Source organism: Notamacropus eugenii, chromosome 5, assembly GCF_028372415.1.
Source record: "Notamacropus eugenii isolate mMacEug1 chromosome 5, mMacEug1.pri_v2, whole genome shotgun sequence".
Classification (NCBI taxonomy): domain Eukaryota; kingdom Metazoa; phylum Chordata; class Mammalia; order Diprotodontia; family Macropodidae; genus Notamacropus; species Notamacropus eugenii.
The window spans coordinates 173,124,102-173,234,054 of NC_092876.1; the positions used below are offsets into that span (position 1 = coordinate 173,124,102).

General features: G+C 39.5%; 2 protein-coding genes, 1 long non-coding RNA gene and 2 pseudogenes across 3 annotated transcripts; 3 read left to right on the forward strand and 2 right to left on the reverse strand.

The window, feature by feature from the left end:
- The first annotated feature begins 7,018 nt into the window (after window positions 1-7,018).
- On the forward strand, window positions 7,019-72,854 carry ACRV1 (acrosomal vesicle protein 1). The gene is made up of 7 exons (XM_072611501.1): window positions 7,019-7,090; window positions 8,173-8,301; window positions 49,623-49,722; window positions 68,159-68,229; window positions 69,003-69,041; window positions 70,261-70,368; window positions 72,026-72,854. Exons 1-7 carry the CDS (start codon window positions 7,042-7,044, stop codon window positions 72,145-72,147), a joined length of 618 nt encoding a protein of 205 aa, XP_072467602.1. The 5' UTR covers window positions 7,019-7,041; the 3' UTR covers window positions 72,148-72,854.
- PATE4 (prostate and testis expressed 4) lies at window positions 28,345-29,734 on the reverse strand. Its single transcript, XM_072611500.1, has 3 exons — window positions 29,560-29,734; window positions 29,134-29,292; window positions 28,345-28,852 (listed from the first exon to the last, which is right to left on the reverse strand). Exons 1-3 carry the CDS (start codon window positions 29,606-29,608, stop codon window positions 28,716-28,718), a joined length of 345 nt encoding a protein of 114 aa, XP_072467601.1. The 5' UTR covers window positions 29,609-29,734; the 3' UTR covers window positions 28,345-28,715.
- On the forward strand, window positions 56,328-64,716 carry LOC140505483 (mitochondrial thiamine pyrophosphate carrier pseudogene; annotated as a pseudogene).
- Window positions 72,855-81,452: 8,598 nt separating the features above from the next.
- On the reverse strand, window positions 81,453-83,466 carry LOC140505485 (nucleophosmin pseudogene; annotated as a pseudogene).
- A 16,130-nt stretch (window positions 83,467-99,596) lies between these two features.
- LOC140509054 (uncharacterized) lies at window positions 99,597-101,141 on the forward strand. The gene is made up of 3 exons (XR_011968551.1): window positions 99,597-99,779; window positions 100,257-100,379; window positions 100,696-101,141. It is a non-coding gene; the product is annotated as an uncharacterized lncRNA (long non-coding RNA).
- Window positions 101,142-109,953: the final 8,812 nt, after the last annotated feature.

Genomic DNA, 109,953 nt, shown 5'->3' on the forward strand with positions numbered 1-109,953 from the left:
GACCATGGAGTAACAGCAGGCTTCCATGCCATTTTTATTTATCTTCAAAAACATGCCCAGCATGCCCAGCTGTGCCCACACAATACTTGAAGTGCCAAGTTTAAAAAATATAAGTTTGAAAAGGCAGAAATGAAACATATGGGGCCTTATGTGGCACCACTGTTGTTTTAATAATTTTTTTAACTCTGACCATGGCTCTTCAGGATGTATCAAAACAAGTAGAACTCTTACAGTGGATGTCCAGGTCCAACATTACCTTTAACAAAGTCAAGTGACATTTTCCACCAACCCCTATCTTGTGCTCTTTGGGTTCTTTAGAATTGGGTTCTATGGAATTATTGTTTTGAACCTTATGGGACCCTCCCCATTGAACTCATTTTCATCTTTTCTTATGGGCCTTTTCTTAGAAATATGTCATGATGGAGAAAAGTTACATTATTTGAGAGAGGGATATTCTTGTGCTAAAGATCTCACTAGAAGCTTAGAAAGCCTGGCCCTCCATCAATATTTTCAAAATGTCCACAAACTCTACCTGTAGCAGATCTGGTGGGCACAATCCTTCAGTAATTCCAAAACAGGATAATTCTCATTACTGGAAAATTGTTCCTTATGATGAGCTTATGTTGGTGAACTACTTAACAGTGGAAATCTCATGGTGGTGGGGGAAGGAGGGAAGAGGAGGCAGAAAAAGAGGGAATTTTTCCTCCACACTCCATTTATCATGCAGTTTTGAAGGAGAGCAACTTAATCAGTAGGAAACACTGCATCCATGAGGGAGCAAAAACATTTCAAACAGACACTAATACAAACAGAGATATGTGGTTTTACAGACTGATCCTGAGAAATGCTTTTCCCCTATTTCCATTCCTACTGTCTGGTTTCTTTCCTAAATAAATTGCATATGGTCAGAACAGTAAACACTCAGTTTTATCTGAGATAAAGTGAACTTGTCTAACTATTGGGGAGGAAGAGGAATGTGCCTATGCTGATTTTGTGGTACGCCCATATAGCCTTGTTTGTAATTTTGCCAGACTAAGCCTAGCGTGAGCATCTCTGAGGTGACCCTGATAACCCTGAAGCTACTTTGACGTTGGCATAGCTTCTGAGCAGCTGAGGTATGCATTTGCCACCAGAGGCTCAGCAGGTCTCAAAGAGGGTTAGTGGATTTAATCATCTAACAACACCTCAAACCACAATTTTTTGGTAGTAAGCATATTCCAACAATTGGCTGTCCCAAATAATCTTATCCTTGGCATTTTAAATGGGTTTTAGACTTTCATTTATCAGCATAAACATTATACATTTGAAGTCTGATACTGGGGTACACAATCTTAGTTCCTTGGAACCTTGAAGATCAAAGAGTTACACTAGATTTTAAGGTAGGGGCTGAATTGTCTTGTGAAGAGAACGTGATCAGAAACTACTTTAGATATTGTCCATGGCTGCTGTGAGGTCTCTTTTTTGGACTTCATTGTGTCAATTGGGTGATCAGTTTTACCTTTGAGTTTGAACAGATAAATCTGTATACTTTACAATCATCCCAGGTTTGCTTACAGTGTCATTTCTTCTTCACAGATCCAACACCTCAGAAACTTTTCTTGAGTTCAGGAAATGGTTAAACATTTACGTAATACTTCAACAGAAAGGTTCTTTTAGGTTGAGATAGTATCAGGAACAAAGCATGAGGCATAATGTTCAGAACAAGTTAGCAAGTTTCTCCTAGGCTGGGTAAGCAGGACATATTTTAGTTATGCTTTGGTTGACTTATAATGGGTTAGACTTGAACCTCTCCCACAGGAGGGCAAAGGACTACCCCATACATCATGTCCTCTCTGATCCTCCAAGCCTCCCTATGGGTCACTGGAGTTCATTCTTCCTATAGGATGGCTGAGCCATGAAAGCGGAGGTATTCCCTCTTCCAAACCTATATCAAATTAGTGATGACTCCAGGAATGAATACTGGAGATCTGTCCCCAAGGTCCCACAGCCCCAGGCCACCTTCATTCTCTTGCAATAACTATGGCATCCCATCATAAATACTCTTCCTATGACCCAGCCAGCAGGAATTCCAAACATTAGACCTTCAGGAACTTTGTTCTCCTTGCTTGAAATATCCTCCCCTATTTTACCTATCCAGACATTGCCTATTCATCAAGAAACCCACCCACACTGATTTCACTCTTAAAGGTAATATGGTGATAGAAATCAAAATAAGGATTAAGCTTACCTTGTTTCTGCACTGCACTCTGTTGTGACATGTGGGAAACTCATGGACCCTCTCCCATTCTCAATTTTCTCACCTGCCAAATGAGAAGAGTTGTACAAAATAAATTTAAAGACCCCTTCCAGTCAAAACACTCATTGATTCTATCATTTTATAACCCATGGCCCACAGCTGAAGCTTTGGATTTGTGAAGACCAGGTTCAGTTCTGGAGTTTCTTTTTTTCTCATATGTCTCACCTCTATTCTCTGTGCACGAAGTTCAATATCCTGCCTCCATGACTTTATACCATCAGTTTCCCTATGTCTGGAGTGCATTACCTTTTGGTTTCCACCTCTTAGAATCTCTAATCTCCTTCAAAGCCCAGTTCAGATGCTACATCCTGCACAAGGCCTCCACTCATCCCCCCAGTTATTAGCACTCCCTACCTCTTGAAGTTACTTTGTATGATTTGTGTATATGCTATGCTCACTTATCTGCATACATGATATATTTCTCCAGAAAGTAAGTTCCTTAAGAGTGGAGACCCCCATTTTCTTCTTCTATGATTTTCAGATCTACTTATCTAGCCCTAATCTCTGACATTTCCAACTACCTGTCAGATTTCTTGAGTTGAAAGTTCTATAGACATCTTAAACTCAACATGTCCAAAACAGAACTCATTAACTTTTCTCCTAAACCCTTCCCCACTTCAAAACTTTTCCATTACCATTGACAGTATCATCTCCCTTCCAGTCCCCCAGATTCACAATCTAGGTATTGTCTTCAACTCCTCACCATTTCTCACTTACTATGTCCAAGCTGTTGCCAAGGCCCGTAAACCTGATCTTTGTAGCATCTCTCAGATACACCCCATGCTCTTTTCTGATACTGCTAACATCCTGATATATGCCCTCATTCTTTCAGATCTGGACTATTGTCATAACCTGCCTATTAATCTGCTTGCTACAACTGTCTCCCCACTCCAGCCTGTCCTCTGCTTAGCCCTCAAAATAATTTTTCTACAGGGCAAGTCTAACCTTCCCTACTCAACATAGTAGCTCTTCTCACTTTCAGGATCAAGTATAAGATCCTCTATTTGCATTCAAAGCCCTTCATAACCTAACCCTCACCTATCTTTCCAGTCTTCTTATAACACACACAGACACACACACAGACACAGAGACACACACAGATACACACACACACACACACACACACACACACACACCTCTGAAATTCAGTGACTCAGGGCCTTCTTGCTGTTCCTCACTTAAGACACTCCCACTTCTGGACATTTTCACTAGCTTTCTCCTATGCTTTGAACATTCTCCATCCTAATCTCCACCTCTTGGCTTCCCTGACTTTCTTCAAATATCTAAAATTCCACCTTTTATAGGAAGCTTTTCCTGATTCCCCTCAATTCTAGGGCCTTCTCTATGTTGATTATCTCCAATTTATTCCTTGTGCATAATTGTTGATACTGCTTCCTCCATTAGATTGTGGGCTCTCTAAGGGCAGGGTCTGTCTTTTGTCTTTCTTTATATCCCCAATGTTTAGCATAATGCCTGGCATATCATTTTTCTTGTTCAGTCATTTTCAGTCATCTCTGACTCTTGGTCACTCCATTTGAGACTTTCTTGGCAAAGATACTGGAGTGGTTTGCTGTTTCCTTCTCCAGCTAATTATACAGATGAGGAACTGAGGCAAATATAGTTAAATGACTTGCCCAAGGTCACACAGCTGGTTAGTATCTGAGGCCAGATTTGAATGCATGAAGATGGGTCTTACTCCAGACCTAAAACTCTATCCACTGTACCACCTACCTGCTCCTGGCATATAGCAGGTATTGGCTGTCACACTTGAATCCCCAGAAACTATAGTGTCCTATACATAGTAAATGTTTGATGAATTTAATTAAATTAAGTTGAACAGCAGAGTCTGACATGTGTCTAGGTATCTACAGAAAAGGTAAAGGGCCCTAAGCTCTCATGTAAACATTCAAGCTAACATGACATTGAATATGAGACAGGTTTTATTTAAACTAACAAAAATTTGCAAAGGTCTTGTACCTGAGCCTATAAATAGCAAACTATTTTTCTTTCTCTTCTTATAAACTCCACATAGTTGGGATCCTAACATCCTCCAGATTTATGGTACTACCATGAGTAGATCTCTCCAAAGTGGAAAAAGTTGTTGGGGTTCCTAAAAAGAATCAAGCTGTCTTCCTTTTTCAACTGGCCCTACTTTCCAGAGGCCTGTGTAGTACCACACTCTATGATACTTCTGAGTGGCACGCCTGCCTTCTGGAGAGCACTGCCTCAAGACTTAAACTCTTACCGTGACCTGATAAGTTTCTCCCTCACACTCCAACACATGCATACAAAAAGAAATCACTCAGAGTCTCTAGAAAATTGACATCCTTCCCCTGAGCCTACACAATCCAAGAAAAAAAGAGGGTCTAGGAGTGTCCCTCCACAAGATATGACTAACCATTCCTGTTCCTTAACTCCATTACCTGCTTGGTCTAGGAACTCCTCTCTTGATCCAGGAGTTTCCAGAAATTCTTCCACTGGTACAAAACTCTTTGTTCCCAGCTTTCTTCACTCTCAGTCCTGCCTCTCCATTGCCATCTTTGTGTCTTTCTTCTTCTGTTTCTCCTAGAGGGTCACCAAGTTCCTAGGAGTTAGCTGGACCAATATCATCAGTCAGTCAATAAGCATTTATTAAGTGCTTATTATACGCAAGGGCAATATGCTAAGTCCTGAGGATACAAGGAAAAGCAAAAAAACAGGTCCTACCCTCAAGGAGCTTCCAATCTAATGGGGAGGACAACATGGCTAATCTATGTACAAACAAGATACATAAAGGATAGATTGAAAATAGCCTCAGAAAAGGCACTAACATTAAGGGAAATAGGAAAAGGCTTCCTGTAGATAGTGAGATTTTATCTGAGTGTACCAGTAAGCCACCTGGCATACCCAAGAGGGCCTGCTGCACAGATTCTTACATCTGCTTTTCTAAAAGGAAAGGAGCTTTTGAGGGGTCAACAATCACTTTAATCAAATATGTATACCAACAGAGAAAATACAAGCAGGACCAACAGACAGGCCTTCCAACTGTCTGACCACAGGCAATACATACATCATAACCAGAGAGAGAAGCACCAACATTTGGGTTTTCAAAGCCGGGGGCTTCTTAAAACAGCTGCCCACAGTCTCACCTGGCACACAAACCTTCCAAAAATTAAGCCTGAAAGCAAAACATCACCAGTGAGTGTATACATACTCTTTTCAGAGCTAGAGCACATGACCCCTCCTGACCTAGTGCCTCAGCAGCAATCAGCAAAAGATGTGGGCTGCTATACAAAACAAGTCTCCCTCAATCAAGTCTCCCTTAATATCCCCACCTGAGGCCTATCAATGGGCAGGGAAGATTTTTAACTTCCATTACACTGAGACTTGAACAAAGCCAAGAGGCACAAATGAGGAGGGAAAGAAGTTCAGCCATGGGGAATAGCTAGAGAAAAATGGATCACCATGAAGTTGGGAGGTGGAGTGTGTTGTGTAAAGAACAACGAGGAGGCTGGTATGAATGAATCATTCAGATTATGGAGGCTGCAAGACAGTTTAAGAAGACCAGGAAGATAAGAGGAAGTCAGGTGATGGAAAGCTCTAAGAGCCAAACAGAAGATATTAGATTTGAAATAATCTAATAATAACAGGGGGCCACTGAAGTGAAGGTGACATGGGCAGTGCTTCCAGTGTTTTAGGAAACTACTAGTCACTCCACCACCCAGCTGCCCACTAGAACAATAACCCAAGGTGATACTTGGGCACTTGTAGAGCTCTAATTCTATGGGTGCCTATAATTTGTAAACCTATTCCATACAATTAAGCATCTAATTGTTTTATGTGTCTTTCTAAATTGTGAGGTCCTTGAAGACAGTCTCATAGGATCAGAGATTTGGATCTGGAAGGGATTTTTAAAGTCACCTTGTCCAATCCAATGCTTTCCTTTCACAAATGAGGAAGTTGAGGGCCAGATAGGTTAAATGAGTTGTTCTCAGTCACACAACTGATAAGTGCCAGGGTCAGGATTTGAACTCAAGTCCTGTGACTTCAAATTCAAAATTCCAAGTATAGCCTTCTTTCCATATTACCAGAGTACCTCTGTAGGACCCTGTTGTATATTACTGCATCCCTTACACATCATTTGGGAGAGCTAGGTGGTGTAGGGCTTAGAGTCAGAAAGATCTAAGTTCAAATCTTTACTCAGACACTCACTAGCAGACACTAGCCATGTGACCCTGGGCAAGTCACTTAACCCTTTTTGCCTCAGTTCCTTTGTAAAATGAGCTGAGAAAGGAAATGGTGAAGCATTCTAGTATCTTTGTCAAGAAAATCCCAGTTGGAGTCATAGAGTCAGACACCACTGAAAGGAAAATTACACTTCATTGAACACCATGCTACACACATAGTAGCAGCTCATGAAGTGTTTGTTAATATATTAACCGAGTGCCTAAAATATATATACTTTAACATTCTTACATTTAGGACACTGTAGCTCTCTGTGTGAGGGGACCCTGAGAAAAGCAGAGAGGTGGACTGTGTATGTGAGAGGGGAAAACAGAGGGGACCCTGGGTACCTATATGAGTCCTCTTCCTTCCACTATCCTACCCCTGCCCTTTTGGTTGTTACCAACAGCCATAAAGCTGGAGCCCCAAGGAGCTAGGGCTGCAATATCACTATTCCAGCCTCTGCCCCACCTAAATTCCTTCTGGTCACTGTCCCCTCAAGCTCCTTAGGCTCCTCAGCCACAAACTAATCAGTGCCCAAGATGAGCAAGTTGTTCCTGTTGGGTCTCTTTCTACTCTGTCTCTCAGGGGGTAAGTTCTCCAGGGGGCCCTTAGAGATTTCCCCTCCATCTCCCTGAGATTAGCCAGGGACAGAAGGAGCACAGAAAGCAGAATCTTCCTTTCCTTTAGTTCCTGGTCATTTCCTAGGCACTCCTGGGCTTTCCCTTTCAGGCTTCACCAGGGATCTGAATTCTGTCATTTTCTGTCTTCTGGTCTCCTCCCTTTCCATTCATTTATTTAACCAACAGATATTGAGCAGCTCCATACTGAGCTCAATACTCAGGAGCATAGAGAGATGAATGAGGCCTAACCACAAGGAGTTTATGGTCTAATAAGGGACCTAAGTTCACAAAGGAGGAAAATATAAAGCAGGGTTTGATAAGTACCTGAAAGAAAAACAGGTAGCTAGCTATGACACTTCAGAGGAGACAAAGGGAGGGTGAGGTCACTTCAAGCTGGGGGATTCTAAAAGATTTTTTAAAAGAGTGGGGTTAAAAACATAAGGCATAATGGGGCAGAGACAGAGTTCAAATCAGTCATTCTAACTTCTTTGAAACCTAGAGCCCAGGTCACCTTGGGTCCTGTCTGTGGCTGGGAACTAGGATTTGAATGGCCAGTTAATGGCAGGAGCTGGGGAAAAAATAAGGGAAAATTCTAGAAAGAGAGATAGTCTAGAAGTGAAGGAATTGGAGTTTGAGGCCTCACTGGCTTAATGATAATGGGGTAGGTTTTCTTTCTGTAAATGGGGGACTGAGTTTTTAGTTCTTGCTCTGGCAATGTAACTCGGGGTCTCAGGTTTTCTCTTCTGTGAAATGAAAGGGTTGGACTTGATGCCTTTTAAGGTTCCTTCTAATTCTAACATTCTAGGATCCTTTATGGAACAAGATTTTGATGCATTGCCCTATTCTCTTTAACCTAAGATATGATTGTGTTGATACAAGGTCTCGAAGAGGTAATAAAACTGGTCAGGCTATGCAGACCACTGAGGCAGAGAGAATAAATTATTTGTCTCCTTTGAGATGAACTCTTCAATAACTCCTCTCTGGACTACTCCTGCCCCTATCCCACCCTCCCCCTTGGCTAAAGGAAAATCAATATTTCTTGTCCTGCAGGTGGAGCCATTAGGTGCAAACAATGCTCATCCTACAAAAAGGACACATGTCAGGGAGGTGAGAACCACTGCATCCTGAAAAATAATGAGTCTTGCATGATCAAGAGAACCATTTCTCCCCTAGACATAGGTAAGTGATATCTGAAAGGAGAGTAGAAATGGGGGAAGGAAATCCTGGTTCAAAAGTGGAAATTCATGGTGAGGTCTTGTTGCCTCTCCTTTCCTTCCTCCCAAGACTATGGCCCCAAACGGTTCCAGCCATTATACAGCAATCCCAGAGTGTCTCTCTGAGGAAATATAGATTACCAAAACTAATCTGTATTTGCATCTCTGAAGAGAGTTCAAACTGAAAGGGATCTCAGGGGAGAGGTATTGAATTATCCCACTACTGGGACCAAGGGAGCTCAGGCAGTTTTTGAACTCTGTGGATGATACAATCCAAGGCATGGATCCCTCTGGGTTGGAATCAAGAAATCAACCAGCAGAGGTAAGAGGACTATGGATATTTCCCTATCATTGGTTTATCCCTTTCCTGAAATTCCCAGACCACTGAGGGGTGAGGCAGAAAGTGCTGCAGACTGGGAAAATGTTTGTGGGAGCCAAACTTGCAAGATGGGCATGGTGAAGGAGGGCCAGTTCTGAACTCACTGCTCTTCTGGCTGCCTCTGTGTTGTGGAATGGCTAAAGCTAGAGCTTAGAGTCAGAAAGAATCCTCCCTCAGGCATTTACAAATTGTGTGACCCTGGGCATAATCTCTCTTAGCATCTGTTTCCTCATCAGTAAAATGAGAGAGCTGAAAATCAATATCCTTAAAGGTCGTTTCCAGGGCCCACATTTATGATCCTATGACTATGCTACAGTCAGTTCAGTCTCAGGGAGGAGATATTCCTCCAATCTGAGAGCATTGCTGAGAATCCTGGGAGATGTGTCTGGAGTGGAGATAAGGGTTATTAGTGGGCATCACTCTCATTTTGGGTCCAAGGGAAGTAAGTGTTCTCTGCCATAGGAAAGGGCAGAACATAGGAGTTAGAAATGTTGTTCTGTCATTTCAGTCATGCCCAACTCTTTGTGGCTGCATTTGGTATATTCTTGGTGAAGATACTGAAGTGGTTGGCCATTTCCTTCTCCAGCTCATTTTACAGATGAGGAAATTGAAGCAAACAAGCTTAAGCGACTTGCCCAAGGTCACACAGCTAGTAAGTGTGTGAGTCCAGATTTGAACTCAGGAAGATGAGTCTTCCTGACTCCAGGCACAGTGCTCCATTCAATGTGCCTCTTAGCTGGATTCCCAAAGCCAACTCATTTGTCTCTCTCTTTCTCTTTACTCCATCCCCAGAAACAGTATATGAGAAGATCCAGACAGGATGTGAAATCAACTGTAAGAATAGTGAGAAATCCTCTAGAACTCAAAAAAGTCTGACCTACTGCTGCAAATACCAGAATTTCTGTAATGATCCTTTTATACCCCGTTCACTTTTTTGATGATAAAAGAGCCTCCAGAAGACTCCTTTCCAATGTCCTTCAAGACAACCATCTTTCCTAGTATTCTTCCTTTCAGCTCCCATCTCTGTTTTATTTTCTCAAGAGATCAGTTTTCCCATGTAGGACAGGATCTTCACTTTTTAGACATTCAGGTCCTTTGGGATCAGGAGATCTGGAAATAAATACTTCCTTGGTTCTGAGTAATCCCTTTCTCATAACCCTATCCCCTAATCCTGTCTTTCATAATAAAACTGCATGTAGTTGGAAAAATGAAGGTTCCATTTCTACTCAGAATTAAACAACCTTACCTAATTTTTCAAACAAGTGGGGAAATGGGGAAGGGTGAAACTATAATGATATTTTGATATGCCCACACATCCTGATTGGCAATTATAATTTTTAAAAAGTGATGTATACGAACTTTCCACACACACAAAAAAAGACACCAAAGACCATGCAGAGGAAAAGGTTGTGAAGCCCAGATGAAGATAAGGAAAAGAGCTTCTCTCTCTCTCTCTCTCTCTCTCTCTCTCTCTCTCTCTCTCTCTCTCTCTCTCTCTCTCTGTTTCTATCTCTCTCTGTGTCTCCTTCTTCCTCCTCTCTCTCTGTCTGTGTGTGTGTCTCTCTGTCTCTGTATGTGTCTCTCCCTCCCTGCTCTCTCTTTGTCTCTCTCTTCTCTGTGTGTGTCTCTTTCTGTCTGTCTTTCTCTCTCCTCCCTACCTCCCTTTCTCCCTGCTTTCTCTGTCTCTCTCTGCTATATTGTGTTTCTAAACCCATCTCTTCCAAAGGTGAAGAGTACAGAATGGGCTTATGTGGAAATGATATTTGAGAACTTGAAAGGCTATTATTCTGAGGACAGAAAGGATAATGTTATGACTCGAGATCCCTAAACTCAGGGCAAACTATTGCCTCCAGCCATATCTCTTGTTGTTATTGTTTAGTTCTTTCAGTCATGTTTGACTCTTCATGATCCCATTTGGGGTTTTCTTGGCAAAGATACTGAAGTGGCTTGACATTTCCTTTTTCCAACTCATTTTACAGATGAAGAAACTGAGGGAACCCCAAGAAATCTAGGGAGAATAATGGGAACAGAAATCAATCAATAATTAATCGGCTAGAGTTTATTAAACACTTAATATATGCCAGGCAATGTACTAAGCACTGAGGATACAAAGAACGTTTAAAAAATAGCCCACATTCTCAGAGAGCTTACATTCTAATTGAGGAAACAAAAAAAAAAACCCCAAACATGTACATACAAGACTATATACAGTATATGGCACTAACTGATGGGTCTTGCACTTCCTGGAACAAAAGCTACACATGGCCATGAGGCTTTCCTAAAATCTAATGTTTCAGTCACTTAATAGTTTAGCAACTGAAAAAAATGGCAATCAGGTGACACTGCAGACACAATGGAGAACTAAGGGATCTTTTACTACCACCGTCCTGTTATTGAGTATTGATTTCCTAAATGATCTGTGAAAGACTGAAAACAGGAGAGGAACTTTGAATCCTGGCAAGATTCTAGAAGGTACAGTGAAGTGAAGCTTAGAAGGAAGTTGAGATTATAAGAAGCTATCACAGTTATATCTACATAACTATACCTTCTAGAATTTTAGTCTCTTAGACTCCAGTCTCTCCCGCTCTAACCCATCTAACTCACAAGTGGCACCTTAATATTCCTAAAACTTTGACTAAAACATGTCACCCCTCTACTCAAAAATCTGCAGTAGCACCCTGTTGCCTCTATAATAAAACAAAATCCCCACCTTGGCATCTAAAACCCTTCATAATATGACTTTCAATCTGTCTTCAGGGAATCACTTAATCACAGATTTTTAGAGTTGAAAAGGACCTCAGCAATCATCTTTTCTAATTCATAGTTGGAAAAGAATCCATACTACAAGATACTTGATAAATGATTATCTAACTCCTTTCAGTCTAGTTCATATTACTTCTCCTTCAAATATTTTCCTTTCCAATTCAAACGGTCTCCAAGAAGATGGCGGAGTGAGAGCAACGGCTCACCTAAGCTCCTGGACAAACTTCTTTGGATACCTCTGAAAGGAGAATCTGACCAAATTTTGGAGGTGCAGAATCCAGTGGCAGACAGACTGTGACGGATTCGGAGCCCAGGTTAGACTGGAAGGTCCACGGGAAGGATCTGTTCCGCAGGGGTGAGCCCCCAGCACACAGCACAGCGTGGTCAGTGCAGCGGAGCGGAAGGGACCCGAGAAGCCTGAGAGCGGCGGGCAGAACCAGCAGAGCAGGAGACAAGCCAAAGGAGCCAGTGAGAGCTGCTGAGTGCCAGATATCAGCGCAGCAGCCCCTGAGACCTTCAGCCTGAAGATTAAACTTCAGTAAGTCACGTACTTGAACTTCCAGGAGCCAGGATGGTGGAGTGATCAGTAAATGCTCTCTCCTCCCCCCCTGATGACCATGAAAGAACCATAAAATATTTCCCCAGAAAAATCCTGGATCAGCGGGAACAGCAGAAGGGGCAATAGTCTCATAACACCTGAGGCTAGGAAAATAGCTAAGGGGGATTCCTCCTACTGTGGCAGAGGTGAACCGGAAGGACAGAGGACCCAGGGCAGAGAAAACTCGCACTAAGACCCAGGCAAGCCTCAGCGCCGGGAGATGAGCCCCAGGAGGGGTGGGAACACGCATTAGCATCTAGGCATGCCTCAGCCCTCCAGGGGAAAAGGGAAAACAATAGGGAAGCTGGGATCACCATCCCCTGAGCTTGCCTTTGCCTCAGTGCAGCAGAGGAGATCTCCTGTGACCAGACCATTCCTCCCACACACTTAACAAGCTAACCCCAGGGTTGATCCAGGAAACAAAAAGCAAAAACCCTGCTTTTAGCTCTTTCACACATCAGCTCAACACAAAGTTCTGTAGCTTCTGACTGAAAGAACCAGAAGCTACAACACTCAGTCAACATCATGAACAGGAAAAGGCAGAGGAAAGGTGAAAAAACCATAGAATCTTTCTATGGGGATAAGGACCAAAACACAAACACCAAAGAGGTCAGAGCTGTACTTCCATCTGAAACTTCAGAAGGGACTATGAACTGCTCACAAGCACAAGCAGCTCTCCTGGAACAGCTGAAGAAGGAAATAGAAGAAAAACTGGCCAATGATTTTAAAATCATAAAAAAAGAATTCACTGATGAGAACATCACTCTGAAAAGGAAAATTGAGCAAATGGAAAAGGAAGTTCAAAAATTAACGGGAGAAAATAATTCCTTAAAAGGAAGAGTTGATCAAACGGAAAAGGAAAGCCAAAACCTAATTGGGAAAATTGGTCAAATGGAAAAGGAAACACAAAACCTAACTGGGAAAATTGGTCAAATGGAAAAGGAAGTACAAAAATTAACTGGAGAAAATAGCTCCTTAAAGGGAAAAATTGGTCAGATGGAAAAGGAGATGCAAAAGTTAACTGAAGAAAACAATATGATGAAGATTAGAATTGGGCAAGTAGAAACTAATGACTCAATGAGGCAGCAAGAACCAGTCAAACAAAATCTAAAGAATGAAAAGATAGAAGAAAATGTAAAATATTTAATTGGAAAAACAACTGACCTGGAAAATAGATCCAGGAGAGAAAATTTAAGAATTATTGGCCTGCCAGAAACCCATGATGAAGAAAAGAGCCTGGATAATATCTTTCAGGAAATCATCAAGGAAAACTGCCCAGAAGTGTTAGATTCAGAGGGCAAAATAGTCATTGAAAGAATCCACCGTTCCCCTCCCGAAAGGGATCCCAAACTCAAAACCCCAAGAAATATCATTGCCAAATTCCAGAGCTATCAAGTGAAGGAGAGAATACTACAGGCAGCCAGAAAGAAACAATTCAAATATCAAGGACATACAGTCAGGATCACACAGGACCTTGCAGCTTCTACATTAAAAGATAGAAAGAATTGGAATCCAATATTCCGTAAGGCAAAGGAGTTGGGACTTCAACCAAGGATCAACTACCCAGCAAAGTTCAGCATAAAATTTCAGGCAAGGAGAAAGTCATTCAATGAAAGAAGGGATTTCCAGAGCTTCCTGACCAAAACGCCAGAACTCAATAGACAATTCGATCTTCAAATGCAGGTCTCAAGAGAATCATAAAAAGGTAAACAGGGGGGAAAAAACAAAAACAAAAACTTGTTACACAATTAGGGCAAACTGTTTACCTCCCTATAAGGGAAGATGATACCTGTTAATCTTGAGAACTGTGCAGCTATTATGATAAAAGGGATATACATAGAGGGAATGGGTATAAAGTAAATGATGTCATGTCAAAAATATGATTTAAGTATGAGAAGGGATTATAATAGAAGGTGTGAAAAGGAGGAAGCAGAAAATGGCAAATTACATCACAAGAAGAAGTACAAAATTATAGTAGAGGGAAGGAGGGGAGGGAGATGAGCATTATTTGAGAGGTACTCTCATCTGATTTGTTTAAAGGAGGGATCAATAAACTTAAGTAGATAATCCTAACTAGCTCTATAGGTAGTAGGAGGGGAAGGGGGAAGAAAGGGGAGGGAGGCTAAAAGGGAGGGAAGAAGCAACAAGAGTAAAGGAGAGTAAAAGGGAGGGGGGCTATAAGAAGGAGGGGAAGGCTGCAGGAGGAGGAGGTGAAAAGTGAATACCAAATGGTCTCCAAGATGCATATTGCACAAATACAATATTTCATTTCCTATCATCCTGTGGTGTTGTCTACAACAAATTTCCTCCTCCTGGCAGAATCCTTTTAAAAAATTTTTCCAATTATGTGAAAAAATTTTTAAGATTCATTTTTTAAAATTCTGAGTTCCAATTCTCTCCCCTCTCCCCTCACTGAAAAGGTAAGCAATTTTACATGGGTTTTACATGTGTAGTCAGGCAAAACATATTTCCATGTTAGTCATGTTTGATAGGAAACACAAACTAAAAAAAAGAAACAAAAAAAATAAAGTTAAAAAAAGCATGCTTTAATCTGCATTCAGATTTCATCATTTCTTTTTCTGGAGGTGGATATAATTTTTCTTCATAATTCCTTTGGGATTGTTTTGGATCATTGTATTGCTGAGAATAGCTAAGTCATTCACAATCGATAATCACAGAATATTATTATGACTGCGTACAATATTCTAGTTCCACTCACTTCATTTTGCATCAATTTATGCATTTCCTGGTTTTTCTAACAGCATCCTGTTCATCATTTCTTAAAATATAATAATATTCTATCACAATCATGTGCCACAACTTGTTCAGCCATTTCTTAAATGATAGGTATCTCCTCTATTTCCAATTCACAAAAAGAACTGCTATGAATATTTTTTGTACATATAGATCCTCTTCCTTTTTTATCTCTTTGGGAAGCAGGTCCAGTGGTAGTGCTTCTGGGTTAAAAGGTATACACAGTTTTCTAGCCCTTTGGGAATAGTTCCAAATTGCTCTCCATAATGACTGGATCAGTTCACAACTCTACCAATAATAAATTAGTGTTCCAATTTTCCCACATCCCTTACAACATTTTCCTTTTATGTCATATTGGCCAATTTGATAGATGTGAGGTGGTACCTTAGAGCTGTTTTCACACTTCTCTAATCAACAGTGATTTAGAGAATTTTTGTATTACTATAGATAGCTTTGATTTCTTCATCTGAAAATATACTGTTTATATCCTTTGACCATTTATCAATGGAGGAATGACTTATATTCTTAAAAATTTGATCCCATTCTCTATATATTTGAGAAATGAGGCCTTTATCAGAGAAACTTATATATTTTTTCCAGTTTTCTCCTTTTTTCTAATTTTGACTGCACTGGTTTTGTTTGTACAAAATCTTTTTAATTTAATGTAATCAAAATTATCCATTTACATTCTGTAATGCTCTCTATCTCATTTGGTTGTAAATTCTTCTCTTCTCCATAGATCTGAAAGGTAAACTATTTCATACTTCCCTAATTTGCTTGTAGTATTTTCCTTTATGTCTAAATCATCTATATACTTATTTATTTTGACCTTTTCTTGGCATATGGCGTGAGATGTTAGTCTATAAATAGTCTATACATAGTTTCTGTCAAACTGCTTTCCAATTTTCCCAACAGCTTTTGTCCTATTTACCCATTTCTTCTTCTCTCTTTGTCCTTTCACCCTGTCCCTCCCCAAAAGTATTTTGCTTCTGACTAACACCTCCCTCAATCTACCCTCCCTACTATCAGCCTCTCCTTTTCTTATCCCCTTCCCTTTCTACTTCCATATAGGGTAAGATAGACTTCTATACCCAATTGAGTGAATGTTATTCCCTCTTTGAGCCAATTCTGATGAGAGTAAGATTCAAGTGTTGCCTACCACCCACTTCATCTTCCCCTCTACCTGTAAAAGCTATTTCATGTCACTTTTATGTGAGATAATTTACCCCATTCTATCTCTCCTTTCCCCCTTCTTCCATTGCATTCCTCTTTCTCACTCCTTAATTAATTTTATTCTTTTGGATATCATGCCATCATAGTCAACTCACACCCATGCCCTCTGTCTGTATACTCTTTCTAACTGCCTTAATAATGATAAGGTTCTTAGGTGTTACAAGTATCATCTTCCCGTATAGGAATGTAAACAGCTTAACCTTACTGAATTCCTTATGATTTTTCTTTTTTGTTTATCTTTTTATGCTTCCCTTGAGTCATATATTTAGAAGTCAAATTTTCTATTCAGCTTTGATATTTTGATATTTTCAACAGGAGTGCTTGAAAGTCCTCTCTTTTATTAAATATACACCTTTTTCCCCTGAAGGATGTGATGGCAATCAAACTAGGATCTTTTGATGCTTTTGTTTTCGTAAAAATGCCTCTGATTGAATAATGTGATTAAAGAAGATCTTTCCCACTATTTAATGGGCCTGCCTATTGTGGGAAGCTTGATTAGGGGAGTTGTTTGTAGGAAGGTCCCAAGTACCTTTTGTTTTTTCTATCAAGGTGCTGGGTCAGAGGATTATGTCCTCTGGCTCTAAAAAGCGTATAAATACTTTGGGGCTTACTGAAAGTGTTTGTTTGGCCAGAAAGGACAATGGGAAGCCACTAAGTAGCTCCCCCCCCAGCTTTGAAAACCCAGATGGCAGTACTTCCCTCTCTGGTAACTATGGTCAGACAGTTGGACCTGTCTGTTGAATTCAGGCAGAGGAAGCCATGTCTGTTGATTTTTTATTTTTCTGTATTTTCTTTGAAGTTCAAGGTGCTGACTCCTCTGAACTAGGTGAATGATATATGTGCTTGGTTAAAGGAATGATATATGTGCTGGCTTGTCAGGGTGTGGCCTGCACTTTACTATACTCAAACCTTACCCCAGACCTTTTCTGTTTACCTTCTAAGTTGTTGTAATACCAAGCACCTTAGCACACCCAGGATGACCTGCTAGCACAGATTCTTGGATCTGCTTTTCTTAAAGGAAAGAAACTTTTAAGGGGTCAACAATCTTCTTTAATTACATTCACTAGTTCAGGGGAAAAGTCAGCACCCTAAACGTAGAGAAAATACAAGCAGAGAAATTAGCACAAAGACCAACAGACAGGGCTCCAATTGTCTGAGTAAAGTAATATTGCTATATACTTTATATACACCACTGGATCGAGAGAGCCTTTACATCTGAACAATCAGGGGTCTTGAAGATATGGCTACTCAGAGGAATCAAACTTTCTCATAAGCAAACCCCCCCCCCAAAAGCAAAATACTGATTCAGAATATATATATATATATATATATATATATATATATATATATATATATATATATATATATATATATATATATATATATATATATATATATATACACTTTTCAGAGCCAGGAGGCATCACAACTCTTGTGATTTAGTGCCTAATCAACTTAGTACCAAAAGGTATGGAAGCTTTCCTACAAGCAAACCTCCCTCTAAGGCAAGTTCCTCCTTAGGCAAGTCCCTCCCTCAGTGGACACCATGTGGGGACTATTAAAGGGCAGGGCAGATCTTATTGCCCCGTTAACATTATAGTTGTCCTCAGCTGAAAAATTGTTTTATTTCATTTTTTGTAGATTCTGATGCTCTCAAATTCATTTAGGGGCATTATTTTAACTTTGTTTGGAGAGGAATTTGGGAGAAGTCAGCTGAGTCCTTTGCCTTTACTCTACCATCTTAGTGTCACCCATTCTAGCAGAACTTTGAACTTCTATCAAAACACAAATCAGGTGCCACTTTCTATACAAAATTTATCTTAATCCCTCCACCATTTGTTGGTATTCTCTCTTAAAAATTACTTTGTTATCAGTCAGTTTATAGGTATCTGTATCTATAGAGGGAAACCTCTAAGATTCTAAGTTGCAAGGCAGGTACCAATCTGAATAGGTGGAAGGAATTCCTCACTCCAGGTTCTCTAAACCACTCAAGTCCCAAGTCTGATTCTCCTCCCTTAAAAAAAATGCATAGTGTTCCCCCAGAAGAATGCAAACTATTTGAAGAAAAGGAAATTATTTTGTCTTTTTAATCCCTGTTTGGTTTATGCTCATGCTTATTGAAATACTTGTAACTGAATTGAAAAAATCACAGATTAGAAGAATGGAAAATGTCTAAATTTTCAAAAAAAAGAGCGGGGGAGAGTAGAGTGTGATCTTCACATAGACCCACAAGTTTGGCTTCAGTTCCTAACAAAATCTAGGGTATATTATTTAAAAGGACATTAAGCAAATATCTAGGGAAAGAAATCATGATCACAAAGGGCTGGTATATCTTTATCAAGGGATCGTGTTGGAATAAAGTTATTTTCTTTCTATATATTTAAGTTATAGTAACTGGGGGAAAGGAGGAAGAGGAGGAGAGAAGAAGGAAGAAAAAGAGGAGGAAAAAGAGAAGGAGGAGGAGAAGGAACAAGAACAGGAAGAGAAGTTTCAATACATTCATGATTTCTATTACAAAAGGAGAAACTCTCATGACTGATTATCTTGGACATGCGGTGATAGTGATGAATGAGAGCCACTAACTTACCTGCTATACCATTTTCTGAGGCTAGAGATGGTTGAAGGCACAGATTTAGTGAACTATTTTGCACTTGATAAGGAAATGAGAAGCAATGGCAGGGATAACTGTGGAGTTATGAGAATGACCAAAGTTCAGCTGATCTTGATGCTTCTGTTGTCCCAAGTCTTCCAAAAAGTTGTGAAGTTAGGGGAATACTTGAAGAGAAACAGAAAAGAAGTCACATATTGCTGGCAAGTTGTATGTTATCTAATTACTTGGATATACAAGGAAAAGAACCTGGATAATCAAGGCTTGCCAAGGATATAATCATCCCCTTCAACTCCAACCACGCACCACACTGAATTCATCTTTACCTAGGATACCATAAAGCTTTTTTATATGCAATTGGTAGAAAGTAAGAAAAGAAGGAAGGAAGGAAGGAAGGAAGGAAGGAAGGAAGGAAGGAAGGAAGGAAGGAAGGAAGGAAGGAAGGAAGGAAGTATTGGAGGACTGGAACTACGTCAAAGTTTTGCCATAGGCAATATAAGTCATACCAGGCAGAATACTTTTTATAATATGAGCAGGTTAAAAAATGAAATACCATGGCCTGACTACAGTAAATTAAATGAAAAACAAAAAATGTAAAAAAATTAATCTAAAATATACAATATATAGTTTCCAGAAAAGCTGTAAGCTGTATCTAACCCTAACCCCTAGTCAAGTACTTAATCAGAATTTCCTTATCAGTACCATGGTCAAAACCATGTGTCTAGCATGTTAATGCAAAGCAAGTGATTCTCTATATAGCAAATTGGATTATGTGAGCAGTCTGGTTCTAAGAATCCTATTCCTAGATGTCAGATCAACTTCCTGACCAGGTGAAAGACCATACCTGTGTGGGAGTTCCTGGAAAAGATACTAAGAGCTAACATTTATAAAATGCTTTAAAGTTTGCAGAGCATTTCATAAAAGTTATCTTATTTTTTCCTCAAAACAACCCTACAAGATACATCCTATAGTCATTCCCATATTACAAATGAGGGAACTGAGGCAAACAATGGTTAAGTGATTTGCCCAGGTTTACACAGCTAGTAAGGTATTTGAGGTGAGATTTGAACTCATCTTCATGGCTTTGGGTCCAATGCTCAATGCACTATACCTAGCTGTCTCAAAAAAATTGGTTCATTCAGCCTTATACCTCCATCAATGCTTCTATGGGTGAATTACTACTCCATATATAAGGCCCCGAATATCACCACTATCTAAGATTGACACTCTTTTCCTTGAATAACTAACCTAACAGACCACTTGACAGGAACAAAGATATTCACCTCACATTTACAGATTGAACTATTTTGGTTTGAATACATGGAGAGGGGAATGAAAAAAATATGGCTTTCCAGATCTGACATGGCCTATGTGAAGACCAACTTATTCCATTTGAGTTGTGCATTATTCTGAAGTCTTTCAGAAGTTCATCAATGTTTCAAAATGAAAATGTTTTAAAACTGGCTAGACCAAGGCATTTATCTTAATGATATCCTCAGCTACTCCTAAACTTATAACCAGCACAAGTTGGTCTGTGCTGTCTTCTAAAAATTATGAGCATCAGCTAGTCACCAAACTGGAGAAATGCCATTTTGAGAAAAAGAAGATTGAACTCAAAGGGTAGGTAAAAGGCCAGCTTGGAATCCCCTATGGATACATCCAAGGTAGAAGTTGTATTTCAATAGGATGTTCTCATTCTCGTAGAGGATCAGGAGTTGCTTTTTTTATGTCAGGGGATACTGCTGCTGGTGAGATTTTTCACTTTTCGATTCACCTGCTGAAACACTCAAGGCTTTCCAATGGGTATCAGAGGTGGAAGGTATAGTTAATGGCCTACAAAACTGGCTCTTCTTATTCTCAATTTTGAGAAGTCCAGATCCACAGAAATAATCCATGACATAGAGGAATGTATCCATTGTTGTCTTGAGGGTCAAAATCTGAGAATTTTAGAATCACAGTGTTGGAGCAGACCTCAGGAGCCATCTAGTCTAACCCATACCTGCACCTCCACAGTAGCATATACATCCTCTCTGGTCAAACTGGATGGGTAGTACCCTGTCTCAATCCAAGTCATATGGTCCCCAGGGCAAGCCTTATACTTGGGCACCTGTGTGTGACTTTTGGTGATTATGACATTGGTGATTATAACATATGCAACATTAGGTGGCATATATAGTCATGTAATATGTATGCCCAATCCAAGGACTGGAATAGCAGGTTTATGTTAGCCCACAGACTCTGTCCCTGGACAGTAGACACTAAATTTTTCGTTATGGACCTGCTCTCATTCTGAGGATACAATGCTGCCTTGGTGAGAAGAGGTAGTGGATTCAGGACTTCTATTGTGATGGAGAGTTGTTTTTACCAAGATTGCTTCTTCTCTTCTGATGAAGTTCTCACCATGATCAAAGCTTTCATCTTGTTCCTGAGGGAAATTGTCTTTTTCTCTGGTCTTCCTTCTCATATCACCTCTCACAAGAGTATTCATTTAACTTCACATCTACAGGCTGAACTATTCATAGCCCTCCAGATAAAGCTACATATTTCCATGGCACATCACACCTCTGCTAGAAGAGGTTAGTCTAGGCATACAAAATATACAGCTCACAGGCCACTTATGGCCCACCAAAAGATTTCACATAGCCTGTGAAAAATGTAGGGTTGCCACTATGCCCCATCTCTGCTTATCACGTGACCCACAACAACCAACCACTGTCAGCCTGTCTCTAGGCTAACTTATCTGTGGCCCAAAGAAGTTTAGACTATTTTAATTTTGGCTCCTACCTACTGCCAAGTTGAGCAAGTCTGGATTTGTCAAAGAGACTGTACCAAGCCCTAGAACAATATCTCTAAGGTTATGCTTCCTACCATCAGAATTTCTGTATCATTCTACTGTAGCCCACCGAGATCTTTGTTATGACTCTGTTTATGTCTAGAATATGCCCTTTTATATAAAATGTGATTTTCAGCCTTGTTTATTTACTGCACTCACCTCATGCACTACAGTGCCTGTAGTCAATGATTAATTAGGGGTGTTTTCGCCCGGACAAGAAGAATGCATTGCTTGGGAGATAATCAACCCAGGAAAGAACATATCTCTAATACCAAGTAGTCTAGAAAGAATTTAGGCTGAAAAGAGAAAAATGGAAGATTTATGTGTACCCCAAAGTCGAGTGAGGACATTCAATTTATATCATTCCTTAAGCTTTGGACTTGGTATCAAAGAAGACAATCTGGAGGGATTCCCATTTAGTAAGGACTAAGTATGGCAGATCTGGCTCCAACATACTACCAGAGGGACACATGAAGAATTCAAGTAGAGATGATAAAAGACTGAAACTTTAGGGAAATAAATTGAATCAGACAGACTCCTCGGATATGGCCCATATCCTGACTGCTGATCCAGTTTTGACTTCTTGACTGAAAATCCACTCTTGCACCCATTTATCTTAAGGTTTCTGGGGCACTCCAAAACATCCAATCCTATTTAACCTTGTCCTTTACATTTGCAAGAATCTCAATTTAAGCCATGCCCCTCTTCCCAGAAGGGGACTCCATCCATATTTGCTTAATGAAGAACACAGGACAAGACTTTCATGGGCAATATTAAAAAGGGTCTGCGTTTGAGCAGCAAAGATCTGGCCCCTTCGCAACTAGTTATTTCTTTTTTAAAAATATTTATTTATTTATTTTCAGTTTTCAACATTCATCTCCACAAAATTTTGAGTTCCAAATTTTCTCCCCATCTCTCCCTTACCCCCACTCCAAAACACCATGCATTCTGATTACCCCTTCCCCCAATCTTCCCTCCCTTCTATCATACCCCTCCCTTCCCTTTTCCCCACCTTCTCTCTTTTCTTGTAGGGCAAGATACATTTCTATTCCACATTACCTGTATTTCTTATTTCTCATTTGCATACAAAAACAGTTCTCAACATTTGATCTTAAAATTTTGAGTTCCAACTTCTCTCCCTTCCTCCCTCCCCACCCATCCCCACTGAGAAGGCAAGCAATTCAATATAGGCTATATATGTGTAGCTTTGCAAAAGACTTCCATAATAGTCATGTTGTGTAAGACTAAGTATATTTCCCTCCATCTTATCCTGCCCCCCATTTATTCTATTCTCTCTTTTGACCTTGTCCCTCCCCAAAAGTGTTTACTTCTAATTGCTCCTCCTCCCATTTGCCCTCGCTTCTATCATCCTCCCCATCCCACTTATCCCCTTCTCCCCTACTTTCCTGTAATGTAAGATAGATTTTCATACCAAATTGAGTGTGCATGTTATTCCCTCCTTAAGCCAAATGTGATGAGAGTAAGATTCACTTTCTCCCCCTCATCTCCTACCTTTTTCCCTCCATTGAAAAAGCTTTTTCTTGCCTCCTTTATTAGACATAGATATATGCGTGTGTGTGTGTGTGTGTGTGAATAATCCCTCCAACTACCCAAATACTGAGAAAAGTTTCAAAAGTTACAAATATCTTTCCATGTAAGAATGTAAACAGTTCAACTGTAGTAAGTCCCTTAGGATTTCTCTTTCCTGTTTACCTTTTCATGCTTCTCTTGATTCTTGTGTTTGAAAGTCAAATTTTCTATTCAGCTCTAATCTTTTCATCAAATGCTTGAAAGTTCTCTATTTCATTGAATGACCATTTTTTCCCCTCAAGTATTATACTCAGTTTTGCTAGGTAGGTGATTCTTGGTTTTAATCCCAATTCCTTTGACTTCTGGAATATCACATTCCAAGTCTTTCAATCCCTTAATGTGGAAGATAATAGATCTTGTGTTATCCTGATTGTATTTTCACAGTACTCAAATTGTTTCTTTCTAGCTGCTTGCAATATTTTCTACTTGACCTGAGAACTCTGGAATTTGGCTACAATATTCCTAGGAGTTGTTCTTTTCAGGTCTCTTTCAGGAGGTGATCTGTGGATTCTTTCAATATTTATTTTACCTTCTGATTCTAGAATATCAGGGCAATTTTCCTTGATAATTCCATGAAAGATGACATCTAGGCTCCTTTTTTTTTAAAATTTATTTATTTAACTTTTAACATTCATTTTCACAAAATTTTGGGTTACAAATTTTCTCCCCTTTTATCCCCTCCCCCCCCAAACACCAAGCATTCTAATTGCCCCTATGACCAATCTGCTCTCTCTTCTATCATCCCTCTCTGCCCTTGTCTCCATCTTCTCTTTTGTCCTGTAGGGCCAGATAGCTTTCTATACCCCTTTACCTGTATTTCTTATTTCCTAGTGGCAAGAACATTACTCGACAGCTGATCCTAACACTTTGAGTTCCAACTTCTTTATCTCCCTCCCTCTCCACCCCTTCCCTTTGGAAGGCAAGCAATTCTATATAGGCCAAATCTGTGTAGTTTTGCAAATGACTTCCATAATAGCAGTGTTGTATAGGACTAACTATATTTCCCTCCATCCTATCCTGTCCCTCACTACTTCCATTCTCTTTTGATCCTATCCCTCCCCATGAGTGTTGACCTCAAATTGCACTCTCCTCCCCATGCCCTCCCTTCTATCATCCCCCCCCCCACCCTGCTTGTCCCCTTATCCCCCACTTTCCTGTATTGTGAGATAGGTTTTCCTACCAAAATGAGTGTGCATTTTATTCTTTCCTTTAGTGGAATGTGATGAGAGTAGACTTCATGTTTTTCTCTCACCTCCCCTCTTTATCCCTCCACTAATGAGTCTTTTGCTTGCCTCTTTTATGAGAGATAATTTGCCCCATTCAATTTCTCCCTTTCTCCTCCCAATATATTTCTCTCTCACTGTTTGATTTCATTTTTTTTTTAAGATATGATCCCATCCTCTTCAATTCACTCTGTGCACTCTGTCTCTATGTATGTGTGCGTGTGTGTATGTGTGTGTGTGTGTAATCCCACCCAGTACCCAGATACTGAAATGTTTCAAGAGTTACAAATATTGTCTTTCCATGTAGGAATGTAAACAGTTCAACTTTAGTAAGTCCCTTATGACTTCTCTTTACTGTTCACCTTTTCATGGTTCTCTTCATTCTTGTGTTTGAAAGTCAAATTTTCTTTTCAGCTCTGGTCTTTTCATCAAGAATACTTGAAAATCCTCTATTTCATTGAAAGACCAATTTTTCCCCTGAAGTATTATACTCAGTTTTGCTGGGTAGGTGATTCTTGGTTTTAGTCCTAGTTCCTTTGACTTCTGGAATATCCTATTCCATGCCCTTCGATCCCTTAATGTAGAGGCTGCTAGATCTTGTGTTATCCTGATTGTATTTCCACAATACTTGAATTGTTTCTTTCTAGCTGCTTGCAATATTTTCTCCTTGACCTGGGAACTCTGGAATTTGGCCACAATGTTCGTAGGAGTTTCTCTTTTTGGATCTCTTTCAGGCGATGTTCTGTGGATTCCTTGAATATTTATTTTGCCCTCTGGTTCTAGAATCTCAGGGCAGTTTTCCTTGATATTTCATGAAAGATGATGTCTAGGCTCTTCTTTTGATCATGGCTTTCAGGTAGTCCCATAATTTTTAAATTGTCTCTCCTGGATCTATTTTCTAGGTCTGTTGTTTTTCCAATGAGATATTTCACATTATCTTCCATTTTTCCATTCTTCTCTCTTTGTTCTGTGATTTCTTGGTTTTGTATAAAGTCATTAGCCTCTATCTGTGCCATTCTAATTTTGAAACAACTATTTTCTTCAGTGAGCTTTTGAATCTCCTTTTCCATTTGGCTAATTCTGCTTTTGAAAGCATTCTTCTCCTCATTGGCTTTTTGAACCTCTTTTGCCAATTGAGTTAGGCTGGTTTTCAAGGTGTTAATTTCTTCAACATTTTTTTGGGTCTCCTTTAGCAGGGAACTGATCTGCTGTTCATGCTTTGACTTCATGTCTCTCATTTCTCTTCCCAGCTTTTCCTCTACCTCTCTAAGTTGATTTTCAAAATTCTTTTTGAGCTCTTCCATGGCCTGCACCCATTGGGTGGGCTGGGACACAGAAGCCTTGATTTCTGTGTCTTTGCCTGATGGTAAGCATTGTTCTTCCTCATCAGAAAGGAAGGGAAGAAATGCCTGTTCACCAAGAAAGTAACCTTCTATAGTCTTATTTCTTTTCCCTTTTCTGGGCATTTTCCCAGCCAGTGACTTGACCTCTGAATATTCTCCTCACACCCACCTCGACTGCTGATCCTCCCAGCCAGCGTTTGGGGTCTGAGATTCAAATGCTGCTTCCAGCCTTAGGGCTTTTGGCAGGGGCAGGGCTGCTATTCAGTGTGAGATTAAGTTCAGGTGGTCAGGTCGGGGCAGGGCCTCCTCTCAGGCTCAGTTCCCTCAGGGGGTTTATGCACAGACCTTCCACAACGGATCCAGGCTCCTGCCCCCTTGGGGAGCCCTGGTCTGCAGCCGCCTCTCCGCTTCTACCTCCCGGGGGGGGCCTGAGTTATGGGGGCACCCCACTCCCCTCTCAACCCGCCAAAGAGACTCTCTCACTGACCCCCATCACCTGTGGGTGGAGGGACCCGCGTGGCCGCTGGAGATCCCGTCCCTGAAGCCTTTTCCTCTCAGTGCCACGGCCGCAGCAGGGCTGCACTCAGCTCCCAGTCCCGGTGCCCAGTCCGCAGTGCGAAGGACCCCCCGCAAGAGGTTTGCAGGTCTCTCTGGAGCAGAAATCTCCCTCACTCCAATGTTCCATGGCCTCTGGGTGCAGAATTTGCTGTGAGTTACTTCCCTGTAGCCGTTCTATGGGTTGTGGGTTCGGAGCTATGTGTATGTGCATCTTTCTACTCCGCCATCTTGGCTCCACCCCCTCTAGGCTCCTTTTTTGATCACGGCTTTCAGGTAGTCCCATAATTTTTAAATTGTCTCTCCTGGATCTATTTTTCAGGTCAGTTCTTTTTCCAATGAGATATTTCACATTGTCTTCCATTTTTTCATTCTTTTGGTTTTGTTTTGTAATTGCTTGGCTTCTTATAAAGTCATTAGCTTCCAACTGCTCCATTCTAATTTTTAAAGAACTATTTCCTTCAGTGAGCTTTTGAACCTCCTTTTCCACTTGGCTAATTCTGTTTTTTAAAGTATTCTTCTCCTCATTGGCTTTTTGGACCTCTTTTGTCATTTGAGTTAGTCTATTTTTAAGGGTGTTATTTTCTTCAGCATTTTTTGGGTCTCCTTGAGCAAGCTGTTGGCTTACTTTTCATGATTTTCTTGCATTGCTCTTATTTCTCTTCCCAATTTTTCCTCTACCTCTCTTACTTGAATTTCAAAATCCTTTTTGAATTCTTCCATGACCTGACATCATTGCATATTTATTTTAGAGGTTTTGGATATAGAAGCCTTGACTTTTATGACTTTCTCTAATGGTATTCATTGTTCTTCCTCATCCAAAAGGATGGAAGAAAATACCTGTTCACCAAGAAAGTAATCTTCTATCATCTTTATTTTTTCCATTTTTGGGGCATTTTTCCAGCCAGTTACTTGACTTTTGAAACCTTTGTCAAGAGGGAGGTATACTCTAGGGACCTGTAAGTTCTCAGTTCCTCCAAGGGGGCACAATCACGGGAGAGGAGTTAACTCCTCTCCTGGCCTGTGCACTGGTCTGGGAGCAACAAAAAACTTTTCTGCCCAGGATCTGCAAGTAGAATTCCCTCTCCACCACTGCCTCTAGCTCCACCACACCAGTGCTCCTCCTCACCCCGGGGATGCCCCTCAGGGCTGAGATCCAGATCAGTAGCTCAATTCCCCCAGGGTCTTTAGGCTCCAAAAATGGATGCTGCTGCTGCAATGGCTGCAGCCAGCAGGGGCCAGACCACATTACCTTCTCACCCAGGTGAAAGAGGTTTCTCACTGACCTTTGAAGCTATCTTTGGCATTTGTGGGTTGAGCAATCTGGGAACAGCACCTGCTGCCTGGGATTCTACATGCCCTGAGGCCTGCTCTGGTCTTGTCCCTGCTGCCCTTATGGCCAAAGCTGAGTTGCCCTCCACTCTGAGCCCAGTGTGATAGACCTTTTCTGTTGGCCTTCCAGGCTGTCTTGGGCTAGAAATCTTTTGAGCTTTATCATTTTGTGGCTTCTGCTGCTCTACAGTTTGTTTAGAGTCATTTTTACAGGTATTTTATGGGTTATTGAGGAGACCTTTTACAGGTCTGTCTTTCTACTGTTTCATCTTGTCTCTTCCCCCTCTAGTTATTTCTTTAAAGGCACATGGTACTGGTCTAATCAGTCTGTAACACACTCAATAAACTCTTGATTCAGGGGGATGGAAGGAGAGATAGGAAAAAGAGAGTCCTGAAACCCAGAGAGTGTGCATGATTGTGCTCAAAGTGTTGAACCTTGGACAATATTAAAATCTGCCTGAGGTATTTGGTACTGTGTCCAATAAAGGAATGGATAAGTGATGACACTTTCACAAAGTAAATGATAGGCGTGTTCTTGACAATAACTTCTGAATCCTTTCCAATTTTCTCTAGTACACCTTTCTCAGAGATCATAAGTCCATGGCCAATCACAGATGACACTAAATCAGGATGAAGTGTAATAGATAGTACAACCACACTGAGAAGAGCACAAACTTCACTCACCAACTATATAAACTCTGTGTCTTTATTTCCTTCCACATCTCTCCCATACTAGCTTCTCTGTTATGATAGATATGAATAGAAGCTGCAGGAAACAAAGAAGACTAAAACCAAGGTAGGGAAATTATTTTGAATATTTATTGATAAATTCTTCACCCAAAGCCCAGCTTCTGTAGAGCCATGGTTGAATTCACCCCATAGTCTGAGCTCAGGAATCTGTTTCTTGATTGAAGAAGGGAAGTATAGGCTCAGTGATAAATATCATGCTTGGATCTCTGAGCCCCACAGTGTCTATATGATGTAATGTCAGTAGAGTGGGGTAGAGTCAGAAGTAGTCTCTGCTCCATTTATAACATACTCCATCCCCAAAGCCTATCATAAGCCCAATGGGGAAGAACAGGGACTGGGAGCAGGTGGGAGAATGAAAGAGATAAGGGGGTGGGGACAGCAAAACCACCCAAGTGACAGCTAATTTTCTATTGCTCAATTATGTGCCTCCAGATGGAGGTTTGTTACAGAAGTCTTTGTTGCAGCAAAAGATCTTAAACCGTATCCCATTGGCTACACCTTCAGTCTCTTTGCATTGTCTGTTGCAAGTCAGCATGGCGTAAGTATCCTGCCCCACTGAGAAAGAGAGGAATTTTCAATTCCCACACCTGAGACCTGCACTTGAAAGCCATGGGTCTGCAATAAGTATCTCCATGAAGAGAAGCCCTTTCTGAGAATTTCCTCTTTCCCTTTCTTGAATTCAACCCCATTTACCTAAACTAGCAATAGTGAAGACCCCTGGCTAATAACATTACCCCTCCCCAGGGCAAAAGGCCCCCAGGATTCATATAAGGAAGGGGTCCCTCTTCCCCTACCCAGGCCCAGGACAGAAGGAGCGGGTACACTGGCTTGCTTACCAGGATAAAACACTTTAGTTTCACAACTAGATGGTACCTCCACCACACAGTTGTCCTTATTCTCCAAACAATGGCCATTCACAGATCTTTTGCAGACATGGCATGCGACACCTTCCCCCCAATCAAAATTCTTCAGAAAAATTCTTGAGAGCTTCCCATCTTGAAGGCAACACAGATCATGTTATATTATCACCTTTGGATCCGTCATTTCTATAATACCCCATGTGCAGGTAGACTCAGTCTCTATCAGGAATCTAGATCTGTTTAGGGCTGGGGAAGAATAGGAGGCAAGAGAAGAGGTGACTGAGGAAAATTATGAAACACAGAAGGATTGTCACCCTTGACCTGATAGGTCCGACCTGGGTCAAAGGGAGAAATGGGGGAGAGTCAAATTCAACATTCCCAACTTCCCATTCTAGGACTCACCTGTGGAGAGGCAGAGTACAGAGAGGACCAGGAGGAACAGTTTGTCCATTTTATGTCTCCACTGGTTCTTAACAGGGAAGCCAGTAGAGAGTGCAATGAAAAAGTGACCAGAAAGAATCTAGGTCAAGGCAGATTCTGGAGCAATGCTTGAGGCAGGCCTATTTTCCAGGAAACCAAAACTTATAAGTCCTTAGGCTATGGGTGGGGGAGGTGAGCAGGCAGAGCAGCTCTTTCTAACTGGTTCTCTTGTCCTCCCATGCCTCTGCCTCACCTATCTCCTTTCCTAAGGGCCCCACACTCTCAGAGATGTAAGAGGACAGAGTCAACAGCTAATCTATCACTGACTATTTCATGAACATCTATGGTGCCCAGAACTATGCTCTGTTGTAGGAAATACAAACATCTAAGACATGAGCTTCCTCTAAACAACTTGCATTCTAGCTGATAAAACCAGACCAGACCAGCCCAGAAGCATCAAGAATGCAGTCTTATAATAAGAATCCTAAAATGTTATCCTTATACTTTATAGACCTTAAGGATCCACTAATTACAAGCCTTCATTTTACAGAGGAGGAAACAAAGGCTTAGCTAGCTTAGATTGCTAGCTCTGGACCACCTGCAGTTGTCATGACCCAGGAGCATTAGGTAACTTGGACACTATGATAGAAGTATTTGGCAGTTTTCTTTGCCACCTGGCATATACCCAATGAGCAAGCTGATCTGGGGTTGTTCCAACCCCACCTTGCAGGGACACATAGAAACAACAGTGCAGGAACCCCCTCATCCTTTCCCCTTTGTTTCAACTAGCCTCCTTTCTCTGAGCCTCCTCTTAACAGTAAATTTTGTGTCAAATTTCTTTACAAAGGTAATTTCTAGCTAGTCAGTGCATAGTGTTTAACTCAGCTTTCTAATCTATAAAATGGGGATGACAATATGTTTCGTGCCTACCTTACAAAGCTGTTATGTTGTAAGAATAAAATGACATGATGCAAACCATAAAGCATATGTAAGTGCCAGTTTACTATGATCTCATTTGTTTTAGTGGAGTTCAGATTTTTAAAAAGCTGTTCTGGGATGAGCTGCCATCCTGATATCATTTTTATATTTAATGTTCCTGATGTCTATCAGGTGGATAAAATAATCTGCTTTTTGTCATTGAATCAAAGTTGGGGGATATCAGCTCATCCTTTGTAGACTCACTCTGAGCAGCATTGGGACAATGGTAAAAGCACATAAGATGATGAGGATTTCTTCTACTTGGTGTCTATCTTTGGATAGCTTTTCATCCTCCACATCTTTAGAGATTATGAGTACTTGATATGGTTCTATGTTAAATGTTGTTACTAATTTGTTAAAGATTAATGTTATATGTCCAGGCAAAAGTGAACAATGGTTTTGCTGGGGATGCTCCTGTTCCAAGACAGTTTATTGGTTAAGGGAATGCTTAAGGTCAGTCATGGCAGGATGGGAATTTGTCATATAATTATGACTTCTTGGCAGGGATGTGCTAGCAAATGGTTAACAACTGACACTCCAGAGTTTGGGGTGAGGGGAGGATATACTCAAGATACCCTTTAAATGAAAAGTGCATTAACTTTTTCTCCATCACTTTCTTAAATCTAAACAATCAACAAAAGAATAAATCAGGCCCTGATTTCTAACATTAACTGATTTCAAATCTTCTAAATTTCCTAAAAATTTTTGATGGAGCCAGTCTAAGCAGTTTCCAGAGTATTACTGCTTCAGGATCATGTCTTTCTAGATATTCAGTAGGTGATACATTTTTGAAACTTGCAGTGATATATCTCACAGTTTCCAGCACAACTAGGTGGCATAGTGGGTAGAGCTTTGGGCCTGGATTCGAGACGACCTGAATTCAAATCCTACCTCAGATCTTTTCACCTCTCTTTGCCTCTGTTTCATCATCTCTAAAATGAGGACATCTACCTGGCAGGGCTGTTGTGAGAATCAAACGAGTTAACATGTGTAAAGCCTTCTGCCAACTTTAAAGCACTATACGGATATCAGCTATCATTATTAAGATCTACCCTGATCACTGAGTAGGTACTTGTAGTGCAAATCTTCCTGCAATTTCTGGCAGCAATGACTTGATCTTTGATAGGCATCATAAATCCTTCCATCTCTATAAATTGTTATTATTATTACTATCTCATTCTTATCTTTTCTAATGGGGTTCAGATAAAAATGTTCCTGCAACAAGTTGCTAGTCTGCTATGATTATTGCATATTTAATATTCTAGAGATTGTTACCAAGATGCATAAAATAGATGCTTTCTACAAATGAATAAAAAAAAATTTGGATTTAAGCTCACCTCAGGTTAATTGAAAGAATTTGTAGTACAACTCTACTAGCAAACAGGATGGTAGGGAAGATTTATAACTCATCCTTCTCTCATATGATTTTGATTTCTTCTGTTAGATCTCTATATTTTAATTTTTTCTTTCCATATAGCTTGGAACTTATGAGTGTTCAGTAGGGCACTATATTTTTTAAATTTTTTTTATGGACTGATGTTACATCCTGGCAATTGAGAGCAACAATTCATTCTTTAGTAATGCTCTAAATCCAAGACAATTTATTGGTTGTGTTCTCAATGATGTATTAAGGTCTGTATTTACAGTATAGGAAGTCTATCAGTCCAAGAAAGTTGTACGTTCTTGCTGTATGTTGCTAGCTACCAAATCATATCTTGCTGGTGTTCAGAAGGTACTAAATTTTTGTAGCAAGCAAAAATGTGTTGCACTAATGTGTCTTCTTCTTTGCCTCTGTATTGATCACTAAGTCTGTGATACTTCTGTGGCCATGATATCATCATCATCATCATCATCTTTGCTGCTTTCACAATCACAGTCATCATCATCAAACACATTAGGAATCTTTTGGGACAGTGAGCTTCCCTAAAACATGCAATTCTTAAAAAATTAATATGTAATGCTTGTCTATTACCTTTGTTTGATATAATTCCCATTGTAAATCCTCTCTTTGCCTAGGGAGGAAGGTCCCAGATCTGTCTCATTTAAGTGATTTGCCCAAGAGCCAAGTATAGACCTAACTTTCTTGAATATTAGTTGTTCCCTTTACAATTCTGGTCTAAGAGACAGTACAGCGAGGCTGATTAGGCTTCATAAGTAGAACTTGAAGAAAGATCAGAACTTGGATAAAAGAAGAAGGAGGAAGTCTTCTGGGCAAGAAGAACAGTGTCCTGGAGACATCAAAGAAGCTTCTATCCTTAATGACTCAACTACAAGGGGAGCATCAACATGTTCCCCAGAGATATCTCAAAGTTTTGTTTCCTGCAGAGAGACAAGAGTTGCCTGAGGCTGTCAGGCCTCCTTTGTTCCATGCCTGGCTCTCTAAATGACTTACCTGTAGAAAAACACTTGAAGTAGAAAAGTCCTTCCAAATAAACTTCAAAGAACCTAGGCATGACAAAGACAAAGTATTCTGCCAGAAGAGAGGTACGCCTATATCCTTCTCCCATATTGTCACATAATTTTGCCAAACTCTTTTCCGTTGGGGTTCTAGGTTGTTTTTTTTATAAACTTGACTACTCTTGCAACAAGTTGGAAAATTCTATGTAGTCCCTTACTCATATTTTTTCCAATTTTTTTCTCCCTCTCTCCTTTTCTTCCCTCCCCCATCCCCACCATATCAAGCAATCTGATATGGGTCATACATGTGCAATCATGTTAAACATGTTTTCACATTAATCATGTTCCGAGAGAATAATCAGAACAAAAAGAGAAAACCATAAGAAAGGAAAAACAAAAAACAAAAAAATAGTATGCTTCAATCTGCATTCAGACTTTATACTTCTTTCTCTGGATGTGGACAGCATTTTCCATCATGAGTCTTTAGGAATTGTCTTGGATCATTATATTGCTGAGAAGAGCTGCATCTGTCAAAGTTGATCAATACACAATGTTGCTGTTACTGTGCACAATGGTCTCCTAGTTTTGTTCATTTCACTCAGCATCACTTCATGCAAGGCTTTCCAAGGTTTTCTGAAATCTGCCTGTTCATCGTTTCTTATAGACAATAATACTGCATTACATTCATATACCACAACTTGTTCAGCCATCCCCACAATTGGGGACATCCCCACAATTTCCAATTCTTTGCCACCACAAAAAGAGCTGCTATAAATATTTTTGTACATGTGAGCATCCTTATTTCACCCCCTGATCTTATTGGGAATACTTCTAGCTTATTCCCATCACATATAATGCCTGCTCATAGTTTCAGATAGATCTGCTTATCATTTTAAGGAAAATTCCATTTATTCCTATATTCTCTAATGTTTTTAATAGGAATGGGTGCTGCATTTTGTCAAAAGTTTTTTTCTGCATCTATTGAGATAATTATATGATTTCTGTTAGTTTTATTACCTATATGGTCAATTATGCTGATAGTTTTCCTGATATTGAACTAGCCCTCCATTCTTGGTATAAATTCCACCTGGTCGTAATGTATTATCCTCATGACAAATTCCTATAATCTCTTTCTTGATATTTTATTTAAAATTTTGCATCAATATTCATTAGGGAAATTGGTCTACAATTTACTTTCTCTGTTTTGACTCTTCCTGGTTTGGATATCAGCATCATATTTGTGTCATAAAAGGAATTTGGTAGGACTACTTCACTTATTTTTCCAAATAGTTTATATAGCATTGGAATCAATTGTTCTTTAAATGTTAGGTAGAAGTCATTAGGTAGAAGTAATCTGTCCCTGGAGATTTTTTCTTAGGGAGTTCATTGATGTCTTATTCAATTTCTTTTTCTAAAATCGAGTTAAAGTATTTTATTTCCTCTTTTCTTAATCTGGACAGTTTATATTTTTATAAATACTCATCCATTTCACTTAGACTGTCAGATTTATTGACATACAGTTGAGCAAAATAACTCTTAATTATTGCTGTGATTTCCTCTTCATTGGTGGTGAATTCATGATTTTCATTGTTAATACAGGTAATTTGGTTTTCTTGTTTTTGTAAATCAACTTAACCAAAGGTTTATAGATTTTATTATTTTTTTCATAAAACCAACTCAGTTTTATTTATTTTATTAATCTCTCCTTTGATTTTCAGGATTTCTTATTTGGTATTTATTTGGGAGTTTTAAATTTGTTCTTTTTCTAGCTTCTTTAGTTGCTTGCCTAGTTCATTGATCTCCTCTTTCTCTATTTGTGTAAGAATTTAGAGATATAAAATTCCCCCTGAAGAACTATTTTGGCTGCATTCCATAAATTCTGGTATGTTATCTCATAATTATCATTCTCTTTCATTAAATTATTGATTGTTTTATGATTTGTTGCTTGACCTACTCATTCTTCAGGGTTAGATTATTTCATTTCCAATTAATTTTTAGTCTATCTTTCCATGGTCCTTATTGCATGTAATTTTTATTGCATCATGATCTGAAAAGGATGCAGTTAATATTTTTGCCTGTTTGCATCGGATTGTGAGGGTTTTATGTGCTAATACATGGTCAATCTTTGTTTGGTACCATGTACCACTGATAAAAAGATATGTTTTTTTCTATCACCATTCAATTTTCTCCAGATGTCTATCATATCTAACTTTTCTAAAATTCTATTCACCTCCTTAACTTTTTTCTTGTTTATTTTGTTGTTAGATTTTTCTGGTTTTGAGAGAGGGAAGTTGGGGTCCTCCACTAGTATAGTTTTGCTACTTATTTCTTCTTGTAACTCACTTAACTTCTCTAAGAATTTGGTTGTTATACCACTTGGTCCATATATGTTTAGTATTGATATTACATCATTGCATCATTGTCTGTGTTACCTTTTAGTAAGATATAGTTTCCATTCTTTTGTCTTTTAATTAGATCTGTCTTTACTTCTGCTTTGTCTGAGATTAGGATTGTTACTCTTCCTTTTTTTTTTTTACTTTAGCTGAAGCATAATAAATATGCTCCAGTTTTTTAGTTTTACTCTGTGTGTATCTCCCTGCTTCAAATATGTTTCTTGTAAACAACATATTGTAGAATTCTGGTTTTTAATCCTCTCTGCTATCTGCTTCCACTTTATGGGAGAGTTCATCCCATTTACATTCACAATTATGATTATTGTCTGTTTCCCTCCATCCTACTTTTCCCCTTTTCATACTTTTCTTTTTCCTTTCACCCTCTCCATCCTCATTTGTTTCTGACCACCACCTCCCTCAATCTGCCCTCCCTTCTTTATCAACTCCCCCTTTTTCTTTTCTTTCCCCTCCTACTTCTCTATAAGGTAAGATAAATTTCTGTACCCAACTAAGTGTGTATATTATTCCCTCTTTGAGCCAAATTTAGTGAGAGAAAGGTTCAAACAATACTTACCCTTTCCCTTCTTTACCTCTACTGTAATAAGTCTTTTGTACTTCTTCATGTGATATAATTTACCCTATTTTACCTCCCCTTTTCCTTTTCTCCCAGTACAATCCTTTTTTCATCTCATAATTTTTTTACTGTCACATCAAAGCCAAATTACACCTATACCCTCTGTCTATGTATACTCTAACTGCCCTAATAGAGATACAGTTATCAAGAGTTATAAATATCATCTTATCATGTAAGGATGTAAACAGTTTAACCTTATTGAATAACATGGTTTTTTTCTTTTCTATTTACCTTTTCATGCTTGTCTTGGGTCTTATATTTGAAAATTGAATTTTCTGTTCAGCTCTAGTCTTTTCATCAGGAAAGTTTGAAAGTCCCCCATATCATTGAACATCCATCTTTCCCTGGGAATATTATGCTCAAATTTATTAGGTAGTTGATTCATGGCTGTAATACAAGCTCCTTTGCCTTCCAAAATATCATATTCCAAGCCCTCTGATCATTTAATGTAGAAGTTGTCAAGTCCTGTGTAATCTTGACTGTGGCTCCTTGATATTTGAATTGTTTCTTTCTGGCCCCCTGCAGTATTTTCTCTTTGACCTGATAATTCTGGAATTTGGCTATAATACTCCTTGGAGTTTTCATTTTGGGATCTCTTTCAGGAGGTGATCAGTAGATTCTTTCAATTACTATTTTACCTTCTGGTTCCAGGATATTATGGCAGTTTTCCTTGATGATTTCTTAAAAGATGCTGTCCATGATCCTTTTTTTATCATAGCTTTCAGGTAGTCCAATAATTTTAAATTATCTCTCCTTGATGTATTTTCTAGGTCAGTTGTTTTTCCAATGAGGTATTTTGTATTTTCTTCCATTTTTTATTCTTTTGATTTTATTTGACTGATTCTTGATGTTTCATGGAGGAATTAGTTTCCGCTTGCCCAATTCTAATTTTTAAGGAACATTCAATTAGCTTTTGTGCCTCCTTTTCCACTTGGTCAACTCTACTTTTAAAGTTGTTTTCTCCAGTGGATTTTTTTTCACTTGGCCATTTCTATAAATATGCAATCCCATGAATTTTAGCTTTCATGTTGGAATTATTTCATATGCATCACCATCATAAATAATATTTAGATAGACTTTAAGGTTTGCAAATCTCAGTGTCTGATATATAGTAAGCACTTAATAAATGCTTGTTGACTTTTGATTCTCACAAAAATTCTATGAAGTACATGCTATCATTATCTCTAGGAAATTGAGGCTAGTATAGGTTAAGGTACTTTCAAACAGCTAGTAAGTTTCTGAGGCTAGGTTTGAGCTCAGTTCTTGACTCATCTTAAAGAATGTGAGGAATATTAGTGAAAATCTCATTGGAACAGTTAAAATTGGGTAACATCATGAATGTCATGACAGTTGGATTTTGTGGGGATCCTTAAATATAAACTGAAACAGCAAGAAACTCCAAGACTATTAAAGTAGTTGCAATCAGTGCTATTGTAAAAAAAAGAGAAGCAATACTTAAAGCATTTATATTCAAAAAACTATGTTCATTTTCTTGGAGTCAAATCTCAATATTTGGGGTGCCTACATTATCAGTGATGATGGACCACTTGAGCACCATGTGCTGTACCAGGGTATGCTGTAGTTTATACATTGTGAAAGTACCTTCTTCCAGATAGAGATTGGTTTCTAAATAATCCCCCAACTTCAGCAATACTCAAGTCTAAATGTCTTTTTCCAGATGTCACATTATAACTATAAAGCATTATTAAAATAATCTGAAGAACCATGCACCAAAGAAAAGTTTAAACATTAGACCATATAAAGATAAAAATGATCAATATTAAAAGAGCTATAGGATGACAGGTACGTTTATTTGAAATGACAATGGAAAAATCACTAACCTGTGCATGCCCTTGAGCCCAACAGTACTCCTCCTGGTCACAAAGCCCAAGGAAGTAAAGGACAGAGAGAAATGTCCCATATGACACAAAAATATTTATAGATACATTTTTTTGTATCAGAAAATGAAAGGGTAGCAGCTGTCCATCATTTGAGAATATGGCTAAACAAATTGTGGTACATGAATACAATGCAATTGTAAGATGTTAAGATTATGAAGAATTCAGAGAAACTTAAAAAGATTTGCATGAACTGGTTCAGTACAAAGTAAGTGAACCAAAAGAATACTTTATAGAATGATCATAATAATGGAAAGGAAAACATTGAAAGACTTCAGAACAAAGATCAATGCAATGACCAATTCTTGTATTAAAACACCAATATTAAAACATACCTTCTTCCCCTCAGAGAGGTGGTGCACAATAGATATGCAATGAGACATGTACTGTAAGACATGACCAATGTGCAGGTTTGTTTTGTTTAAATCATACTTTAAAAAACAACAAAGGAGGCTTATAATGAAGGACAAGGAGTGGGCAGAAATCATTTGCAAATGATCATGATGTAAAAAAATAATAGCACATATTAAAATAAAATTTCAGATGTTATCAGAAATGCCACTAATTTTGAAATCCATCTAATGGTACATAACCTGTTACCTCCTGATATATTTTAGATTAAACTAGATAGAGAAGAAGAGAATAAAGAAGGTTGAGGACAGAAACTTAGGAGGTTCTCACCTCAAGAGGATGGGGAAAAAGATGAAGAACCAGTGAAGGAAAGGAGACAGAGTAGAAGAATTTAGAAAGGAAGAGGGAAAAATGAGGAGAGTGGCATCCCATAAGTCAGATGAGGAAGCGTTAAAAAAGGAGTAGTCAACAATGGTAAATACTGTAGAGAGATCTGTTCATCCTGAATGATGAGGGAGGATTCCTTGGATTTGGTGATTAGAAGGTTATTGTTGATCTTTGAAAAAGAATTTTCAATAGGCTGCAGACTAAATTATCTGGTTGAGTGGCTACATCAAAATTGCATTTACTTTGTGGAGTAATGAGGAGGTGTAGTAGCACTTGTCATAGATGATGTCTTAAGATACCAAAGATGCTATGTCTTGATAGCTGGGCTGGAAGTGTCTCTTAGCACTGTATAGGTGAGTTCCCCTAGTGTCCTGTAGCTGCAACATCCCATCCATTGGCCTTCCCTCAGCAAGAATTGGAGAAGGTTCACTGGTCTTTCGTAGTTCTGTGACAGTAGGCGTCAGCTCTCAAATCAAACCATCAACCAATCAAAAAGGATTTATTAAGTTCCAGGCACTGTGCTAGGTATTGGGTATCTAAAGATAAAAACAAAGCTTTCCCTACTCTAAAAGAGTCCATTGTTAATCAGGAAGACAACAGGTACATACAAAAATAAGTATTTGCAAAATATATAAAAAATAAATGCAAGGCAATTTTTGGCAGTAGTACTTACTTCCAATGGTGAATTGGGAAAGGTGTCATTTAGAAGGTAATACTTGATCAATTGGAGCTTTGAAAAAGTCTAGGATTTTAAAGAGACAGAGAACAGGAGGAGTATATGAGGGGCAGCCAGTGCAAAAGCACAGGAAAAAGAAAATACTTTGATAGGATGGACCCTCTTGTCATGGCAATCATTTCTCTTTCTTCCCACTTCTGTCTTCTTCCTAATCTTAATTTTGGTACTTCTGGCTCTTGTGTTTTCTGGGGAAAATGGAACCAGCCCAGTCTTGTAACATGCAGACCAGCAGTTGCTGGTAAATGTGATTCAGAGAAACCTGGGGAGTCATATTAGTTTGTATATGCCTCTCACATGTAAGTGAAGCTGCTAAATATCTCAAAATGGCTTCAAACCAATGCCTCCAGTTTCTCATCAGACTTTAACTCTTTCTTTCCTTGCAATCTGTAAAAGCACAATAATATCTTGCCCTGAAAGCCACATAACTTTGAAGCAATATTGATACCCAAGGAAGGAATGGATTGCCCTCAAATGGCAATATAGTTGAGAGGCACTTAGAATAGTGCCTGCCACACAGAAGGCACTTAATAAGTGCTTATTGACTGACCAACTATCATTTTTTTCATCAAACCAACTTTGCCCGAATTTTCTGTAAATGATTGATAACAAAAGCAGATGGCTAATGAAGGACTTTGAGAAGTGATATAAGCCAAGAAACAAGATGATGATGCCAATAGCCTCAAGTTCCAGGCCTCCAAAGGTGGCCTTCTGTTAAGAAAATAGTAGAAGTTGGAGCTGTGCGACAGTTTATGGCACCAGACTGTCACTGATGCTACGTAAGCTCAGGAAGGAGTTGGTGCTATGCAGAATATTTTACCATAGTTATGAAAGCCTTAAATGCTATTTTGGACACCTGGGTCAAGAGGACCCTAAAGTTAGTTAAGAATGGATTTTACTGGCCTAATATCACTGGAGAAATCACTAAGATGTGTGAAACTTGTGCTTTTTTTGCAAAGAAAAGCACTACCAACTTGTGCCACATATTTGGAAAATACAAGTACCAACAAAATTTTAGAATTTCTCTTCACCGACTTTCTGCTTCTAAAAGTCATTATTCAATTGTTCAGTCTTGTCAGACTCTTCGTGACCCCATGGACCATAGCATACCAGACTTTTCTATCCTTCACTATCTCCCAAAGTCAGTCCAAGCTCATATCCATTGCTTCCATGGCACTATCTAACCATCTCACCCTCTGCTGTCCCCTTCTCCTTTTGCTCTCGATCTTTCCCAAAATCAGGGTCCTTTCCAATGAGCCCCATCTCTCATTATGTGGCCAAAGTATTTCAGCTTCAGTATTTCACCTTCCAGTGAATAGCTTGGATTAATTTTTTTAAACATTGATTTATTTGATCTCCTTGCTGTCCAAGGAATTCTCAAAAGTCTTCATCAGCACCACAATTCAAAAGAGCTGATTCTTTGGCATTCAGATTTTCTTATAATCCAACTCTCACAGCCATTCATTGCTACTAGAAAAACCACAGTTTTGACTATACAGACTTTTGTCAGCAAGATGTCTCTGTTTTTCAGTATGTTGTCTAGATTTGCTATAGTTTTTCCTACAAGGAACAAATATTTTCTTAATTTTATTGCAGCAGTCTCCATCTGCAGTGAACTTTGAGCCCAATAATATAAAATCTGACAGCCTTCATTTCTTCTCTCTTGATTTGCCAGGAAATGGTGGCTCCAGTTGCCAAGATCTTCATTTTTCCATGTTAAGCTTCAAGCCATCCTTTACATTTTTTTCTTTCACCCTGTCAAGAAGCTTCTTAATTCCTCTTTACTTTCTTCCATAAGATTGGGGTCATCTGCATATCTGAGACTGTTGATATTTCTCTTGGCAACTTTAATTCTGACTTTCGATTCATCCAGACTGGTGTTTCACATAATGTACTTGCATATAAGTTAAATGAATAAGGTGACAATACATAGCCTTGTCCTTTTCTGATCTTAAACCAATCAGTTGTTCCATGTTCATTTCTAACTGTTACTTCTTGATCTGCAGGTTCCTCAGGAGATCAATAAGTTGACCTGATACTCCCATTTCTTTGAGGACTTGCCACATTTTGTTGTAGTCCACACCACCAAGGGCTTTAGTGTAGTCAATGAAACAAAAGGGGATGTTTTTCTGGAACTCCATTCTTCATAATCTAGCAAATTGTGGCAATTTGGTCTCTAGTTCCTCTCTCTCTTCAAAAACAAACCTACTCTTCTGCTAATTCTCAGTTTACATATTACTGAAGTATAACTTGTAGAATCTTATGTAAAACCTTGCTGATGTGTGAAATGAACTCCACTGTTCAATATTTTGAACATTCCTTGGCACTGCCCTTCTTTAGGCTAAAGACAGAAACTGAGCTTTTCCAATCCAATGGCCATTGTTGAGTTTTCCAAATTTGTTGGCATATTGAGTGCAGCACTTTATCAACATCATCTCTGAGGGTTTTAAGCAGCTCAGCTGGAATCCTGTCACCTCCACTTGTCTTTTAATTGACAATGCTTTCTAACCATCCTAAGGTCTACTTGACTTCATTCTCTAAGATTTCTGGCTCTAGATGAGTAACCACACTATCATGGTTATTGGTGACTTTAAGATGGCTCTTGTATAGCTCTTCTGTGTATTCTTGCCACTTCTTAATCTCTTCTACTTCTGTTAATCCTTACCATTTTTGTCTTTTACCATGCCTATTTTTGCATAAAATATTCCCTTGATATATCTAATTTTCTTGAAAAGTTCTCTTACCTTTCCCATTCTATTGTTTTCTTCTACTTCTTTGCGCTGCTCACTTTGAAAAAAGTTCTCTTCTCTCTCATTGCTATTCTCTGGAATTCTGCATTCAGTTGGATATATTTTTTCTTTCCTCCTTTGCTTTTCACCTTCTTTCTTTCCTCAGCTATTTGTAAGCCTCATCAGATGGCCATTTTGTTTTCTTGCTCTGTTTTCTTTGGGATTTTTTTTTTGCTACCTCCTGTATGATATCAAGAACATCTGTCCGTAGTTCTTCAGGCACTCTGTCTACCAGATCTAATCCCTTCAATCTATTCATCACTTTCTCTTCATATTCATAAGGGATGTTATTTAGATCATATCTATATGGTCTGATGGTTTTCCCTACTTTTTTCAACTGAAGTCTGAATTTTGCAATAAGAAGCTCATAATCTGATGATCCCCAGTCAGCTCCAGGTCATGTTTTAGCTGACTATATAGAGCTTCTCCACCTTTGGCTGCAAAGTATATAATCAATCTAATTTCTGTATTGACCATCTGGTGATATCCATGTGTAGAATTGCCTTTTGGTGATTATGACCAGTGAGTTAACTTGGCAAAACTCTATTAGTCTCTGCCTTGCTTCATTTTGCATTTCAAGACCAACCTTTCCTGTTACTCCAATTATCTTTTCATTTGCAATTTTAGTATTCTAATCCCCTATGGTGAATGTGGCATCTTTTTTTGGTGTTGTAAGTCTGGCATCTGTGGTTGGAGCATAGGCTTGTATTACTGTGATGTTGAGTGGTTCTCCTTGGATTTGAATTGATATCACCTTGTCATTTTTGAGATGATACCCCAGTACTGCTTTTCTCATCTTTCCATTGGCTGAGCGCTGCTCCATTTCTTCTAAGAGATTCTTGTAGCATATGTAGTATATGTAGTGATCATCTGAATTAAATTCAGCCATTCCTGTCTTATACCCAAGATATTGATGTTTAATCTTTCTGTCTCCTGTTTGACCACATCCAGCTTATCTTGGTTCATAGATATGATATTTCATATTCCTATGCAATATTGATCTTAACAGTATCAGACTTTGCTTGCATCACTGGATTCATCCTCAGCTGAGTTTTCTTTTGGCTTTGGCCCCACCACGTCATTAGTACAAGAACTACTTCAGGTTGTCCTCTTTTCCCCAGTGGCATATTGTACTCCTGACCTGAGGGAGTCATCTTCTAATGCCATCTCTTTTACCATTTTAGCACTGTCCATAGGGTTTTCTTGACAAGGATACAGAAGTGGTTTACCATTTCCTTCTCTATTGGATCACTTTTTGTCAGAACTCTCCACTGTGACCTGTTCATCTTGGGAAACCCTTCAAAGCATAGTTTATAGTGTCATTGAGTTACACAAGCCCTTTCACCATGATAAGGCAGTGACCTGAGGAGAAAGAAGGGTGGGCAGTGAAGATAGTAACATCGTAAGGATAAAAGCCAAATTTCGCAGTGACTGACGATTTCACAAGATATGCACAGATACACTTCACCATGAACCAGAAAGTTACTAAAGTGTTAAGGGAGACATATTTCTCAGTGAAATAACTTCCCACCAAAATACATTCAGACCATGGCAGAGACATTGAAAGCATATTATTAAATAAGATGTTAGCATCAAAAAGTCTAGAACTATACATTATCACCTACAACAAAAACTATAATCTGAGTCTTTCCATCACTCACCAGTGAACATATGAGGGACACTAAGATCAGGACAAAACTGTCAGTGGAGTCAGTATGTGACATTCTTAGTTCATGGTTACAACTCCACCGGGAACAATGTCACAATCTTCACACTATACTTGCTAAATTTTGGATAAGAACAATACTTATTCCATGAATTGTGTGTTAGAGTCTCTAAGAACTGAGAAACTACGTACACTCATAGTCAATACATCTCAGCTAAGAGAAAAGCTGAAAGAAGTTTACCACTTATTTACAATTTAATTCAGAAGAAAACTGGAAGAAACTAATGATGGAATGATGCCCAAAATCATCATCAAGACTGAACAAAGAGGTAAAACTTGGCTAAGAAATCTTGGTACTCTTGAGACAAATGAGGTAGCAGATCACTGGAAAGCTACTCTAGATCTAGTTCTGGAAAGATTGGCCACTTGCCTGTTTACAAGATAGTACCAGAAACTGGCAGTAGCCCTTTAAAGAAAATTCACTGTCGCTACTTGTTGCCTAAATGTGACTTTGCTGGACGCCCTGATGAGCAGGTAGAAACCGCTGGACACTTACCTAAGCAGACTCTAAGCAAAAGAGAATGCCCAGGACACAAGACCCAAAGGCAAAACATACCCTAAGATACCTCAAGGCTACTGCTAGGAAGGGCCTCCCAGGTCAGGGGGCAGTAGGACAGAGGTGAAAAAGGAAAAGAATAACCTATGGGGCGGTGATCAGAGAGAAAAAGCATGCCATCTGGTGGCTTTATGATGGAAAAAGTGTGCCATCTAGTGGCTTTACAATTTAACTAATAATCATTCCAATTATGTGCTAAGTTCAGTTGTTTTCATGCTATGAAGGAATGTAGATGCCATCATATGCCAGTGCTCTGTAAATATTGGTGCCCTGGTACAAAGCCCCAGTTGTCTTGACCTATCTACAGTTCTGGAAGGAATTGAGGAACTCTAAGCAAAATGCCTCCCAAGATAGATTGGCTGAACTTTAACTATGCTATGTACCTATAATGTCCTTATCTATATTGTCCTGCACCTGAGCAAAGCAAGGTCTTTTTTTGCTGGTTCAAACCACCAAGTTCAGGATAAATAGTACCTACTCTCCCCCCCCCACCCCAAAAAAAGTCTTCACATTGATAGTAAAGAAATTTTATTATATTCTGAATTTCTAGGGCTTAATATGATACCTAGCACATAGCAGATGCTTAATAAACATTGAATCAAATAAGGCCAATTAACTAAAAAGAAACAATACAACATTACTGAATCTGATTTCTAATTGGATGAAAAATTAGGTACTTTCCAAGTCGGAAGGAAAGTTATAATTCCCTAAATTCAGAAAAAAAAGGTGTCCCTCTCCCTCCAATTGTCTGTAAACAATTAAAAGAATGTGGAAACAATCATCGATTGATCAGTATGGGGCCAGTTTTGAGATAAAACACATGGGTTGCTTGAGATGTACAATTGTGAGAAATGCTTGAGATGTACAATTGTGAGAAAACTTCATGTGCTGTTGTTTGGATATGATTGCGTTTCAGGTCAACATAACTTAGATCCTTCATTAAGGGTCTCTCAACCACAGGTAGGGCAACTAGGTGGTAAACAGATAGAGCATTGGGCCTGGAGTTAGGAAAACTCATCTTCCTGAGTTCAAATCTGGCTTCAGACACTTACTAGCTATGAGACCCTGGGTACATCACTTAACTCTGTTTACCTCAGTTCCTCTTATATAAAATGACCCGGAGAAGGAAATAGCAAACCACTTCACTATCATTGCCAAGAAAAGCCCAAATGGAGTCACCAAGAGTTAGACATGACTGAAACAACTCCATAACAACAGCAACAAAACAAGTAGGGGGAGGTCCAGCTTCCTAGACACACACAGGGCTAGGTTCACATAATACAATAAGGTTTTCTCCCAGTTCCCACAATTGAATAAAGTTTTCTCACAAGACAGAAGTTGTTTTAGACCTATAAATGACTAGAAAGGAAATTGAGCTAGCTCCAGAATTGAGTCACAAGATGGCATCTGTGTGGTTCACTCAATTCCCACTACCACTTGCCACTCCAATCCCCTCAATTCCCTCAGTCTCCCCCTTTTCATTCATGGGGGAGTGGACAACCCATTCCCCCCACAGATCATTTATCTATAGGCCACATCTATAGGCTTTTTCATATATACATAATTAGAATTGCCTACGGTTACACATTAAACTACTTAGAAGATACACAATGGACTAATTTTGAGCAGGGCAATTTACCTGTCACCAAAATAACCGAGAAAACATAAACACCAAGAAACAAAAGGCCAAAGTAATACAATGATGATCATCAGTGTTAACTAAAATCAAGCGTCCTTGCAGCCTAGTAACCTATTCCCAGAGGAGGTTTAGGAGTGAAGCAGAAAAAGAAATGGAAGTAAAAGAAGTTTGATGAAAGGAATTTCAGAGTTCTAGGTTATAAGGATAACACAGTTATGGGTAACTGAAACCTAATGTCTAGTGAGCCCTGTGACTAGCTAAGGGTAATAAGGCTGTAGCCCATGAGAGTAAAGGAGGTTGAGAAACAAGGGTGACTCTCAAATTTATTTATCCAACCTTAATCCTTCTCTAGCTCCAGTCTTACACATACAGACTCGTATGTTCCTCTTGGACATCTCCAAATGGGTACCCCATAGACATCTGAAACCCAATATATCTAATATAGAACTCAATATCTTACCTTCATTCTACTTGTTCCCCTTGACCTCTCTGTAGCCTTTGACATTGTTGATCTGATACTTTCCTCTCTGATACTGTTATTTCCTATTCATTCTACATGTAGCTTGTTTTGTGTGTATCTGTTCAAATGTTGTCGTAAGCTTCTTGAGATCAGAGACTGTCTTTGTATTCTCAGCACATAGTAGGTAGTTAATAAATGTTTATTGATAAATTTGGTTACTCCCTTCCTGAAATCCTTCTTTCTTCCAGACTTCCCCATTTATTGTCTAATGGTGTCAAATTCAAATAGAAATGGGAGTCACTAAATCATACATAAGGATCCCTCTAAGCCACATATTGACTTAGAAAATTACAAATTAACATTATCTGTGTTTTATTTTATTTTATTATTACTAAATACTTCCCAATTACATTTTAATCTGGTTCAGGCCTCACTTGGAAGTAGTCAGGCAATGTATTTGACATCTCCAGTCTAGGATACCACCATATTGTCAATCACCCAAGCTCACCACCTCAGTGTTATCTTTAGCCTCTCACTCTCACCCACCCTACATATCCAATCTGTTGTTGTGTTTTGTTGTTTCTGCCTTGATGATATCTTCCATATATGTCCCCATCTCTCCATTCACAGAGTCAACACTCTAATTCAGGTATTCACTTCCTGACACCTAGACTATTTCAGTAGTCTTCTGGGTGATCTCCCTGCCTCCTGCCTCAAGCCTCTCCTCATCCAGTTCATCCTCCACTTAGTCACTAACATGATCTTTGGTCTGACCAAATCAGCTCTCTACTCAATAAATTCTAGTGGTTCCCAATTGTCTCCATTATCAAATATAAAGTCCTCTGTTTGGAATTTAAAGCCTTTGCAACCTGGCTTCTTGCTAACTAGTCTTCTTACATTTTAGTCTCTTTCCTGAACTCTACCACAGTGATATCAAACTGTAATAGAAAGAATCCCTACAGGTTGCATGTTGACTTAGAAAATCACAAACTAATATTATTTATATAGTTTTGTACTTTCATTTATTTTGCTAAATATTTCCCAAATACATTTTTGCTTCAGCTGCTCTTAAGAGTTTGGTGAGCCACAAGTTTAGCATCTCTGATCTATGATCCAATGGACACTGAGTTACTGGTTCACAAATGACCTTTACGCCTTTTCACTGGTTGTCCCCTATACCTGGAATGCTCTCCCTCCTCACCTCTGCCTCCTGATTTCCCTGGCTTCCTTCAACACCCAATTCAAATCTTATCTTCTGCAGGAAGTCTCTCAGTTCTTTTGTTCCAAATACCCACTATTAGTACCCTCCCCCTTAGATAACTTTCCATTTACACTATATATGTACATGTATATGTGTGAATGGGAGATTGTGTGTGTGTATATATATATATGTATGTGTGTGTGTGTATATACATGTATATAATTTAGATAGCCAGGACTATATATATGTATTATATATTTATGTGTGTGTGATAAATATAGAGATATAATATGAATAGGAGGTGTTTACATATGTGTATATATGTAAACACCTCCCATTTATATTACCGTTATCTCTTCCACAGGACAGGAGTTAGGGGTGCAATGCCCCTGTGATCTGGAAAATTCATGGAAAATTTTTTGGGCCTCCCTTTGTACCAGAGAAGAAGTCTGAACTATTATGTTATTAAAAGATGAAATATGTTGATATTATATTATATGTACAATACTACACATATATTTAATGCATTTCTGAGTTTCTAACTTTTTTCTATGTTGTCTGCTGACCTTCCTGTGTCATCTGTGGCTTCCACAAAACTCTCCCCAAAATTTTCATTTAATTTCTTATGCAGACTCATGATACATTGAAACCGAGATGGGGAAAGTCAAGATGTAGAAGGGGCATATTTGTGATATATATATGTTATATTATAACACATTTACATATATATAACATATTACATATATTATATATTATGTTATAACACATTTATTTATATATGTGTGTGTTTGTGTGTGTGTGTGTGTATGTTATACGTCTAGATGGTATCAGACCAGATTAGAGTGCCAGGCATGAAGTCAGGAATATTCATCTCCCTGAATTCAAATCTAGTCTCACATGCTTATTAGCTGTGTGAACTTGCAAGCTACTTAATACTGTTTGCCTCAGTTTTCTCATCTGTAAAATGAGCTGGAGAATGAAATGGCAAGCCACTCCGGGACCTTTGCCAAGAAAACCCCAAATGAGGTTGCAAAGACCCTGACATGACCAAACAAATGACTGAATAATATATACATATATATGTATGTATATTATGTATATGTACAATTTTTGTTTGCATATTGTCTGGTCCATCACGATGTGATCTCATTGAGGGCAGGGACAATGGTTTGTGCCTTTCTTTGTGTCCCCAATGTTTACCACAGTAACTGCGCTGTGCTTAATAAATGCTTTGTTGAATGACTAAAGGGATATCAGTGGTCCTCCTTAGTTCCATTTAGAAAGCACAGAAGACAGTGAAAGACTTGGGCAATTTCAAAATGCTTTTGGAATTTCTTTGTTGATGTGCTCACTCAGTCCTTGGGAATCCTATTAACTATCTAACTATAAAAACTCAACATACTTCAGGTCATTTCCCTTGGAACTTTTCAAGCTCTCCTGGGTCATTGATTCTCTCTTGGTCTGTACATAGGTGAGTTGCTCCTTTTGTTGCTTGCTGTAGCCCTCCTAAATCTATTTGTGTTCTCATTTCTTCCATATTCACCCAGAGCTATCCCCACCACCACAACCTGCCCTCCCCATCCCTCCCACTCCCACAAGACAATCCTGAGTACAAGGGTTAATTACCCAAATAATATTTCACCAGAAAGAAGTGTTCCTTCTCAGGAGAGATATTATCATCAAAACACATGAAGCATAATGTTCAGAACACACTAGTCAGTACCCCTTAGGTGGGTGACAGCCCAAGGATCAGTTGAGTTCTTTGTTCTTCCAAATGAGAGAGACTTAGCCCTACTCCCACAGATAGGTGGATAAGAAGAGAAAGTGGTGTAGAAATCTGGAGCAGAACACAACTAATATATCACTGGAAGACGTCTTCACAGTTTATCTCCTCTATTCCAAGGCCCTCCCTGGGAGTCACTGGAGTCCCAGAAAACTCAGCTGGAAAAGATGAATGGAATTTCCCACCTGAGCCATAACAAGTATCTCATGAAGCTGGGAAGGTAATTTTAGGGGTCTGGTTCTCAATTCTGATAACTCATGCACAATCTTTCATCTGTAGCTAATATAACTTCTGAACATTCCCTGGGGAGCAAATGGGGAGAAAAGCCAACCAAGGTATACCTGTGGCTCAGCCAGCACGAGCCTCAATCCCACTGAAGCCTTCAAGATTGTTTGGTATGCAGTGCCTTCATCCTCCTTTCTACTTGCCTTTGTTTTTTTTCAAGGACCAGCTGGAGTCCTGTGAACCTTCACAGATTAATTTCACTTACACTATCTCTTTCTTGGAGGTAGCTTTGTGAAAAGATGAAGTGCTATGTCCTCATTCTGGATAAATCACTAACTCACTGTGTTAATATGGGCAAGTCACTCAGTCCTTAAATGAGGGAGTTAAACATGAAGATAGTAGAATGAAAGACTTCTTAAACTATCATAAATCTTAGGAGTCATCCAGTCACAAAACCAACTTTCAGAGTTGAAGAAAGCTTCAGTGGGGTTTCCTTTTTCAACTTCTATCCAAAATCTGAATTCCAAACAAATGCTAATTCAGCTCCTAGTTAAACAAGCCCAGCAATAGGAAATTTGTGCTTTCTTGGAAAAGTCCATTTCATTTTTGGATGACTTGGTTGGGAAATTCTTCCTTTTGTCCAATTAATATCTACTTTTCCATAAATTCTTCCCTCTGGTGCTTAAAATTATAGGATTTAGGACTAGGAGACCTTTGAGATCATTCCATCTAAATAATTCTTTTTATAAATGAAACTGAAACTCAAAGAGATTAAGTGACTTGCTTATGGTTTATTAAAAAATAAAATAAACTCTTAGGAAATCCTATAACCATGACACAGACCCAGGTCCCGGGACTCCATTTCAATGCTTTTTTCTCCCCATCAGACTATTTTCAAAAGCCCCTTTAAGCTCTCAGGGCTTACATATCTACAAGTATGAGTTTCTGTGACCTCCTAGAAGAGAATGTGACTTGCAGGCTCACACCCAACAGCCCTCAGATCATCTTATGTGAATCATGAGTATTCTTTTTTCTCCTGTATCCTCTACAATATACATATAGTGTGGCACTGGGCTGCCTCGACATACAGGAGGAGGGCCTTATAATACCAAATGATTGAGTAAAGGATTCCCAGTCCCCTACAGCCAGGTTGCCCTAAAAACTGAGTACCCTAAGGAGAGAATTCAGGTTGAGAGAATACATGAAGTTGGAGGACAAAGGAGACCTTAGGTATTTAGATTGTTTCTCTGCCTTATTCTCCTTCTCTTTCCCTAACTGGCCACCTCTTATAGGCCAGAAAATATTGAACTCCAGGAACTCTCCATCCAGGGACAAGCTGAGGCACAGAATGAATAAAAATTTTTTTCTGAGCCTTTCTTTGCTCTGCATTTCATGTGGTAAGTCCTGCAATGAGGCACTGTGAGTATCATTTGTTAGTCTATCCCATATCTCTCTAGTGTTGATCATCATCAGGGGTAGTATAGGAAGTTGGCCCCCTTACTTTCCCTCAGTTTCTCTCCCTTTCCTTGTGGAACTTTGAGATTCTCCTCCTTAATATGTGCATACTCTGAAAATGTTCTTTCTTGGGGACTGTAATTCTTAATTTCCTGCTCTATAAAGGCTATAGGTTAGACCAGATGACCACTATAGTTATCTTGTCCTATAACAAACAAGAATTTGAGACCTCAGCCTACCTCTCTTGCTCTAGGACCGTAGCTCTGTTTATACAACATCCCAGGACAAGGCTTGGGTGAGGTATATTGAGACAAGGAAAGTGACTTCTGCTTTCTTTGGAGAAAACACTCAAGATGACATTGACCCTCTACTCTCCATCTTGTTCTCTCCATGCCACCGAGGAGGAAAGTCCAGCTACCTACCCTGAAAACTGGAATCATCCAATGTGTTCAATGTTTATCCTACAAAAATGAGAAGTGTAAGGAAAGACTGCAAACATGTACTCTGCGTCGTGGCAAATCCTGCATGATCAAGAGAATCACAAACCTCTCTAATACTAGTAAGTGCCATCTGGTCTGGGATAGAAGGAGAGGAAGGAAGAAACTCTCAAGGTTTCTTCCCTGATCCCCCCCCCTTACCTCCTTTTTAAGGGCAGTTCCAGATAAGACATGATATACTTACTGCTTGATTATTTCTCTGTAGTCCAAAGGCAAATATATATCACCAATTTAGAAGGTAATACATTCTTAAAGGGAACTCTGGGGAAAGGGGCTGTGCCTCCATTCCTAGAGTAGAGAGAAGTCAGGTAAGAGGAGCAGATTGTGCCTGATCCCTTGGGATGTTTCAGCCTCAGTCATGAAATCCTATGGGTTAGGATTCAGGAGTTAGCAGGGAAGCTAGGTACCCTGTGGAACCAATCTCTTATCATTGACTTGTCCCATTCTAAGATGTCCAAGTACTCCATGGAAGTTTGCACAGGTCTTGGAAAGGGACCAAGACTACTAAGTGGCCACGGTAAAGAAGGATCTATTCCAAGGTGGTACAAACATTGTGTATGCTTGATATGCTGTTGACTGTCTCTGGAACTATCATGATGCATAACCAGCTTCCTCCCAGGAAGTAAATTGCCACCTATCTATCCTGTCCAACTGCATTATGGAGGATTCAGGAAAATCTTGACAACTTCAGCTGAATTGGGGGTAAGGAACTTCCTTCTGTGAGTTAAACACAGATAGATTTTAGGTAATCTTTATTCCCTCAATTATAATATATTTTCTGTGTCATCAGCTATTTTGGCAGCCTGGTAAAGCCTATGAACCCCTTCTCAAAATAATGTTTTTAAACTCATGAAATAAAATACATATAATTACAAAGGAAACCAAGTGTTAGTGAGAATAAAGATGTAATTTTCTCCCCTAAGTTCACAGATTCCCTGAAACCTGTCCATCAGGATCAGTGAACCTCAGGTTATAAATTCTTGCCCTACAGAAAAGCAAAACTGACTGTGTGTCTCAACTCCAAGAGTGAAGATCTCATAGCCCAGGATTCAAATAGAGGACTTTCTGTACCTCCATCTCTCCCTTCACAGGAAAAAGGGTGGAGAGTACAGCCTGCTATCAATTCAAGTGCAAAGATGGTGAGAAGATATATGATGACATTAGTGTTCTGATCAGCTGCTATAGGGATGAGAGTTTCTGCAATAACCCTTCTAAGACTATCATAATCTCAAAGCGATCTGACTGATCTTCTGACAAGTCCCCCCAATACACTGTTTACTCCTCTCACAACTATATCTTTTCCATTCTCCCATTTCCAGTTTTAGTACTCAGCTCTCTGGCCCTTCCACTCACTAGTCTAGTATTAGGCTTTCTGAATGTTCCTCCTAAAGAGATAACTGAGAAGACAGATACCTTGGCCAGGGTCATACAATCAGCAACTACCAGTGTTAGGACTTGAACCAAAATCTTTTAGATCAGGGACCCTTCCCTGACCTTATAGGTTAAGCCTGCTGCACCCTTTTCTGCTCCCCTTCCCCTATTCTTTGTCTTATTTCTTTTCCAATAAATTGCATTTGAATTGAACAACAGAGACTCAGATTACCTCCATGCCACTGTCCTCAAGGCCAGTTTTGTGTCCCAGAGCTCCCACCCAAGAACAGGGAAAGGTGAACCAAGAACAGAGCCAGTAACAGCACAGTATCTGAGGATCTGGTACGGCCCAGGTAACAGAAGATGCGTCAGTAAAGATTGTGCATTGTTACCTACATTGAACGTTGTCTTCTTGTAATGAAGGTATTAGGGAATTGACATAGAAAAGCTTAAATCCTGAAAATTCAAGGGAATGAAAAAGAAGAATGGGACGACCTGCAAGACTGAATGTGACACTGGAGAGGCCTCCAGAGAAGCAATGAAAGCTTAGAGAGAAAGGAGAAGGATACACTGTCTAAAGGGAGGAGTTGTATCTGAGCTTGGACAGAGGACTAGAAGACCAGAGAAATGAAAAAAAAGCTAAGTGCTTCATTTTCCAGAAAGGCTGACAGACTTTCCTTCTCATCTCACCACTCCTTGACATCATCCTCTACTATTTCCCCCTTTGCTTGTTTCTGCTGAAGAGACGGTCCTTCTCCTTTCCAAGGCTATTTGATTAGGACTCCTCCTGTCTTTTTTGAATGATTGCCCCTACTGTCAACCCTTTCAATATTCTCTGTCTGTCCAAGTCTCCTTCAACCTTGCTATTGGTGTTTCAGTTGTGTCTGACTCTTTGTGACCCTATTTGGACTTTTCTTGGCAAAGACAGTGAATTGGTTTGCCATTTCCTTCTTCAACTAATTTTACAGATGAAGAAACTGAGGGAAACAGGGTTAAATAATTTGCCAAGGGTCACACAGCTAGTAAGTATCTGAGGCTGGATTTGAACTCACGTAGATGAGTCTTCCTGACTCCAGATCCAGTGCTGTACCCACTGCACCACCTAGCTGCCCTCATAAAACAATACAAAAACCTAACAAGATCCTACTATCCCCTCCAGCTATCATCTACACTCTACTCCCTTTCTACATTTGATAGCTCTACTCTATTTTCCCTCAATCTTTGTGCAATCTGGCATCCTCTAACTTCATAATTATGCTGAAACTGTTCTTTTCTCTTACCAGTGATCTCTTAATTGCCAAACCCAACACCATCATCTCAATCTTCATCTTTCTGGAGCACTCTATAGCATTTGACACTATTGACCATGCTGTCCTTCTGACTTCCCTCTTCTCTCTGAGTCTCTGGGACATTGATTCTCATCCTCCCTATCTGACCTCTTCTTCTCAGGCTCTTTGGTTAGACTATCATCTACACACTATGCCCAGTAACTGTGGGTACAACCCAAGGCTTTGTGTGGGCCTTCGTTTTTATTGCTACATTCTTACTTGGTAGTCTCATCAGCTCTAATAGATTTGATCATCATCTCTATAAATATGATTACCAGATCTACATATCCAGCCCTAATCTTTCTCCAGAACTCCAGTCCTACATCACTAACAGACATTTCAGTCTACATGTTCATTAGATATTTTAAATTCAATATGTTTAAAGCAGAATTCATCATCTTTTCAAAACCATCCATTCTTCTGAATGTTCCTACTACTGTCAAGAGCACTGCCCTCCTTCCAGTCACCTAGGGGCACTGTAATGGTGTCATCCTTTTTTTTAAATACATATAATTTAACAAGAATTTGAATTCCAAATTTCCTACCCATCTCTCCCCATCCCCTACCCTAGGACAGCATGCATCCCATCTACTACTTCCTCCATTCTGTCCTCCCTTCTATCACCCCCCTTCTTACATTCCCTTCCCCTCTATTTTCCTGTAGGGCAAAATAGATTTCTATATGCCATTACCTGTACATCTTATTTCCCAGTTGCATGCAAAAACAATTTTTAGCATTCATTTATAAAGCTTTGAGTTCCATATTCTCTCCCTTCCTCCCTCCCCACCCACCCTCATTGAGAAATCAAGCAGTTCAGTGTAGGTCATGCATGTATAGCCATGCAAAATACTTCCATAACAGTTATGCTGCAAAAGACTAATCACATTTCCCTCTGTCCTATCTTGCCCTCCATTTATTCCATTCTCTCCCTTGACCTGTCCCCTAACAACAGCATTTCCTTCTGATTATTTCTTTCCCCAACTTGTTGTCCCTTCTATTATCTTTCCTTTCCTGTCCCCTTCCCCCCTGTCTTCCTGTAGAGTAAAATAGATTTCCGTACCCAAGTGAGTGTGTTTTATTCCCTCCTTAAGCCAAATCCCATGAGAAAGAAGATTCTCTTTCATCTTCCCCCTATTCCCCTCCATTGTAAAAACTCTTTCTTGTCTCTTTTGTGTGAGATGATTTGCTACATTCTACCACTCCCTTTCTCTTACTCCAAGTACATTCCACTTAACAGTAAATTTTGTTTTTTAGGTATTCTCCCTTCATATTCAGCTCACTCTGTGCCCTCTGTCTATGGGTATGTGTGTGTGTGTGTGTGTGTGTATACACACACACATACACCCATATACATATATATATACCTGCACATATACATACACATATATAATATACACATACATACAGACCCCTTCACATCTACACACACACACACACACACACACACACACACACATAGAGATAGATAGCTATAGATAGATATATTCCCTCTAACTATCCTAATACTGAAAAAGGTCTCATGAGTTGCAAATAGCATCTTTCCATGTAGGAATGCAAACAATTCAACTTTAATGAGTTCCTCATGACTTCTCTTTCCTGTTAACCTTTTCATGTTTCTTTTGATTCTTGTGTTTGAAAGTCAAATTTTCTATTCAGCTCTGGTCTTTTCAACAACAATGCTTGTAAGTCCTCTATTTCATTGAAATTCCATTTTTTCCCTTGAAGTATTATACTCAGTTTTGCTGAGTAAGTGATTCTTGGTTTTAATCCTACTTTCTTTGACCTCTGAAATATCATATTCCAAGCCTTTCAGCCCCTTAGCATAGAAGCTGCTAAATCCTGTGTTATTCTGATTGCATTTCCACAATACTTGAATTATTTCTTTCTGGCTGCTTGTAATATTTTCTCCTTGACCTGGGAACTAAAACATTCCTAAGAGTTTTCCTTTTGGGGTCTCTTTCAGGAGGTGATCAGTGAATTCTTTCCATTTCTATTTTACCCTCTGATTCTAGAATATCAGGGCAGTTTTCCTGGCCAATTTCTTGGAAGATGCTCTCTAGGTTCATTTTTGATCATGATTTTCAGGTAGACCAATAATTTTTAAATTATCTCTCCTGGACCTGTTTTCCAGGTCAATTATTTTCCAATGAGATATTTCACATTGTCTTCTATTTTTTCATTCTTTTGGTTTTGCTTTATAATTTCTTGATTTCTCATAAAGTCATTAGCTTCCATCTGCTCCATTCTAATTTTTAAAGAATTATTTTCTTCAGTGAGCTTTTGAACCTCCTTTTCCATCTGACCAATTCTGCTTTTTAAGACATTCTTCTCCTCATTGGCTTTTTGGGCCTCTTTTGCCATTTGGTTTAGTCTATTTTTAAAGGTGTTATTTTCTTCAGCACTTTTTTGCGTCTTCTTTAGCAAGCTGTTGACTTGTTTTTCATGATTTTTGTGCACAGTTCTCATTTCTCTTCCCAATTTTTCCTCCACCTCTCTTACTTGATTTTCAAAATCCTTTTTGAGCTCTTTCATAGCCTGAGACCATTTCATATTTTTTTGGAGGTTTTGGATGTAGGAGTCTTGACCTTGCTGTCTTCCTCCAGTTGTATGCTTTGTTCTTCCTCTGGTTGCATGTTTTGATCTTCCTCACCTAAAAAGGATGGAAGAAAATACTTCTCACCAAGAAAGTAACCTTCTGGAAGAGTGCCCAGGCTCTTGCCAGGGGACATCAGGTAGGGGAAAAGACTGGAGTACAGAACCAGGCTGTACCTGCAGAGCCAAATTAATACAGATGGACATTGTATGTGAGAAAGGCAGGGATGGTCAGTTATGACCCCAAAACAAATGGGAAGAAAAATTCCAAGGTAGAGATGGGAGCAGCTGGGTCTGCCTCTGGACTTCTTATTCAGGCTTTGATCAATCCCTTGGATGTCATCAAAATTCATTTCCAGTTTCAGGTTGAGCACCTGTCATCCAGTGAACCACATGCAAAATACTATGGGATAATACAAGCAGCAAGGCAGATCTTGAACGAGGAAGGCCTAACAGCATTTTGGAAGGGACATATTCCAGCTCAAATTCTCTCTGTAGGCTGTGGAGCTGTCTGATTTGTGACCTTTGAGCTCCTAACTGAACTGGTCCACAGAACTATGTGACATGACATGTGTGACTTTTCAGTGCATTTTGTGTGTGACAGCTTCTCTGCCTGCACCGCCACTCTTGCAGTGCAGCCTATTGATGTTGTCTGAACTCATTTTGCTGCTCAGCATGAGCCCAAGATCTACAGAAACCTCCGTCATGGTGTGATGATGATGTAAAAGACTGAAGGTCCATTGGCATTCTACAGAGGCTTGCCACCTGCCTTGATTGCCATCTTCCCTTGTGCGGTTTTCCAGTTCTACTTTTATAGTTCCCTGAAGCAAGTCTACAAATAGGCCATTCCAATTGACAGGAAGAAAAATGCAAACCTCAAAAATCTGCTGTGTGGCAGTGGAGTGGGGGTCATCAGCAAGACTCTTCTGTATCCCCTGGATACAGGTTACAAGAAGAGGTTACAAGTGGGAGGCTTTGAGAAAGCCCAGGAACTCTTTGGACAGATTCGAAAATATGAGGGCTTTCTGGACTGCGTCTGGAAGATTTTCCAAGAATAGAGCACTCAGGGCTACTTTAAAGGCCTCAGTCTCAGCTTACTGAATCTACTATGTCCATGGGCCTTGTGTTCTTCTGGTATGAGTTATTCTGTCACCTCCTCAGCTTTAGGAGCACCTTGGACAGTAGAAGACAGGGCGAGTGAGCTGAGGTCTTGGGCTTCAGGGGACTCCAAAAAAGAAGTAAACCTGTCTTCTTGGTACACTGTGGGGTGCCCCTTCATCCATTACCTCCAAGCCATTAACTCTGAATACCTGAGAGGGTGACAGCTCCCATTTCCACTCAGTCTGTATATAACTACCTTTGGGTTTCTAGGAAAAGCTTGGGGGTTGACATATGATTTGGCTCTTACTTTCTCCCATTAGATCAATGGATAGAAAGAGGGCCTGACCTCCTTGTTTTATCTTTATCCACTAGACATCTGAAAAGAAAAGACAAGGTGCTATATCTACACCTTCCCCAGACTGAACTTTGAGCAGTTTTATGGCCTGTGCCTGACACTACAGGTTGTCCCTGTCCTGTTTTAGTCACCAGAAATTAGAGTCGAAATTATATTCCTTGGTTCAGAGGGGAAAAAAAGAAAGTAACCTTCTATAGTCTTATCTTTTCCCCTTTTGGGGCATTTTCTCAGCCAATTACTTGACTTTTGAGTCCTTGGTCAAGTGAAGGGTATGCTACAACAGGCTTCAGAGGTTTTGTGTAGCTATTTTCAGAAATATCTCTAGGGACCTTCACGTTGTCAGTTCCTCCAAAGTGACATAGTTAAGGGAGAGATGTTTACTCCTCTTCTGGTCCATGCTGTGGTCTATGAGCAACCACAAGCAGTCTTTTCTGCCCTGAAACTGTGAGTAGGATTCCCTCTCCACAGCTGCGACTGGCTCCGCCACACCAGCACTCCTCCTCACCCCAGGACTGCCACCCAGAACTGAAACCCAGATCAGCCACTTTTCCCCCACTGTCTGTAGGCCAAGAACTCCTAAAGCGGCTACTGCTGTGGCAGTGGCTGCACACACCCTGAGGCTGGGGCTGGGGCCAGACAATGCTCCCCTCTCACCCAGGTGAAAGAGCTTTCTCACTAACCTTTGAAGCTGTCTTTGACATTTGTGGGTTGAGAAATCTGAAAACTGCTGCAGCTGCCTGTGATTCAGCACCCTGAAGCCTGCTCCAGTGCCATCTGTGCCAGCATGGTCCATGCTGGGCTGCTCCACTCCAAGCCTGGTGCAATAGACCCTTCCTATAGGCCTTCCAGATTGTCTGGGGCCGGAAATCTGTTTCAATCTGTCATTTTGTGGCTTCTGCTCCTCTAGAATTTATCTAGAGTCATTTTTACAGGTATTTGAAGGGTTTTAGGGGGAGAGCTGGAGCAGGTCCATGCTTGTACTCCACCATCTTGGCTCCATCCCTCGTGGTGTCACCCTTGACCCCTTAGCCAAGCTCCTTAGCTCCTTGGTTCTACTTACCTTGCATGTCCAACCAGTTGCATAATCTTTTGTTAACATGTCTCCTTCACAATCATCACCATAGTCCAAGATTTCATCACCTCTTGCGTCTAGATTATTGCAATAGCCTATTTGGTCTCCCTGATTCTTCTCTCTTCACTCCAACTCATCCTTCACACAGAAAGCAAAATGACTTTCCTAAAGCACAGACTGATCATGTCACTCCATTATTCAATGAATTATAGTGTCACCTTATGATTATTAGAATCAATTTGGCATTTATAGATCTTAACCATTTAGCTTTTTCTCTGTCTTCTCAGTCTTTTTATATATCATTTTTCTCTATATACTCCATAGTCTAGTTATACTAACCTTCTTGTCATGCCTTACATACAAAGCTCCATCAATTGTCTCCATTCTGTAGAGTACTGGCTGTATGTACCCCATGATGGAAATGCACATCCTTCTCACCTCTAGCTCATGAAATCTGTGGTTTCCTACAAAACACAATCTAAGAGCCATCTTCTACAGGAAACCTCTCCAGGTATCCCCATTCCCTAGTTCTCTCCCTCATAAAATATCTGATATACAATGTAATATTTATAAATAATTCAAATGTGAGATCCTTGATGGTAAAGGAATGTTTTGCTCTTTTTTCTGTGCCCATGTGCTTAAGGCAGTACATCACACATGGCATATGCTTAATAAATGTTCATTGAATAATTGATTTATTGAGAATCAGGATGGGGTTTTGAGAAGGGATGATTAATTTGAGAATTGTAGAACCTCAGAGTTAGAAGGAATCTCAGAGGTTATCTAGTCCAATTCATTCAGAAACAAAATGTGAATAGTTACTAATGAGTTTGCAACAAGTGATAGCATAAGCAAAAGTGTGAAGAAGCGAATGAATGTACTATGTTTGTGGAAAAATAACAAAACCAGTTCGATTGGACTGAAGCATTTATATCAGGGAGTTGAGGTTGGAGAGGTAGGCTGGGGTTAGCTCATAAAAGGCCTTGAACTCAAGACTAAGAAGTTTGTACTTTATCCTGTGACCAGTGGGAAGTCATTTGTGATTTTTAATAGGATAAGAGGCAAAGAGGGCAGGTAGAGAAGCTACTTATGCAAAGTAATGTTTGTCAGTTCCTGACCAGTTATTAAGGGCCACAGAAGCAGAGTTGTCAGGTTGTGCTTGGCCATCACAAGATGCTAAATCAAATAGATCCTGCTAGACTCCAATTCACCTCTGATTTATTACCTGTCTGCCCTCCTTTTGTTCTTGTTCTACCCCTAGCTCTCTCACCTCTCATAATGCAACTTGACCTCTTCAACCTGCTATCCAAGGTGCCCACTTGAACGTCAGAACCCCTTTTCTTGTTCCTCATACTTGCCCTCTCACACATTCTACTGTCTGTTATATTGTTCTCCTGTTCCTCCCCTAACCTGAAGTAAGTCTTCAAATGCAGTTTAAAAAGGAAGTCCATTTAGGAGACAAATACACCATTCCAGGCATGAAATATTGAGGGCCTGGACTGGGATGGGAACATGGGGATGGATGTACTCTATATGCCTGACTGAGAACAATGAGGGTAGATTGGTGCCTCCAAGGGAATAGATATTATAAAAATAGGATAAAAACTGCAATCTATAGGTCATACCCCAAATAAGAATGAGGAAAATGACTGAGAAGCCAGATATGAAAATATCTTTGGAAGAAAGGGACATATTACTACTTTACTGTTCTTATCTTACTTGATATTTTTTTGACTTTAATAAATCCTCACTCTACATATGGGACACTGGCTCTTCTCTTTGCCACCTGGCCTCTGGGGTAATCATATTTCATGGAATTTTCTCACCAATATGTGAGTAAATCACAATAGTCTACAGGTTTACCTTAGTGTTAATATGGTGATTTGAGACATGGATCCCACCATAATGCGAGCATAGTTAGTGCTAAGGCAGCTGAGCCCCAGGGCTTATTGATGTCTATCCACAAGTTTTCTTTTTAAAAATCACTCTATCACACAACTATTTCTGCTGAGGCAGGATAGCCTGTGGCAGGTGTTCCTATGGTAAGGCAGGTTCTGTAGTCTGTAGCCTCACCTGTAGCCTTACCTATCACTCTCTGTATGTGCTAACACACTACATATAGAAGAAGTATCCTTCAGAGGTATAGCATTAAGTGCATAATATAGAACACTACTAAAATGCTTCTCCATTAAGCCCACCTGTTGAAATTGTACCCATCTTTTAATGATCAAATGAAATTTTACTCCATCTTTTTCTGATCCTCTATAGTTGGAAATTTTCTTTCCTCATCACACATCTCACATATCGTTTTAGACCCCTTTTGTACATCCCATTTTTGAGGTATTTTTTTAAATGGACCTGTAATTTCTTTGGTGGAGGGAGCTCTTCTTTCTACCAATGTTTGTGTGCCTTCCCTCTGAGATTATGCTCAGTTTTGTGTCTACATAGTTGTTTGCATGCTATATCCTCCTTTGAACTGTAAACTCCTTAAAGGCAGAAATTGTTTTTACACTTCTTTGTATCACCATTGGTTAGCACAGCGTCTGGAACTTAGTAGGTGCTTTAAAAATTCTTGTCTTGCATTGGTCTTCAATTTAGAGTCTTTAAAAGTTGCCTAGGACAGTGGTGTAGTGAGTAGAGCACAGCCCTTAAAGTCAGGAGGACCTGAGTTCAAATGTGACCTTAGACACATACTGCCTGTGTGACCCTGGGAAAGTCACTTAACCCAGATTGTCTCAACAACAACAAAAAAAGTTGCCTAGGACAATTTGAAGTTAATTAATTTGCTCAGGTCCACAAAGTCAGTAAGCATCAGATGAGGGGTTTAAATCTCAGGTAATTCTGAGTGTAAAGCAAATTCCCTGTCCTCTATGCCATTCTGCTTTTCATGTCCTATGTTATATTATAGTTATTTGTGCAAATATGTCCCATCCCTCTAAGGTACTGAACAGACCATGAGTAATTTGGTGTAGCTCGGTGGAGATGGGATTGTATCTAGAAATCTTAAGTGACTTTATAGTCATGCTAGGGCTGAATAAATTCAAAAATGAGGCATTGCCATAGAGCTCTCTATGAAGAAATGGTAATCAACGTGAAGAAAGGGTAATCAACAAGAAAAACTCAGAAAAAATGACATCAGGAAACAAGAGATACGGAGATATTGGCATCAATACGAAAGAAGCTGCAGGAACTAGCAACAGATAGTCTGTAGCAATTATTCTCTCATTGAATGCGACCCTTTCTTTTAATAACAATAACTCACATTTTTGTTACACTTGGAATTTTACAAAGCACTCACAAAAAACAGCATGAGGCAGGTAGTACATTTTATAGACTCTTCTAAACTGACCTGTTCTCCACCATGATTCATGCTAAGCTATTTCCCTTGTCAAAATTCTCTATGTGGAATAATAATTATGTGATCTGGGAGTCTCCGTTTAAATAATTTGCTATAAGTCATTCTTCTAGTGATTACCATAGCTATAACTGAACTCAAGTCTCCTTGCTTATATTTCTGAGAATTCTCTGTAGCTGGGATAACCATAGTACTTGGATACCATTTCTCTTCCTAAAGGCAACCTTAGTTTTCAGGGTCAAGGCTTGCATAGTTGCTGGAAATGAAAGATGTAACAGACTAGCAGTGTGGGAATTCTTATTAGAGTCCTTCGTTTGTTCATCCAGCCTAAATTGCTTTTCTAATCTAGCAAATATTGAGAGAGAGAAAAGGATGCTCTGATTTAATTTATTGCCAATAAATTGCCTTCCTGGCCACACAGTCCAATAGCCTTGCCTACCTGGTTGTGGTAGTAAAAGTCAAATACCACACCACCAGTCCTACTGGAAACTGGGTAGCTAAAGAAGTCCAGGGTAAGTTTCCAGGTGGTTATCTGTCTGATGCTAATGGGTATCAATCACTTATGGACTTGAGTGGAGGGGTTGTCCATACTACTTTAGGTTGGGCTTAGGGCTCTTTTCTACTGGCTCAGAAAAGTTGCCTATAAGTCTCTGAGTCAATCAGAACCCAAACCCAAAGCAGTCAATGATTAGTGAACTTGAGATCAGCTGGCTGATATTAACCCCAGGGGGTGAAGCAAAAAAAGAAGAGATCTCATTGAAGAATTATAGAATCTCAGGGTTGAAAGGGACCCTTAGAGAGCACAGATTTTCCATTCCAGTCCATACTTTAACAGTAATCCCCCCTAAAACATCTCTAATTTCCTAGCTCTAGGAAAGGAGAACCTGTGAACCAATAAAACATCATATTCTACTTTTGCAAAGCTCTAATTCAGAGCAATTTTTCCCTCATATTGAACTTAAATCTGCCTCTAATCAACTTTTATCCATTATTCCTGACCTGTCTTCTGTGGTTAGTCAACAAGCATTTAATAAGCACTCAGTATATGCCAAGAAATGTACTAATCATTGGGTATACAAATCCAAGTCAAAATAAAGACAATCTCTTACCTCAAGGATCTTACATTCCAATGGGGGAAGATAGTACGTAAAAGGAAATTGAAAGTGGTAGGGGTAGTGGGACTAGGTCCCTATGGGAGATGGGAAAAAGAAGAATGGGAGGTCACAAGTGGAATTTAGAAAGTAATGAAGAAGGGAACATGGTTGATATGGGTACTTCCTTAAAATGAATGTTATAGAAGAATCAGAGGAAGAAGCTTCAGGGGTAAAGTCAACTTCCACAGTGAGCATCCTGAGGCATGGTAGAGAAAGATGTTTGGAGTGTCAGAAAGGGAGCCCAGAGAAAAGTGAAGGACAAACAAAACAAGCCTAATCACTCTTCAAATACTTGAAGACAGATATTATATTCCCCCAAGTCTTCTCTAAGATAAATATTCCTAGTTCCTTCAACATATCTTCATATAGCGTAAGCTTCCAGTTCTCTCACTATCTTGTTTGCCCTTAATATGATAAAGTTTGTTAATGACCTTCTTAAAATGTGGTACACAGAACTGAATACAGTATCATAATGTGTTAACTAGGACAGGGTAGGAGAAGACTGTTACCTCCCTCATTCTAGATACTAAGTCTCTCTATGCTGCCTAGGATAGAATTAGTTTTTTGTTGACTCACATTAAACCTGCAGTTCCCAAAACCTGCAAGTTTTTTCAAATGAATTAGTCATAACTATGAATATGAACTAGTCATAACTCACCCATCCTGTAGTTGGGCAATTGATTGTTTTGACCCAAATATAAGATTTCACATTGATCCTTACTAAATGTCATCTGCTCAGATGACATTTCTCATTCTAACAGGACCAAGCAAGAACAATCCAATGGTGAAGAAGAAGAAGGAGGAGGAGGAGGAGGAGGAGGAGAAGGAGGAAGAGGAGGAGGAGGAGGAGGAGGAGAAGAAGAAGAAGAAGAAGAAGAAGAAGAAGAAGAAGGAGAAGGAGAAGGAGAAGGAGAAGAAGAAGAAGGAGAAGGAGAAGGAGAAGAAGAAGAAGAAGAAGAAGAAGGAGAAGAAGAAGAAGAAGGAGAAGAAGAAGAAGAAGAAGGAGAGGAAGAAGAAGGAGGAGGAGAGGATGAAGAAGGAGAAGAAGAAAAGAAGAAGAGGAAGAATGAGAAGAAGAAAGAGAAGAAGAGGAGGAGGAGGAGAAGAAGGAGGAGGAAGAAGAAGAGTGAGGTGGAAAAGAAAAAAACAAAAATTCAGAATATGCAAGCATTTTCTTGATGCTATTTAAAACGACAAAGATGTCTGATTTGAAATTTGTCCTAGAGGCAGTGATAGTTCTATGTATCCTCATGTTCTTTGTCCTTTTTGTCCATGTGTTTTGGCTTTGTATTTTTTTTAAGGAGAGATGAGAAGAAAAAGAAGGTGAAATTCATTAGAAAATCTAATATTGATTTAGGGACAAGTATTGGGAAAATCCCCTGAGGCTTTTTTTGCATGGAAGAAAAGAAAAAGACAAGAAAATACTGACAAGTTTAAGCAACATATGGAAATAAGAAAAAATGACTTGAAGGTGGTAAAAGCAATAATGATGAGTGGCCTTGAGGTATATGAATGAAATATCAGGTTAGTTGACAATGGTGAAGAAGCAAATTATACTCAAGGAGCAAGTGGTAGTAAGGCTGAAGATTTAGTATGACGATATGATAGAAATTTGAGCCAACATACCCCAAAGGAGGTGAATGAGACTGATATTACTATGACCAGTCGTAAAAGATTCAATACGTATACTCCAATGTATACTTCTCAATCCTTCTCAATCCTCAATCCTTCTCAATCGAAAAGAATGATAATAAATTGAGTGAAGCCTCAAGAGTTATGACAGAAAATGGAGAACAAGATGATCTGGAAGAGAATAATGAAAAGGAACAGGAAAATTAAGATGATGGATTATTCCTGTTGATGAAAACCTTTTTAATGGAGAGGACTTGGATGAACTACAAGAAGAATTAGACAAATTTGGTTTAGAAAAGCAACAACAGTCAGAAGAAAAGAATTACCAACTCAACAAAAATTGAAATTGACTATGCTAATTTTTTTCCTCACTAGAATTCTTAAACAGGATGTTTATGGTTATCCACATTGATTTTGGGAGGTTACCTTTCTTCTGAAAGAAAGAAAGAAAGAAAGAAAGAAAGAAAGAAAGAAAGAAAGAAAGAAAGAAAGAAAGAAAGAAAGAAAGAAAGACAGACAGACAGGAAGGAAGGAAGGGAGGGAGGGAGGAAGGAAAGAAGACAGAAAGAAAGACAGACAGAAAGGAAGGAAGGAAGGGAGGGAGGGAGGGAGGAAGGAAAGAAGACAGAAAGAAAGAAAGGAAGACAGAAAGAAAGAAAGGAAGACAGAAAGAAAGAAAGGAAGACAGAAAGAAAGAAAGAAAGAAAGAAAGAAAAGAAAGAAAGAAAGAAAGAAAGGAAGAAAGAAAGAAAGAAAGAAAGAAAGAAAGAAAGAAAGAAAGAAAGAAAGAAAGAAAGAAAGAAAGAAAGAAAGAAAGAAAGAAAGAAAGAAAGAAAGAAAGAAAGAAAGAAGGAAAGAAGGAAGGAAGGAAGGAAGGAAAGAAAGATAGATAGAAAAAGAAATATTCATTCTTACTTCTTCTATTCTGACCTTGACTATACGTCATAGTAAGTTCAAAGTAATTCATTTGGAATATGAAATAAAATCATCACACAGGAAATGATTTTATTGTAAATAATTGAAGTAGGGAGTGCAATGGTTTTACAACTCATGAGTTTCTTTAGGCACGTGTTATTACAAGGTACAACGTAAATACTGAAAATACCTTTCATTTAACTTGCATCATATTAATGAATGAGTTGATTTACATTGTATTTATATATTTTAAAAAAGACCACCTAAAATCAAAGTATTCTACTTGGTAAATGAACTACTTATGCAAATTCAGTGCATACTCCTGATGGGATATGCAAGAACTGGTTGCTAAAGTAGAAATAATAAGAACCTTAGAAAAGTCATCGCTGTATATCTGTTTGCAATAGAAAAGGCAAGGAAAGTCAGATGTAACACTTGGCCCAAAGAGTATCAAGATGCCAGGTTAAGAGAATTTTAACTTTAGAAGTCTCAGACTAAAAAATTGGAACCTCAGAGAGCATCCTCTTATTGAAAAATGGCTGGACAAACTGGTATAGGAATGAAATCAGATGTTCCTGTGCCATAAGAAGTGATGAAATGGACAATTTCAGATGAAACTCTAAAATTATGAACTGAAGTAGACCACAGTGACCAGAGCTAGGAGAATTTTCTCATTCGAAAGTCAGGTTTGGGGGAACAGGATGAATATTCAGAGGCAAGAATAAGGGTCAAAGAAATCTGGCACATGCACAAGAGAAAATTCAGAGCTCATATTATGCTATGGCATATGGATTAAAGATATGGAGTTTGAGCTAGAATCTGGAGTAACTAGGGGTAGGAAAAAGTATGGTTGAAATATAGCAACAAAATCCCAGGGTGGTAGAATTTGGGGCAATTAGGTGGTACAGTGGTTAGGGCGCCAGGTCTGAAATGAGGAAGACTCATCTTCCGGAATTCAAATCTGACCTCAGACACTTACTAGCTAGGTGACCCTGGGCAAGTCACTTAATGCTGCCTGCCTCAGTTTCCTCATCTGAAAATGAGCTGCAGAAGGAAACAGAAAATCACTCCAGTATCTTTGCCAAGAAAACCCCAAATGGGGTCACAAAGACTCAGATATGACTGAACACCAAAAAAAAGAGTGGGGAAAACCCTGAATTTGGAGTCCAAAGACCTGGGTTGGGATATCAGTTATGTTACTTACTAGTTGTACCATGTTGTGATGGTCAGAGTTTCTCTGGTATCATTTTCCTGTTTGTAGGATGAGGGAATGGGGCTCGATGATCTCCAAGGCCACTTCTAGCTCCATAGCTTCATCTGTGACTCTAAGCACCAGGAGGGAGGAAAGGGAAGGAGAGGCCAGGGCAGTTCTCTATGATTCAGGGTATATGAATAGATTGAGGTAAAGGGTTGGAGGGGCAGAGAAGAGGTTTGGGATGAAGGTAGATGGGGGTCTTTGGTAGGTGTTGTCCTTTCCCCAGACCTGATTGGTTATTGCCCACTGCTCCAAGGTGATAAAGAAGCAGATAGGGGAAGCTGGGCTGCAGTGGCTAGTTAAGTGCTCATACTTTATCAAACCAACAATGGCTCCTCTGTGTACCTAGATCAAGATCTGGTGTTTTGATGGACAAGTTCTTACTGTTGGGATTTGTAACACTGCTCTGCTTAATGGATGGTGAGTTGCTGGGATTAAGATCGGGGTATGGAAGAAAGATGAATTCCCTAACTCATAGCTTCTGCCACTATCCCTAGAAAATGCCAAATGAGAAGATCCTCCCCCATCCCAGAGATAAATATGGTTCTGAAGTGTATATGGGAGCCAGTATCCCATTGACTGTCACCTCCCAGTCAGGGCAGAGAGTATAAATTCCAAAACAATTCTTCTGAAATCTCCTATTTCAGGACCTATATCTATCTCATTAGACCCTTCTCCATTCTACTTCTAATAGCATTTTACATGTATTATTTCATTTTGTCCTTATGTCCCTGTGAAGGAGATGCCATTATTATCTATATCTTACAGAAGGAGAAACTTGGGCTTGTCCGAGGGTCACAGAGCTAATAAGTGTCTGAGGCAGGATTCAAACTCAGGTCTCCTAGCTTCAACTTCAACACTCTAGCCACTGTGCCACCTAGCTATCTTGGGTGTAGAGGTAGTTAAATCCTCCTCAGTTTCCCAGCAGGCCAAATCTTCTCTTCCCTCATTCAGCCTAGGCCCTGAGGTCTTCCATATTGTCTTCTTCCCAAGCCAAGCCTCCAGTAGCCTCCCATATGTAGCCCTCCTTCATCCTCATCCCATGGATTGATTCCTGAAGAATCAACTCCAACTGGCTGGCAGGAACAATATAGAGAAATTCTATAGTGGAAGGAAGGTTCCCAGAGGTCTGCAGAGGTATTAGAGTTGGGGTATAAAATACCCAATGACAATATGTTTGTATCTTTTTGCAGCTTTATGTGGCCCGTATGTCAAAAAACCAGAAGCTTTCCGTGAGTGTGATAGGATGTACGGACAGATCCAAACCCTCAGCACAGACACATGAGCCTTTGCCCTTTCAATTCCCCTAGACCCCAGTCCCAGCCCCATAGAGTTATTTGCTTTATCCTTTCCATCTCTACCCCCTCCAGCCCGGAGATAGTTAAGCCATGTATAATAAAGCCTGTAAAGGGGGTCAGGTACAATGAGGCACATTTTAACATAACTCTTTATTAATACACATTTAATGTCGGAAAATTCCACTTTCCATGGCATGGGGGGTAAAGTTGGGGGAGAGAGGGGAAGGGGAGGACAGTAACAGAAAAAGCAGTTTTCAAACCTTGCCTAGGACACACAAATGTCTTGTCTGGGTTCGTTTACAAACAAGTCTCTCATTCCTATCTCCTACAAACAAACATCTAGGCTCAGAGAACAGAGTTCCTTTCCCAGTCTCTCACATCCCACAGCCTCATGCACATCCCTCCACTTATGGCCCTACTTCTCAACATGAGGACAGTACTCCTTTCCAAGACTGCTCATGAGTTACTCAGTCCAGGAGAGTTGTCTTAGAATCACTGAGGAGGAAAGGATCTTAGAAATATTCTGGTCCATCCTCGTCACTTTAGAGATGAGCAAACTGGACCCTGAGAAATGAAACACCTCACCCAAGATAAGCTAACAATTTGAATGTAGAAGTTGGGACTCGAATCCAGATCTCCTTACTTACAATCACATGATCTGTGCCCTCCAACTCGCTATCTCTCATTGTTAACTGAAAATCATATTACACTTCAAAATGATATCACTCAGAAAAAAACAATATAGGTTTGATAAATTATGAGTTCAATGATCTTAGAAAAATATGGAAAGATTTGAATGAAAGAATGAAGAGCAAAATAAGCAGGACCAAGAGAGCATTGTATACAGTAATAGCAATATTGTTCTAAGAATGGTTTAAGGTCATTTTACTGCATAATTCATATTATTTCTCCCTACAAAGCTGCTTCCTCAAGCCTTCTTTCCTCCTGTCTTCTCTCTTGACAAGTCATCATCAAGGTCTTTAGGAACTGATCTTTTAACATGGAGTATGAGCTTCTGAAAAAAAGGGACCAAGGCAATTTCAGAAATAAATCCCCCAACTCCCTGACCTTCACGTATCCATATAAACACATAAGCACACAGGCCTCCTGAGCCCAGGCCTCAGCCTCCATATTCTAATTTTCTGTCCAACAGCTCTACGATGCAACCATTGTGAACCCAAAAAACCATGTGATGATGAAATTAATAGCTGCCTGGCTGGCCCTAGACAATTCTGCAAGACAGTGAAGATTTATTTCTCCAGTAAGTGAGACTGGACCCATGACAGAGACCATCCAAAGAGACAGCATCCCCATCTCCTACCAGCTCCCTATAGCTTAGACTGTAGACATGACCATCTCACTTCCCTCCCACCACCCCATAGGGCACATAGCAGAGGACATCCATAGTCACTAATTCTGCCTAGCCTTGGGGACAAGTTGAGAAGACATGGAGTCACAGAGAGGCATGGAGTATGTCCCCTTAGGACCTCACCAACGTCAGATTTCAAGACTGAAACATGAGAGAGAAATAGTACCAGATTCAGGGAGTCAAAAACTAAGTACCAGGCAAGGGCCTCACTTAATTGGTTTTCTCTGCTTACCAGAGATTTATGGGCTTATGCAAGCATAAATCCTTGACAGTTTGTGTGAATTCCCAAGGGGCCATGTATGCATCAAGAATGAACTTCGACTCAGGCAAGCATTAGGGAGGGGAGAGGATTGAAGTGGTTCACAATGACAAGCACCTTGAGTCTATATGACTAATTTATGAAGGAGTATGTGCTAGTTTGGGGTACCCTTGCCATGGAATAATTTGAGCCCTCGAAGAGCAAGGAGGAGAGAGCCTTTAATGAGAAAGCCTCTACATGAGTGGCACATTTCTAAACCCCAGTGGCTTCTGCATTGGAAAACAGGGAGCCTGGAATGGGGGCCAAGGGAAGGAAAGGAATCACGAATGTTTTGCATGATAAAGAGAAGATAGGGTGGGGAATGATAGTTGATTGAAATACTTAGGACCTAGAGCTAGAGAGGTCTAATCCCCATACCTTCACACACACACACACACACACACACACACACACACACACACACACACACACACACACACACACACACACACACACACACACGGTTGTTGTTATTTATAGATGAGGAACCTGGGGCTTAAAATGACTTGCTCATTCTCTGTTATTCCAGAAGGCAGAGATAGGAGCATTAAATAGAAATGTATAGGAAAGATGTAAGTTCAATATAAGAAAACTACCTAGAGGTATCAAACAATGTATTGATGTGCCTCGATAAATACTGAGTTGCCCATCAATGGAAATGCTTGAGCAAAGGTTGGATGGCTATCTGTCAGGGATGCTATGAAAAGAATCATAGGATTTAGAGTTAGAAGAGATTCTGGAGATGATCTTGTCCAGTTTACTCATCTGATGAGGAAACTGGGGAAATTTGGAATAGATGATCACTCATCCACATAAGGACAGCTAGGTGACACAGTGGATAGAGTGCCAGGCATGGAATCAGGAAGACTCATCTTCATAAGTTCAAATCTGGCCTCAGACATTTACTAGCTATGTGACCCTGGGCATGTCATTTAACCCTATTTGCCTCAGTTTCCCCATCTGCAAAATGAACTGGAGAAGGAAATGGCAAACCACTCCAGTATCTTTGCCAAGAAAACTCCAGATAGAGTCACAAAGATTTGGACATAAGAGAAAAACATTTGAATAACACCCACACAGAATCAAAGGATCTCAGAGTTGGAAAAGTCTTCAGAGATCATATGATCCCATTCATACCTCAGCAGGAATTTTCTCTACAAGATTCTTGATATGTAGTTAGTCAGCCTCCTAAGGTCTCTTCCAAAGTTAAGATTTGATGGCTTTCTTCACTTCCCCTTTCCCCACCCACAGAAAGCAATTACTCATCAATTCTGACCTGTGCTAGAAAGTGCAAGCCAAAAAACAAGACTTCCCATGGCTTTGAAGTAGAAATCTTGTGCTGTAATGATGAAGACTACTGTAATGTGGACTAGAAGGTCCAATGGCCCTGTTTTGTTCCCTCAGAAGAACTCCTAGTCCTGCTCTCCCTGTTGTATAACCCCAGCTCCTGAAGGCTATCACCTCCTCTATCAGCATCCCTTATGCTATCTTCTCTCCTCCCTCACTACCTTCCCAGTACCTGACCCCTCCATTCCCAAACTCCCTTTGTTCCTCCTCTAACTCTGCTTCCCACTGCTTCCCGCTCAGAATGTCTGGGTGGTCGGGTTTTCATCATAATAAAGTTGACATTTACATAGCACTCTTAGGTGTATAATGCATATACATTGTTTTTTTAATGAAAAAAAGACTCCCTGCCTTCACTCTCATCAATAAAAAGACATCCTTCTTCCCCTCTATTATCCTTCCTTTCCATGGGGCTCTAGGACCCTTCATTTTCTGTACACCAAGAACTCTCAGCCTCTAACTATGGACTAGGGAGGAAGGAGGGTTGCTGAGGGGAAAAGGCAAGGGCTACCTTTCTACTCACATCTAGTAGCTCCAGAAAACTAGCCAGAACTTCTTTGGGGCTCCCATAGACATCAGGTCCCTGGACAAGTGGGGAAAACAGTGACTTTGCAGGTCTGGTGTTGATCAGAAAGCTGACTCCCCACACTCTGCCATCCTGAGCCTCCCCTGAATATAGCTGCAGACATGATGAGCTCAGGCGAGCAGCAGAAGTAGGAGAAAGTGGGATAGAAAAGAGCCCCAGTAACCCCTTTTCTCCAAAAATAAATTTTTAGTCAATAATCAATAAATATTTATTAAATGCCTATTATATACCAGACACTGCACTAAGCTCTAGGCATACAAATACAAAAAAGAAAGACCTCAAGGTGCTTACAGTCTAATGGAAGAAGACAATTTACAAAAAAAAGTAGAAAGGGGAAAGGGGAAAAGAGGGAAGGTACTGGAAATGGGGGGAAAGTCAGAGAAGTCCCAGTAGTAAAGTCAGGTGAGAAATAAGGAGCTATTCAGCACTGAGCTACTTCCTTAAATGAAGAGTTCAGACTCCAATCAGAGAGGTAGAGGATAGTGATGAGGCCGGGGATCAAGACTGATGAAATCTTACAGGATGATGAGGTTTTCCCAATAATGGGCCTCCTGGAGCATGGTAGAAAAGTCAAAGAAGTCTCCAAGTAGTTTGGGCCACAGAGAGTAGGAAAAATTGAAAGGGTGCGGTGACAGAAACTACAAGAATACTTTTATCTCTCTCTCAGAACTTATTCTCTATGAAGCAGAACAGGAGCCGCATGCAGAGCGGGTTGTCTATTTGTTATTTGTGGATCCCTATTGCAGGAAGAGTGGAGAAAAGTAGAGAAAGGTTGACTTAGAATGAACACTAGAACAATGACCACTGCAGACCAACCACCCACTTTACAACCTTTGAACTCTGGGTAGATGCCAATGAGTGCCCACACCATAAAAGGTCGGTGGCGCTTGGGGAGTAGGAAGGAACTAGGCCAAGTCACCCTCTCCCACCCTCTTCCTGCCTTAGGGAGTTCTGGCTTCAGTAGAGAAGAATGACACATAGCTATTCCCCTAGCTTAGGAGCTACCCCATTATTCAGATAATTCATTTGTCTTCTCTTCTCCTTCCCTAGTCTTCTCCTCCTCCTACATATCCTTTCCTCCTCATGAGTGTGGGAAACAGGCCAAGATCTCATCAATTCCTAGCCAGTCAGAACTCACCTAATACTTGCACTGCTCATCACCCTGAGAGCACCCAGTCAGCTCACTTCTCCCTTTATGTTTTGTCCTACAAGAAACTGTTTTTGGCCATACTCGAAAATACCCCTGTAGAAGGCATACTCTGCAAGGATACCATGAAAACCCCTCCAGGGGTCCTGGGAAAGTAGAAAACATATAGTTGGCCAAGTGTCCAGAAAACAGGGTGCAAGAGAAAGAGGGACTGCAATCCCCTAGACCCTATTCAAATTCCACTTTGCATTTCAGCCAATCAATTAACATACTATTAAGTACCTACTATGTGCCAGGCACTATACTAATCACTAAGGATACAAAAAAAAAAAAAAATCAAAAGGTGATTCCTGTGCCCTCAAAGAGCTAACAATCTAATGAAAGGGAAAAGATGCAAACAAATATATACAAAGCAAGTTATATACAGGATAATTAACAAGAAATTGAGTTAATTAACAATGGAGTTAAAGGGGGTTGGGGCAGGCTTCCTATAAAATGTGGGATTCTAATTGGAACTTCAAAAAAGCAACAGAGGTCACTAGTCAGGGTGGAGGAGGGAGAACATTCCAGGCATGGGGGACAGCCAAAGGAAATACCTAAAACCAAGACATAGAGCGTCTTGTTTGTGGAACAGCCAAGAGGTCAGTGTCACTGGATTGAGGAGTACATGTCAGAGAGCAAAGAGTAAGAAGACTGGAGAGGCAGGAAAGGGTTGACTTGAGCCCAAATCTGCTCCATCACTCCCTTCCACTTTCTATTAATCTGTTTAAATAGGTCTATGTGCAGGAACAACCATGTGAGTCCAAGAGTATCTCATTGGAAAATTCAGTTGAGTTCATCAATAACTGACTGAATGAAAGAATTAATAAATAAATGAACAAATTCATTAATGAAAATGTTTTTTGGAGTGCTTACCACATGCATGGTACATAGTAAGGATACTAAAAGAAAAGCCAGATAAGCCCTGTTCTCAAGAATCTCCCAGTCCAGTAAAGACATCACAAACGGAGGCTTTAGATGGAAAACTCAGTGGTCTTCAGAGTGCAGCGGCAAGGTAGACTGAAATGTGTCTTTTAATGCCATTCTCAGTGATAAGACTATTCCCATTTCTAATGAACTCTCTGACAATGCCAAGGACTTTGATTAAAGCTTTCTTTCTGGGACCCAGTAGCTATGGCCTACAGAAACTGCCAGGTTAAATGCCCACCAGGGCTCTTCCCTGGTTGATGGCTGCAGGGAATAGGCTGGAATAGGAAGGGTGGTACAGGGAGTGCAGATCCCTAGGATATCTCTGTCTGTACATGAGGAGAGGTTGAATTGGTTAAAATGGTGACAGTAGCTTATGCTGCCTGGCACAAGCCACCCCTATTTATTCTTTCTAGACAGACTGGCTTGCCTCCTGCATTCATGACAGCTGGTTATGCTGCTGGCAGGAATGGCAGGTTCTTTCTCCACAAAGATTGCTCCCCTTTTTAAGGGCTGTGGGGTCTGGGTTAGAAGTAGAGCTCATAGTTGAGAGGGAAGTGGTGGCACACTCTGCTGGAAGCTTTTGAACTTACCTGCCCATTTTTATCAGTATCAATAGTTGGTGAAATTTTCATTAATTGAAGCATTGATTTACTTTTGTAGGTAAAACTGGAGATGCTAAGGAAAAAATCTGATAAAGTACTAAACTCCAAATAAATGAGAATATGCAAATACTGTGCTGAAATGAAGAAACAATATCATACCAACCTATCAATGAATATATGTTTATATGTGCCTGATGTGTAGAGATAGCCTATGCTATGCCCTGGAAAAGATATAAAGTTTAAAAGCATCATGATCCCAACTCTCATGGAACTAACATCTGGTAGATTAATGAGATGCAAACATATTTAACTATAATATACCACATTACATATAATTCAATTAGAGAGTTACAAAATAATAATAATAGTAGCTAGCTTTAAGGCTTGCAAAACACTTTACAAATATCTCCTTTCATCTTCACAACCTTGGGAGATCAATGCTATTATTACCCCTATGTTACAGACTAGGAAACCAAAGTAGACATAAGTTAAGTGACTTGCCTTTGTGCCCCAAGGTTGTCTCACTGGAGAAACTAGATTAGGGAGTATAAGAAATAAACTAAAAATGTTCTCATGGAAATAACCTTGCTTGCTTGAATGTTCTGCTTGCTTGCCTGTAAAAACCTATATAAATCTTGGCTATCCAGTTAATAAATGAGAGCTGTTCTTTACAACACTTCGTCTGGCCCGTGTCTACTTTTCTTTCACGTTCTCTCAGCATTTAATTGGCAGCCCCCGCATCTAGTCCGTGGAAACGTTACTCTAGCCATTCTTCCTTTTTCTCTTTTGCTGATTCTTTATTCCTTTCTTAGCCTATTAGACATTTTGCATTTTATTACTCTAGTAGGCCATTAGCTTCATGAGGGTAGCAACTATGGCATATCTAAATTTTATATTTCTTGTAGATCATAGTGTTCTCTACATACCAGATACTTACATAAGTATTTCTTCATTGCTAGGTTGGCATAATATTGTTTATTTCAGAGACCTGAAGTCAGGAAGACTCATCCAAACCTGCAGAAGTCAAAGAATATGAGGACTGGGAAAAATAAAATAAAAGTAATGGGGTTCAGTTATTCAGAATTCATTGCTAATCAATGACAATACTTTCACTAAAGTGGTAGGGCCAGAGATCAGATTGCAAAGGGTTTTAGAGAAGGTAAGAAGCGAGGAAATGGCGACATCATGCACAGACAATTTTTTCAAGGTTTGTTTAACTATTAAAGGAAAGAGATTGTTAATGTCATGTTAGGCTGGATAAAAAAATATATAGCATTCTGAACTAAGGAGGCAACAGTTCCACTGTACTCTGTCCTCGTCAGAACACATCTGAAGTACTGTATCTAGTTAAAGTGTTTCACATATTAGGAAGAATATTGGTAAGCTAGAAAATATCAAGAGCAAAAAAAGTCAAGATAAATTGATCAACCGATCAATCAGTAAACACTTACTATCTACTTTGAGTCAGGTACTGGGCTAGATGGTGAAGGATCCAAAGATCATGACATTTGAAGACAAGATAAAAGAGTTCAGGATGTTTAGGCAGAAGAAGAAAGGATTTATGGGATACTTAATAGCTATCTTCAGATATCTGAAGAGCTGTTTACGACAGAGAGAATAAATGTGTTCTTCATGGCTTCTGAAAACAGAAACAAGAGTAATAGATTAATGTTGCGGAGTCCCAGCCATCAGAGCAAGAACTCACTATTTGACAGAAACTGTTGAGAAAACTATAAACAGTCTGGCAGAAATTGGGCACAGGCCAACATCTCATACTGTATATCAGGATAAACTGAAAATGGGAGCATGATTTAGACATATAGAGTAACATCAAAAACAAATCAGTAGAGTATAGGAAAAATAAAATTTCATATCTATTGATAAAACAAGTTCATGACCAAACAAGAGTTAGAGGTTCATGGGAGGTAAAATGGACAATTTCGCTTACATAAAGTTGAAGGCATTTTGTACAAAGAAAACAAATACAGCTAAAATTGGAAGAAAAGCAAAAAAACAGAGGTGGGGAAATTTATGCAGCAAGTTGCTCTAATAAAGATTATTTCTCAAATATATGGGGAACTGAGTCGAATTTAAAAGACTAAGAGTCATTCCCCAGCTGATAAATGATAAAGGGATATGAACCAGGGATCTTTCAGAGGAAGAAATCAAAGCTATAATTAGTCATATTAAAATGTTTTAAATCATCAATAACTAGACAAATTAAAACAACTTGGAGGTACTCATACCCATCAGATTAGCTAAGACGACATAAAAGGAGAATGACAAATGCTGGAAGAAAGATGGGAAAATAAATACACTAAAGCACTGTTGGCAGAACTGTGAACTAGTTCAACTATTCTGGAAAGCAGTTTGGAACTATGCCCCCAAAACTATTAAACTTGGTATACCCTTTGACTCAGCAATACCACTACTAAGTCTAAATCCCATAGAGTTCAAAAGAAAAGGAAAAAAAATCCTAGCAGCTCTTTTGGTGGTAGCAAAGAAATGGAAACTGAAGGGGTGTCCATCAATTGGGTAACTACTGAACAATTAATGATATATAAATGTGATGGATTAACATTGTACTATAAGAAATAGTGCATAGGATGGCCTCAGAAAGACATGTAAAGACCTATATGAACTGATGCAAAGTGCAATGGGCAAAAACATAGAATAATTTACACAAGGACACCAATATTGTCAATACAATATAATCAACTTTGAAAGACATAGTCATTCTGATCAACACAATGACCCACCACAATTCCAAAGGACCCGTGATGAAAAGTGATCTCCATCTTCAGATAGAAAACTGATGAACTCAAAATACAGATTGAAGCATATGTTTTCTCACTCTCTTTCTTTTTCTTGTTTTTATTTTTCTCTAGAACATAGCCAGTTCAGAAATTTGTTTTGTATGACTACATATGTTAATGGATTTTGCATGGATAGTTTTTTAAACAGCAAATTATAAAAAGGATGGTCTCAGAAAAAATCTAGGAAGACTTGTATTAACTGATGCAAAATGAAGGAGCAGAACCAGTGGAACAATTCATACAATAACAAACAAAAAATTTATACTATATTATAAATACAGATCTAAAATACTTAGTAACATTGATTGACACAATGACCAATGACAATTCCAAAGGGCTCTTGATGAAACATGCTATTCATCTTCAGAGAATAAGCAAAGGGACTCAGAGTACAGATTAAAACATATTTTCTTCTTTTTCTGTCTTTTTCTTTTTTGGTAGGGGGAGATGTTTAATTCAGGAATTCATACGGTTTACTAAAACAGAATAAAAATAAAGTGCAGGGTTAGGAGTTAGGAGTAAAAAGTCCACTTTTGTGCAGAGTCTGAAATCTCAACTCCTCTTTATTATGAATTTAACCATGTTGAATTTAAAGCTCCCAAGAAGCAAGCAAATGTGCTTTGAATCTCCTAAAAGTGCTAGAAATCTTAACTTTCTCCATGTAGTATACTGTCTTGATTTTTCCCAGGTGTACCTCAGTGCCATTTTAGGGAAGTGCTCTCCATCACCTTATTTTCAGAGAGTCTAAGGTAAAAAATTAAAATTCATTAATTGGAGGTAGGAAGGATGAAAAACTGAGTGTCTCTTCCACTAAAGGATCCATTTGGTCTAGAACCACACATGTGGTCCACAGCAGGTTCACTCCCTAAGGAATCTGATCTTTCCTGCTTCTTTGGAGGAACACCGGTGAAGTAAGAGGAATCCTGCCCCAGTGACATCACTTGAGTATCTCTCTGGTGAGGGGATGCAATCAGCAAAAATTGATATACACCAGCTTGATTTATTTTCTTTGGTTCATTAAAGGGGCCATGCCCTGACTACTTCTTAAACAGGCCTATTCACTGAATGGGCATTATCTCACCCTAAGTGAGTACCTGAATAAACCTTGGCCTAAAGTGGCCATTACATCCTGGGGCATCTCCAGTCATCCTGACGAATATCTGGTCACTGGATCCAGATGGCTCAGGAGGAGAAAGTGAGGCTGGTGACCTTGTATAGCCCTCCCTCACTCAAAACCAAGTCAAGTGCAAGTCATGTCATCATTTCTCTGATGGCATGGTCTTCTTCAAAAACAAAGGACAAACACAACACTTAAAAGTACACAAAAATTAACAAAGTAAAAATCCTCAAATAAGCACCATGATAGAAATTCTGAAAAGCAAAGAAATTAACAAAATTAAAAGCAAAAATCACATTAAATTAATAAATAAAACTAGAATTTTATTTGTGAAGGAAAAAATGGTAAAATAAATAAACTATTAGCTAGTCTTATTAAAAGAAAGAGAACAAAATCTAATTGTCAGTATCAAAAACAAGGGAAGTCAATACAAATGAAGAGAAATAAAGAAAAGTATTAGAAATTATTTTGTGCAATTGTGTTCCAGCAGAACTAACAGTTTAATTGAAATTAATCAATACCTACAAGTATAAATACCCAGATTAAGAGAAGAAGAAATAAAGAACTTGAATAACAATTTCAGAAAAAGAAATTAGACAAACCATAAATGATCTGCCAAAGGAAAAAACCCCAGGACCAGATGATTTGTAAGTGAATTCTATCAAATATTTTTTTAAAAATTAGTTTCAATATCATGTAAACCATTTGTAAAAAGAAGGAATCCTACCTAATTCCTTCTATGATGCCAATATCGTCTTGATACCCAAACCAGGGAGAGACAAATCAGAGAAATAAAACTGTAGGCCAATGTCCTCAATGAGTAGCAACACAAAAATTCATGCAAAATATTACCAAAAGGACTATAGCAACACATCAAAAAGATAGTATACTATGACCAGAAAAGATTTATACCAGGAATGCAAAGTTGGCTCAATGTTAGGAAAATTTTAAGCATAATAAATCATAGTAAGAATAAAAAATAAAAATCATGATGATATCAACAGATGCAGAAAAACTTTTGACAAATATCACTCCCATTTCAACTAAAATGATTAAAAAGCATAGAAATAAAATATCTTTCCTCAGTTCCAAGTTCCACAGCATTTTTCTAACATTTCCTGTCATCCTATATTCACTTTTTCACTACTTTCTGAAAATGGGATTCCACTTGTAGAACTTCTGTGGGTTTTAACAGGTCACCTTTGGTTACCTCCAGCCATCCCCACAGGAGAATATTTACTCTTACCACTTTCCAGCTTCCTAGCTTTAGATATTGCCTTCCCCACTAGAATGCAATCTCTTTGAGGGTAAGATCTGTTTATCATTACTTTATTTATATCCCCAGTTATTAGCAATGACTCAGTGATTAGTATCTAGCACATAGTAAGTGCTTAATAAATGTTTTATTATTTAAAACAAAATATGTAATAGAAATGAATTAGAGGCATCCAATAAGATTAGGGGCAAAACAAAGAGTTCTGGTATCAGGTGAGAAAACCCCAGAAAAGTAGAAATGCTTACTATAAGAAAAGACTTCTCCAGAGTCTAAGGTGACAATGTCCTTGGCATAGGTTAGGGTAGGGGGAAAAAAGCCTGCAGAAGTTAGCAGCGAAAGCCACAGAGAACCAAGTATGACCCTAAGTATCACTATTAGGCTTGTGTCTGATAAATCCAATTTTAAAAGGTCCCATGTTCATAGTAATTCTGTTCTTGAAAGTATAGTTATAAAATGGTTTGTGATTATGCCCCCAGTAAGAGAGCAAAAACTCTCTAACAATGGACTAATGGGTTGAGATTCTAGTCCTGAACTAGGAAAGGTCACCCTCTCCTGTGTGGCTCTAAGAACTGTTCCATGTCCTCATGCCATGAACAACAGGACACCAGAAAATGTAAGGACAGGATCAAACACAGGACTTTTTGAGAAATAACATTGGGTACGTCAAATATAGTCTTTAACAAAATAAAAAGACACAATTAGAAACAGACCAGTTGTATCCAGTTGAAGTAAGGCAAAAGAACTCCCAGTTTCTTGTGTCTATTTGTTCTGAGTTCTCTAGCGATCAATGCAAGCATTTGTGTTTAAATATATATATATAATAGAGCTGTAAGCACAATTTATAGGTAACTTCTCTTGGTCTCTCATGGAATCTTGGTTTTGAAGAAGGGAATTGCAAGTGGTGTACATATTCCTGCTCCATGTGTCAAGGAAAGATGCTGCCACCTTCTTCTTTCCATCTCCTTATGTCCTCTCTCCAGCAGTATGTTGGAGCCAGTTTGAATCAGCCAAGAAAGCAGATTGTTAAATTTTCAGTATGAGCATTTTCACCTCAGGAAGTGCTGTAAATGCTGTAAGTGCTATAAATCAGGTTGATTAATTGCTACAGAAATAAGACAGAAAATTTTAACAAACTGCTCAAGATTATTTTCTTAAAGAGATTTCCTCCACAGCCACAGTTCTTGAATAACCTCCTGATCAGACATCCTGAAGCAATGCTTTACAAAGTTGATAAATCTGCCTTCCGCTTTGGGAAAGGAACTACCTTTTTCAATGCTTGCCTGCACTTTTGCTTTAACATCCTCTAGAGAAGTGGGTCTTTTGGAAGCCTTGTCCTGCTTTTCAAAGGATTCTTGACCTTTTGACCGTGGTATAGACAGTTTTGAATCTTTTCCATTCTGGTTTGATTTTTGTGCATTTTTTGTTGCAGTATCACAAATAGATTTCTTTACTGGAGGGGTTGTTCCTTCAATTTCCTCATCCTCAAAGTCATCACATCATCATCTTCATTGTCATCATCATCATCATCATCTTCATCTTCTTCAGACAGTTTTACCTTTTTCTGTGGAATCTTACTACCAACTCTGGGAGCAGATCATTTGCCCAACATATTTAAGACTGTCTTATCATCTTCCTCTTTGTCATCTGATTCTGCATCTTCCTCCAGTGCTACTAGGTACTGGCCACTCATGTGTATAGGACCGAAACTACATTTTAACCACAAAACTACTGGTGGTGTAATCTCAAAGTCATCTAGGGAAACTGTAGGCTGCACAGACATTTTCAAAGATGCCGTTGTTACTTTAATTGGATTGCCTTCATAGTTCAATGCCTCTGCTTCAACAATTTCAATTTGTCCTTTGTACCAGCCACTAAACTCACAGTCCACAATGACAACTGGTGCTCGTTTTCATCATTATCTACCTTAAAATGATCATCTTTGTCGGTTTTTAGTTTACAACCGAAGAGGAAATTCTGGGTCCAGAGGTGCTTCATATCCATTTCCATTGAGTCCTCCATCTGAGCAGCAATACTGAGGAAAGCAGAGCAGTATGGAGAAAAGAGCAGCAAGGCAGGTGGACAGAATGGTTCTCCTTTTTGACATTTCTTATGGCACAAGAAAATTCTATTGCATTCATATATCATAATTCACACAGCAGAAAAAACACTAGCTCCACAGCCAGAGGGCCTGGGCTCAGATCTTACCTGTGTGACTTTGAAAAAATCAATTAACTTCGTGGGCCTCGCTTTCCTTATCTTTAAAATGAAGAAGTTGGATTAGATAGGTTCTGAGGTACTGACACTTCTAGATCTGTGTTTCTGTGAGTTGACTATCTAGACAAGGAAGGTTTTAAAGGCCTGCCTTAAGATCCTGATTTCCACAGCTTTCTCAAGAATAGGCATAGCTTCAGTGGTTAGTACAGGATCTTTATTCATTTACCCAAAGTTTCTGCTTTCTTTGAATTTCAGAGCTAATGTTAGAAGTGAGCCTCAATCTCTACTGGCTGCCAGCTCCTACGCTTGTTGCTGAGAAAGCACTCCCCTGAAACTGAGGATCCATCAGTAATCAAGACTCTAGGACCACTTCTCTTCCTCACAAGGCTCCTAAAAATCTTGACTCTTCCACGTCTTCATAGTGTCCTCTCCTTCTACCAATGGGTTCCTGTGACAACTCAAACTAGTTTCCACTCCTCCTCTTCATGACCCCATCTTCTCTGAACCATAGCCTGCACACTCATTTGCATAGAGGCATCTTCTCCCAGGGTCATAGCAACAAACTGTATTGTTCTTTACCACCATATTCAGGCCAGTATGCCCATCATTTCCCAATAAACAGCAATGCCACTGGGCATGACATTTTGAGAGCCTCTTCTGAATATGACTGGTTAGATTTGAATCACTTAGCCCAGGGCCTGCGGGGGCCATGATTTAAAATAGAAAATACTGTTTCCTCTATCAAAGCCTGGAAAATAAATCACAAGCACTAACGTAGAAAGCCTGATTATAAAGAACAACAATAACAGGTTCTGGAAAGCCAGATTCCTATTTCTCTGCTAATTAACCCAATGGACAATACATATGCCTACATGGAACTTAAGTGAAGTTTGGTGCATTTCTAAAACCATTAGTCCAATTGAATAAAATTATAAAATAGGGAAAGTTTAATTGATGTTCTCTCCTACCTCTCCTTTTTGTACCATCTCCATTCTTTAGAGAAAATGAGAAAGGATGTCATATCAGGATATTTGAAAGCATTTGGGGTTTTTAAAAATCATAATCAAAGGGGACATCATTATTGTCAAGTGTTTAAAGGGCTATCATATAGAAGAGGAATTGGTTTTTTTGCTTGGCCCCTGAGCAAAGAGCTAAGAGCACCGAGTAAAAATTGCGAAGAGGCAAATTTTGGCTCTCTGTAAGGAAAAACCTCCTAATTGCCAAGGCTACCTCAAAAAAAGAATAAAATATCTAAGCAAAGAAAGAATAATTTTTAAAATAATAAAATATCTAAATAAGGAATAATATCAAAAAGTAAATTTTTTAAAAAAAAGAATTGTTTTAGAAAGGAAGTTGGAGAGTGAGGTGGATTCGACTGTTTTTATTGATAAATACCAACTCTCCTGTGATTGAAATTCTTTCAGTGGATGGTTGGATAACCACTTGCTAGGACTAGACCTATAGAGAGGATTCCTGATTATTATTTATTTGTGAAATAAGACATCTTTATTGCTCCCTCAATCCAAGGCAAAATTTATATATAGACCTCTCTTCTTTTGATAATAATCCATTCCTGTCTGTAGGCACACCTAAGCTCACTGAGTTGTATAAAAACCTCAGTGTCTGGTACCTTATCCTGTCAGATGAATCTTCCTAAGACAGTTCAAATGGAAGTGATTCAGTTTCCTGGCATGGTGCTAGTAGACTGTACATGTTTCACAGGCATACAACAATTAGGTCAGCACAACAGCTCCATAGACCTTCAATTTGGTAGTGAGTGGGACAGACTTAGTGAAGACTCCTCAGATTGTAATTTTTCTCCCAGGGGTGAGGTAAGGCCTAAAGGCTCAAGGTTACAATATTTTTAGAATAGAATAGTTCCATATAAGGATATAAAACTGTGTAGTGTATTAGGGTCTCAATGATTGGACAAAACTTACATAATTCCTCAATGTCTTCATTTCAAAAGGGATTGGTTAGATTTCTTGTCTAGAATGTAAGACCATATTCTCAGCTAATGAGGATAATGGTCAGTGGGGGGAGGAGGGACTTGCGTTAGGGTCTATATAAATCACTGTCCTGTTCTTTGTCTTCGGCTTTCCTACTCCTACAGGTGAGCTCCGCTTCTCGAGAATCAAATAAATCACTTTTCTGTCATCACTTTGAGAGGCCTCTGAGTAATTGATTTATGTAGGGACCTGAGCCATCCCACACAGTAGTGAGTCTAATACCTCTTCTCTCCCACACTTTCCTTAGGAGCCTCTCAAACACTGAGCTAGCTCTGGCAAAGCATGTGTCAACCTCATTATCTGTGTGTACATCCCTGGAAAATATACTGCCAAGGTAAATTAACTGATCCACCTCATTCAAAATTTCTCCATTTGCTGTAACTGATGGTTCCACATATGGCTGGCATGGTACTGGCTGGTGGAGCACCTGTGTTTTCTTGGTATTCAATTGTCAGGCCAAAACTGCACAAGCAGTAGAGAATCGATCCATACTTTGTTGCATCTCAGCTTCAAAGGCTGCACTGAATACACAATCATTTGCAAACAGAAAATCAAGTACCATCACTCCCTCCACTTTTCATCTTGGCTCGTAGCCTTTTTCAAGTTAAATAATTTACTGTCAGTGTGGTAAGCTGATCTTTATGTTGTGTTTATCTTCACTGAAGGTGTCTGACAACTTTGCTGCTGAAAGTAGCATGCTACGATGCCTGGAACGTTCCAGCAGTGGGTAGATCAGACTCTGTGCTCTACTGCAGAATCGCAGGATCTTCTGGAGCAGGGAAGTGTTCCCGAATGCTGGTAGCACAGACAACCGGTAGGGCTGGACAGGGCAGGGCAGGGTGGAGAGGGGAAGGGAGAGAAGAAAATAGAAGCGGAGAAATGAGAAGGGGAAAAGAGGAGTATGGCACACAAGCTGGATGCCACTTGGCTTCAAATGCAGGCTGCTGGTGCGGCTGACTGTGGCAGCAACTTTCCACTACCTGTAATGAGAAGGTGACACAGGTAATTACTCTCTTTTTCCCAGTCTCAACTCTCTTTTTCTTCCAATTTACTCTCCTTCTTGCCTCAAATGCCCCCTTCTGTGTGTGTCTCTCTCTCTACCTGTTGAAATCTCTAGAAAGGTGGTAGAATCCAATGTTAAAGACATGCCAATTCTGTTACCAGAGCCTCTGGGTTTAAAACCTGACTGCAAATTATTGCTTATTTGACCACGGGAAAATCACTTAACCTCTCTAGTCCTTAGCGTCCTCATTTGTAAAATAAGAGTTAGAGCAGATGGCCTCTAAGGTCCGTGGGTGGTGCAGCGGAAAAAGCACTGGACCTAGAGTCAAGAAGGCCTGAGTTGAAATGTGGCCTGTCTCAGATTCTTCCTAGTCATGTGACTCTGGGAAAATCATTTAAGCTCTTATCTGCCTCAAGTTCTGAGCCTTACAATGGCAGTAATAAAAGTATCTACCTTCTAGGGTTGTTATGAGGATAAAATGAGATCATTATTTGTAAAGGTGATGTAGTAAATAGAGCACTGTTCTGGGAATCAGGAAAATATCTTCCTGAGTTCAAATCTGACATCAGATACTTGCTGACTATGTGACCCTGGGCAAGTCATTTCACCTTGTTTGCCTCAGTTTCTCATCTGTAAAATGAACCAGAGAAAGATATGGCAAACCACTCCAGTATCTTTGCCCAAAAAGAAGGGGGGGGATCATGAAGAGTTGGATATGACTTGATAAACTACACAACAATAATTTCAAAAAACACCCAGAAGTGGATGCAATATCCTTAATGAAGCCATCCTCAGCCAATTAGATTTCTACCTCCTAAGATTTCTCCAAACAATTGGCCTCTCATTTGCACTTCTCACACTCTTCACGGTGTGATAGTTGTTTTTGTGCATGGCTTTCCCTGTCACTGGATTATAAACTACTTGAGACCAATAAACCTTGCACAGAGTAGGTCCCCATCAACTTGCACATAGTAGGAGGCAGTAGAGTCAGGACAACTTCAGTTTAAATCCTACCTTAAACATTTACTAATTGTGGAGCATGGGGCAAGTCATTAAGTTTCTCTCAGCCTCAATCTTTTCATCTCTAAAAATGGGGATAACAAGAGCACTTGCTGGCATTATGCTATGATAAACAAAGGAGATAATATATATAAAATATTTTTGCAAACTTTAAAGTGAATGTTAGCTGTCTTTACCACCACCATTACCACCACCACCACTACCACCACCACCACCACTACCACCACCATCACCACCACCACCACTATCACCACCACCACCACCACCACTACCACTACTACTACTACTACTACTACTACACCACTAGTACTGCTGCTGCTACTCTTACTAGTACTATCAATATTGCTGTTGCTACTACCACCACCAGTACTACTACCACCACTACCACTACTACTGCTGCTGGTACTGGTGCTGCTGCAACTGTGACTGCTGCTGCTGCTTCTGCTGCTGTGACTGGCTACTATTATTGCTACTACCACTACTACTATTACCCCACTACTACCACCGCTGCTACTTCTGTGGGTGCTACTACTACTACTATTACTTACAATAATGATAAGAAATATATGCTGTATATTATAATATAGTACCATATAATATAATTACTACAATTACTAACATAATTTTTTTAAAAAATATACAACATGTGAAATCACTCCCCTCTTAATAGAAACCTTTGCCTCTTAAAAGCAGCGGCTACTTCATTTTGTCTTTGAACCCTCAGTGCCTGCTGCAGTGGTGAAAGCACATAGTAAATGCTTAATTTTTTAAAAAAAGTTTGTTGAATTGAATTGACTGCTGAACTCACCATTTTAATATTTGAAGGCTATTATTTTGGGGGAGGTTTTATGAAGGCTGTTATTTTTGGAGGCAACACAATCAATGTACCTGACTCTTCCTAAAGATGCCTCTGTAGAAGGCAACAGAAAATACACTTGAGCATGATTTCTTCTTGAACTAAGCTACTTGAGTCCTAAGATATATAAAGAAAAATGTGCTTTCACTCCCAAAATAACACCTTTAACACATTACTGCACTGATGTAATGGAAAGAAGGTGAATGAAAGTCACAAAACTATGGACTATACTTATTTGACAAGAGAAAAGATAGAAATAAGTAGCTTATTTTTTTGAGATGAAAGACTGAAACAGATAATTGAAAAAAATTTTCTGAAAGAATTCTTTATGATTTTTAAATAGGGGATGTTTGAGAGTCAGCAGGCAGATAACAGTGAGCTAATCATCATACATATGTGTAGGTTGAATATTTTCCCGCTGCCTTAGGGCTACTCAAATTTACATATCAGAAGCATAATTTCGTTACAATGGGGCCTACTGTATGTAGGGGAAAGAATGACAGGAAAAAATAGTGGGTTGGGGTAAAAGTTTGGGGAAGGCAGCTAAAAGGAAAAAAAACCATAAATATCAGAATACATGGAGGCAGGAACGATGGCTTATGGACTTACCCAAAAGCCTAAGTGGATAGTGCCCTGTACCTGGAGTTAGGGGGACCTTTGACTCCCACAACAATCCTGAGAGGTGGATGAGATTATTAGCCCAGATAAACAGAAACTGAGGCAAACAGAGGTTAAGAGACTTACTCAGGTTCACACAGCTACTGGGTGTCTGAGGCCAGATTTGATCCTCCTGACTCCAGGGTCCTTGTTCTATCTACTGCGCTACCTACCTGCCTGAATGTTATTTTTAGAAGACAATAAAATTTTTAATCTTTGAAATAAAAATAAAAAGCTTGGAAGGAAGCACACAGCCTTGTCTCATTCTATTGGTGACTGGGAAAGCTCAAAAGCAGCATTCATTATCCAGAACCCAGGCAAGCATGCAATTGACAATACTGATGAACTTCTCAAGGCAACCAAATTTTGACATAGTTTTCCATAAGCCCTCATGCCTGACAATATCAAAGGCCTTGGTCAAATCAATGAATACTGTGTACAGACCTCTATTCTGCTCCTGACATTTCTCTTGGAGTTGTCAGGAAGCAAGTACCATATTGATTATTCATCTGATCTTTCTGAAGCCTATTAGCTCTCAGGTAGATGACGATCTTCCAGGTGAAGGATCAGCCTATTAAGAGGGCTCTGGCAAGACTTTTGCCAGCAACGACTAAGAGAGAGACCCCCTGTGATTGTCATAGGACAATGTATTTCCTTTACCTTTATAGAGATGGACAAGGGAGGCATCCTTGAACTCCTAGGGTTCTCCTCTTCTTCTGTTGCCATATTACATGGAAAATTTCAGTCAGCTTTTGTATGATCAATGGACCCCCACCTAGCAAATCTTTAGAATCAGTACTAGGTGCTTTGCCACAGGAAAGGAACCTAATGACATTCAAAATCTCTTCTTCAGTTGGAAATTTGGCTAGAGAGAGACTGAATTCAACCTGAGGTAAATGGTCAGTGGCCTCAGCATTGATTGATGAGGGTCTATTAGAAACACTATGGAAGTGTTCAAACCCTCTCTCCAGGATCATGTCTTTATGTGACATATCAATGTGGCTCCATCAGCATTGAGTAATTGAGACACACCATATGTCTTTGGCCTGTAAATAACCTCCAGAGTGGGAATGTATGAGCTCCCAAAGGTAACCATCACCCAATTTGGTAGGGGGAACAGAAAACCAAAGATAGGATAGCATGGCATTAGAACTGAAGATTGATTATGGTAGGGAAGGGGGTAGGACCAGGGCACAAATTTATTCCTACCACACAAAACTCTTCCCATCTGACAGTGCTACTTTACTGAATTTATCTTTGTAAGAACACAGAACAGGAGAAAATAAGGAAGATGGGGCAATATTGACCAAGGCAGTCCAACAGAAATTAGATAAAAAGGGGAACACAAACCTGGTACAACCAACCTCAAGGATACAAAAAAGATTAAAGAAGGAACAAATGAAGGCATATCACCGTGACTGACACATAATGAGAGGTTAATAGATGTTGTATCTGTCCCAAGAAACTGAATAAAATTTACAATAGGCTGCAAGGAAAGAGAAATGATGAGAACAAAGCAAAGGAAAACTTCTCATAAAAACAGTAAAACAAAAACAATTTTACTTAAAATAAAAGGTTGAAGGGGAAGTAGGCTGGGAAGATTTTGAACTACTCATTTCAACTTGAACAAAAATATAATAGTCAGAAAAGGGGGGAAGAAACAGACAAAGAAAGAAAAAGAAATTAACAATTTAGGTAAATTCAAAGAAATTAGAACAAGAAAATAGAAGCAGAGAAAAGAGAAAACTTGTAGAAAGAGATTAGCATCAAAGTCGTGATAGCAAAATAAATCTCAGGAATGGTGATAGAAAAAGAAGAAAAAATCAATGCAAAAGAAATAAAGGAAAACAATAAGCCTAAAAATCGCATCTCTCAGTGTGAATGTATTAAGGATATAGATATACATATGGATGTTTTTGTATACTACATGTAAATACATACATATATACATGTACATATATGTGTGTAGATATGTGTGTATATGTGTATAAATACATATACATATATGTATACATTTATATATAGTGCCTTGCAAACTTTGAACCACTATATGAATTTTAGCTATTGTTACTATTGTTATTGTTAAACAACTAAAATGAAGGAGAGGCAAATTAGATAAGAAAATAAAACCCAATAATTTTTTTTTTATTTAACTTTTAACATTTATTTTCACACAATTTTGGGTTACAAATTTTCTCCCCTTTTATCCCCTCCCCCCCCAAACCCAAGCTTTCTAATTGCCCCTGTGACCTATCTGCTCTCTCCTCTATCCTCTCTCCCTGCCCTTGTCTCCGTCTTCTCTTTTGTCCTGTAGGGCCAGATAGCTTTCTTGACCCATTAACCTGTATTTGTTGTTACCCAGCGGTAAGAACATTACATTTGGTCCTAACGCTTTGAGTTCCAACTTCTTTAGCTCCCTCCCTCTCCACCCCTTCCCCTTGGAAGACAGGCAATTCAATATAGGCCATATCTGTTTAGTTTTGCAAATGATTTCCATACTAGTTGTGTTGTATAGGACTAACTATATTTCCCTCCATCCTATCCTGTCCCCCTTTACTTCTATTTTCTTATGGTCCTTTCCCTCCCCATGAGTGTCGACCTCGTATTTCATTCTCCTCCCCATGCCCTCCCCTCCATCCTCTCCCCCACCCTGCTTGTGCCCCTGTCCCCCACTCTCCTGTATTATGAGATAGGTTTTCCTATCAAAATGAGTGTGCATTATATTCTTTCCTTTAGTGGAATGTGATGAGAGTAGACCTCATGTTTTTCTCTTGACTCCCCTCTTTATCCCACCACTAATAAGTCTTTTGTTTGCCTCATTTATGAGAGATAATTTGCCCCATATAACTTCTTCCTTTCTCCTCCCAATATTTCTCTCTCACTGCTTGATTTCATTTTTTTTTTAAGATATGATCCCATCCTCTTCAATTCACTCTGTGCACTCTGTCTCTATGTATGTGTGCGTGTGTGCATGTGTGTGTGTGTGTACTCCCACCCAGTACCCAGATACTGAAATGTTTCAAGTTACAAATATTGTCTTTCCATGTAGGAATGTAAACAGTACAACTTTAGTAAGTCCCTTATGACTTCTCTTTGCTGTTCACCTTTTCATGGTTCTCTTCATTCTTGTGTTTGAAAGTCAAATTTTCTTTCCAGCTCTGGTCTTTTCATCAGGAAAATTTGAAAGTCCTCTATTTCATTGAAAGATCATTTTTTCTCCTGAAGTATTATACTCAGTTTTGCTGGGTAGGTGATTCTTGGCTTCAGTCCTAGTTCCTTTGACTTCTGGAATATCCTATTCCATTCCCTTCTATCCCTCAATGTAGAGGGTGCCAGATCTTGTGCTATCCTGATTGTATTTCCACAATACTTGAATTGTTTCTTTCCAGCTGCTTGCAATATTTTCTCTTTCACCTGGGAATTCTGGAATTTGGCCACAATGCTCCTAGGAGTTTCTCTTTTTGGATCTCTTTCATGCCGTGTTCTGCGGATTCCTTGAATATTTATTTTGCCTTCTGGTTCTAGAATCTCAGGGCAGTTTTCCTTGATAATTTCATGGAAGATGATGTCTAGGCTCTTCTTTTGATCATGGTTTTCAGGTAGTCCCAGAATTTTTACATTGTCTCTCCTGATTCTATTTTCCAGGTCAGTTGTTTTTCCAATAAGATATTTCACATTATCTTCCATTTTTCGAATCTGCGCAGTATGTTCTGAGATATCTGTCTTTCTCATAAAGTCCTGAGCATCCATCTGTACCATTCCAGTTTTGAAAGATCTATTTTCTTCAGTGAGCTTTTGAATCTCCTTTTCCATTTGGTTAATTCTGCTTTTGAAAGCATTCTTCTCCTCATTGGCCCCTTGTGCACCTCCCTTGCCAGCTGAGTTAGGCTAGTTCTCAAGGTGCCAATTTCTTCAAGATTTTTTTGGTTCTCCTTTAGCAGGGAGCTGATCTGCTTTTCATGCTTCTCCCTCATCCCTCTCATTTCCCTTCCCAGTCTTTCCTCCACCTCTCTAACTTGATTTTCAAAATTCCTCTTGAGCTCTTCCATGGCCCGAGCCCATTGGGTGGGCTGGGACACAGAATCCTCGATTTCTGTGTCTTTGCCTGATGGCAAGCATTGTTCCTCCCCATCAGAAAGGAAGGGAGGAAGTGTCTTTTCTCCGATAACGTACCCTTCAATAGTTTTATTTCTTTTCTCTTTTCTTGGCATTCCCTCCAACCAGTGGCCTGACCTCTGAATGTTCTCCTCACACCCACCTTGCCTCCTGGTCCTCCCAGCCAGCGTTTGGGGACTGAGATTCAAATGCTGCTTCCCGCCTTAGGGATTTTGGCGGGGGCAGGGTTGCTATTCAGTGTGAGAATTAAGTTCAGGTGGTCAGGGGCAGGGCTGCCTCTCTGGCTTGGTTCCCTCAGGGGGTTTATGCACAGACCTTCCACAATGGATCCAGGCTCCCGCCCGTTTGGGGAGCCCCTGTCTGCAGCCGCCTCTCAGCTTCTATCTCCTGGGGGGGCCCGAGCCATGGGGGCACCCCACTACCCTCTCAACCCGCCAAAGAGACTCTCTCACCTACCCCCGTCAGTCACCTGTTGGTGGGGGGGCTTGTACTGCCGCTGAAGATCCCGTCTCTGGAGCCTTCTCAGATCTGTGCCTCTCAGAGCTGCGGCCGCCGCCGCCGCAGTTCCGGGCTGGGCTCCGCGTCTGCAGTGCGACGGACCTTTTGCGAGAGGTTTGCAGGTCCCTCTGTGGGTGGGGGGACCCGCGTGGCCACTGGAGATCCCATCCCCGTAGCCCTCTCGGATCTTTTCCTCTCGGTGTCGTGGCCGCGGCAGGGCTGCACTCTGCTCCCCGTCCCGGCACCCAGTCCACGGCGCGAAGGATGCCCCGCGAGAGGTTTGCAGGTCTCTCCGGAGCAGAAATCTCCCTCGCTCCAATATTCCGTGGTCTCTGGGTGCAGAATTCGCCCTGGCGTGGTCCCCTCTAGCAGTTCTGTGGTTTGTGGGTTCGGAGCTATGTGTATGTGCATCTTTCTACACCGCCATCTTGGCTCCGCCCCTCCAATAATTTTTTATATACATTAAACAGATCTAAAAACTAAAGACACACAATGAAAATAAAAAACTAGAACAAAATTTAAAATGCCTAAAGGATTTGCAAAAAATCAGGAATTGTAATGCTATCTGACAAAGAAAATTTAAAATTCAAAATTTGAAATTTAAAATATCAAGAAGGAGATTACATCATGCTTAAAGCAACTGTAAATAATGAACGAATCTTCCTACTAAAAATCTAGGCACCAGATTACATAGCAGCTAAATTGATATACAATGGAGGTCTTCTATTGACCAGTTAACTAGTCCTCATGAGCATGCTCATTGTGCTCTGCTGATACCATTTCCACTTGGACTTCATAGAGTATGGGACAGTTGCTGCTTCTGGTCTGATTAACACACAGAGAACAGTATTTTTTCCATTGCCTGTTGATCCAGAACTGAAAATGCTTATAAAAGACACTAATGACATCACTTGAGGATTCTTTGCTTCCTGGCCATTTTGAGTGCAGAAGAAATGCTCTGTAGGCCTCTGGGTGTAGAGTGACATCAGGTACCCCCTCAGGTCAATATGTGCTGATGAATATGGACTTCTGTTCATTTTGTCTTTGCATTGGTACTTTCTTATTCTTAGTTGAAGGCTTATTGGACTAGGTTATGACCTTGTGAGCTTCAAAAGTTGCTTAATTATTTTTCCAGTCTTCATCATTCTTTGTTACAAGGCATGGCTTGATGGGCAGGAGAGAAGAAATATACATAATTAGAAATAGAAACTATACAAAAATAGAAGACATCGATTTTTAAAAAATCTAATATTATCTAATCTATACATGAATGATTAGTCTTTTCAGGTTGCATGAAGTTAGGAAGAGAGTTAGAATCTGAAAAGGGTAAGGATGAACATGAAACAAATATATTATAAATTCTTGTCAGTAGCAGTCATAAGAACACTTAGAATACGCCAATAAAAGCTGGTACTCATGCAGATGCAAAAAGGAAGCTATAGCTTGATAAGATATAGAAGAAATGCTTCTTTCTTGTGGTTCATTCCATAGGTTATAACTTTTCTTTGCAACATGACTGTGAAAATATGTTTACTATGAATGTGCATATCATTTTGCTTATATCAGATTGTATGCCATCTGGGGAGAGAGGAGGGAGAGAAAATTTATAAGTCAAAAGCTTATGGAACTTAATGCTGTAAACTAAAAATAAATAATTTTTTTAAAAAAATAAATAAAAGTTAAAAAAAAGATACAGAAGAAATGAAGTTTAATTACTGTATGTTAGGGGCACTTCTAATTGTCCCTTGTGTCAGGTTATCCAGGTGTAGAACTCTGAATAGATATTGAATTATTTTGCTTCCTAGTGATATTTAGAGATGAATTTGGTGTCGCACAGAAAAAAAATCAAGGTAATAGGATACTGACATATAGGATATAAAGTAACAGCATGCTAACTTATATAGGACATGACTTATTCTGTGATTTTTCTACAAAAGAAAAGCAGAACTGTCTAAAAATATGATTCGGGTATACAGAGTATTTGTGTTAGGGGAGAAAAGGATAATCATTTTTTTCTTCTTACAATGCTAAAATTTTTGTAGCATTCAGAGCACATCAGCTGCCTCAGCAGCATAAAAATGGCTAAGTTTTTATACAAAAGGTCCTTTTTCTCCCCTGGTTGCCTCCTACTCTTCGACCCACAGAAACTGGTATCCTGCTCTCTCTTCTTCCCCACAAAGAAATTTTATGTCTTGGGGACATACATACACACCCAACTGCCACACAATTGAATTTGTCCTAAATACTTGATTTGAGGATTAATTTCATGTTGCTCAACCAAGGTAACAAAATAGTCAAACATTTAAGGATCAGGCATACTGACAAATTTTTTAAAAAATTAAAAAGGGATACCAATCTATGCTTGTCTATATTTGGGTTTAAGAACCAACTCCTTAAATGAAGAAATTAGGACTGGAGATATATAACACCTTTGGACAAATAAAAGCCTAGGGTATTAATTTCATTCTTATTAAAGGTAGATAAAGAGGAAGAGATGAAGGAGAGGTCCATTCTAAACATCTTACTGATCATCTGAAGGGTCCACCTAGAAAGTCAGATTGACTGACCACTTAGTTCTTCAATAGCTTCCCAGTTGAAGGTCAGAAAAGATTCTCAATGGTCACCACATTTGGAAGACATAAATAGGTGTTATGACCCTGGGCATCTCCTGGGCCTCAAATTTCATTCCTATTGCAAATAGAGGTGAGAGGTAGAAAGACTATTCTACAACTGATAGTAAAAAAAAAAAAAAAAAAGTCCTCAGCTGCTCATAAACACAGAGTTGGCCCATAACTTTGCCAGTCTCCCTCAGACCTTCTCTCACCCCAACAGGGTCTTTTGTAATTTCTTTTATTTCTATTGCTCTTAATACCTAACAGTATTTTGCTCACAATGTACATTAATAATTGAGTAGAGTTTTTTAACTTATTTTCCCCTTCAGGTTTGCCCTTGAAATTTGTGTATTGATCACCTGAATTAAATTCCCTCATTCCCATTCATTAAAGTTCACTGACACCTGAGATCTCAGTGTTTAATCTTTTCCTTCTCCTCTGGAACACCTCCATCTTACCTTGGTTCACAGACCTTACATTCTAGATTCCTATTGATCTTTACAACATCAGACTTTCCTTTCATCACCAAGTACATCTGCAGCTAAGCATCCTTTTGGTTTTGGCCCAAAAGCTTCGTTAGTACTGGAATTACTTCTAATTGTCCTCCACCATTACTTGTAGCGTGTTGGACACCTTCTGACCTGAGCGGCTCATCTTTTAGTGTTTTATCTTTTATCATTTTAATACTATCTATGGGGTCTTCTTGGCAAAGATATTGGAGTGATTTGTCATTTCCTTCTTCAGTGGATCACCTTTTGTCAAAATTCTTTACTGACCTATCTTAGGTAACCCTCCACAGGACAGTTCATAGTTTCATTCAACTACACAAACCCCTCCACTATGACAAAGCAATGACCCAAAATCTCCCTCTGACTTCACTGTTTTTCTCATGAAATCATCCAGACTCCCATGTTTGAACCCTGTAATTTACATTGTACTCTTTCTTTTCTCTCACCTCTCATATGTAGCCAGTTACCAATCTCTATCCTCAGAAAATCCCACCCTCCTATAAGTTCCCACTACTAGGCAATGTGCTAAAAACAGCAACAAAAAAAAACCACTAGGGATATCTGAAAAAGGAAAAACAGTCTCTCTTCAAGAAGCTCAATTGACAGGTATCAGGAAAGGCCACCTGTGGAAGGTGGGATTTGAATTGGGTTTTAAAGAAAACAAAGAATTCTAAGAGACCAAGGTAAGGTAGAAAAGCATTCTGGATGTGAGTGGCAGTTACAGAGGCAGAGACAGAAGATGGGCTATCTTGTGTGAGGAAAAGCAAATAGGCCAGGGTCATTTAGGACCACTGCAACAGCTTCTCAAGACATTTAGATAACTTCTGTTCTCTCCCTTCCTCTGATCTAGTCTTCAAACTGATGTCAAATTAATCTTCTGTATGTATAGATCTAGGAATATCACTCCCCAAAACCTATTAATATCTGCCCACTAGATTTCTAGCCCTTTATATGGCACTCAAGACCTTCCACAATCTGGTACCTCTCTACCTTTCCAGCCTTATGATAGACCATTCCCTTCCACATACTCTATGCTGCCACGAAACTGTATTCCATGTCCCTTATGTTTCCCATGTTTTCTCACCACCTCCATTCTCATATTAAATACTATGCCTGGAATGTTCTCTCTCCTTCTCTGCTTGTTGAACTTTTTGCAACCCTACCAGGAAACTTTTCCTAATTCCTGAAAGTCAGGACTGTGGCAGGATAGTTCAGTTAACAAAACAGCACTGGTTTTGGACCTAAATTTGAATCCTGTCTCAGCTACTTATGATGTGTGTTACTCTGAGCAAGTCACTTTCCAGCCCTGCATATCATCTGTAAAATTAAGGGTTTAGATTACATGGTCTTGAAAGTTCTTTCCAGGTTTAAGGCTATAATCTAGTAGGTTTTTCCTCCCTTTAACCTATATATGGCTTTGTTTCACATCTCTTAACAACTTTCCATGTATTCTTTTATATTATAATTACTTAATTATGTATCACATATTCTTCCTAGAACATAAACCCAATAAAGACTACATGTCATCTAAATATTTTATTTCCCCCAATGCCTTCATGTGCACTATTACTCCCATAGATGACATCTTTCCCATCTCAGATTTTTCAAAGTACTTTTTCTGGATTATTTCCTTTGCTCTTATGTAACTGGCATAATAGCTACTCTAACTCTTTCACCCGAAAGGGATGAGAAATATGAGATGATGGTGTAAGTTGATATCAGTCAAGTAAAAGTTATTCAACAAATAGTAATAGCAGAATGTATTCATAGTGCTGTGGGCTATACAAAATGTGGATAACACAATGTTTTGAAATTCTTTTATATTGCATATACTTTCTAGTACAAAGCTGTTCAAAAAATCATTTAGTAAACTTGATTTAATAAGAAAGAAATTGGAGATAAGGACTAGATCTATGATTTAATTAATTTAAAGAACCCCAAGGTGACAAAATTCTCTCTATCAAGTCAAATCATCAACACATTCTCTGCAATTTATTGTCTAACAGGGTTGCCTAGGGCACTGAGAGTAAGTGACTTTCCCAAAGTCACATAGTCAGAGCTGAGACTTAAATCCAGGTCTTTCTGGTTTTGAGGCCAGTTCTCTCTCCATGATCCCACTCTACTTCTCCATGAGTTATGTAAAAGAAATGGAAAACAAGCTTGTATAATTTCATTATGACCTGGTAAGTCTGTTTCTATACACCTCTATGTATACAAATGCATACATATCCCATCTAGAACAAAAGAAAACAAGTTTTTGTCTTGCAAAAAGACTCCTTCAGTTTTTCTGTACCAACTAGCACTAAAGAGGTTAAGGCAACTGTCATTTTTCTTAACTGATTCATTAAAGCAGAGCTATGAGGAAAAGGAGGTGAGCTAGGCAGTTAACAGAAGTGAACTTTCAGAAAAGGTCAGTGACTCTGCTGTGCCTTCCCATACTACCTCAGGAAGATCAGAGGGTTAAAATTTATTCCAGAAATGTCAGTTCTAATCAGGCAACTAACTTCCTATACTCAAACAGTCACTGGACAGTTAGCCAATCTTTGCCATATGGCTTGTTATGTATGTGAAGACTCCAGTAGGCAAGTTGGAGGAGAGAAACTGTATAAGAAAGATAGAAAATATAGATCCTGTCCTTGAAATATTTCCAATGAAACTAAAACAGAACAAATTCCATGGACCTTATTATAGGAAAAGTCTCATTTTCTTAGGAATATTAAGCATTGGGGTTAAAAAGGCTATGAATTTCTCCTAACAGGGAGGTGTGGGCTTTTAATACTCTAAGGAAAGATATTCTGACTACACTTTTGTGACTCTATGAAACCCACATGCAAGAAATCAAAACTTTCTGGAGAAAGAGGTTTACAAAACTAAGCCAAGCACTCTTGACATCCATCAATAAGGAAGGAAAATAAATGACTCACTGAAGTTTCCCATGACTGCCCAAATGGAAAACAATTCCTCTTCATTCCAACACACTGATTCCAAAATCAAACTTCTTTCCCAAGGAAAAAGCCTAACTTTACTGAAATCACTAGGAGGGGATGGGGAAGAGAAGTTATAAATCCTCTCAAACCAATCCCCAGCATTCCTTCCTTAGACAGCTTGTCTGCAAGAAACTAACGACTTCTAGGAAGAAGTTGCTGAAGGAAGGCCATCCCTTGACTCTTAGTGAAGTTAGCATCTTCTAACTTGTGAGAGCATAAGCCCCCATGGTAAGGTGACGCAAAATAAACTGGAGAGTTGGGTGATTTGCATTGTACCCTCCACCCCTACTATAAGCCCTAGGGATATTTTCCTTACTAGGGAGGTTTGCCTCCTACCAAGGGATCAGCTGAGATGTCACAGTCCTACCACACTGATCAAAAGCCCCTTTCCTATTGGTAGAAAGAAATGGCTACCTAGGGGGCATCTAACATCAGAGAGGCTTAGATAATGAGCCATTAACTCTCAGTTCCCTCCAGGATCTACTCTTGGCAATATAAAGTGGAAGGTATCATCCAAGTTCACTGCCCCCTCTGATTTTGCTGTCTCCAGTTCAGAATTGATGCTAGATGGACAAGCTTCTCTTAGGTCTTTCTCTTCTCTGCCTCACATGGACTATATCTGGGAGAATCTGTATAAAGTGTCTAAAAAGACCTCAGTTAAAGGATGGTAAGGAATGACTGACAAGGAAATATTTTCTTCTCTCTCTAGAATCCTGATGCCCTCTCCACAGACCTTCAAAGACCCCTAATTTTCTCCTCCCAAACTATGCTAGCCTTGGGGAGTTTGGGACTGAAGCTGGGCTACTCCCTCTGGAACTAACAGGGAAGCCACTGGGAGAGAATGAGAGTTGTGTCTTCCCCTACTGTGATCTTCTTCATCTCACTCCTGTCCTCCTCCTTGCTTGGTAGGCACAAGGGGCCCCAGGTCCATTTGGAAGTAGCACCTTTTCATGGTTTCAGCAAAGGAGAACATTCCTTGAAAAAAACAGACCAGGGTGTTCCCAGATGGGGTTGGGTGTAAAGAATGGGGCCCCCAGTTCCTCTTCCACCCTATCTCTGAAAGCCTTCTAGCTAATGGAAACTTCCATTACAGGCAGAGGTAAGTAAGCTTAGCATTTGTACCTTGCTTTCTGTTAACTAACAGCTGATAAGATTCTGAAATGTAAAACTTGCAAGTATATGCCTGCAAATCGTGTATGTTTAAGTGGCGAAGGAATCTGTACTGCAAAAAGAAATGAGACCTGTTTAACTCAGAAATTTATTTCAGGTAGGTGGAGGTGGAGGAGAGGTGGGATGATTCATTGGGTCTGGGTAATCCTGATAGCCCTCACCTGGGTGGTGGATTTGGGCGTCTCAGTCTCTGGTCATGGGAGGTGGAGCATCCCAGAATAATCATCCTTGATAGTCCAGGAATCCCTGCAAGATATTCCCAAGGATGATCCTGAACAGAAACTAAACTCACTTCATATAGGTTTGCCTATATCACCAGGGCTGGCAGGGAACAGAAACAGAGGTGGCCCCTATAGTTGCCTTAGATATTCTCATATAGACCCTTGGAAATGTTTGTCTTTCCATTTCCCTAGAAGGAATCATGCAGTTTGCAAAGTTGATGTGTAAAGAAAGTTGTGAGTCAAAGAAAATACAAAATAACGATCAGCTAGTGATACATGAGTGCTGTGAGGGTCGAAACTTCTGTAATCGTCTTTAGAAGCTCTGACTTTCCACACCAGACACTGACTTCTGGAGAACTATGCCCTCAACCTGAAGACTACCCTGGCATTTTTCTAATTGAACTATTTGTAGCCCTCAACTAGAAGGTTGCTTTCTCCTACCCTTACTTGCAGAATCCATTGATCAGTCCCTTATTTATGCCACTTTCCAAGAAGTTTAGGTTGTCCATATGGGGAAATTACTTAAATATATTGCTATTACAGAGAGCAATCCCCTATGAATTAGACTGTTTGAGGCTCATTCTATCTTATTGCTTTCCCAAAGTTTACTATCACATTAAATTCTTTCAAAAAACTTAGATCTTTGCCTTATCTTCCCTTTTTGAGAATGTGTATGTGTGTGTGTATATATATATATAAAATCCTCATTGTGTGTGTGTTCATCCTTCATTGCCGAAGAAGACCATGCCATCAGAGAATTGATGACATTGCTTGCACTTGACTTTGTTTTGAGTGTGGGAGGGCTGTGCAGGTCACCAGCCTCACTTCTCCTCCAGAGCTACCTGAATCCAATGACCAGATATTCATCAGCATGACTACAGATGACCCAGAATGAGGCAATTGAGGTTAAGTGATTTGCCCAAGGTCACACAGCTATCGAGTGTCAAGTATCTGAGGTGAGATTTGAACTCAGGTCCTCCTGACTGCTACACTGGTGCTCTATTCACTGCACCACCTAATCCTCCTATCATCCTGAAGAAACGAAGTATTTTAAGGACCTAATCTTATATATGAATATATTACTATTAGCAAGGGCATGAAAAGCCTAAGAATTAGTTGCATAGGATATGAAATTCATCACAAATACAGATTAAAATAAGAAGAGCTTTCATACTTGAGTCCTATTATAGTAACTCAGATGTTTTAATATTAATCTACTAATTAATAGACTTGGTATTGCAACAATAAAAACTTCCACTGTTCACTTGCCTAGAATATAGAAATTTGCTATGAAAGGAAAAAGGAAGGAAACAACATCAAGATAGTATCTTCAAGGGCACAGATTAATCTGACACAAGTCATGATGGAGAAAACTCCATTAGTTCCGTTGCATTCTAGGCAAGAGTCATAGTTTAATAGCCAATCATGCAGCAAAATTCCACATTATTCAGAGGTTATCATACCCAGGCTCAGAATTAACCAAGGGGGAAAATTTCCTATTCACAAAGTAAATAACACAATGGGAAACTGAATCAAAAGCCTTTTCTCTTTGCTTACCTATTCCCTCAACTTTTCCCAGGGACAGACATCTACCTGTCGCAGTTTTAAGATCATACTCCCTTAGGGCAGTACATGGCATTCTCCTTGAATGGTGAAATATTGGCTTCATGGCAACTCAGACAATCATACCTGAAGTCAAAACTTATTGCAATGTTACAGCCCAGAAGATTCTACTTAAAATAGAAAAATTCACTAATCACAACTTAAAGTTAGGTCATAATTACTTTTCTCATGTTTCAATAACAGTTAACAATGAGCACATAGAAGGATATTTAGCCTTTGTTTTAAGTGAAGAATAACCACAATCCAGGGTTTCACACAAAAAGTGAAAATACATTGAGCAATAGTTCACTCAAGATCCCAGAAAAATGCTGGCCATTGTAAGCCTCCAATTTGTATTGCCTATTAACTCTTAAACCAAAATAGAAGTTTTTGAATCTAATGTTTATGTTTTGGAGACATTATTATCTCTAAATTCTTCACCTACCTATCTGACCTCTCTTTCATAGACTCTATTGCTGGATCCTCTTCCAGATGATGCCCTTTAACCTTCACTACCTCTCAGGGTTCTATCCTAGGTGCTCTTCTCTTCTCCTTCCATACTACTTCACTTGGTGATCTCATCAGCTCCCATAGAATTAATTATCATCTCTGTGCTGATGATTCTCAAATGTACCTATCCTGCCCCAATCTCTCTGCTGACCTACAGTCTTGCATCTCCAACTGCATTTCAAATATTTTCAACTGGATGTCCAGTAGACATCTTAAACTAAACATGTCCAAAACAGAACTTATTCTTTCCCTCTTCCTCCCACCTCCAAAATTCCCTATTACTATAAAGAGTAACACCATCCTACCCCTCCTTTAGGCTCACTAGGAGTCAGACTATCTCTCACCCCCATATCTAAGCTATTGCCAATGCCTGTAGATTTCACCTCCACAACAGTTCTATAGTTCACTTCTGCAACAACTCTCCAATATACCCCCTTCTCTCCTCTGACACAGACACCACTTGTAGTGCAGGCCCTCATCACTTCACACATATAGCAATAACCTGCTAGTGAGTCTGCTTGCCTCAGATCTCTTCCTGTTTCAATCCATTGTTCATTTAGCCATTAAAGTGTTTTTCCTAAAGTGCAGGTTCAACCATGTCACTCCCCTACTCAATAAACTCCAGCAACTCCCTATTACCTCCAGGATAAAATACAAAATGCTCTCAATACTATCCAAAACCCATCATAACCTAGCCCCTTCCTACTTTATCAGTTTTCTCCTTCCTTATTCCCCAACACATATTTTTCAATCCAATGACACTAACATCCCAGCTTTTCCATAAAGATACTGTAGGTATTATCATTCTCATTTTATAGATAAGATACTGAGGCTCAAAGAGGTAGTGACTGGCCCTTTGTCACACAGTGAAAGGAAAAAGTGAAGCCAAATAGCTCAACATCTTCTATGTTAAGTACATATAAAAAATATATAGATCAAAAAATTCACCTGATGTGAAGTTTCATCTCTGGTCAAAAACAGGGAAGCAGTGGAAATCATCTGGTAATATGTATCCATGTGCTCTGGGTCCCAATGAATTAACTGTAGGACTAGGAAAATGGATAAACAGATTCTTAAACCTGTGACTAACTTTAGGATCAAACAGGAAAATATCATACCTGACTCCATTCAATCTGGTATAGAAATGGAATCTAGAAGAACAAAAACTCTTGAGACCAGGGAATAAGATATCTATGAACCAAAGCTCTTTACTGAGAGAACAAAAACAAATAATCATCAGCTAAAAGTCTGGGAAATCTCTAGCTTTACACAAATGGACCATGTACAGACAAAGCCTAAAATCTAAGAGTTTATGGTTTTCAAGGATCAAACATGTGCAGGACATTCAGACCACCTTCGTGAGGAAAAGAACAGGGAGATGATGCCCCATAACTCCCAGTAGAAGCCAAGTATTTACTATATTCAAGACTTCTTATGCCAGGAGAGCAAAAAGAGAGAAAAGGATGCACTACCTCTCTTATCCACCCCCTACATCTTCCCCACTCTAAAATTCTTCTCTAAATAACTGTGAGAAGGGGAGAGGAGCCAAGATGGAGGAGTAGAAAGATACACATATGCTAGCTCCGAACCCACAGCCTATAAAATACCTGTGAAGAAGAACTACCAATAAATTCTGAAGCAGTGGAAGCCACAGAACAACGGAGTAGAGGAGATTGCTGTTCCAGAGAGACCTGAAAAGCCAACACCAAAGGTCTGTGGCACACTGGACCCGGAGCACAGCCCAGCCCTGCCTTGGCTGCGCAGCACCAAGAGGAACAGATCTGAGCAGGCTTCAGGGGCAGAATCTCCAGCAGTCACGTAGGTTTCTCCACCCACAGGCACCAAAGGTCAGTGAGAGAGTCTTTTTGGCTGGTGAGAGGGGAATGGGGTGTCCCCATAACTCAGGCCCCCTCAGGAGGCAGCAGGGGAGGCGGCAGTGGGCAGGGGCTCCCAAAGCAGGCAGGAGCTCGGATCCACTGTTGAAGGTCTCCGTGTAAACCCCCTGAGGGAACTGAGCCCCATGTGACAGTCCTGCCCCAATCCGAGCACCTAAACTTAATCTCACACTGAATAGCAGCCCTGCCCCCACTGAAGCCCTATGGCTGGGAAGCAGCATTTGAATCTCAGCCCCTAAGCGCTAGCTGGTCATATCTGGAGGCAAAGTGGGTGTGAAGAGGAAACTCTGAAGTCAAGTCACTGGCTGAGAAAATGCCCAAAAAAGGGGAAAAAAATGAGACCATAGAAGGCTACTTTCTTGGTGAACAGATATCTCCTCCCATTCTTTCTGATGAGGAAGAACAATGCTTACCATCAGGGAAAGATATAAAAGTCAAGGCTTCTGTATACCAAACAACCAAAATAAATATTCAATGGGCTCAGGCCATGGAAGAGCTCAAAAAGGATTTTGAAAATCAAGTTAGAGAGGTGGAGGAAAAACTGGGAAGAGAAATGAGAGAGATTCAAGAAAAGCATGAAAAGCAGGTCAACGCCTTGCTAAAGAAGACCCAAAAAACATGCTGAAGAAAATAACACTTTTAAAAATAGGCTAACTCAATTGGCAAAAGAGGTTCAAAAAGCCAATGAGGAGAAGAATGCTTTAAAAAGCAGAATTAGCCAAATGGAAAAGGAGGTCCAAAAGCTTACTGAAGAAAATGGTTCTTTCAAAATTAGAATGGAACAGATGGAAGCTAATGACTTCATGAGAAACCAAGAAATCACAAAACAAAACGAAAAGAATGAAAAAATGGAAGATAATGTGAAATATCTCATTGGAAAAACAACTGACCTGGAAAATAAATCCAGGAGAGACAATTTAAAAATTATGGGACCACCTGAAAGCCATGATCAAAAAAAGAGCCCAGACATCATCTTTCATGAAATTATCAAGGAAAACTGCCCTGAGATTCTAGAACCAGAGGGCAAAATAAGTATTCAAGGAATCCACTGATCACCTCCTGAAAGAGACCCAAAAAGAGAAACTCCTAGGAACATTGTGGCCAAATTCCAGAGTGCCCTGGTCAAGGAGAAAATATTGCAAGCAGCTAGAAAGAAACAATTCAAGTACTGTGGAAATACAATCAGGATAACACAGGATCTAGCAGCTTCTACATTAAGGGATCGAAGGGCATGAAATATGATATCCCAGAAGTCAAAGGAACTAGGACTAAAACCAAGAATCACCTACCCAGCAAAACTGAGTATAATAGTTCAGGGGAAAAAATGGTCTTTCAATGAAATAGAGGACATTCCAGCATTCTTGATGAAAAGACCAGAGCTGAAAAGAAAATTTGACTTTCAAACACAAGAATGAAGAGAAACATGAAAAGGTAAACGGTAAAGAGAAGTCATAAGGGACTTTACTAAAGTTGACCTGTTTACATTCCTACATGGAAAGACAATATTTGTAACTCTTGAAACTTTTCAGTATCTGGGTAGTTGGTGGGATTACATACATACACACACACATACACACACACACATGCATGCACACACGCACACACACACAGAGACAGAGAGCACAGAGTGAATGGAATAGGATGGGATCATATCTTAAAACAATGAAATTAAGCAGTGAGAGAGAAATATATTGGGAGGAGAAAGGCAGAAATGGAATGGGGCAAATTATCTTTCATAAAAGAGGCAAGCAAAAGACTCTTTAGCGGAAGGAAAAAAAGGGGAGGTGAGAGAAAAACATGAAGTTTACTCTCATCACATTCCACTAAAGAAAGGAATAAAATGCACACTCATTTTGGTATGAAAACCTATCTTACAATACAGGAAAGTTGGGGAGAAGGGGATAAGCAGGGTGGGGGGGATGATGGAAGGGAGGGCAATGGGAGGAGGGAGCAATTTGAAGTCAACAGTCTTGGGGAGGGACAGGAGCCAAAGAGAGAATAGAAGCAATGGAGGGCAGGATAGGATGGAGGGAAATATGGTTAGTCTTACACAACACAACTATAATGGAAGTCATTTGCAAAATTACACAGATATGGCCTATATTGAATTGCTTGCCTTCCCAAAGGGAATGGGTGGGGAGGGAGGGATTAAGAGAAGTTGGAACTCAAAGTTTTAGGAACAACTGTCGAGTACTGTTTTTGCTACTAGGAAATAAGAAATACAGGTAATGGGGTATAGAAAGTTCTCTGGCCCTACAGGACACAAGAGAAGATGGGGACAAGGGAAAGTAGGGATGATAGAAGAGAGGGCAGATTGGTGATAGGGACAATCAGAATGCTTGGTGTTTTGGGGTGGGGGGAGGGGAAAAATGGGAAGAAAATTTGGAACTCAAAATTTTGTGAAAATGAATGTTAAAAGTTAAATAAATTAACTTTTTAAAAAATAAATAAATAAAATAACTGTGAGAATTCCAAAGTCCTCCAAGGTCTAACACAAAATGTGTCCCTTGGATTCTGCTTTACCTAGAATGAACAAATCTATGAAAGCCAGAGTCCAAAGGAAGAAGCTCTTTTGAAGCAAAGCCAATCTCAATAAGCTTCATTCTTCCCACAAAGTTCAGGGAGATGCTGTATTGGAGCTGAAGGAATTGGTGGAGTCATGTGAGTTGAGAAAAGGAGTATTCTAGTCAAAATAGAAAGGTGGGGGCAGGGAGTATGAAGACCAAGATGAAGTAGACAAAGAGGCTGTTCCATACCATACTAAACTCAGTTTTCTGATTTTCTTAAGTACTCTGTTCCACAATGAAGCCCTTTATCTTCTCAATTCAGTCATGCAGTCACCTTTCAGGTGAATGACTCTCAGATCATGTATTTAGCCTCAAACTTGCCTCAAACTGCTAGGAATAGATTTTTAATTCTCCTTGCTGCATACCTCTATTTGGCTATTAATATGACAACTCAGATTCAATATATCCAAAATTAAAATCATCTTTGTCAAAAACAAACAAACAAAAAAAGATCTTTTCTCCTAACTTCTCTGTTTCTGTTGCTGGTATCACCACCTGTCCATGATCTAGATTTCTAAATTTTGGAGTCATCCTCTGCTCCTCCTTCTCATCTTTGACTTTTCTGGTGAATTCCACCTCCAAATTATCTCTTGAATATATTCCATTCCCAGTTCCACCAATCCAGATAAGGCCTTCATCAACTCTCACAAGAACTACCTTAAATGGTTCTCCATCTATCTGCAATGGTAAAAATCATACCATTTAAACAAAACTTTGGCAGAACCATTGTAGTAAAATCCTCTAAAATTATTTTTAATGACTGACATCAAACAAGAGAATATATGATTTCATTATTTTAAATTGAGTAATTAATTTTTAATTAATTAAATATTAATTAGATTAAATTAATTAATTTAAAGAACTCCCAGGTGACAAAACTCCCTCTACCAGGTCAAATCATCAGCACATTCTCTGCAACTTATTGTCTAACAGGGTTGCCTAGGCCACTGAGAAGTAAGTGACTTTCTCAAGGTCACACAACCAGAGCTGAGACTTAAATTCAGGCCTTTCTGGCTTTGAGGCCAGCTCTCTATCGATGGCACCACTCTACTTCTCCATGACTTACATAAAAGATATGGAAAAAAAGGTTATATTAACTTCATCATGACCGGATACGTCTCTGTTTCTATTCACACAAGTATGTAGATTTAGAACAAAAGAAAACAAGTTTTTGTCTTGCAAAAAGACTCCTTCAGTTTTTCTGTACCAACTAGCACTAAAGAGGTTAAGGCAACTGTCATTTTTCTTAACTGATTCATTAAAGCAGAGCTATGAGGAAAAAGAGGTGAGCTAGGCAGTTAACAGAAGTGAACTTTCAGAAAAGGTCAGTGACTCTGCTGTGCCTTCCCATACTACCTCAGGAAGATCAGAGGGTTAAAATTTATTCCAGAAATGTCAGTTCTAATCAGGCAACTAACTTCCTATACTCAAACAGTCACTGGACAGTTAGCCAATCTTTGCCATATGGCCTGTTATGTATGTGAAGACTCCAGTAGGCAAGTTGGAGGAGAGAAACTGTATAAGAAAGATAGAAAATATAGATCCTGTCCTTGAAATATTTCCAATGAAACTAAAACAGAACAAATTCCATGGACCTTATTATAGGAAAAGTCTCATTTTCTTAGGAATATTAAGCATTGGGGTTAAAAAGGCTATGAATTTCTCCTAACAGGGAGGTGTGGGCTTTTAATACTCTAAGGAAAGATATTCTGACTACACTTTTGTGACTCTATGAAACCCACATGCAAGAAATCAAAACTTTCTGGAGAAAGAGGTTTACAAAACTAAGCCAAGCACTCTTGACATCCATCAATAAGGAAGGAAAATAAATGACTCACTGAAGTTTCCCATGACTGCCCAAATGGAAAACAATTCCTCTTCATTCCAACACACTGATTCCAAAATCAAACTTCTTTCCCAAGGAAAAAGCCTAACTTTACTGAAATCACTAGGAGGGGATGGGGAAGAGAAGTTATAAATCCTCTCAAACCAATCCCCAGCATTCCTTCCTTAGACAGCTTGTCTGCAAGAAACTAACGACTTCTAGGAAGAAGTTGCTGAAGGAAGGCCATCCCTTGACTCTTAGTGAAGTTAGCATCTTCTAACTTGTGAGAGCATAAGCCCCCATGGTAAGGTGACGCAAAATAAACTGGAGAGTTGGGTGATTTGCATTGTACCCTCCACCCCTACTATAAGCCCTAGGGATATTTTCCTTACTAGGGAGGTTTGCCTCCTACCAAGGGATCAGCTGAGATGTCACAGTCCTACCACACTGATCAAAAGCCCCTTTCCTATTGGTAGAAAGAAATGGCTACCTAGGGGGCATCTAACATCAGAGAGGCTCAGATAATGAGCCATTAACTCTCAGTTCCCTCCAGAATCTACTCTTGGCAATATAAAGTGGAAGGTATCATCCAAGTTCACTGCCCCCTCTGATTTTGCTGTCTCCAGTTCAGAATTGATGCTAGATGGACAAGCTTCTCTTAGGTCTTTCTCTTCTCTGCCTCACATGGACTATATCTGGGAGAATCTGTGTAAAGTGTCTAAAAAGACCTCAGTTAAAGGATGGTAAGGAATGACTGACAAGGAAATATTTTCTTCTCTCTCTAGAATCCTGATGCCCTCTCCACAGACCTTCAAAGACCCCTAATTCTCTCCTCCCAAACTGTGCTAGCCTTGGGGAGTTTGGGACTGAAGCTGGGCTACTCCCTCTGGAACTAACAGGGAAGCCACTGGGAGAGAATGAGAGTTGTGTCTTCTCCTACTGTGATCTTCTTCATCTCACTCCTGTCCTCCTCCTTGCTTGGTAGGCACAAGGGGCCCCAGGTCCATTTGGAAGTAGCACCTTTTCATAGTTTCAGCAAAGGAGAACATTC

Excerpts from the sequence above, each read along its gene's own strand:
- ACRV1 (XM_072611501.1), top strand. The coding sequence starts at position 7,042 with ATGAGCAAGTTGTTCCTGTTGGGTCTCTTTCTACTCTGTCTCTCAGGG. Across the intron at positions 7,091-8,172 it reads TCTACTCTGTCTCTCAGGGG|GTGGAGCCATTAGGTGCAAA; the intron begins GTAAGTTCTCCA and ends CTTGTCCTGCAG. Across the intron at positions 8,302-49,622 it reads CATTTCTCCCCTAGACATAG|GCCCTCCCTGGGAGTCACTG; the intron begins GTAAGTGATATC and ends CTCTATTCCAAG.
- PATE4 (XM_072611500.1), bottom strand. The coding sequence starts at position 29,608 with ATGGACAAACTGTTCCTCCTGGTCCTCTCTGTACTCTGCCTCTCCACA. Across the intron at positions 29,293-29,559 it reads TGTACTCTGCCTCTCCACAG|ATGGGAAGCTCTCAAGAATT; the intron begins GTGAGTCCTAGA and ends GTTGCCTTCAAG. Across the intron at positions 28,853-29,133 it reads AACTAAAGTGTTTTATCCTG|TGGGGCAGGATACTTACGCC; the intron begins GTAAGCAAGCCA and ends TCTCTTTCTCAG.